The 120,376-nt window shown below is 43.5% G+C and overlaps 2 protein-coding genes and 1 long non-coding RNA gene across 38 annotated transcripts; 1 reads left to right on the plus strand and 2 right to left on the minus strand.

Annotated features, from left to right (window-relative positions):
- Positions 1-14,309: 14,309 nt before the first annotated feature.
- Positions 14,310-27,432, minus strand: Zcrb1 (zinc finger CCHC-type and RNA binding motif containing 1). The gene is made up of 8 exons (NM_001034940.1): positions 27,296-27,432; positions 26,263-26,348; positions 24,263-24,291; positions 20,951-21,062; positions 20,553-20,660; positions 16,701-16,813; positions 16,538-16,613; positions 14,310-14,960 (listed from the first exon to the last, which is right to left on the minus strand). The coding sequence occupies exons 2-8, from the start codon at positions 26,344-26,346 to the stop codon at positions 14,829-14,831; spliced, it is 654 nt and encodes a 217-aa protein (NP_001030112.1). The 5' UTR covers positions 26,347-26,348; positions 27,296-27,432; the 3' UTR covers positions 14,310-14,828.
- On the plus strand, positions 27,162-118,811 carry Pphln1 (periphilin 1). Of its 29 annotated transcripts, none has more exon segments than NM_001108992.2 (11): positions 27,518-27,570; positions 28,099-28,583; positions 36,646-36,737; positions 44,568-44,771; positions 49,431-49,492; positions 68,829-69,040; positions 81,970-82,026; positions 85,007-85,086; positions 89,452-89,571; positions 92,750-92,890; positions 115,982-118,811. In NM_001108992.2, coding segments are annotated over 10 exon segments (1,233 nt in total). In that variant the 5' UTR covers positions 27,518-27,570; positions 28,099-28,513; the 3' UTR covers positions 116,177-118,811.
- On the minus strand, positions 34,417-60,140 carry LOC108351532 (uncharacterized). Of its 8 annotated transcripts, none has more exons than XR_015625907.1 (6): positions 59,917-60,140; positions 59,469-59,561; positions 40,773-41,330; positions 40,097-40,189; positions 37,730-37,929; positions 36,432-37,080 (listed from the first exon to the last, which is right to left on the minus strand). It is a non-coding gene; the product is annotated as an uncharacterized LOC108351532 (long non-coding RNA). The 8 variants fall into 8 exon arrangements; XR_015625906.1 differs by having other exon boundaries at positions 36,736-37,080; positions 37,751-37,929; XR_015625902.1 differs by lacking the exon at positions 40,773-41,330 and having other exon boundaries at positions 36,429-37,080; positions 37,751-37,929.
- Positions 118,812-120,376: the final 1,565 nt, after the last annotated feature.

Raw genomic sequence — 120,376 nt, forward strand, 5'->3', positions numbered from 1 at the left:
GTTGGGAGTTTGCAGTTTCCAGTGGCAACTGGATACCCAGGAGTCAGGGAACCCCAGCTTCGGCCTACCACACCTTAGACTGTATTTTCCCATCCCCTGAGAGTATATTAGTGCTTCCCTCCAGCCCTCCACCCAACAGCAAGCATGGGTAAATGCAGTCTAGCACCTCTAGTTTTGTCTTCCCAGCCAAGTTCCTATACCCTAGCCATAAGGATGCAAAACAAAACACTTGCACAAACACCTAAGTGTATTCAAGATACAGATGGTTGGTGCATGTATGAAAGGAAGAAAATCAAAGTATCTGACCACAGCATCTCATGTTATCAAAAGTCAGGTTTGAGGGTAGAGGTGTTAGTCAGTGGTAGAGCATTTTCCTAGGATGAGCAAGGCTGTGCATTTTCACACGTACACACACACACACACACACACACACACACACACACACACACACCCACCAGGTTTGGTGTAGCATGACTTTTGAATTCACTGGAGATCAGACTACACAGCACATCTTTACTGGATTCTACAAAGGTCTTCTTTTTTTTTTTTATGTTTTCCCTTGGTTTGATTCCTTTAGTTCAATCTGATTTAACCCGAATTTTCCTCAGGACCCTCTTTTCTATCTATCTTGATCAGTTTCCATTGTTGTTGGATGGCATGGATTCTGTTCGTTGCTAATCTCTGTTTTTGTTTTTGCTTTTTTAAAGGTTTATTCATTTATTATATATAAGTACACTGTTGCTGTCTTCAGACACACCAGAAGAGGGCATCAGATCCCCCCACAGATGGTTGTGAGCCACCATGTGGTTGCTGGGTTGCTGGGAATTGAACTCAGGACCTCTGGAAGAGCTGTCGGAGCTCTTAACCACTGAGCCATCTCTCCAGCCCCTTGCTTTTGCTTTCTTTCCCGAGCTCAAATTCCAGCAATCAGGAGGCAGAAACAGGTGGATCTCTTGAGTTCTAGGCCAGCCTGGCCTATGGAGCAAGTTCTAGGGCAGCGAGAGCTAGAGAAATATTAAAAAACATAAATAAATAAATAAATAAATAAATAAATAAATAAATAAATAAATAAATACTTAAACAAACAAATAAATAGAAACTGAAAATATAATACACAATGTATAGAGTATTGATTATTATTGTCATACAATTTGCTTTCAGTTTTCCCCAAATCCACAGAGCACACAGCAGAAAACCTTCCACTGTGGTTGATTACTGTTACAACTCTGACAGATGATACTTTGTTAATGCTTATTTATATCCATCTTCCAGAACCTTCTTCTGAAAAGGATACTTTCTCCTGGTGCAGAAGATTAAGCCCAAGGCCTGTGCTTTGTGCACTGTACCAATGAGTAAATACAACTCCAGGTCTATCCCTTAGATAGCCTGTGAGTCAAATGTTCCCCTCAGGGGGAAATGGAGTGTGAAGCTAACAGAAGTAGAAACGGTATCAGTCTTCCTCATATGCAAATCACTTGTATGTACTGTCACTGTCTCAACGTGGGGAAACCGCTAACTTTAAAAGGGAGATGACAAAGTAGCATCTGCTGGAATTTTGACAGTGATAAACCACAGTGCAAGGCTCTCTAGTGGGTGCTGTCTGGATTTGATCTCCTTGTCCCAAAAAACAAGAGGAAAAAACAAAGCAGTTAGACATTTTAGCTCAGTCTCCTCAGGGTTGCTCCACCATGGTGGGGAAAAGGTGGCAGAGCAGAGCCTCCTGCCTTTTCCAGTCATTGTTTCAGCTTCCATCCACTTAGGCCTCTGGCCCTAAGTCAGGGTTCAGCACTATCACTGTGTGTGTGTGTGTGTGTGTGTGTGTGTGTGTGTGTGTGTGTGTGTGTGTGACAATCTGGTTCCTTTCCTTGTGCTTGAAAATAGAGGTAGGTGGCACAGCCTAGATGAGCAGGAGTTGGGTGAGACAGTAGACTTGGAGTTGTGGAAATGCACCACCAATATCAGCACCATGGGCCCACTCAGAAGAGTGATTGAGATTAAGAAGGTCTCAAGGGTCACACTGGACGATACCTAACAGGTAGCTTTTAAAAATGTGCTATGGGTGTGGCCACCGAAGGATGGATGAGTTGGAAGTCTCCATTCTTCCCAGATCATGGCCTCAGGACTTGACTAGAAAGAACTGCTACCATGGGGCTGGAGAGATGGCTCAGTGGTTAAGAGCACTGACTGCTCTTCCAGAGGTCCTGAGTTCAACTCCCAGCAACCACATGGTGGCTCACAACCATCTGTAATGAGATCCGATGCCCTCTTCTGGTGTGTCTGAAGATACTTATAGTGTACTTATATATAATAAATAAATAAATCTTTAAAAAAAAAGAACTGTTACCATGGAAAATATTTCTAAGTATACTGAGATACCCAGAATTAAATTCTTTAAGAACCAAAATAGGGCTGGAGAGAAGGTTCAGTGGTTAAGAGCGCTGGCTGCTCTTCCAGAGGTCCTGAGTTCATTCCCAGCAACCACATGGTGGCTCACAACCATCTGTAATGGGATCCGATGCCCTCCTCTGATGTGTCTGAAGACAGCTACAGTGTACTCATATACATAAAATAAATATTTTTAAAAAAAGAACCAAAGTAGACATTCACAAGTTTTTGAAAAAGAAGAAAAGCTATTCATATCTTTTTTATTCATATCTTTTAGTTTCATTTTATGTGTATGTGTTTTGTCTGCATGTGTATCTGTATACCACATGCACGGCTGGTGTTCACAGAGACCAGAAGAGGCCAGTGGATCCCCTGAAACTGGAGATAATGTGTGGATACTGGGAGTCAAACCCAGGTCCTTCATTGAGCAGCCAGTGCTCTTAACTGCTGAGCCATCTCTCCAGCCCCTTTTAAAGGTTTGTTTTGTTTGTTTAGCAAGTAACAGTCCCTAAGTGATTTGTGCATGTGTGCTTGCCTACACACATGAGGTTGCATATGCCACAGAACATGTGCAAAAAGTCAGAAGACAACTTCTGGAGTCAGTTTTCTCCTTCTACCAAGTGCACCTCAGGGATTGAACTCGGGTCTTTGGCTTGGTAGCAAGTGCCTTTACTTGCACTGCCCCATCTTGGTGGCCTGATAGTCGTGTCTTTGATATTGCTTTGTTCCCAACGTGGGCTTTAGAGATACGCAATTGCATTTGGGAAGGTGTGGTGGTTTGAATAAGACTGGCTTCCATAGGGCTGGAGAGATGGCTCAGCGGTTAAGAGCACCAACTGCTCTTCCAGAGGTCATGAGCTCAATTCCCAGCAACCACATGGTGGCTCACAACCATCTGTAAAGAGATCCGATTCTCTCTTCTGGTGTATCTGAAGACAGCTACAGTGTACTTATATATAATAAATGAATAAATCTTTAAAAAAAAAAGACTGGCTTCCATAGGCTCATATATGTCGATGCTTAGTCCCCATCAGTTTTCCATAGGATCATATATGTCAATGCTTAGTCCCCATCAGTAGAACTGTTTGGGGAAAATGAGGAGATGTGGCCTTGTTGGAGGAGGTGTGTCACTGGAGGTGGACTTTGAGGTTTCGAAGGCCCACGCCAGGCTGGGTACGGTGGTGCATGCTTTTAATCCCAGCACTTGGGAGGCAGAGGCAGGAGTATCTCTCAAAATTCAACGTCTGCCACCTACAGAGAGTTCTGGGACAGCCAGGGCACAGGCAAACCTTGTGCAAAAAAAGAAGGTGGGCGATTATATCTTATCAATCGGATCAGAGGTTGTTGTGTGTTCTTTCTTGAAGTGATTTAATTGAATTCAAGAGAGTGTGTGGTGGCCGGAGACACTGGGCTGCCACGGAATTGGGATGTGTGTGTCTAGCATGGTGGCAACTGCTTTGGGAACTAGATGGGTAGAGAGATTGTTGCCAGACTCAGAGAGAGACCATCCGCAGTGTGATATGGGATGGAGCAGAGAGGGTGAGATGTTTTGCTGCCTCCTTGGTGGTCTTGTTTCCTGGCACAACAGGGAGAAGTCACCTCTGCAGGTCACCCTTTGATCTCAGTTTATGCCCTGTGGCATGTGGCATGTACCCACCCACATAATATACATAGGTGCATGCAAGTATTTTTGACAGTGTAATAAATCCTTACTATTTTAAGCACAGGGCAGTGGATGTGGCTGTTTGAATGGTAGGCTGATGGCATTTGGGGGGGGGTCTTTGTATTTAGTCACTCAGCTATCACCTGCCCTCCCAACCCCCACCATTCAGGCTTTGCTTCATTTCCAGACTTCTGTCCTGTTGTTTGGATCCTGCTGGCCCCTTTTCTTTGCAGGACATCAAGCATAAATTGTCTAAGGGAGACATGACAATGTATGAAGAGCTTGGAAATCAGAGGGTCCTCTGTGGGAGCCATTGTAAGGAAGCGGTCAACTTCCCGTGAACTGTGGATGGGCCAGAGTGCTGAATGTTCTTCCTGCAAGGTGGCCTTCTATGGTAAGTGCTTGCACTTGGAAGCAAGAACATGGAGGGATGTCCTGAATGGCCACATTATCTCTGTGGGAAAGGCAAGTCCTGGGAAGTGGGCTATTCTTGGCTCTCGCCCTTGACCAAAGATGATAAGACATAACAGTAGGTGTCTTTCCTCACTGTGCTTGCATTCGCTTAAGCTAACTGTAAATGTCACCTCCTGTGTTCTTGCTTTAACAATAAAAACCGAGAAGTGACTTGATTTTGTCTGAACACAATTCAAGAATGGAGTGGTGAGAGGGGAATTCTGAGTGCTTGTGAGAAAACTCACCACCCCCTCAAAAGACAAGAGTCACGTGACCTCGGTTTCTTCAAAAAACATCGTTGTTCTTGGAATGTGCTCTCGTGCCCCTCCCAGGTGCACTGGATAGGACTGGATAATTTATTACTTATTCATTACAAATGGCTATTGTTATTTGTTTACATGCCTCTGTGGAAAGCAATGCTTTTTGCCCTGTGCAGCTCGACCTTGTGATTGTATGCACCTGAGAGTGTATTGAGAACTTTACTCAGGTGAGGTTTCCTGACAAATGGACTATAAATCGCTTGACTCACTGAATAAATGTGGCTATTACATGAGACTTTACTCTGCCCCATTTTTAGGCTACAATTTCCTAGTTTCCACTGCTGTTAGAGTGGTAAACCTTTTTCTCTACTGTTGAGCTCAAAGCCCGTAGTCTCCTGGTACCCAGCACAGGTCTTTGGAATATTGGTTGATCCTCAGAGACAGCCTCTCTGACTGCGGGACTGATCAACAGCCATCACGGATAGGAATCTGGAAGAAAGGATGTCATTATTCTGGACAAAGCACACAGATGCTTTACACCATGCAGGAGGTTATGTCCAGGGCCAGGATTAGTGTCTAAAGAAGCAGAGCTGTTTTTAACCATGAGGTGTCTGGGAACCATTATGTTAGAAAATCAATTGAGTTTAAGGTAGAGTCTGACATCAATTTAGTTTGACTATGAACATCTTAGAGGACCGAGGATACAATGCCTGGGTTTCCTGGCCCTTTAACAATGGCACAGGCTCCTACTTATGCTGTTAACTAATGGCCATCTGGTTTTGTATCATCATTTTAACTCTGGGATTTTTAAGAATGAGATCCTAAAGACTCTAAGAAGAATGTACTGATAGTTACGTACTAATACTATAGCAAAATACAGCAGAACAACTTTAAGAAAGTGAACAAATTAAAGAGAAGATTATGTGAGATTATGATCACCAAGTATATGTTATATTAATAGCGTCTTTAAAAAGAAGCAACAGAGACTGGAGAGATGGCTCAGCAGTTGAGAGCACTGACTGCTCTTCCAGAGGTCCTGAGTTCAATTCCCAGCAACCACATGGTGGCTCACAACCATCTGTAATGGGATCTGATGGCCTCTTCTGGTGTGTCTGAAGACAGCTACAGTGGACTTATATAAATAAAATAGATAAAATAATTCTTAAAAAAAGAAGCAAGCAAACCAAGGCACAACCACTAATACCTATTTAATGAAGCTCATCTTTGCATTTAAGAAAATGTCTTTTTTTGTGATTTTTTTTTGTTTGAAGGGAATTTTTAAATTATTTAACAGTTCACGAGTATGTATAGCCTTGTCCGTGAGAGGCTCCTGAGGCAACGATGCTTCTAAGGGGTTCTGGATGAGCCCCAAAAAATGTCAGCTGTGGAAATGGAGATGCCACTGTAGCTCCGTATGATTGGATTACGTTGCAGGTTCTCTTATCTCATAGGGACCTCAACTCAGGTAAAACTGGCCCAGTGGCTTGGATGCAGAAAAGAATTCCAGGACCAGCCAGTGTGAGGCAGAGTTGAGGGTTTTGTTTTGTTTGCTTGGTTTTGTTGTTGTTGTTGTTTGTTTTTGTTTTTTAAGTCCAATATATACTAAGCTCTCACTATGTAGTCCTGGTTGACCTGGGATTCACAATGTAGACCAGTCTGGGATTTAACTCACAGAGATCCACCTGCTTCTGCCTCCTCTCAAATGCGCACCACCACTCCCAGTTATTAAGATGGTGTTTTCTGTCAGCTTTAAGCATGAGAGTGAACAGAAAGAGGGGCACTCAGAAAGTAAGGCGCATCCTAGAGTCTGACTGTACGCTTTGGGGAACCGTTCAGGGATAAACTATTAAATCGGGATTTTGGACACTTTAAGTTATTCAAGTACGGGCTGGAGAGATGGCTCAGCGGTTAAGAGCACTGAGTGCTCTTCCAGAGGTCCTGAGTTCAATTCCCAGCAACCACATGGTGGCTCACAACCATCTGTAAAGAGATCCGATGCCCTCTTCTGGTGTATTTGAAGACAGCTACAGTGTACTTATATATAATAAATGAATAAATCTTTTTAAAAAAGTTATTCAAGTACACATCAGCAGCAACCTCCTCCCCCACATGTCTTTTTTTTTTTTTTTTTTTTTTGGTTCTTTTTTTCGGAGCTGGGGACCGAACCCAGGGCCTTGCGCTTCCTAGGTAAGTGCTCTACCACTGAGCTAAATCCCCAACCCCTCCCCACATGTCTTATTCTGAAGAGAAATTCGCCCTTGGGAAAATTTGTCCCTCAAGCCACTACTGACTGACTCATTGGACACATGCAGTAGACAGTCCCGGTAGACCAGGTTACATAGATGATTGTCTTCAAACCTCATTGCCGGAGTCTAAGAAGTTTTCTTTCCAGGTGTAAACTGTTTCCTTGGGCTTGGCTTGAGTCCCAGCACTCAGGTTCTATCCACATGTTAACATCTGATCGTATCTTGGGTCTATGTTTATGTCTATGTATTGCTGAACACAGAGAGAGAGAGAGAGAGAGAGAGAGAGAGAGAGAGAGAGAGAGAGAGAGAGAGGAAGAAGAAGAAGAAGAAGAAGAAGAAGAAGAAGAAGAAGAAGAAGAAGAAGAAGAAGAATGAGAGGAAGAAGAAGGAGGAGGAGGGAGGGAGAGAGGGGGAGGGGGAGGAGAGAGAGAGAGAGAGAGAGAGAGAGTGTCTTAGGGGGTTTATTCTGTGAAGAGACACCATGACCATGGCAATTCTCATAAAGGAAAACATTTAACTGGGGCTGGCTTACAGTTCCAGAGGTTTAGTCCATTCTCATCATGGCGGGAAGCATGGGGATACACAGGCGGGTATGGTGCTGGGGAAGGAGCTGAGAGTTCTAGAACTTGATTTACAGGTGGCAGCGGCAGGAGACTGTGAGCCACACTGGGTGTAGCTTGAACGTAGGAGACACACTTCTTCCAACAAGGCCACACTTAAATGAAGGCCACACCTCCTAATAATGCCACTCCCTATGGGCAAAGCATCCAAACACAGGATTCTGTGAAGGGGGAGGATTTACCTTTTCAAACCACCACACATACACAATTTTGAACTGATATCTAGGATTATTTGGCTTTATAAGTGACATTTATTGCACCTGGTTTATGTAAACCCGGGGCCTGTTGCACACTGGGAAAATATTCTACCAGCTGAGAGGTATTGCCAACCATCTAAAATTTACCATTACAGGGGCTGGAGAGATGGCTCAGTGGTTAAGAGCACCGACTGCTCTTCCAGAGGTCCTGAGTTCAAACCCCAGCAACCACATGGTGGCTCACAACCATCTGTAAAGAGATCTGATGCCCTCTTCTGGTGTGTCTGAAGACAGCTACAGTGTACTTATAAATAATAAATAAATAAATCTTTAAAAAATAAAATAAAATTTACCATTACAAAATTCTTTGGTCTTTTTTTTTTCCTAATAAGTCTAATATTAAGGTGGGAACTTTTGAGTTTCTAGAAAAGCCAGAGAACATTAAAAGCATAGAAGCAGCTATGCTCCTGGGAAAACGTGCACCACCAGCGCATCATACAGGGTAGTTAATGATGGTTTCCAATTTCCAGTTAGAAAAGTACAGCAGGCAATTGCACATGTCATCGGACCACTGCAGAGAACAAGAACAGGTTTACTGCATGTTCAGTAAACTTTGGGCTACCAGTCCAGCCAGCCAGGGCTACACAGCAAGACCGGCTGCCTCACTTTCTAAGACAGGGAGTCTCACTACGTAGCCCAGGCTGACCCCAAACTAACACTACCGGTGTCTCTGCTTCTCCTCTGCTGGGATTACGGGCAGGCAACCCCGCTACCCAGGTTGGAATTTCTTCTGCTCTTTACCTTGACCATCCAAAACTTGATATTTACATGCGTTTCAGCGAGAAAGGACCCAAGTTGCTCGTGACTGGCACCATTGACTTTTGTGACTCAATCAGTTTCTTCATGTGTCTAGCGACTTTCTGCGGCAGTTCACTCGGAGGAGAATGTGAGTCGTTTGCGCTCGGACGTGGTCCCAAGAGCACCGCTCAGTTTCTGATATTGGAGAATCACTGTTTGCGGAATGTGTGTGTCTGTGTGTCTGTGTAGGTATGTGCTGGTGGTGCCCCTGGAGGCCAGAAGAGGGTGCTAGATCCTCTCGTGTTGGAATAGCAGTCAGTTACGAGCCAGGAAGAGGTGCTGAGCTCTCCTCTTCTGAATGAAGAGCAGTCTCAACCAACGGCAGAGCAATCCCTCCCCCATCCTCCTCCTCCATCTCTTCCTTTCTGTCTCCTTTTCCTCCTCCCCTTCTTCCTCCTCTATTTCTATATGTCTCCCGCTTCCCCTCCCTCTCACTCTGTCCCCTCTTCCTCCCTCCATCTTTTGAGAAGTCGTTCCCGTGTATCCCTTCCTGGTCTATAACTTGTTACACAGAGCAGGCTGGCCTCAACCTTGTAGCGATCCTCCAGCCTCTGCCTCCTAACTGCCGGGATTACAGGTTTAATTTAACCTCACAGGAGGAATAGGCTGGGCCGATCTGGATTCGCCCTTCCTGGGGCCTTGGTTTTATCAGAAGGTACAGCCCTTTGGGGGGCCTACCAGGAGCCCCAGCTATGGTTCATTTAGTGCCTCAAGCTTTGTTTACAAGTGTGTCCTGATGAATTTGATGCCAATGCAGGATTGTGCTGGCAACACGCGTCAAGGATAATTAGTCTCCCTCCTAGAGGGCCGGGAGCTTGTGGGAGGCTTCACCATAGCTACTGTGTTTGTCCAGCCTGTGCAACCTCATGCCCCTGCTACTCTCTGAACTACTGCAGCTTTACGTGAAGATTTAAAAGTTACGATGGGTAACTCTACGTTTCCACACTGCTTTTGGCTGTTTCATTTCCACATTTAGGATTAACTGGCTAATTTTGGCAGTAATAATCCTGTTAGAATTTTTTTTTTTCGGAGCTGGGGACCGAACCCAGGGCCTTGCGCTTGCTAGGCAAGCGCTCTCCACTGAGCTAAATCCCCAACCCCGCTTTTTTTTTTTAAAGTTTACTTATTTATTATATATAAGTATGCTGTAGCTGTCTTCGGACAAACCAGAAGAGGGCATCAGATCCCATTACAGATGGTTGTGAGCCACCATGTGGTTGCTGTGATTTGAATTCAGGGCCTCTGGAAGAGCAGTTAGTGCTCCTAACCGCTGAGCCATCTCTTCTGTAGTTTTCTTATGGTCTTTGTCTAGCATTTAGTATTAGTTCGCTGGTAGCCATAGAGATGACTTCAAGTGTTCCTTTCCTTCTCCATTACCAGAATTACTTGTGGAAGGTTGGTCTGAAAGGCTTTCTTTTTAATTGTTCGGAAGAGTCCACGAGTGGAGCCATCTAGGCTTGACATTTACGCTGTGTATAGATAATTAATGCAATTGTTTTGGTGCTGAGGACTAAAGTCAGGGCCTTGTGTCTGTCAAACATACCTTGTACCTGAGTTATGATCCCTGCAGCCCCAGGTTTTTCAAAGAGTGATTCTGTTCTGGGAAGACGTGGTAGGGGAAATGACCTAAAGATACTCATGTTTTACTCTCTAGAACCTATAAATGTTATTTTATGTTTTTAGCAGAAGGCTAAATTAAAGGCTTTGGATGAAAGACTATCTGGGAGAGATTCTTTAAGGTAGAGTAAAAGGTGGAGCATGCTCTGTGGTGGGGCCTGTCCTTGCTTGCTTTGTTAGCTGGAGAAGGGAGGGGTTTGTAAGCCAAGGAATGCAAATTCCCCCACCCCCAAACTAGAGGCAAGGGCACATGGGCCCTGCAGCCCATGGAGGGAAATGCAGTCTGCTTTCCCTAGTGGAATGTCAGAACTTTCAGGAGACTGGATTTCCACACTGTATGTTTATATATTGTTTTAAGTCACTAGACTTGAGCTTTTTTTTTTTTTTTTTTGTTATAGTTGTAACAGAAATCTGCACAGGCATACTTCTCTTTCTTACATTGCGACAGCGTGTGTCCCCCAAGACACCCCACTCCATTTGCCCTTGTTTAGGGGAGGAATGACGAATCCTACCTACCCTTGTTACTGTAGGTTGGTAGTAGAATCTTTTCTTTCTCATTCTGTCCATCCATTCCTCCATCCGTCATCGAATGGTGTCTCCGTTTCATAGAAACAGGGAGCCAACTTTTGCTTTCATTGAGTTACATTTCTTGTTTCTAGTTTTTCTCCCCACCTCCTTGGTTTCTGCTTGCTTTGGATAAAGCTGGCCTCAAACTCAGGGATCCACCTGCCTCTGCCTCCAGACTGCTGGATCGAGGCGTATGTCACCATACCCAGAGCATTAATTTACATCTCGAGGTAGAAACATTTTGCTTTTTATTTTTTCCTGGTACAAGTGATTAAATCTATAGATTAGTTCTAAAGCAGTGAGCTAGCTATAACACGCAATGTTTGACATGGTGAGTTTTTAAATATAATGTAGATAAAACTTTCAATTTCTTTTAGTTCTTCTTTGACTTATGGTTTTAAGAGGCTTTATTTTAAAATTATTTGTATATATGCGTGTACCCACCATAGCCAGAAGTTAAGTTAGATTTCCCTGGAGCTGGAGTTAACCTGTTCCAGAGTAGTGAACATTCTTTTTTTTTTTTTTTTTTCTATTTTTTTTTTTTGGAGCTTGGGACTGAACCCAGGGCCTTGCGCTTGCTAGGCAAGCACTCTACCGCTGAGCTAAATCCCCAACCCCGTAGTGAACATTCTTAATTACACTCATTTCTTCTGTGTGTATGTGCCAGGGAGGTAGAGGGGGAGAAGAGGGAGTAAAGGAAGGAGAAACAAGGTCATAAATGATGTAGCCAAGTGTTCTTAAACTATTAGATACCTCATATAGGTAAAATCACAAAATAGTTTTTTTTTTTTTTAATTTTAAGATTTATTTTGAGTACACTGTAGCTGTCTTCACACACACCAGAAGAGGGCATCAGATCCCATTACAGATGGTTGTGAGCCACCATATGGTTACTGGGAATTGAACTCAGGACCTCTGGAAGAGCAGTCAGTGCTCTCAACTGCTGAGCCATCTCTCCAGCCCCACCTGTCCAATAGTTCTTATTTTCTGTTTTACTGTTTTTCAGATCACTCGGTTTACATGCGCTGCCCAGGTTCACAGGTCTAAGTGGCAATGAGGCCACAGAGACACAGGTTTGTCTGTCAAAAACAACTTTCCAAGACAGGGTCTAACTATGCAGCCTAGGCTGGCCTAGAATTCTTATTTATTGTGCATGAGTGTTTTGCATGGTGTCTGCACAGTCCAGTAGGTGGATCCAGATGTCTTGAAACTGGAGTACCCAATGTTTGTGAGCTGCCATGTTGGTGCTGGGAACTGAACCCAGGTCCTCTGCAATAACAGTCTTTAGCTGCTAATCCATGCCTTGTTGGGAGGGATACCCTTGAAACCCTCCATTATTGATATTATTATTATGGTTAGCGTTAAGTATGACTGGGTTCATGGAAAACCCCAGCCAGCTGCAGAAGACTAATACAAATCTGGTGGTCAGGATGAATAATGATATGACAAAGTTGTGACCTTGCTGAGAAATACATCTGACGTCAAGATGCCCAATGCTATGACCTGTCACCTTTCTGAGAAACCAACATCCTGTTGACATCAGCTGAACACATGAATACTGTGTCCTTGGCCTGTGTAAATGTTTCCCACTTTCCCCCTCTCTGTTACCCCTGTTATGGTATAAATTCAGCCTTGGGAAAAAATAAAATTGTCGCCTTGATCAGACACTTGTCTTGGTGTCCTTCTTCACTTCTATTGTCCTCCATTCTCTTCCAGGTACCCTCAGCACCCCTCGTTGACAATGCCTCTAGTCTCTGACCTCAAATTTTATATCCTGCCGCATTAGCCTCCCTAGTTCTAGGATTACAGGTGTGTGTCGTGCTTGACTACACGCCTGCATTTCTGATTAGCATTCTGGAATAAAATAGGGCAAGATTTCTGGTTCTGGGAGTAGAACATAGTATTTGATATTTATTAAACTGCGAGCCACATTTTTGTGTATACTTTTGTTTGGAATAAGGCTTCATGTAGCTCAGCGAACAGGATGAACTCTTGAACTCCTGGCTCATCTCAGTTTCCGGTTTATGGCACGGTTTCTAAGTAATGGATGAGTTGGAAGTAGAGTGATGTATCCATCCTTCTGCCCTGCTTCCTTATGGAGATTTGGAAGGTAACTTTGTTTTGAAGCAGTCTCACTGTGTCCCCAGACAGTTCTAGAACTCATGGTCCTCCATCGTTCTCCTAACCGCAGGGATTCCAGATGCACAGAACCACACCTGGCGTTGGCAACTCTAATATTCTTTCTAGTAGAACGGTCAACACTTGTATTGCCTTTGTAGTTTTACTGTTTTTAGAATTAAAAAGTGGGAATTCTTATAAACATTCAAAGAAATGTGGAAATTTAAATAGAATGTTAAAGACTCCATAATACCATTTTTACACAGCTGAATATAAAGGATTTGGAAATGCTTAGGCACAAATGCAAAGAAATATACTTTGTGAAAAATGTTTACATCACTATAACCCTTTCTGCCCCAAATGCAGAAAAATATTTAACAAAAATCTAAAACTAATTTGAAGATGGGGGAAGCCTGGGCAAATAAGAGAAAAAAAACAAAAACAAAAACCTCTCCATCATCCTTTTCTGAATGGGCAAAGGCCAGTTTTAATTAGCAACAAGTACAAACACATGAAAGGAGAAGGCTAAGGTCTGTAACCTTAGGTGGCTAACTTGTAGGAAACAGATCTCAGGCTGCAGTCAGAAAATAACTTCAGTTTTAAGCCTCATTTTGTTATATTAAGAAAGGGACTTGGGCTGGAGAGATGGCTCAGTGGTTGAGAGCACGGACTGCTCTTCCAGAGGTCCTGAGTTCAAATCCCAGCAACCACATGGTGGCTCACAACCATCTGTAATGAGATCTGGTGCCCTCTTCTGGTGTATCTGAAGACAGCGACAGTGTACTCACATACATGAAATAAATAAATCTTAAAAAAAAAAAAAAAAAAAAAAAAAAAGGGACTCAGTATAGCGTCACGCACAGTAATAGCCCAGGCTGGCCTCTTATTGTCCCACGCAGAGCTTTATTTCGTGAGGACTGACTGCCCATTCAACCTGAAATAAGGCACTCATCTTTAAAGACAGAATCCCTTCTAAGTTTCACATTAATAGATCATTTAATTTTTCAGCCTTTATGAAGTTTTTTGGTCTAAATATTGTTATTTTGAGGACTGGAGAGATTACTCTGTGGTTAAGAGCACTGATTGCTCTTCCAGAAGAGCTGGGTTTAATTCTCAGCACCCATACAGTGGCTCGCCCCATCTGTAACTTTAGTTCCTGGAGATGGCAGGTCCTTCTTCTGGCCTCCAGGGGCACCGCATGCACATGGTGCACAGACACATATGCAGGCAAAAATTAAGAGATTAATTTTTTCTTCCCAAGTCCTCATATAACCCATCAGGCACAAGTAACATGTTTTACCACCCATCCTTCTACTTCTGATAGCTGGTAGTATTAAATTTTATTTAGAATTATTTTAAGATTGTTTATAACAATTTCTGACTTGAGTACAGATGGAGGGTCCCATATGTGCAATGCTTTGCACTATGGTAGCTCTGATCCTGGTAGAACTGCATATACATAAGGAGATACTTGGATAAGAACCAAGTGCAAACACAGACTCAGTTATGTATCATGTACACTGTAGTCTGAGAGCAGTTTGCTCCAGTATTTAACAGTGTTGGAAGTGAGTTTCACAGTCCCACTTGAGACATCACGTTGGTGCTCCAAGTCTAGAACACTTTAGATCTTGGACTTTCAGATTTAGGATTTGCAGTGTGCTAAGGCAAGCTACAATCATGGTACTTCAAAATTATTTAAACATCATCCCGTTGGAACTACATTAGAGTAAGTACTATTTGGCTTTAAGTGTTCTTATTCTCAAACACTGAAAGCAGTCTCTATTCCACAACTGCATTTGGTACTGTGAGATTTATTTGAATAATATTTACAAAATAAATATGATTTAGTCACTGAGTTCCTCCTCATCACTGAAGTATGCGCTCTTCTTTATTCTTGGTCTTCTAGAATCATCGGAGGTCGAGGGACCCCCTGTGCTGGGTCTCCATTTGTTTTGTTCTTCTTCAATTTTGGCCTGCTGTGGTATAATTAAGAAGCAGAATAAAACCAGTTATTTATGGCATATCATGTTCAAGCAAAAGAATTACCATGGAAAATTACCTGAGTACAGTAATTCCCACCCTCCTGGGCCACACTAACAAATTTGGTCTCCACCTCAAAATTATCCTAGAGTTTTTTTTCTTCCCTGAGAGAGAGGTGTTGGATTCCCTTTGTAGATGACCTTGAACTTCTGAACTTCTGCTCCTACTTCCATGATGCTGGGGCTGCATCCCTACCCATGGAGCTCCATGGAGAATAAAACCAAGGCTTTGTGCAGCTACCAACTAAACTGAGTCCCTACCTCACCCCCTTTCTTTCCTGGTTTGCTTTGTTTTGACACAGAATTATACTATGTAGCTTATGCTGGCCTAGAACCTATTAGGTAGCCCAGGCTAGGCCTGAACTCATGATCTGCTGCCTCAGCCTTCTCAGGTGAAGAGACAAATATGCAAGCCGATCAGCTCTATATATGCAGTTTCTATGGATTCTTTCCAGATGTGCTAAAGAATTTTTAATGGAACTTTAAATTTAAATCATCATTTCTTTTTTTTTAAAGACTTATTTATTTAATGTATATGAGTACACTGTAGCTGTCTTCAGACACACCAGAAGAGGGCATCAGATCTCATTATAGATGGTTGTGAGCCACCATGTGGTTGCTGGGATTTGAACTCAGGACCTCTGGAAGAGCAATCAGTGCTCTTAACCACTGAGCCATCTCTCCAGCCCGAACTTCTAATTTAAACATTAATTTCTGATATTGGTGTCATGTTGCTCAGCCTGGCCTTGAACTTGTTTCTACGTCCCATGTGCTGGGCTCACAGATAGGTAATAACACATCCAGCTAAGTCAATACTTCGGCCCAATTTTGTAATGAGGACAGATTAATAGCATACTAAAAGTATGTGGGACCTTACAGTCCAGAAAGACAATTTAAATGTTTCATTCAAAGATCTTAGAACAATGTGTTGCCCCAAATTTATGATGAGAAAGAAATAGAAATTCCCATTACAGATGATCAGTGTAGTGATTTTCAAGACAGCCAAGGCTACATAAAGAAGAAACCCCGCCTCCAAACAACACAAAACAACCAAATCAAAACCAACCAACACACACACACACACACACACACACACACACACACACACACGAAATACACCATGGTGCCTTGTGTTATGATTTATTCAACCTCTGAGGCAGGAACCTGTCATCTTCCTGCTTCAACCCCCCACGCCCCCTCCTGGCCACCCCACCCCACCCCACCCCCACCCCCAAGTGCTCAGTTTACTGGTATGGACCCATGTGCCCCTGGGCCTGTCTTGAATTCCTCAGGTGGTTCCTTGCCTCTGCCTCCTGGGTAGGTAGGTGTAAGGCTGTAGCTGAGCTCAGTTCGAACAAATGAAGACTAAGCCCCACACTGTGGCCCAACATTTCCTCTCCTTCCTATGCTCTGCTTTGCTTTTCTAGTGCTGGGAATCCAGCCCGCCCAGCATGTGGTCCATCGCTGAGCAGTGTCCCCAGCCCCCAGCCCCTGCAGAACAAGCATGTCAGTACCTGGAATGCTATGGCCTGACTGAGACTGTCGAGAGCCGGGTCCTCCCCTTCTTCTTCACTCACTTCTACTTCCTCACTAGGTCAGCAAAGAGAATCCAGATTTGGTCAGGTGGCAGTAAAAAGGCAAACCAGCACAGCAGCTCAGTGAGTGAGATATACATACATTTCTTCTTCCGGTTCAGGGACTTTCTTTTTCTTCTTCTTTTCTTTCTTCTTTGGAGGCTCACGTTCTCCAAGCATGTTTTTAGGACAGGCATAACTTAAGTGTCCACTTTCCTTTTGTTTCACATTAAAAAAGAAAGGAAAAAGCCACTATAGTTGCTGTTACTGATAGATACACGCCCTGACCCTGTGAATCAAAGGCTAGAACCCAGGACACAATGTTCTCATTGTGGGAACACAGGACCACACCCCTTCCTTTCCCATAGAGGAGGCAGAGCACGTGATAGCATGTGCTAGCATGCTACAGTAATAACTAGGGAGCAATCCTTCCCTCAAACATTGTACCCTACAAAGGAACAAAAGTGGCTCATCGACACTAATACTAAATTAGATTAGCCGGGGGTTGGGGATTTAGCTCAGTGGTAGAGCCCTTGCCTAGGTGCAAGGCCCTGGGTTCGGTCCCTAGCTCTGGAAAATAAATAAATAAGATTAGTCTGATAAGTGGGGATAAAGCAACTTCTACCAGCTTGTAAGATGCCGCTGAATATTCAGCTTTACAAGCAGAGGCTGGGGACACAGCCCAGTGACAGAGTACCTGCCCTGCAGGCCCAGGGTCCGGGCTTGAGCTCTGTCTAGCACTACTCGTTTTTCTTCCTCTTTTAAAGTGTGTGGTTTGTACTGTGGTCCTGTATTACTGAGCTGGATTAGTATAATCACAGAGACTGCTGAACTGTGAACCAGAGAACTGTGAATTACAATCTCTATACCAGCTCACTAAACCACACGCAATGGTATTATGTTGACTTCTGTAGGAGAGACAGAGCCAACATTTCCACATAAGAGAAAAATATTTCACCATGCCTTAATAACCTGTACTTTGTACGTGGCATATAGCTGATCCAAGAGGTATCATTCACTGTTAATTCACTGTGGAGAGAATTCTACTGTGCTCAGAATAATAGTAACAAAAGCTGTTAACACATATCACTAAAGGACAAGGTTAGTAGGAAAGTTGCTTTGGGAACCATCAGGATATATAAATGTAAACAGACTGTTTTTAGGGGAAAGTTAGATTTCTATAAAAATATACAGAGTAGGCCCATGACACAGCTCAATGCTGCAGTGCCTGCCCAGCACACACAAAGCATGGGACTGATTCCCTGGCAACATTCAAGCCAAGGGTGGTGACGTGTCTGTGACCCCAGCACTCTGAAGTACAAGAGGAGAGGAAGTGTAAAGCCATTTTCTGCTATGTAACAGGTTTAAGACTAGCCTATGCTAGAGGCACTGTCTTTAAGGAAAAAAAAAGTATTGACCCTGGTGTGGTGCCACATAACTTCCATCCCAGAACTCCTGTGAAGCAGGCTTGCATATCTTTCCAAATTTGAGGCCAGCTTGGTCTACCAGTTCTAGGTCAGCTAAAGTTACATATTGAGACAAAGTAAATAAACAAACAAACAAACAAAAAACCCCACAAATAATAAACAACAAAAAGTGTATAAAGCATGACAAGAATGTCTGAATTCACAAATCAAAATACTGGACTAGAGAATTTATTTAGCGCTTCTCGGATGATCTGTATTCACTATAAACGTGGACAGTAAGGAAGCTCTTAACTAAGCAAGCACATCTATTGGGAGTCTCCTGTGGCCTTGGCTGGCGTAGAACCCACTATAGAGAGCTCAGCGCCTCCGACTGCTGAACTCCAGGCTTGTGCTGCTTTGTACAGCCAGCTCTTCTTTCTCAAACACATGTTAGAATAGTTTCCAAGTAATCTTCTAACAGGATTCAGACAGTATGAACTAACCACATTAGCATGCACTAAAACACATTTGCTTCCTTTCTCGAGCCATGCCTGTCTACAATGTATCTTTCCTTGGGGAACAGAGGTAAAAGGTGGCGGCTGGAGAAAGGAGATTGTTTGTCGTTCCCATAGGCTCATCTATTTGCATACTCAGTCCCCAACTGCTGTGACTGTTTGGGAAGGATTAGAAGGTGTGGCCTTATTGGAGGACGTGTGTCACTGGGGGTGGGTTTCAGGTTTCCAAAGACTGGCATCAACCTGGATGTGGCCCCTTGCTGTTTCCAGTTTCTGGATCTCTTATGAGCTCGTGGCTGCAGCTCCAGTGCCATCCCTGCCTGCCTACCACCATGCTCCGGCCCAGAACGGTGGTGGGCTCCTCTAGTAATGTAAGCCCCAAATCAACCCTTCCTTCTGTAAGCTGCCTTGCTCACGGTGCTTACCACAGCAATAGAAAAGTAGACGATGCCAAGTCATTTCAGGTGTCTACCCTGTTACTTTGTAGCTATGACAATGTTCTCTGTCTCTCCATTTATATGTCTGGATTCAGTGTTTTTAAGTACTATGCAGCTTTTTTTTTTTTTTTTTTTTTTAAAGAAACACGAACAGCTGTGAGACTCAGACTTTGGTATTAAAAGTAAAAACAGGCATGGCTCAGCATACCTATTTAGCTGTGGCTGCTTAGAAGGCCAAGGTGGGAGAACCACTCTAGGCTATGGGTTCAATACCAGCCTTGGGAGCATTCTGCAATCCTGTCCCAACAATAAGTACAAGAGACATTTAATCTGTTATCTTACAGAGGATGAGTCATATGATCACATTGATGGTGAACACTGATGACTAAACCCTCATAGAGACAACAACAAAACTCATGCGATGTCTGTTAACAGAAATTCTTGCTTTACTTAAAACCTTTCGAGACATTAAGATAAGGTTGGGGATTTAGCTCAGTGGTAGAGCGCTTGCCTAGCAACCGCAAGGCCCTGGGTTCGGTCCCCAGCTCAAAAAAAAAAAAAAATGTTTAAGATAAATAATTAAGCTTGCAGTTTTAGAAAACAATTTTGAAGCCTTAGAAACTATGAAAATTAGTGTATATCACCTATCCCAGGTATTTTTGTTCTCTTGTTCTTTTTTTGCTTTGTGATACTGAGGATGAATCTGTATCTTTCAGGGTGCCAGGCAATCTCCCCAGCACTCAGCCACACCTATAATCCCACGCCAAGCATCTTTAGATACTATTCTTTCCTTTAAACGTTATTTATTATCATTGTTTATAGACAAGTGTGCACCACAGCCTGAGTGTGGAGGTCAGAGGATAACTTTGTGGATTACGTTCTCTTCCTCCACCTTTATGTGGGTTCCAAGCATTGCCCCCAGGTCGTCAGGCTTGCACGGCAAACGACTTTGCCTACTCAGTCATCTTGCTTCCCTGAACACCACATTCAGGGATCTTTACTCAGATGACTTCACAGACTCCATGTAACACAGCTTTCATAGCCTGGTTTTAGCTGCCAGAAACTTTGGTGAGGAGCAGAGGGGTTAGCTCAGACAGTCATGCTTGTCTAGTATGCACAAAGCCTTGGACTTGACCCTCCACAACTCATAAACTAGACAGGACTGGTGAGACACGCCTGGAATCCCAGCACTCGGGAGGTTGAGGCGGGAGGATCCTAAGTTCACGGCCATCTGCTACACAGTGAATCTGAGGTAGCCTGTGCTACATTAGACCTGTCTCAAAACAAACTGAAAACAATGTCATCAACACAAACTTCTGGTGAGGCTGGGCAGAGTACTTGCTGCACAAGCACAGGCATGAAGAGCAGAGTCCAAACGCCCAGACCTTACACCAAACACTAACGCCAGGTGTGTGTGTGTGCACGCAGACAAGGCTGCTGCAATCTGCATGTCACCAGCTTAGCCCGAGGTTCAGGAGGGCCTCCTGTTAAAAGGGGTATGTGACACAATAGGCAGGACACTTGGAGTCCCGTGTCCTGTCAGAGTGTTCCTCCCACATACCCACTACAGCAGAGTCAGAGGCCTTTGTTTACTCACCCCACATTCATAGCACTTAGATTTATCAAAGTAGTTTCGCCTCCGGATGAACTCGGCTGCTCTTCCGTTGTCAATGGCGATGCTTGCCTTTATCACTCTACCGAATAACTGAGGCAGAGAAAGATGTAAATGCAGAGTCACAGCCACCAAGGCCTAGATATCAGATACTGTTTCCTCATTTCGTGTTGCAGTAAGTGTATACGGACTATGCTGTAGTTCCTCTTAAGGCTCTCCCAGATTTGATAATTCAGTACAATGCTGCCATCCTTCTCCAAATGGGAGTCTCTCCTGAGTTACAGAAATCAACGAAGCTTGATGACCTCCTGCAGTCCCATAGTTTTTGTGTTAGATAAACACAGAGACGTTTGAGTAAAACCTTGATGAAATGAATGGCTTACCTGTTTATTATTTATTGCTCTGGTGCAGTTTAAGGCAGAGTCCTTATCCAAAAATAAAATGAATGCAACACCTTTACTCTTCCTAGTATCCTTGTCTTTCATTATAGTAACCCTTAAAGCACAAAACAAAGAGCCAGTTAAAACTAAGACAAAAACCATCTAACTACTCAGGAAACTCAAGATCACGTTTACAAGGTTCCATAACGAGACCTCTGACAGGAGAAATGAAAAACAATGCAGAGTGTTGGATGCTTGTGCTCCAGACTCAGCGGGGGATGGACGGACTGGAGAGCGTGAGGCCAGCCTAGGCTATGAAGTCGGCTAAGAGCGACTGATGTAAACCATCCAGCTCTTCAATAGATTTACTGTTCTCTCAAGGTTCAGACCCAACCATGCCTTTCTCCAGTCCGTGGTCCTGAGCCCTGTCTGAAGGCTCCTGTGTCACACGCCGATCGCTAACGACGTCAGTCAGTATCATTTAGAAGAACAATGCTTGAATCTGGTGTGGTGGCACAAGCTTAGAAGTCCTACAAGTGCCAAGGCAGGAGCACTGAGCCATGCTCAAGTAAGTAGTGGGGCTCCACCTCACTTGAGATTTCCATTTCATGTGCATGAGTATTATGTCTGCATGTATATGACGTGCCTGAGCGCTAGAAGTCTTGGGAACTAGAATTACAGCCAATTGTTTGCTGCCAAATGGGTGCTGGGAATTGAACCTGGGTATTCTGGAAGAGTCAGTGTTCTCAATGGCTGAGTCGTATCTCCAGCCTGAGACCACATCTTAAAAACAAAGCAAATTAATGTTTTGTTGAGCTCTTTGAGGAAAAAAATGGTTGATTCTGTGTTTAGGCAGGGTGGAAGCAATTAGACCTTGGAATTTCATGTTACAAGAAATAAAACATGAAAATATAGAATATATGAACATAGAATATATAAAAGGCCACAAGTCAGTGCCCACTAGCCAACTACAAGACAATTAGAACACACAGATAAATTGTACCAAGGTATGAAATACGGAGAAAGCACACAAGTCTGCATCAGCACAGAAACAAGAAGGGCTGGACACAGAGCAAAAGCAGAGTGAGAAAACAATCACGGGAAAGGCTGGCTTAGGGAAGACCCAGCAGCACACATGAAGTAAGAACGATCGGTGTCCTGTGGAGCGGTGTGCTGTGGAGCAGTGTCCTTGTGCTGCCCAACAGTGTTTATTAGTTACTGAGGGAAACAAAGCACACAGTGAGGAACTGAGTCATCCCAACAATCACTAGTGGATGAAGGCATCTCCTCAGGGACAGTACTCTGAACAGGCCACACCATCGTCATCTGGTAAGAATATGAACCAGAACGACATGATCAGCACCTAAGCACGGCAAACAGTTGGCTCTAGAGTGACCCCTCCCCATGTAACGGGGAAAAGGTTACCGAGGATTGATTCTATTACCTCAACTGACAGAACAGGATAGAGGACTGCTTCAATAAAAGCTTCCAAAATAAATTATGAAGTTGTTAACTTCACTGTGTACTGTGATGTACCATTTTAAACACATTTAAGTATGCAGATATAAAGGAGAATGAAGTTTAAACTCATAAAAACACTGTGTACATATACATGCATACATTCACACAGTCAAGACCATGAAAGCTACAGAGCAAGCAGAAGGCTAAAGACAGGGAAGTGCAGGTAAAGAAATCTTTCTGTAGGGAAGGGCCACAGTGCTCCCTGTATGAGCATGAGGACCTGAGTTTGAATCTCTAGCACGCACATAAAAGCTGGGCGTGGCTGTACATGCCTGCCCCTCATTCTGGACAGACAAAAATGGGTAGGGGTGATGAAGCAGTGCTTTTCAGCCTCCCTAACACTGCCACCCTTTAATACAGTTCCTTATGTTGTAGTGACCCCAACCCTACATTTTTTTGTTGTTACTTCATAACTGTAACTTTGACACTGTTATGCTGTAAATCTTTTTGGTCATAAGTGACCCACAGGTTGAGAACCTTTGCACTTGACGCTTTGCTCTTATTACTAAAGGTAAAAAATCTATACACCCAGTTCCTGGATGCGTGTTTGACTTTGACCACTACACTCTGTCAGTAAGTTACACAAGGTCTGTCCTTAGAGATGTCTTCTCTGGGAAAAGGAAAAAAATCACAGCAAGAACTTAAAGAAGGGCTGGAGAGATGGCTCAGCAGTTAAGAGCACTGACTGCTCTTCCAGAGGTGCTGAGTTCAAATCCCAGCAACCTCATGGTGGCTCACAATGGGATCCAATGCCCTCTTCTGATGTGTCTGTGGACAACAACAATACATGAAATAAATAAATCTTAAAAGAAAACAGACCTGTAACAATCTCCATGCTCCTGGCACTCAAAAAGCCCTAGAGCAGCAGCACTGTGTTCAGATGCAGGGTGTGAAGGACTCATTATGTATACACACCTCTGAGCAGACACTATCCCCGGAACCTGTGGGCCGTCCTGACGCATACGCTTCCTGCACATCCAGTCCCTATGTACACCAAGCATAATCCGCTTGACTCCCAAATGGCCTCTCCAGGATGAACAGCCTTTCTACCTGACCGTCTTGTTCAGGATTCTTCCCTGGTGTAGTTACGGATTTCAGTCTAGCCATGTCAATTTGCCGTCATCTTGGCCAAGAATACCATGACACTGGTAAGCAGCACAGGGAGCTATCTGGAGCCAACAGGACTGTCATGCAGTCAAACAGATGCGAGTAGTCCTGAAGACGTGCCCCACGGATTTATAGAACGGTGCTGTAGTTACTGCTTTAAAACCACAAATGGCCTTGAAACCACAGTACTTCTTAGTCAGGAGTCATGACTGGGTCCACTGTCAGTCTCTAGAAGTAGTGTGGGGGATAACTCATTATAGGAATGTCCACCCATCTGGTGGCAAACGGGTGACATGTCTATGGCAGTTCAGAGGTTTGGCTAAAGATATTCTCTGACATGGCTTGGCAGCGCCATGAGCACTGAGATAATGTCACTCTAGTGTGACTGTACCCCATAGCATTTCCCACTAAGCTCTACCCCAGACAAGAACTGGTTCTGAAAGCCTTTAGGGGCTAGATATGTAGCTTAGGGATTAGGAGTGTGGCTAGTATGTCTGAGGCCCTGAGACTGGTTCTCAGCACTATAAAAGCAACACTGCTAAACTACTACATCTTCACAGTACACAGTCATTTATGGTATGAAAACTGTCAAATGTTTATGTACATGGGAAAATAACTGAACTATATATAAATATGTTAACAGCAGTAGTTTTATTCAACAGAGTATCTTGTAATGTGAATACTTACTTTACAACTTTGCCATACTTGGAAAATATCTGAAATAAAAGATCACAAAATAATTTATAGTTTAAAATACCACCAAATTAAACATTCAGATTGTATGCACTGACCAGATTCTTTGTTATATTGTATGAAAGATTTCAGCCTTTGGCCTAAACAACAGACTTTATAAGAACTATTCCTACACCTAGAGGACAGACAGCATGTCTAGATCTACGGCATATACACTAGGCAGTAGCTGTATTCCTGATTCATCTATGGGACTAACAAACTCTGCTCTTATTGTCAGTATTGTTGAATAAAACCACACCAATGAGTCACACAATCCACCATGTAAAGACCGACAGAGCTCTTGCTGCATGTAATACCAAAGCTTCCTATAATGAAAAACCTGTCACCAGCCAGGAGAGATGGTCTGCGGCCATAATCCTGGTGTTCAGAAGAGCAAGGCAAGAAGGCCAGGAGTTTGAGGCAAGCCCAAGCTACAAAACAAGACCTGTTGCCAAAGATCAAAAACAAAGCTGTACAGTAGTGATACTGTACACTGTGATGCTGTACACTGGTGACGCTGTACACTGTGATGCTGTACACTGGTGACTCTGTACAGTAGTGACGCTGTACACTGTGATGCTGTACAGTGGTGACGCAATACAACTGACCTGTTCTTCCTTTTACCTCTACCTATAGCTGCCCAAATATTACCCATACCTATATCCTTTAGATGAACATCTAGATATATGTAATTCTGACTTACTATTTAATACACAGAAATAACATCCCCCCAAAAGGCTTTTAGAAGATCTCATCACATGCAGTCTAATATTGAAATGTTGAGTTCTGGGTCAGACATTTAGCAATATTAGATTCTGAGGATCAGCAGTTTCCTATTCGATTACAGTTTCCTAACAGGTTCTCATTTTAGAGTAACACTACAGTGGTTGCCTCTGTGAGGCCTGTAATGGAAGGGGAGAACGGGCTTACTTATTTTTACCCTTCCTCTTTGGAAATGCTTGTGCTCTGTGCACCTGTACAACCAACTTCTGCTGCTTCACCTTTTGTATTCAAAAGCCACCTTTGGCTTGTTGGCTGATTGTTTGGTGTATGACAGAGCCGTATGCATCCCCAGCTTGCCTCTTGAGTCTTCACAGAGCTGAGCACGACTGAATTTCCAACATCCAGCCTTCACCTTCCAAATAATGGAGGCATAGGTATATATACACCATCAATGCCTCGTTTATGTGGCCCTAGGGGTTAAACATAGGGCTCTGTGCATGCAAGCCAAGCATTCTACCAACTACACGTCACCTCCAGCTCCTGGCTACCTTTTAAATAACGTTATTTCTTACCACCCAGGATAAAATCTCACTTCCAAGCCTAATTCAGTACCCTTTTTCTCTTTTGAGAGACGGGGTCTAAATTGTCCAAGCTGTCCTTGAACTCAAGCTCTTCCTGCCTCAGCTTCCCCTGTGCTGGGATTACAGGCTTGTGATCACCACGCTAGCTAAACAAGTGCCCCACCACTCAGCTATACACCTCCTTATTTTTTGTTTGAGATAGCATATTGCTATGTAGTTTCGGCTAGACTTGAACCCGTGACCCAACTGTCTCAGCTTTCAGAGTGTTAGGGTCGTGGGCACACATTACTGTCTAGCAGTCTGTAAAGAATACATTTTCTTTATATAAAAACTGTGGTGGCACAGGCCTTTAATTCCAGCACTCAGGAGGCAGAGGCAAGCAGATCTCTTTGTTCTACACCGGCCTGGCCTATAGAGTGAGTTCTAGGACAGAAAGGCCTACACAGACAAACCCTGTCTCAAAAAAACAAACAAACAAACAAACAAAGCAGTGCAAATTCTCTTTGCAAATTAAAAAAATTGCAACTTTTCTCACTAAAATTTGCAGGAGATAGCAATTAAGAATTTTCCCAGGGAGCAGTATTTGCTCAAGCTTCAGCTTCTCTCTAATGAGAGAACTCATTAGTTAGATGTACTTATAGGAAAACTTACCCGGTATAAATCATTGTTTGTCAGGGAGAAAGGCAAGTTGGATACATAAACTGTGCTCTTACTTGGAGCCAAGCCACCGCTCATTTCTAAAATGGAAAACGAGAGACATCAGGAATCTTATTCCAAGTAGAACCAAACAATGACTATCACTGATTTAATTAAGGTAGAATTCCTCACGCTCCATTCAGTTAAAGAGATTAGAGTAGGCCAGTGTGGGTAGGGTGTGAATTACCACATTCCTTTTCTAGCAGCAGGTGTTAAGCCTTTCAGTGCTGCAGTACGGTGGAAGAGAGTTTCTAAAGAGATGGAGAAGCCACTAGGCTATTTTTAGCATCTTATTAGGGTAAAAGCAAAAATACTTTCCAAGTATTCGCCCACCTCGGAAAGGGACACCTGTCCATCCCGCCTCTTTTGTTCTTGTTGTTAAAAAACAAAAACAAAAAAAAACTCCTCAAACTCTTGCATCTACGTCCGCAATACGCGGATTACAGATACAGGCCACCACACCAGTCTCATTTTTGTTAATGTTGGTAGTTTCACATTTTGATAAAGTTTCAATTTCGTGCGCAACATGAAATGACACACTTTATTACATGAATTATGTTCTTTGAATGGGACATTAACCTGTATACTTATCAGTAAGCCTAATAATGAATGTCACTGTTTACAACTCTGCAGTTACCTGCGAAAATTATATTGAAACCGATCGAGTCTAAAATTCTCATCTTAAAAAGAGCAGGTGTCGGCAGCAAGTGTGAAGTACCTGGAATAACAAAGTAGCTGCTCTATGAATGACAATGGACCTGGTAACCCGGAAGGGTGCTCCCCGCTGGCCGATTTTGGGAGGATTATTCAAAAAGCCTCAAGTAGCCAAAACCTCCTAATCGCAGTCAAGTTTCTCACTCTGAGAAATGCTAACGCGGGCCGGATGTTCCCGGGACCCGGGCCGGGGCTGGGGCCGAGGCCGGGGCCGGGGCCGGGGCCGAGGCCGCGGTCGCGGGAGTCTCCAGGCTCCAGCACCGTGGGAGCTTACCTTCGACGCAGTGGCCGAGCAGGCTGGATGCGAGCCCGCGGCGGCTCCACCCCCAGCTGCCTTCCGCGGCGCGCAAGAGCGCGGGCGTCCGCGACCGCAGCGCGGTGCAGCGTTTCTTCCGTATCCCCGAAACCCGGGCGCTCCCGGGCCGGAGGCTGGCGCGCCGGGCGACGTCACCACGCGCGCCGGAAGTGCCTTTGGGGCGAGCGGACGTCTGGCTTCGCGGGTTTCACCGGCGGCGGCGGCGGCGGCGGCGGCGCGGCAGTGGAACGTAGGTGAGCGAGCTCTCCGCAAAGGCGCGAGGGGCGCATGCGGCGGGCGGGCGGGCGTTTCCTGTCGCGTTGGAGGTGTGCATTATTCTGTGCTCCTGGTGGAACCTGGAGAGAGACTCAGTGGATGTGGGAGGAAAGCAGAGTGTTGAGTGTATGACACAGGTTCCGCTATGTTAGTAGTTTAGTATGCAGAAGGGAATTCGCAGCTAGGTAACTTCAGTGACCGAGGTCAGTCGGGAAGTCTGGTTTTTTTGAAAATTTTTTTTTTTGGACGTTCCCAGCTCTGTAATAGGCACTTTGAGAGACGGATCCAGAAAAGTGCAAGAATAGGCCACTGGCTGTTGAGAATGTCAGTGTGGCCGGGGAGACAAAGCCAACGTGGGGAGAGTTGGAGTCACAGAGTGACTCATTCTTGAGTACTGGCATAGATAGATGTTAAGCTTCTTCGTTCCGTTCCCCCTCCCCCTTTCTTTCTTAAAATATGGAAAGGGCACGCGCTGATTATTATTTTGTTGTTGTTTTTCGAGACAGGGTTTCTCTGTGTAGCTTTGGCAGTCGTGGAACTCGCTCTATAGACCAGGCTGGCCTTGAACTCCGAGGTCCAACCTGCCTCGCTTCCAGAGTGCTGGGATTAAAGGCGTGCACCACTCCCGCCCGGCTACACTGACTATTCTTTAAAGAGATCGTCATTTCTACAAAGAAATCAGAAAGTAATGCATGGTAGTTTAAACTTAACTTCTACCCACCAGCACATACAGACCAGGCCTGTAACTACTCCCTGGGAACCTGCGTGTCAGCAGCCCGGAGCCCAGAGCCTGTCGTGGAGCCTGCACAATCAATCCTGACTGAAGCGGAGGGCCGAAGTGCAATCCACCCAGGGCGCAGCTGAGTTTTGAGAGGCATTAATTCCTTGGCGTCCACCAAGGGACCACTGGGACTAATTCTCATGGCAAACTTGTGGCCAGCCCAAACTACCAAGCTTCACATTCCGGTTGTGCTTGGTTATCGCCCAAGATGTAAGCCCCTTTGGTCTTCTATTTGAGCATTAACTCTCCGTGCTGTTTCGTGCTTCATCTCCTTCGATTTGGGGTAGCAGTGTTTCTCCTTCCTTAGTTCGCCGCTGAGCACGTCGTCAGTGCTCCTTGGAATCATATTTTGTCTGCTTTGCAAACACTCGTTTTTTTGAAACTGTTTCGTTTTCTGACTAACGAAGCTGTGGCTTTCGCCTTTAAATTGAACTCTTTCTGATGTCTGGGTTTTAAGATTGGGTGTTGCTCCATCTGTATCGAATTGATTGCATTTCCTTAATATTTTTTCTTTTCTTTCAATGTTTTGTGAAGTTCTCATTTTCCCTTTTGGTCCTATGATTTTCCCTGCTCCTTCTATCTCTTTCTTTTTTTAAGTGTATTTTTTTTTTTTTTTTGTTCTTTTTTTTTTTTCGGAGCTGGGGACTGAACCCAGGGCCTTGCGCTTCCTAGGTAAGCGCTCTACCACTGAGCTAAATCCCCAGCCCCTTCTATCTCTTTCTATTAATATAATCCCCATCCCCCGCCACATCCCTAAGCAGGGCCTAGAACTAGTGATTCTCTTGTTCTGCCTCAGCCTACGATCCCTCCTACGATCTGATTACTGGCTTTCCTCAGGCTTAGCAATGATCTACCTTATTCATATGAACACACTGTAGCTGTCTTCGGATACTCCAGAAAAAGGCAACAGATCCCATCACAGCAACCATGTGGTTGCGGGGGATTGAACTCTAGGGCGGTTCATCGGGAAACATGGCTGCCAACCTCTGAGCCTTCTCTCTACCCCACCTTGGAGGTACTAAGCTGCTTTGCTTTATCTCCTTGGTATTCCAGCAAGTTTTACTTTGGGAAAATAAAGTTATGTTACAGAGTAAATCAGATAAACCAGTATTGCCTTCTTTTAGACGAGATGCATTCAGGGCCAATAGATAAGGACCCTGTAGTAGTTTACATTTTAACACAATTGACCATACGGTGGGACACACCTTTAATCCTAGCACTCAGGAAGCATAAGGTGGCTCTGAGTTTGAGGCTAGACTGATATTTTTATATTACTAGTCAGAAAGGGAAATTGGAGTCACTCCGATATTCTTTCTATTTTAACTCCATCTTTTAATTACATTTTATTTGTGTGTATGAGGAAGTCAAAGGGTCATTGTGAAAAGTTGATTCTCTGTTGTATGTACCTTTGGGGGTTGAACTCGGGTCACTAGTTTGATAACAAGTGCCTGTGTTTGATGAGCTATCTCACCTCTAAACTTCACAAGTAAAATAGGAATTAAATCGATATTTTAAAAATAACCATTGTGCTGGGCAGTGGTGTTGCACACCTTTACTCCCAGCACTTAGGCAGAGGCAGACCTCTGAGTTCTAGGCCAGCCTGGTTTAAAGAGCCAGTTGCAGAACAGCTAGGGCTACACAGAGAAACCCTGTTTCAAAAATAACAAATAACAAAAATAACAAATCTCTTCTTTCTTGGGTAACTATCATAGGGCACTTAAAGAATCCAGAAACAGAGGCTGTTAGGGTATAAATACCATGTAATTTGACTCTGAACGCGCAATATTCCAACGTCCAGTGTCACCGAAGTCTAATCAATGAGACTTTCAGAGATTCAATGTAACTTTTCATTTACACTATTTAAGAAACTCAGAGCTGAGATTAAAGGGGACCTCGAATCCACACCATCCACACATGGTGTGGATCCACCATGGTGGTCACGGTGCAGTTTTTTTTTTTCAAAGACTATTCTAAACAGTGATTGATTGATTGATTGATTTTTGTTTCGTTGTTTAAGATTTTAAATATTGGGGGCTGGCTCAGCGGTTAAGAGCACAGACTGCTCTTCCAGAGGTCCTGAGTTCAATTCCCAGCAACCACATGGTGTCTCGCAACCATCTATGATGGGATCCGATGCCCTCTTCTGGTGTCTGAAGACAGTGACAGTGTATTTCACATACATGAAATAAATAAAAAAGAAAAGATTTTAAGTATTTTCTGCTAGGAAGGAGCCTGACAACTTTAGCTTGAGGTCAGCCCTTAACATCCCCTTAGCGTTTCAGTGTTGACTTCAGGAATAAGCTTGCTTCTCCTTAATCTGTTGATGTTGGCCGGAGATGACCTTAAGATTTGAAAGCAGTTAAATCTTCCAAGGGCATTTCGGGGTTTTTTGAAAAGGTAGGACCTGGATAGCGTTGTTTCTTAAAATTCTTGGATAATGCTGGTGTCCAACAGTTGAAATTCACGTGGGGATGCTGGATTTAAAAGTTTCTCATCTATCTTGTGTTAAAAGTAAAGTGGTATTGATGGCTTTAAAAAGCGTGGCTAGAATCATAATTAACTGTCTCACAAGTTTTCTGAATAATTCAAGGTGCCAACTACTTTACTATTTAGACTCTTAGGAGTCAAAGGAACTACTTGTTACTTGTTGATAAAAGATACTTTTCCTTTGCCTCAGCAGAGGAGCAACATAGGTATTTAATCACTGTGTTTGCAGTGGGAGGGTTATGAGGGAAAAGGAGGGAGAGTCGCTAGGACATGGGACTGTCTAGCCGTTCTGTTGTGCTGTGTTTTGAAGGGCACAGAGAAATGTTGGCATTTGGGCTGCATGTTGAACATGGACCAATGGTACAGAGATTGCCTGGGGAGAGCTTAAGGTAGCAGGAGTAGGAAGCGCTTTGTTGAAGAGTAGACGTTTAGGTGTGACCAGTGTTGAGTTTATAACTAAGGTTTCTGATCTGACTTTTTGGGTTCCTTTCTCATGGGCTTCACTGATCAAACCAGAGAAGACAGGAATGAGATGAGTCTCTGAGAAAGTGTTGAGTCCGAGGTATACGCTATTCCTTAGAGCAAAGCTTAGATCATTTATTGATAGGACAGTCTTGACCCCCCTCCCGTCCCCCCCCCGTCCCCCCACCCCAAGACAGGGCTTACAGCAGCTATCCTGGAACCCTTCGTAGACTAGGCTCCAATTTACAGATCACCTGCTTCTGCCTCCTGAGTACTGGGATTAAAGGTGTGCCTGCCACAACCAGTTTAAGGGATTGCTTTCTTTTTTCCTTTTTTTTTTTTCTTGGACATCTTACGTATTTACATTTCAGATGTTATCCCCTCCCCCTTCCCATACCTCAGCCCCCTCTTCCTGTCCCTCCCCCTCCCCCGAGGGATTGTTTCTGGGTAATTTTGTTGGATTACTTATCACATTCTTTGCGCAGATTCCTGACCTTAATGAATATCATAGTGGGTCTACCTCCTCCTCCTCGATTAGTGATTCGGTGTCTTTCTTAGGGCTAGTGTTGCCTTGAGGAAATACCATGACCAAAGCATCGGGGCTGGGGGGTGGGGGGAGGGGTTTATTTAACTTGCTCTAACACATCACTGTCACTGAAAGAAATCAGGACAGGAACTCAAGCAGGGAGGGACCTGGAGGGAGGAGCTGAGGCAGAGGCCATGGAGGAATGCTGCTCACTGGCTTGCTCTATCCATGGCTGGCTTGCTCAGCCTGTTTTCTCATTGAGCCCAGGACCACCAGCCCAGGAATTACCCTACTTACAGCGTGCTATGCCCTCCCCCATGATCTACTAATTTAAGATAGTGCCCTACAGGCTTGCTTACAGCCTGATCTTGTGGAGAAGTCAGCAGTCGTAACCCTAGCTAAGGTGGCAATGTGCACGGCATGTAAGTCACACCATACTTGAGATGGTTAGTATTGTGGAGAAGCCAAGACTGCCGGATATGGCTGAGTGACGTTAAAACCCTCAGGTGAAAGCTAAGGGAGTCACTGAGATGTCGAGAGCATTCTCAGGGGCCTGCCAGTGCAGGTGCCTACTGCTTATCCAGTGTAAGCGTGAAGGGGACTTTCCTCTTCGTTAACTCTAGCCAGCTCTCACAGGATCTGGGTGTGAATAAAGGATGAGCGTAGCATGCAGGGAGAGTTAAGGAAGCTTGAAGGTGACTGGAGGCTGTCTAGATCATGATGCAGTTGCTGTTTTCCCTAAACACTGGGACAAGCAACTTGGATAACTCGAAAAGGGTTGTATCATTTTGATTTTGGGTTGAAAGCATGTCTGATTGGACACAAGGTCATTAACTGAGATTGTTTAATCAAATTCCTGTAACTTTCACTACCAATGCCAACTCTCAGTCACAGCTCTGGGTTGACGGGGATATAGCATCTCAGCTGAATGCTTCAATGAGAGCTCTTCCTTCCGGACTCAAACCCACACTATATTCTTCATATCCTGGTTTGATTATTGCATAAGAGTGAGGCTCTTATATTTTGGAGTCAAGTATTGGCCCACTTCTAAAGGAAGTTTGCACTTTTCACATTGAATTCTAATTCTGTTCTCTGCTTTGTTGTGATGCAGAGAATTACTGAAGAGTACTTTTAAAAATTAAAAGCGTGTTTTACATGCATACGTGTATGTTTGGGCACGCACAGACTAGAGGACCATTACCTCGGCCAATTCCTTTAACGTAGGTCTCCTATGGAACCTGGACATCATCCAGGGATCCTGTTGTCTGACCCTTCAGATACTGGTGCTACAAGTGGAGCTACAGTGGGCTGTTGACTTTTTTGTTTTAAAGGTTTATTTATGTGTTTTTGGTTATATGAGTACACTGTTGATGTCTTCAGACACAGTAGAAGAGGGCATTAGCCACCATGTGGTTGCTGGGAATTGAACTCAGTACCTTTGGAAGAGCAACCAGTGCTCTTAACCTCTGAGCCATTTCTCTAGCCCTGGTCAAACCCCCTTCCCCCTTACTGGTTTTTATACCTCTACCTCCCTTTCAAACCCTTATTCCTTAACTAATCCCTTTCACACACACGCTCCTAGCCTCCTAGGTAGAAGAGAAAGAAGGTTAGAGGGGAAAGGGGCCATAGAACTCTTTAGGCTGCTTCCTGCTGATTATGGTTGTCATGTGCCTTGGGTAAGTCCAGTCCTGATAGGAGATCTCCAACTTCTCGTTTATTTGCTCATGACCACTTGACAAACCATAACAGCAGCGACCAGGAGCACAGAGGGAGAGCAGCTTCTTCAGAACACTGTGGTTCTCTTGGGGCCCTCACATGTATACCCACCCCGAAGTCCTCAGAATTAAACTATTTGCAGCTGGCAAAAATCACAACCCAACTAGAGCACTGGACAGCCATAGTTAACAGCTGTGGACGATTCATATGTGGGATTAACGACCCAACTAGAGCACTGGACAGCCATAGTTAACAGCTGTGGACGATTCATATGTGGGATTAACAACCCAACTAGAGCACTGGACAGCCATAGTTAACAGCTGTGGACGATTCATATCTGGGATTAAAACAAAAACATTCATATAACGTAACTGGGGTTTAAAACCGCATCCCAGTGGGCTTCCATGTGCGTGATAGGATCCAGACTCCTCAGGCTTGAGTGAAATGCACTTTCAGCCACTGAGCCACTATTTTTAGACCCTGGAGTTACTTTGGAACTCCAGTGATGGGAGGGAACCACTTAGTCATGAGCAGTGTCATTGATTGGTTGTCCATGGATTGATTTCTAAAACCCAAATAATGTCATAAGCAACACATGCCATGAATCAAAAGATGACTGTACTTAAGAATGTTTCTAAATGACTCTGAAACTTGCATTGGACTATCTGAATTGAAAGCAATTTTAGCATATTTTCTATAGTGCTTTAATTATCCTTCTTTAGTGCCTGTTTCTTTTTGCGATAATTTTAATTCAAGATCCAGCTTGAACAAGGAACATAGCTGAGTTTTGTGTATGAAATGGCAGTGTCAACCTGAATTCCAAAAAAAAAAAAAGCAACCTAAGCCCAGGACCCAGGTTGATTAGAGATCCTTATTTTATAGTTCACTGTTCTCTGACTGATCTTACATTGATTCTAATATTTGAGATAACTTCCAAACTGATAGGCCAAAATTCCAAACTGGATCAGGAACAACCTGGAAATCTGGTCTCCATTTTTGCAGCCTTCCTGGAAGTGCACCTAAGAGCAGTCTTTGTAGAGCGCACTCTGCTGGCCCTCGGTTCATGTGAAGTGCTGACAGTCTTTGTAGAGCGCACTCTGCTGGCCCTCGGTTCATGTGAAGTGCTGACAGTCTTTGTAGAGCACACTCTGCTGGCCCTCGGTTCATGTGAAGTGCTGACACTGACAGTGCTTGCCCATACTCACGCTCTGCTTACTCAGGGTCTTTGTCGCTGTGACGAACCGCCATGACCAAGAGCAAGCTGGGGAGGAAAGGGTTCATTGGGCTCACACTTCCACAACCATAGCCCATCACCAAAGTCCGTCATCAGGAAGTCAGGAACCTAGAGGCAGGAGCTGCTGCAGAGGCCATGAGGGGCACTGCTTACTGGCTTGCTCCACATGGCTTGCTCATCCAAGGACCAACAAGCAGCCCAGGGATGTCCCCACCCACAACTGTCTGGGGCCTCCCACATTGATCACTAGGAAAATGTCCTAAAATGAATCTTATGGAGGCATTTTCTCGATTGAAGTTCCCTCCTTTCAGATAATTCTGGCTTGTGTCAACTTGACATAAAAATAGCCAACATATACTCTTTTCCTCCTTTTGAGACAGTGTCTTTGCCAACATTGACCAGACTGTCCTTGAAGTCTTGGGGTCAAGCAGTCCTCCCAGGTAGCCAAGACTAGCCTGTAACACAGGGCCCACTTTAGGTTTTTATCCTGTCATAGATTTAGCCCTTTTCATTACAGGCCCTTCTCTTCCTTCAGCGTTTTACATTGTTATGCTTCACCATTCATCTAGAGTCTCATGGAGTCTAACCCCCCCTTCCTTCACCCTCCCTCCCCTCTCTCCTTCCCTCCTTTCCCCTCTCTGTACTGGGATTAAAGGCGTGCCATACCACCCGCCAGCTCTTCATCACATTTTTTATATGATACATTCGAACATCTTTTGAATATTGTTGCAGTGTACTACTATAACTCCCCACTTGGAATGCTGTGGCATGGGGGTTAGTAGTTTAAGGACAGAAAAAACAAACTAAAACCAGAGGGCTTGTGAGATGGCCTAGTCAGCAAAGCCAGTTCACTAAGACTGATGCTATACTGGCTGGTTTGTGTGTCAACTTGACACAGCTGGAGTTATCGCAGAAAAGGAGCCTCCCTTGAGGAAATGCCTCCATGAGACCCAGCTGTAAGGCATTTTCTCAATTAGTGATCAAGGGTGGGAGAGCCCATTGTGGGTGGTGCCATCCCTGGGCTGGTGGTCTTGGGTTCTATAAGAAAGCAAGCTGAGCAAGCCAGCGGGAGCAAGTCAGTAAGTAACATCCCTCCATGGCCTCTGCATCAGCTCCTGCTTCCTGACCTGCTTGAGTTCCAGTCCTGACTTCCTTTGGTGATGAACAGCAATGTGGAAGAGTAAGCTGAATAAACCCTTTCCTCCCCAACTTGCTTCTTGGTCATGATGTTTGCAGGAATAGAAACCCTGACAGACAGATGTCCCAAATTTGAACTCCAGTACCCCATGACAGAACACTCTCCTGCACTGTCCTCTGACTTTGACACACATTCTGAGCTACGGATGTGCACGCAAACCTGCCTACACATGATGTACACATATACAAATACATTAATACAAAATTTAAACAATGAACAAAGTCAAACTGCAGCATTGTGTGCTGGGATATACCTGTAATCCTTGTACTCTGGAAGGCTTAGACGAGACTGCCATATCCAGGCCAGCTTTGCTACATCATGAATTTAGGTGAACCTTAATTGGAGTAGCCATGTAGGCCCATTTTTCAAACTGTTCATCAGTGCTATCTTTTCTGGTTTGCAATGGTTTGACAGTGAAGATACTGGTTTATGCGATGTTTGGTGGGAAAAGTTTTATTGAACTTTTAAATAACATTTGAATAGAAGGTAGACTTCATGTGCACAGTTACACGTATTTATAAATCTAACTGAGGGACACATTGCTTTCCTCCCTCCTCGCTCAGCTTCTTGGGTGTCTTGGCAGGCATTTGCTTCTTTATTGTCTCTTCCTTGCGACAAAGAAAACCCAGAATTGTTTGTTTCTTTTTAGTGGCTTCCACAAGAGATGAAATGTGGTCTGAGGGACGCTATGACTACGAGCGACTTCCGAGAGAACGAGTGCCTCCCCGGAGCCATCCCAGTGTAAGTCAGGGCCTCGTGGAGGAAAGCACACGCAGAACTTGCTGCCATTTTGCCTTCTTTAGCATCTTCTAGTATCATTTTAAAAAGCAAAAAAAATCTGTATTATATATTCAAGTTTCTAGGGAAAAGATTTTGAGTTGAATTTAGTTGGTGGAGGAAAATCTTTGCTAATATTGTACTACGCGGTAACAGAGAACTGTTGAACATCTACTCTGGTGGCTGCTGTTACTCTGTCACCCTAGTGTTTACAAGTCGAGGCTGGCACGGTGTCACTCGGGAAGTAGTTCAGCCCTGGGAGGCAGAGGCAGGTGGGTCTCTGAATTCAAGGCAAGCCTGGTCCAGCCTACAACAACAAAAGTTATATTAAAGTTGAAGTTATGATTTAATATAACCGTTTACCCATACCCAGAGATCGTCGTTTTATGGGAGTCTTTCTGGAGCAGAAGCATGTGGATATTCTAGTTAGCACTGGCTTGCCTGTGCTTGGTTGGGCAGCCTATAGGTGAGAAGAATGCCGATGTCACAAGGGACAGATAATTCTGATTTTCTGTCTGCTATTCTGAGAGTTGGGGCTTCTGAGCTAGACTCTAATATTCTTGGTAACCTTATTTCCTGTCCCTGGAGCTGTATCTAGTCCCATATGTAGCGGAAGCTCAGCATTTGTTAAGCGACTGGATATATTCTCTCTGGAGTTGTACATGGAGGACTGCAAGGAGGTTTGGAGGTCAAGAAGCCCTTAGTCTTCTGCACAGACACATCTTGAACATTGGGTAGAATGTTATGTGGATGTTTTGTCTACCACAAAAGGCATAAATATTTGTTTACCTGTCAAGAATTTTTTACTTACAGTGTTAAGGGTTTGTGTGTGTGGCTGTAACAGTGGGGATTGAATCTAGAGCTTTTCTCAGCAAGGGCAAGTACTTGACCCTGATCCACTGACCCCACCCCCTTTACTTCATTTCTTCTTCTGAGACAAGATCTTATTAAAGTACCTAGTTTTCTCGTAAACTCACTAGGACCCATGCAGGCCTTGCCCTTGTGATCCTCCTGCCTCAGCTTTGCGGCAGCTTACAGGACTGTGCGGCCAGGCCTCGCTGGCCGTATATGACTTGATCCTGTACGTCATGTAGATGAGCAGTGTCATCTTCAAAGTCGCCGTTCACTGGCCTCCTGCACCACAGCTCAGGTTGAGCTGATAGAAAATGGATTTTTTAAAAAAAGTTATTTATTATATATGAGCACACTGTAGCTGTCTTCAGACACACCAGAAGAGGGCATCAATCTCATTACAGATGGATGTGAGCCACTAGGAAGTGAACTCAGGACCCCTGGAAGAGCAGTCAGGGCTCTCAAGTGCTGAGCCACCTCTTTAGCCCGATAGAAAATGATTTAAGGTAGAAAGAGAAAAACAAAACAACAAAAAAAAAACAAGCCCATTATATTAGGAAGGCCCAACCCAGTAATTATCTATCATAGGTTGTTATTCCTTTTTTACTTGATAAAATCATTTATGATTTGCATAGAGGGATTAAAAAATCTAATGCATGCTAAGTGTCATAGCTGTGGGATACCTTCCAAAAATCCTTTTTTTTTTTTTCCTTTTTCTTTTTTTCGGAGCTGGGGACCGAACCCAGGGCCTTGCGCTTCCTAGGCAAGCGCTCTACCACTGAGCTAAATCCCTAACCCCCCCCCCAAAAATCTTTTTAAAGATTTATTTTATGGATATGATTTTAAGTTCTGTTTCCCACCAAGAATATATCTCTTGAATAGAAATTTTATTTTACCAGCTGGGCATTGATCTGAAAGATGTGGGTTTGTGTGTGGTTGCTTAACTGAGTAGCTTTAAATTACCGATGTGAGTAGCAGAGTGTATTGATTTAAGATTGCAAGATGCATGACTGGCCCAGGCTGATACTGAAGAGTCTGACTTAGGATCATTGAGTTAGTGTATGGTGAAATGACCTCATCAGGAAGTGAAAACTGAGAGGGGAAGTGGTTTAAAAGAAATGGGGGTGGGGAACAAGGGATAATGCTTGAGGTCTAAGGCCATCCTTTTGGTAAAAGGATAGGCAATTGGTGTTTAGAGCACAGATTTCCTAGAATGGGCTGAGAATTAGAGTAGAAGACCTGAGGGTGTAATGTAGTTAGTGCTTGCCTAACATTTCTGGTCCTCTGGACTGATCCCAAACATCTCAAAAAAGGGGGGGGGGTAGAAAAAGGGCAGGTGGTGGGTGCTGCCATCTTTTTTTTTTTTTTTTTTTTTTCAGAGCTGGGGATCGAACCCAGGGCCTTGCGCTTCCTAGGCAAGCGCTCTACCACTGAGCTAAATCCCCAACCCCACTGCCATCTTTTAAAACATGCTACTAGTGACATGAAGTCTTCCTGTCGGGTATTTCTGTGTTTTATACCAGCATGTAAGGCTAGTGTTTGGGATCTTCCCATGCTTGACTCTTTCCCATAGGTCCCCCTCTCTGCTGGAGATACCCCTCCCTGTTCTACTCTTTCCTACAGGCCACAGGCTTTTCATTGATTGACATGTATGCTTCCACACAGTACATAAGAGATGACCCCTACAGGAGGTAGAAGCTATAGCAGTCGGTGGCTAGATATCCAGATCTCGTGGAAGGGTTTGCTAGAGTTGGTGATGAGTATCATGATCAGATGTGTGGACCGATGGCTATAATCTGCTATACTAGCCACTTTCGGCTTCTCTGATAAAACACCATGGCTGAGGCAGTTTACACAGGAAGGACTTGTTTTGGTTCACAGTACCTGAAGTATGTAAGGTCAGTAATGGCAGAGAAGTTGGCAGGCATGGTGCCTGGAGCAGCAAGTTGAGAGCTAAATCTTTAATTGCATGGACAAAGCAGAGAGAAGAGAAAGGGGTCCCAAAATGGCAGTCTTTTAAACTCTTAAAACTCTAGTAACATACCTTTTCCAATAAGGTCCCACCTTTAAGCCTCCCCAAACAGCATCGCCAACTAGAGACTAAGCATTCAAATGCCTGCGACTAAGGACGCCGTATTCAAACTACCACACCTGGTTTGAATAGACCAGCGATTTTTGTTACCGACAAAGTCACAGGTGGTTCTTGCTGTTGTGCTGATTTCTATTCAGGGAAAACAAGTTTTCTTCCTTCGTCAGCCTCCCAAGAGTCGACCAGTGCTTACAGCCATCCATGTGCCTTCCCAAAGTGGTTTTATATTCATGCCTGACTTTAATGGACACATTGGCATTTGTAGAAAAGTGTAGAAATCGCAAATGCAGCTGTTGTTCCTAACACTGGATTTAGTTAAAAACCTACCCCATATACACGATTTTAAGGGGCTGGAGAGAGGGCTCAGGAGCACAGCACTTACTGCTCTTCCAGAGGACTCCTGTCCGGCAGCTTACAACCATCTGTAACTCTAGCTCCAGGATATCTGATGGCCTCTGACCTCTGGCACCAGCACCTAGGTTTACCAGGCACACACACATACATAGAAGTAAATAAAGTTCTAAAATCCTTGCTTATGAAACAGAGGTCTTCTAACATTAATTTGAAACCATTGCATGCTTGTTTATAAGCAGCGTTGGTACGGGAGTGTTGAGCTGGCAGCAGCCTGAATGTCTAACAGGAGGAACGTGTGAACTAGTTAGATAATCCACTAGTGGGGTAAGTGGCCTACTGCCAGATCCAGCAGCATGGTTGAACTTTACATAGCACCGAAGGCCAGAAGCTGGGTTCAGCAGTGTGTCTCCTAGAGTTCCTTTACATAAACATTTCAAACAAGCCAAAATAGCCAGGGCAATTGTTATCACAGGGAGGAAACACTGGAGGGAATGCAAGGAAAGACTTGTTCTACACAGTGACTGGATTGGGGTGATAATCCCCTGTCCACCCAGGGACAGCTCATCCAGTTAGCTTTGTAACTAGCTCTCTGCTTTGTTGTTAGGTGCTGTCTTAGTTAGGGTTCTATTGCTGTGAAGAGACACCGTGACCAAGGCAACTCTTATAAAAGGCAAACATTTAACTGGGGCTGGCTTATAGTTTACCTCTTCTGCCTGTAATCCAAAGGTTTGGTTTTTATTGCTGTCCCACATTTTCTGTGTTCCTTTTGTGTTTTTAATGTCTTTTTCATCATTCCTGCTTATTTGATCTAGAGCCTCTTTTAACTTCGAGACCTGATATTCTATGTTCTGATGATTAAGATCGCAAGGCTTTTCTTTGAGTCTTCTAGTTTGATTCTTTCATTTCAGTTCCGTCTTCATTTCAGCTTGAGTTCTCTTCAGTATTTTTATTTATTACTCCGTTTTCCTGTCTGGTATTGTCTTTGGTATTTCTGTCAGCCTTGTCGTGGGCAACACTCACTCAGAGGTTTATTCTTCTTAAGCTCCTTCTCCTTGATCTCGCTGAGCTGCTTGTGTCTTCCTGAAACTCCTTGAGTTCTTTGATGTGGTTTATGATTGTTCTTCTGAGTTCAGTGTCCTGGGGTTCGTAGTTAAACCTTTCTACAGAACTGGTCAGTTCTGGAGGGACGATGCTGTCTTGGTCTTTCATATTGTAGTATTCTCTGATGAGATCTGGACATGTAGGCTTTCTTTGTCTCCATGCTGTGTATATAGAGTCTTAGGTTTGTTACTGAAGGAGCAGGGCTAGGGAGAAGAGGATGCTATGGTGGCCTGGGTCTAGAGATTGAGTGTGGCTTGGCTAGAATGTAGGCAGGTGGGCAGAGGGGCCTGGAGCATGTACAGGATGTTCCTGTCCCAGCCAGGAGTGTGGAGGTGGATAGGCCTGGGTGTGATGTGGGAGTGTATGGTTGTTTGGGTGTGGCTAGGAGGGGGATGCTGGCCTCCACATCCCTGCAGTGAAGGCGGGGAAGGCCAGTCTATGTTGTAGGACCTAGCTAAATCTGGTTAATCACACAAGAAGTGTGGATGAAGAGGTCAGGGTGCTCACTAGGCTAGATATTAGAGGAGGACATTGGAAGTCTGGGAATGGGTGGGATAATCTAGGTATCACAAAGGGTCCTATGGGAGGGCGCACATTGCATATTTTATTTCTTAATTGACAGGATTTTGAGGCCTTAACATCTTTTTGTGACTCTTGTCAGAAAAGATACTGTAATATTTTGGCCAAGTTCTATAATGATATATATCTAGAGGGTAGGGTCAGCCTAAAATATTTTGATCTGTTGTTTGATGTCCCTCTGAACCACTGTGTTGACCCCTAGACATCTGTATCTGAGTGAGCAATTAGTGTAAATATATATTTATAGCATAGATTATAGCATTTTACATATTTTATATATGCTATAATTTATATGTATTATAAATTATGGGATTGGAGGCAATGTCTAACTGTGCTTGGCTTATGTTTGGCTCTTTATAAAGAAAAAAAAAAGTATTTAAGAGTAGGCAAGATAAGTGACAAAGTATGTGCCAAGAGAGCAGCAATTGTCTACTTTTGGTTACTTGTGTTCTAGTCTTCATTTTCCACTTTTCTAGGTTGTTCTATCTCATTTAAAAACTTTTATTTACATTGTGTACCAGTGTTTTGTCTGCACTTATGTCTGTGCATGCCTGGTGCTTAAGGTCAGAAGGGTGTTGGAGCCCCTGGGGCCAGAGCTGATTATAGACTGTTGAGAATTGCTATGTAGGTGCTAGGAATTGGACCCAGGCTCTTTAGAATAGCAGCCTGTGTTCTTGATCACTGGCTCTCTTTTGAAGGCTATTTTGAAGTAAATATACTATTCATGTTTCATATATAAACATTTCTTATGTCTCTAAAGCATAAAGATGTTTAAGGAAGGTCCTTATATAACATTTTAATTTTAAATAAGACGTTTTATATAGGATGCACAATAGCCCAGTGGGTAAAAGTACTTGCTACCAAACCTGACTGCCTGAGATCCATCTCCAGGAACCACATGGTGGATTTGGAGAACTGACTCTTGAAATTTCCTCTGGCCTCTACATGTGAATTATCGCAAGCATGTGGACTTATACCATACATTAAAAAAATGAAAAAATAAAAAACACTATGTTTTTGTGCTAAAATAAGTTCACATATGTTTAATGATATATTAGGAAATTTGTGGGTTTTGTTTTAGGGGATTAATGTAGGGCCCTTTTTTTTTTTTTTAAACATTTATTTATTTATTATGTATACATCATACAGCTTTCTGCCTGCATGTATGCAACTACAGGCCAGAAGAGGGCACCAGACCTGATTATAGGTGGTTGTGAGTCACCATGTGGTTGCTGGGAATTGAACTCAGGACCTCTGGAAGAGCAGTCAGTGCTCTTAACCTCTGAGCCATCTCTCCAGCCCTAATGTAGGGCCTTATGAATGCTAATCCCTGCTCTACAACTGTATGTCACCCTAATCTCAAGAAATACTTTGAAATAAATGCCCTTAAATGATTTAATTTGTATCCAGTTAATTATGAGATTTAATATTTGGGTGGAAAGTATAATATAGAATTATGTGTCAAATTATTCAACCATCTAGTTGATGGTTTTACTAAGATAAAAATATGTTTCATAGTAGAGTTTTAAAAATTGGAATATGGAAACTTAAGATGGCTTATTTTTAAAATTGACTTCTTTACTGTGCGCGTGCTAAGCCACGTGTAATTCCAGCACTTAGGAGGCTAAGACAGGAGTTGTCCTTGTTCCAAGCCATTCTTGATATAGTGTGAAATTCTGCCTCACAAAGCAAGACTGGTGGAGGCCATAGACTGCAGAGTGAGAACATGTCTCAATAAAACAGAAATCTGTCGGTGGATTTCCTTGGAAAGCTTAGGCCAGATTATGGCATGTCCTGTAGATCTTATCTTTTTTATGCATATGCGTATTCTGTATACATGTAATAGGTCTGTGCAGGTATGTATGCCCTGCCCAAGGAAGCCACAGTAGCTTCAGTTCCCTGGACTAGGGTTCTAGACTGCTGTGAGCTACCATGTGCTGAAATTGACTAGACCCTGGGAGAGCAGTCAGTGCCTTTTACCCCTGGGCTATCTCTGCAACCCCTAACAAGTTACTAAATATTTCAAATCATCATGAATATATAACTTTGGAAACTAGTTCTAATTTTAGATCAGCTTTTATACTTTGTGTCTAAATGTAAAGAGCTAAAGATACTTATGCTCTGGAGCTTCTGGGAAGGAGAGTGTTTCCTTCTGCTCTTCCTAGTTCAGAATCCGCTCATCCCTGTTCGCAGGCTTGTGGGCATAAGCTCTGTGTCTACTCTAATAAAACAGACAATGTAGACCAAACAGAGTGCTGCTGACCCACTGTCATTAAGAACAATGAATGCTGCTGGACCCTTCCTAGGGTGTGCAGTAGTAGTGGGTAAAATGACCTCTTTTACTTACAGTATATTATTTAGATTTAGCTTAGCTTTATGTGTACACGTGTTTTGCTTGCATGTGTATGCGCCATGTATATACAGTACCCATAGGGGTCAGAAGAGGGTGTCACATTCCCTGGACCTGATTTTACAGACAGTTGTGAGCCACCATCTGGGTTCTGGGAACCAAACCTGGATCTTTTGAAAAAACAGCAAGTGCTCCACCCCCCTTCTTAGGACTGTTACCTTGTATTGTTATGTGTTACTGTGAACGCTTGGGGCTGCTTTTTCACTGAAATATTTTATTTCCACTAATTTATATGAAGATGTTACTATTAGTTACATTGTTATAGTCACGTTTTTATTGGTGTGTTTTTGTTGATTCGTACATTTACTCTATTGAATTATGGTTAAGAACTCCTGTGCTTATAAGAAACATTTCCAAAACCAAATAGAGAAATTAGTGATGTTTCTATATTTCTTTTTGTCTGTTTTAGGATGGCTACCATAGAGTAGTTAATGTTGTGCCAAAGAGACCACCTCTCCTAGACAAGAGACCACCTCTCCTAGACAAGAGACCACCTCTGCTAGCCAGACCCGATGAAGGCTACAATAGATATTACACTCATGTTGATTGCCGAGTATGTAACGAGGGCCGCAGTTTTTCTCATGATCGAAGAAGTGGCCCATCTCACAGAGGAGTATGTAAATTTCCCCCGTGTACTAATTGTTCTTTCTTTCAAGTTTAAAATCCGTGTGACTGAAGTTTCTGTGCAGGCCTTGAAAGTGGGATCATGGTGCTGTGTCCAGGTGGAAGTGGAGCCTGATGCCTGTGTTCTGTTGTGTTGCTTAGCCTGATTTTAGTTGCAGCCCTCCCTCCCCGTTTGTACTAGGGTCTTACTGGATAGGTCCCACCTGCCTGGTGCTTGCTGTCCTCCTGTCTCAGCCTCCTGGGTGCCAGAGTGCTAGGTTTTCAGAGTTTGGTTGCCCTTCTGTTAGATGCTGTTGGCTGCCAGCTGTAGCTCCAGAGGGGACTAGATAGAGGTCAGAGATCTCGTGACGCTGGATCCTGATAGTTTTGAGTGACATGAATACTTCCAATGCGGTTGGCTTTGTGTGGTGCTGGACAGCAAGGCCATGGCCTCCCTTGTGCTAGGTGAGCACTACTGAGCTGAACACCTAGCCTGTGCTTCATTCACCTCAGCCTCAGCCTTGCAGGGATGTGCAGACTCACACCTGACGGTCAGTGATGAGCTGGTGTCACTGCTTGTCACTTTGTGTTTATAATTGCTGTATTTCTAACATGAAAACCACTGTGGTAAAGTGGGCTTAAGTTGACTGTCTCACTTTTTGTTCGCATTCTTAAGATCTGTTTGCTTTGAAGAGCTTTTTTACTATTTAAGATTAGAGGGTAGTAAAGCCATGTTTCCGAAAGTAAAATGTTAGCTGCTTATATTTAATGTGTCCTTGATAATCCAGAAGGTATTTGAAATTTTTTTTAATTTATTAATTTTATTGACATGTTGGAAGCAATTGCTAATGTCCTAGCTTGCAAATTAGAATATTATTCTTCTATACTGTTTGTTTTTTCTCTCCTGTACTATTTGACCCGGTGACTAGTAGCATAAACACTGTACTGTTGACCTCATGGTGGCAGTTGAAGAGATGGAGGGAAGTGACTCCAGGGCTGTGTGCAGACCTCCAGGTCTCGTGGTCATTTACAGCTGTGAGTGCTGAGTGTTCTCAGGCGGTGATGAGCCCTGGTAGTGGTCTCTAGTGACTGTGACTGAAGTTTGCTGTGCTACAGCTTCCTTATCTATAGTGCTGTGCTGTTCCTTTAGGGAGGGTCTAGATGCTGGGAAGCAAGCATTTCCCAGTAAACCCTCCAGGTCATCTCAGGGAGAAAGGGTTGGGCCTCAGCATGGGCACCTCTTGTCCTCTTTATTGTTTTTTAATTTTTTTATTGGCTATTTTTAAATTTACATTTCAAAAGTTATTCCCCTTCCTGGTTTCCTGTCCACAAGCCCCCTATCCCATCCCCCTCCCCTTCTATAAGGGTGTTCCCCCTCCCAATCCAACCCCCCTTCCCGTACCTCTGACATTCCCCTACCCTGGGGGGGGCGGAAGTCCAGCCTTGGCAGGACCAAGGGCTTCCCCTTCCATTGGTGCCCAACAAGGCTCTTCTCTGCTACATATGCAGTTGGAGCCCTGGGTCAATCCATCTATAGTCTTTGTGTAGTGGTTTTGTCCCTGGGAGCTCTGGTTGGTTGGCATTGTTGTTCTTATTGGGTTGCAAGCCCTTTCAGTTCTTTCAATCTTTTCTCTAACTCTTCCAACCGGGGGTCCCGTTCTCAGTTCAGTGGTTTGCTGCTAGCATTTGCCTCTGTATTTGACATGCTCTGGCTGTGTCTCTCAGGAGAGATCTATATCTGGTTCCTGTCAGCATGCACTTAGCTTCATCCATCTTACCTAGTCTTGGAGATATATATATGGCACATGTGGGGCGGACTCTGAATGGCTGTTCCCTCAGTCTCTGCTCCAGACTTTGCCTCCATATCCCCTCCTATGAATATTTTTGATCCCCCCTTTAAGAAGGAGTGAAGCATCTGCATTTTGATCATCCTTCTTGAGCTTCATGTGGTCTGTGGATTGTTATCTTGGGTAATTCGAGCTTTTAGGCTAATATCCACTTATCAGTGAGTGCATACCATGTGTGTTTTTCTGTGATTGGGTTACCTCAGGATGATATTTTCTAGTTCAATCCATTTTCCTATGAATTTCATGAAGTCATTGTTTTTGATAGCTGAGTAGTATTCCATTGTGTAGATGTACCACATTTTCTGTATCCATTCCTCTGTTGAAGGGCATCTGGGTTCTTTCCAGCTTCTGGCTATTATAAATAAGACTGCTATGAACATAGTGGAGCTTGTGTCTTCGTTATATGCTGGGGGATCTTTTGGGTATATGCCCAGGAGAGGTATAGCTGGATCTTCAGATAGTGCAATGTCCACTTTTCTGAGGAACCTCCAGATGGATTTCCAGAATGGTTGTACCAGTCTGCAATCCCACCAACAATGGAGGAGTGTTCCTCTTTCTCCACATCCTTGACAGTATCTGCTGTCGCCTGAGTTTTTTTGTCTTAGCCATTCTGACTGGTGTGAGGTGGAATCTCAGGGTTGTTTTGATTTGCATTTCCCTTATGATTAAGGATGTTGAACATGTCTTTAGGTGTTTCTCAGCCATCCAAATTCCTCAGCTGAGAATTCTTTGTTTAGCTCTGTACCCCATTTTTTAATAGGATTGTTTGGCTCTCTGGAGTCTAACTTCTTGAGTTCTTTGTATATTTTGGATATTAACCCTCTATCAGTTGTAGGATTGGTAAAGATCTTTTCCCAGTCTGTTGGTTGCTCTTTTGTCCTAATGACAGTGTCCTTTACCTTACAGAAGCTTTGCAGTTTTATGAAGTCCCATTTGTCAATTCTTAATCTTAGAGCATAAGCCACTGGTGTTTTGTTCAGGAAATTTCCCCAGTGCCCATGTGATTGACTCGTCCCCACTTTTTCTTCTATTAGTTTGAGTGTATCTGGTTTGAAGTGGAATCTCTTGCCCTCTTGAACCCTTGTGTCCATTTGAGGAGTTTTGTTTTCACTGGCTGGTGTCTGCCGTCTTGTGAATGTGAGTGCTGTCTGGAAGTCTATAGTAAGGTTCAGCAGTGGCACAGGCGCTCTTTCTCTCTCCCACATTGTCTGTACTGGCTCAGTTCAGCGGCCAGAGTTCTTGCTCTGCGTGTCAGGAAGCCTTAAGTTGGATCCTCAATACCACAAAACAAAGCCATGTTAACACAAAAACTTGTTTGTTCTTAGATGTGAGGTACATTTTTTTCTCTTTTCATAAACAACTGGCACACCTATAGTCCTTAGAACTTTTAGAACACTAATTTTTATCTTGAATTTACTTATAGAAAGTACTTACTGGATCCAGTGTTTTATTATTATAGCTATGGAGTTTTTTTCTTTTTTTTTTTAATATTTATTTTATTTATGTGAGTACACTGCAGCTGTCTTCAGACACACCAGAAGAGGGCATCAGATCTCATTACAGATGGTTGTGAGCCACCATGATGTGGTTGCTGGGAATTGAACTCAGGACCTCTGGAAGAGCAGTCAGTGCTCTAACCACTGAGCCATCACTCCAGCCCAGCTATGGAGTTTTTATTTTCTCTTCATTATATTTAAAGTTGATAATGAAAATCTGGACACATTTTATTTACAAAAGTGTTGGGTTTGTAATGTTCATTGGGAAAATAAAAAATATCTTAGCGATATTAGTCTCTTACTGTAAGTAGTTTGCATGTTGCGTTCTTTATTTTTTACTTCTTTTAGTTTTCTTGAGACAGAGTCTCTATAGTCCTGGTGCCGGGACTTGCTATGTAGACCAGGCTGGTCTTGAGCTCACAGATCTGCCTCTGGAGTGCTGAGAATAAAAGCATGTACCTCCTTGCCAAGCCTATATTTTTATTATATAGGTGTTTTTCCTGCATGTGGATGTTCAGTTCCCATAGAGGCCAAAAGAAGACACTGGATCACCTCTGGGTACTGAGAATCAAACATAGGTTCTCTGTAAGAGTAGCACTGAGCCATCTCTTCAGCTCCATGTGGGGTTTTTTCTTAATATTTATTTACTTTTTCGTTATATATCAGTGCTTTATCTTCACATACACATGTTTGGATCTCATTACAGATGGCTGTGAGCCCCCATGTGAGTTCTGGACTTGAACTCAGGACCTCAGGAAGAACAGTCAGTGTTCTTAACCACTGGGCCATCTCTTCAGTCCCCTGTGCAGGAGTAGGAGTCTTAGAGGACAAAATGGCTTTACCTGATTAATTTAAAGTTTGTATCATGTGTCACAATATTGTTTGTCAGAGAAAGTTCTTGCTAGATTGCTTCTAATTACACCTTTATTGAGAGCTAAATGAGGAAAGAAAACAAGCAAGATGGAAAAAAGAACATTGGTGAGAGAGAGAGCTTGGAAAATGAAAAGGCGGGTCAGTGTACACTTGACTGGGCCTTTGTCTGCAGATGGCTGGTATCTGTTGTCATGTCTGTTCAGGTATCTGTGGCACTAAGTCTTTGTGAGTCTCCTGGCGGGGATAATGAAGTTTGTAACATACAGGTAAGTGGTACCACAGGCTCATAGTCGACCTTAGTAGCTGAAATGGGTGACTTGTATCTTTAGTACTAATTTTTTGGAAGCTCAGGCATCCCTAGAGAAGTGATCTTACTCTCATTGTAATTTTACCTCAGAGGGTGTTCAGAAAGAGGCTGACGAAAACCCAAATTATTGTTTTTTTATTTTTCAGGATGAATTTGGCTACAGATGGACAAGAGATGATCATTCCACAAGCCGGCAGTCTGACTACAGGTAAGTAGATAAAAATAAGTACATTGATTCTCCACTCATTTGTGCTGTGGAAATATAGCATCAAATGCATAGCTGAATGGCTTCATTAGGGTTTGGATTTGAGAGCAGCAAGCATTATGTCCTCTTTGACTGTGATGTAGCTAGTAACTGATGTTGACATTTTATAATTGATGGTATATTCAAAATAAGTCTGAATTACAAGATGTAGTTTTGCTTAACTGGAAAGTAAAACACTTTATTTCTCCAGAAGTAGCCTTTGAAAATACTCAGCCTTACCAAGTGTCTTCTGTTATAAGGCATTTTCTCTGGTGATCTATTTATTTATATGTTTCAATTATTTTTGTTTATTTGTGTGTGTGTATATCTGTATGTATGTATGTATGTATGTATGTATGTATGTATGTATGTATTTATGTGTGGTGAGGTGTATGTGCTGTGATGGAGGGCAAAGGACAACTTTTGGGGTTTGGTTATCTCCTTTCACATGTAGGTTCCTGGGACCTGTGGGAAATGTCCCCAGTAGACTTACATGGTGACAGCTTGGCTCTCAGCTGTCAGTGCTACATTGTGTAGAAATTGGGTCCCTGGTCTTCTTGGCTACCAGAAGTGAGTCTTTCACATATGCTCCATTGCTGTGATGTTTTACCTCACCTGCTTAAGGCTACTCACCCTTCGCCAACAAGAAATTCTCAGCACTTGAGAAAAAGGGAAGCCCTTTTATTCTTGTGGAGCTGTGGCCTCTAGCTAGTGTTAGAGAGGCCCAGCCCCATGAGAATACTTCACAGCTTACGTTGTTATGAGACCATCCTGGGTGGTCTTTTCATCTCTGCCCCAAAGGAGTGTTTTTCCAGAGCCAAGCACGTTTTATAGAAGGTGAACATTTCAGGGGTGTAGTCAAGTCAGCTACTTGCTGTCTGCTCGTTTCCAGAAAAAGGGGGAAGGGGCAGGCAGGTTTACAGAAGCAGACGTCAGTCCATAAGCTTTATCTCTGTTGTCTCAGATGAGACTTTCTTATTCTGTTTTTCTTCCTATGTATCTAGTGTCCAAGTAAGGTTGTTAATCCCATTTAACCAATGTTAACTAATGCTTGCTGTTTTCACTTTCTCCTTATATAAACCTAAGCTCCAGGGCAGAGTACAGAGCAGGCCAGCCATGGACTGAAAGCTGCTCTAAATCGTGGTTCCTTAGTTTGCTGTTTTGTAGCTGTTTGTTACAGTGTTGGAAATCTCACAGAAAGTGGGACACGGTGGGGTGTGGCTCTGGCCACGTGCTTCCCAAGGCAGTGTCTCTGTTGGAAAGATCGATAAAAGGCTGCGGAAACAGCTTCATGTGCTGCAAGTGGCGCTTACAATCATTCTGGCAGGAGCTCAGAAGCCGAACATCCTACCAGGGGTGTAGGAACGACTATGGTTAGACCCAGATGGAGTCGAGGCTACTCTCAAACTGCAATAGAGGTGAATCATTCCTGTTACCTTGTAGCAAACCCTGTGTCTCATCTTGAGCATGACCTGAGACTCTCTCAGCTGAATTTAATCATACTAGACTAATAACTGTGCTGAAAGAGAGTTGAAGGCAGCCTGGTATTTGGATTGGGATGTGCTTATTGCTGGTCTCTTGATATCCAAGTTTACTGTGAGAATTTTAACAAAAAAGTACACTGAGACATTTAAAAGTTTATAGTTTGCCCAGAAAACAAGTAAATGCATATTGAAGAAGTTGAGTTCAAAGAGATCTGAGCTATGAGAAAGAAAAAAAGCTGTGGTCTGAGGATGCAGCTTCCTTCTGTCCTTATTCTCCTCCTCTTCTTCAAGATTTGTTCTATTATTTATATGAATGTTTTTGCATATATATACACACATCACATATCACATACATACACACAAACATAATAGGCAAACAGCAACCTTGTATGTATGTGTATGTGTATGTATGTATGTATGTATGTATGTATGTATGTATGTATGTATGTATGTATGTTCCTGATACCAAAGAAGCCAGAAGAGGGAGTCAGATCCCTTGCAACTGGACTTACAGACTGCCATGTGAGTTCTGGGAACTGAACCCCAGCCCTCTGAAGAAGCATCAGGCACTGTTAACCAATGAGCCCTTCCCTTCAAGTATAACACTTTCTTAGACGATGCCAGTGGCCCTTGGTTCTGTATTTAGCACTTAAAAAAAAAAAAAAAGACAAATACTTGGATAATAGTAAAATGCCTTAGATCATCTTGGAAATCATCTCGTTTTCTTATTCTGTTTTCTTCTTGCTATATAACTAGTGCCCAAGTAAGGGTGTTAATCCACAGTTTTGGATTTTCCTGTGCTCAGTTGTCACAGCGCTCAGGCTGCTGCAAGGTGTGGATTCTGGTTAAGCTGTCCTTGGTATTATCCATGTAATTAATTATTCAGACAGGTAAAGACTTTCAGGAAGTCTTAGACTTCACTGAGATTTCAGAGGAAACACTAGGAGGTCAGGCAGTGTATGGCTAGGTCACAGTGCTGGCACCTGCCCCCAGTGGGTAATGTGTGAAGCTATTGAGTGAAGCCCAAGTTGCTGTCGATACCTACGGAATTTGGAGATATTAGGGATGTGGAGCGTTTGTTCAAGGAAAGCTATAGGCAACCTACACAATAGGGCTCGCCTTGGTTGAGTTCTTTGCTCTTCATTCTGTTTCTTCATTTTGGTATGGGTATTTTACTCTCTACCATTGTGTGCTTAGCTATTTCCTCTGAATTAAAACTTCTTTCTTGGGGAGAAAGGAGGCTTATAAGCTTCAGAAAACTACTGATACAAGGCCCAAGAAACTCAGGTGGTGGCAAGGTTCCCCTTAATATATACAGTGAACAGTGGCAGGCCAACCGATGGTGAGTCTTTTAGGGATCTCCAGTCCCCTTGCTAAAGTGGGCTTTGGGGTACCACAGCTGCCTTGTAAGAAACCCAAGTTCTCAGGAAAACCCTTTATTTTGGTTTGCGTTGGTCATCACTGTCTTCTTTGGGAAAAGGAAGGAAAAGTAACATAGCATATTGTATACCGGAAGTGTATGACTTGTTTTTGGAATTTTACAGGTCCTCCCAGAGTTTGCTTTGAGTTTCAGAAGAGATTTTGCTCTTAGACGTTTGCACAATGATAGAACTGTCCTAACTATGTGTAGTGGTAGATTCATTCCTTCAATCCAGGAGGTAGAGGCTGGCCAGTGTCTTAGTTTGAGGCCAGCCTTATCTACATACTGAATTCTAGGCCAGCCAGGGCTAAATAGTGAAACCCTGTCTCCAAAACAAACAAAACACACACAAAATATAAGAAATGAATTGAATAGGGCTGGAGAGATGGCTCAGTGGTTAAGAGCCCTGACTGCCCTTCCAGAGGTCCTGAGTTCAATTCCCAGCAACCACATGGTGGCTCACAACCATCTGTAAAGAGATCCGATGCCCTCTCCTGGTGTGTCTGAAGACAGCTACAGTGTACTTATATATAATAAATGAATAAATCTTTAAAAAAAAAGAAATGAATTGAATAAATGTTATTCTGGGATGGATGTGAGCATTTTGGGTACTAGGATGCTATGGAGTGCCCCTCACAGCTTAATTTGTTGGACACATGGTTCCTAGTTGCTGATGCTAGAAACTGTAAAGTGGGGCTTCTGTGGATGAAGTGAGTCACTAGGTGTGTCCTCAGCTTATACCTGAGACTGTGAGGCAGAGTAAGTGTTGCCTCCTCTAAGTCGCCTTCTCTTGTGCATTTCTCACAGTAAGAAAAGCTGACTTCATGAACTGTAAGGGGAAGGAGCCACAGTCTTAGAGAACTGTTCTGGGGTCGGGGGCCATAGGTGAAGGGGCTGGTTATTCTATGGGATGGACAAAGGAGTGTATGTCCTGGAAAGAAGATGGGACAGCAGCAGAGTGGAGGGAGGCAATAGAGAAACACCAGGGAGGTGGTGGGGATGCAGAAGAAGACAGCGGAAGTTAACTTGACCTTCCTTCACAGTGGCAAGGACTAAACTGCCACAGTTCTGTAGATGCCAGAATTAGATGCTAAAATCCATTCGATCCAAGCAAGTCAGCTGCTGTTCTCAGTCAGTGAGGGTCCAGTGTGGGAGGGCCAGTCAGCCACTTCAAATCCCAGAGTGTGGTGATAGGCAGAGGTGACAGCTTCCTGCACACAGTTGGCTGCACTTTGGCTAAGGAACCCATTATCAAGAGCCAGGACATTGCCTAGCAAGAGGAAACAAACAGGTTCTCTTCCTTTTTCTTGAAAGAGTAGCTAATTCACACTAGTGCTGTGATCACCAAGACCTAGATGACTGACTGTCCCTGGACCAGCTATAAAACTGCTCCATTGCAGTGGGTGATTAAACCTCACAGTTTGGCAGCACAGCTGTAAGAACATTCAGCTCTACAGTAGACTCTGTCCCCAGAGAAACAATACTGGGTGGCGGGTGGGTTGTAGACATTGAGCATCGGTGACTGTATAAACGGATAGCCAACTGCAGACGCAGGCCCTTGCCTTGATTTTTATTAACAGTTCCTCTTTTAATTTTTACTGTCCTTTCTACCCTTGTGTGTGTGTACATGTGTGTGTGTGTGAGAGAGAGAGAGAGAGAGAGAGAGAGAGAGAGAGTGTGTGTGTGTCTGTGTGTCTGTGTGCACACGTACATGCATACATAATGAAATAAGAGCAGGTATGAGTTGAGTTAAGTTTGTAATCCCAGGGTTTAGGAGGTACTAACAGGGATGGAGAATTCAAGGCTGTTCCAGCCTTACACCTTATCTTTTTAAAAATGATTTATTTTTAATTGTGTGTGTGTGTGTGTGTGTGTGTGTGTGTGTTAGTATTTGTTCATGTGTGTGCAGTGCTCATGGAGGCCTTGAAGAGGATATCGGATCCTCCTGCAATTCAGATTACAGAAGGCTGTAGACTGCTTTTTTTGAGCCTCCTGACATGGGTGCTCGAACTGAACTTGGGTTCTTTGGAAGAATTCAGCATAGAGTTAACCGCTGAATCCTCTTTCGAGCCGATACCCTGTTTTGAAAGAGGAATAAACTAATGGGGCCTGCAGAAATGTCTCAGCAGTTCAGAGCACATGCTGCCATTGCAGAAGTTATGACTTGGTTAACTTAGTCACCATGGTAACAGAACTGTCTTTAGTCATAGTTCCAGGAGCTTGGCTTCTGTGGCTTCAGGTACACAGTGCACATACATGGTACAAACACTCATACACATAAAATCCAAAAGCACTTTTAAAAACAAGCTAATTTTAAAAATCACATACGATTTTCTAATCCCTATAGCCGCGTTAACATAATGATGTGCATTCTGTATCTTTTATCCATTCATTAATACTTAGAATTTTAAGTTTTGGTGTATATTCATGTGCCAATTTGTGAAAAATAATTGTTTGTGAAAGACCCTTGAGGATTTTTGTTTCATTGATTTTGTTTGTTTGTTTGGTAGTGCTCAGATAATAGTCCACAGCGTGCCTCCAGTGCCACATGATTTGGACTCCAGTTTCACAGTGTCTAAGCAGTTGCAGCAGATCCCAGCTTGTAGTATCTTTATGAAACATTACTGTGGTTTGCCTGCTAAATTATCAAATGAAGAATTTCTAAATTAAAGGGAAACATGTCTTTTAAATTTCACAGTTGTCAATATGCAAAATGCCTCCTTTTTTCAAGAGCCAAAGGGTATTTTCCTGTTTTTTCTTCTCTTTCCTTAGTGTGAGTATGTTTGCAGTTTCCTTTATGCAACGGTTTAACCATGGTGCCTTCTTATTTGGTCCTGACGTCTTGGTATATTCTGATTATTTTCTGACCATGCACTGCTGCTCTAATACTATTCTACTTTAAAATCCATTTATCGTCAATCATCATTAATACGTTTTCTTTTTTTTTTTTTTTGGTTCTTTTTTTCGGAGCTGGGGATCGAACCCAGGGCCTTGCGCTTCCTAGGCAAGCGCTCTACCACTGAGCTAAATCCCTAGCCCCTTAATACGTTTTCTTAACTATTCCATGGGCATTCAAACAAGATAAATTCTGTTTTTATGTTAGAGAGTCTGTCTTCATTCATTTATTATATTTCTTTTATGCCGGATATTCTTCTTAGCTTCTCAGAGTAAGCAGGAGCCACATTCATGTGCTCTATATTTTCATAATACATAGAAAACAAATTATGCATGGTGAGCTAGCATTAATTATGCACAGTTAACAAATATCAAAGTATTTTTGTTCAGAAAAAGAAAGCAGGTTGAAGTAGAGACTACTTGAGCATGAGGTCTGGGTGTTATAAGTTTTAATCACAGAAACTCTAGCTTTGACTTCCTGTCACCTATCTGGCTGTCTGTTGACAGTGCTCAGTATCAGGTAGGTGACATTAAAGGCCGTAGCAGTAGAGAGTAGCAGTTGCTTTAGAACAAGGTTGACTGCTTTATACACCAAACAAGAAGTATGGTTAGATATATGTAATTGTAGTATTCTGAGTATGTAAGAAAGCCACGTCAGCTGTAAGTTTCTGCCCATCCAGTAGAGTATACACAGTGATTCTTTGAATTGTGGGAAGAAATTGAAAGAACTTTCAATGTTTTAAACTTATAAGATAAGTTCTTAGAACAGTTCAGAGGACTCATGTATCCATAACCTGGAGGTCTTATTAATGTCTCCATTGATGCCCAGTGCTACAGAAAGACTGGAGTGGGTTACAAATTACCTCTTTATTTTGTAACAACTTAGTCTTTCTTTAGGGCTCCTGATTTTTGGCAAGATGTACAGGGCTTTAAATTGCTAAGCAAACATGTTACCACTGAGCCTGAGCCTTGAGTTGTGTGGCATGTTCCTGATCTGGGTACACTTTGCTGGGACAGTCCCTAAAGTGATGTTTTCTTTGCGTTGCATAGATGCATAGGTGATTTTGATTGTACATGTTGATTGTCTTATTGATCTTTGTCACTTGTTGAAGCTAAATTTGCAGACAGTAGTAATGGGTTAATTTTCCCTTGAGAATCAGTAAGTGGCCTTTGATGGCTTTGCTCTGAGTCTGCGCAGCTGCCAGTCTCTAGCCCGCATTCCCATAACCTTCATGACATCAGTTCTTCTTACCTGAATGACTTACTGAAGGTGTTACAGACAGGTTTTCCTTCCTTCAGACTCATATTTTGGAGTTTATGTCACTTTAATTTCATTTTTTGTTTGTTTGTATTGTTTTGTTTTTGAGTTAGGGTCTCATGTAATTCAGGATGATCTTCAGCTTGCTATACAATGGAGGGTGGCTTTCAGTTTCTGATTTATTTCTTTATTTTTAATTTATTTTGCTGCCTGTATTTCTCTAACGCGGGGATTATAGGATGTACAGCTATGCACCTAGTTTGTGCTGTGCTAGAGATGGAATCCAGCATAGTGTATGTTAGACAAGCACTTTACCAGCTGAGGTACATCCACCCCAGCCCTGCGTGATGGAGCTGTAGCCCTGACCTGACGCTGTAGGTCACGCTTTTGGGAGGTAGGTGCTTTGTGCTTGGTGTTAGAGTCTTGGTAATTGGGGTTGGGACCTACATTAAGAAGAACAGTGGAACTTACTTCTCTCTTCTCCATCATATGAGAACATACCAAGGAAACAACCAACTACAAACCAAGATGAAGGGCTTTGCTATACACGAGATCTTCTGGTACCTTGATCTCAGACTTCCTAGCCTCCAGAGCTCTGAGGGTTAGACATATGCTGGTCTGCATATACAGCAAGGTGTGGGCTCCTTTACAGCTCCATTTGTTTTATATGGTATATGCTTACACTGAGCACAGTAAATTTGTGGCACTATAATTTCTTGTCTGTCAGTGAGGGCCCTGGCTTTGAGGTGTCAGAAGAGACTGTCCTCTTTGAGTGTTTTGTTCTTAGACATCTTATTTGGGTAGTTCTGAGGTAGTCTTTACAGTTACTCATTTCTCTCCTCGTTCATAGGTTAGGCTTGTGATTAAATGTGTTAGATTCTGCGTTCTCAGCATCCCCGGCTTCTAGCCCGGCCTGAGGTACGTGTGGTACGTTTAGAATGGAGAGCAGTGGGAACTGGGGTTGCTCCTTCTCTTAGTGACTGCTCCAAAGTCCTGGAGTTTGATGCAGAAAGTTTCTGTCTTCTACAGCATCTGTGGAGTGTTGTATCAGCTGTGAGCTTACGAGGGCCCAGCCCCAGCTCAGGCCTAGCATGAGCATCAGCAGCGGCTTTTCCTGTTCACAGCCTCCAGCAGTTAATCTGGACCCTGCAGAGCTTACTTTCTAGAACCTTCTTTTTGTGGTTTGTCGTTGCTGGCTTCCACAGGACCACCTTGCTTTCATGTTGTGCTATAAGCCCACCTATTACTGACTGCTGAGCTTCCCTCTTTTCTCTTGTGTGGCGTTTGTACAGGCACGTCTAACGTGTAGCCAGTGTTCCTCATGTAGCAAAAGACAAGTGAGCGCAGCTAAAGCTGAAGTGTCCGACGAATGGAGCCAGACCATCTTAAGGGCTTTCTTAGGCTTACTCTGCCTGCCTGCCCTGCTGCCCTCCTTCCTTCGTGGAGATGGGTCATTCATTTTATATCAGGTGTGCCATCACCTGCTCCTTTGGTTTCTGTGTTTACAGTTATGTTTAAAACACCTTTTAAATGAACTTCAGAATATTTTAGGGTTTTATTTTGGCTTTTTATTAAAAAAAACATTTTATGCTTTACCAAGTATTACTAATTCAGACAAGGTTGATTTTTGACAGTCACTTCCTGTACTTTATTTATGTGGTTTTATAATAAACATAATAAAGGATTAAAGGATTTTACAGTGTGTAAAATGAGGGAAGTGTAAGGTGGTTGGCAAGAATGTAGTGGTTTTCCGGTATCCATATGAATCCTGTGATTAAGTATTAATAGTGCACTATTTCATATTTACTGGTACATTGAACTTTATCTTCTACAATACAACAGTTTTGTGGGGTTGTTTTTTGTTGTTTTTGTTTTTGTTTTTTGTTTTTTTTTTGTTTTTTGTTTTTTTTTTTTTGTCTGTTTTCATCTTAGTTGAGACTAATTATAAACCTCAGTAGAGTCAGAACCCTGGAAGTGGTAAGAATCCCTGATGTCCACTACAAATGAGAATTAGTGTGTGTGCGGGGTACAGGGCACTCGAGTTTGCATGAAGGTGACAGGATGGAGGTAGATTCATCATAGGTGACTAACCTGTTTAAAATACAGTAAGAGGAGTTGGAAAACATTGTAAACTGGAGAGAGCGTGGCTGAAGAGACCTTTGGGTGTCCTTTTCTCTAGGTCGTCAGTGACTTGCGCATATTGCATAGGTTGGAGGGAAAGGAAAGGCTGAAGAGCCAATGTAGGGAAGGGTAACTGATGCAGTGTGGTCAGCAAAGAACCAGGAGCAGCACTGCTGGACGGGAGTGCAGAAGGGAGAGATGGGCAATGAGCACACACCTAGTGACCAAGGCAGAGGCAGCTCATTCCTTCCAGCCGCTCTTTCTCCTTGTCCCTAGGAAAGGGAAGGACTCCTCGGACAGCAAAGTGTTTGCTGGATTAGATGGGGGGGGGGGTGGTTAAAGTGTGCACCCCTTACTGAGGTAGTTTGAGCTCCCAAGACAGAGACACTGCTGACAGGGATTGGGAGCTGCCGGGAATTGACCGCCTAGGCACTGTGCTAGACCAACCTGTAGGCGTGTGGGACCTCTAGGATCCAGCAGCTTAGCTCTGCTGGCGAGACAGATGTGTGGGATTAATTCACAGCCTGGGCTGACGGATGGTGTTTCAGAGTCTCCAGGGTGGAGTTAGTTGTTAGTGTCTGTAGAATGTCTAGGTCGGAAAGGTAAAAGTGAGACTGGGTTGAGGAGCATGGATTGCTAAACTACAGAGGAAATAACAGGACACCCAGCAGTAATTGTTTCATGTTTCCCTAAACTGATATTTACTTTATGTATATGAGTACACTGTAGCTGTGTTCTCTAACATTAAGGTTCATCACCTACCATTTCAGGGGTTTCTCCGTGATCCTCAGCGGGGAAGTATGGCAGTAGGCAGACTGTCAGGCAGGACACTGGAGCCGCAGCTGCGAGCCCGTCCTATATGGAAGATGGAAGCAGAGGGCCTGGGCTGTGCGATTCCCTCACCAGCCCCAGACACCTCCTCCAACAAGGCCACGCCCCTCAGTCCTTCTAAACAAGACACACCTCCTCCAACAAGGCCACGCCCCTCAGTCCTTCTAAACAAGACACACCTCCTCCAACAAGGCCACGCCCCTCAGTCCTTGTAAACAAGGCCACACCCCCTCAGTCCTTGTAAACAAGACACACCCCCTCAGTCCTTCTAAACAAGACCACGCCCCCTCAGTTCTTCTAAACAAGGCCACCAAAACAAGGGGCCAAGCTTTCAAATACATGAGCCTATGGTGTCATCCTCCTTCAAACCATCAGTCACCTGTTCTCCATCTTCTTAGGCACATAGACCATGTTTCCTGGCCCTTCTCTGCAGGTAGGTGTGTAGTCACAAGACTGGTTCAGCTCTAGTGGAATGTGAGACGGAGTTCTGCTGCTCCAATGTGTGTGTTCTTCTTTTCCTCCTCCCTCATTTCTCCCTTTATCCTCACCTCTTCATTCCTACTTCCTTACTTCCAACCCTCTTTTTGTAGCCCAGGTTTGCACAGAATTCCACTTCTGTTCCAGAATGCTGGATTGTGTTCCACTATGCCCAGCTTATGACATCAAAACACATGGCCTCCATCTTTGATCACTGTGGGTCTTTAACCTTTCTGGGACATTTGTCCTAACGTCTTATATGTCCAAATGACCTTTGTGTCTCAGTCATTTTCTGTTGTTTTTCACTAACCTTTCCTAAATGAAGACAAGACGCTGGTTAGTATTTTGGGAGGGTCAGCTGACTGCTTTTTAGATAGTATTTTGATATTTTTATTAGTTGTTTAGGCATATCTTTGTCTCTCTCATCCTCCCATTTTCCCTCCCTCTCTCTGTCTCTGTGCCTGCCTCTCTCTGTCTTTGTGCGCCTCTCTCTCTCTCTCTCTCTCTCTCTCTTCCTCTCTCTCTCTCTCTCTCCTTCTCCCTCCCTCTCTCTCTCTCCCTCTCCCTCCCTCTCTCTCCCTCTCTCTCTCTCCCTCTCCCTCCCTCTCTCTCCCTCCCTCTCTCCCTCTCCCAATTCTCTGTAGCTCTGGCTGTTTTGGAACTTACTTCATAGACCATGCTGGCTCAACAGCGATCCTTCCTCCTCTGCCTCCAAAGTACTGTTCGCCACTGCACTCTTAATGTCTTTTAAGAGCAGCAGATACTCTCCACCCTCACTCCTGTACCATAGAATAAATAATAGGTCAGATGGAAACTTAGTCACATGGCCACTTTGCCCACATTAGAAACAAATGATATTTGAGATTTGCAGTTCGTTTATTCTTAAACAACTGTCTAGCTGTTTATCTAACTGCTTTCCTAAAATCATTCTTGAAGCCTTAATTCCATTTTTAAGTTGCCATGAACTAGAAAAGTAGCCAGTATGTAGTGTGGAGTGTTTGTATACTGTTCAATGAGAGGGGACGGAGGTCCTGAAAGAGTACGTAAGATGCATTTGCTCTCTCTTTTCCTTCCCCGACAGCTTTTTCCCTATGTCATTGAAAATTCTCCCTAGCTAATAAACTTAAGTGCATATAGAAAAATGGGGTTTTGGCCAATGAAACAACTCAGTATGTAGAAACATCTGCCACCAAGCTTAATTATCTCTCTGCAATCCCTGAAACCCACAGAGAACTGACGTCTGTGCTACGCTGTGCTGTGTAGGTTTTTAAGTGTCAGACCGGAAGGTCTCGTCTGCCATGGCCTCTGATCTGACTGCATGAACAGTTGCAGTTACTATGTCATTTGGGGAGGAGTGTGAGCTCTTGAGGGGTGTTGATGTGCTCAGTGGTTAAGCTCTTACCTAGCTTGACAAAGGCCTGAATTCAACACCCAGTGCTGTGAAAGGAGGCCATGAGCCTTTGAAGCAACATCCAGTTCATTGTGTATCTGTGTGCCGTAGGTGTGCTGGAGGCCATGTCAGGTCCATGGGTTGAGAGAGTTCTTGCTAGCTCTTTCCATGCCTCATCCTCTAGCCTGTGTTGTCCTCTCTGCCTTCCCTACCTTGGACCTTCAATATTTCTCATGCAGCTGGATGCCGTCCTCTCAATCCAGCAACGCTTTGTCCTAGTAAAAAGCCTCACTTCATTCAAAAAGGTGTGTGACTTGAGACCTATAAACATGTTGGCTATATTATACATTATGTATTTTTCTGTATATTTTATTTGTGTGTGTGTGTGTGTGTGTGTGTGTGTGTACATATGTTTGTTTTGAGACAGGATCTCACTATGTAGCCCTGGCTTTCCTGGAACTATGTAGACCAGGCTGACCTCAAGTTCACAGAGATCCACCTGCTTCTGCCTCCTGAGTGCTAGGACGGGTTATAAGCATGAGCAGGCAAATCCACTTTATTTATGTTTTCAAAGCCCTTTAGCCCCGTAGGTATACTGTTTGCTAGTTACTTTGTAGAGGTCGTTGAGTACTTAGGAAGCTAAGCAGATCTTAGACCCCTTCTCTTTCCTTTGCTGGTTGATACTGCTCCTTAGCGGTATATGGGAGAGAGGATCTGATGCTCTTTACTTCTGTAAACCCAGAGCCCCTCTCCTCAGTGTTCTCCCACTAACATCTGATGTCTGCACAGAGTAGTCAGTCATGATGGAAACTAAATAATCTTTTCATTGCCTTGCTTAAACCCTGTAGCAGTGAACTGCTAGGAGACCCAGGCTCTCTCTCACCAGCGTCACTGTTCCTACCTACACACAATACCTAGTACTTTTAATTAATTCAAATCTTTTTTAAAATAATTATTTATTTTATATATATAAGTACATTGTAGGTGTCTTTAGACACACCAGAAGAGGGCATCTGATTACTTTACAAATGTTGTTGCTGGGAATTGAAAATCTCTGGAAGAACAGTCAGTGTTGCTAACCGTTGAGCCATCTCTCCAGCCCCAATACATAGTACTTTTTAATACCTTTAAAACATTATTTTTAAAGTTTAATTATGCTCGTGGTGATTGGGTATATGCACATGAATACAGGTACCTGTGGAGACCAGAGGCTCTGGATCTTCCTGGAGCTGGAGTTACAGGCAGTGAGCTTCCTGACAGGGAACTGCACTCAGCCTGCTGGGTTACCCTGCCTCCCTTGCTATTCACAACACCCAAAACAGAGTGCTTACATTTTCTTTTTCACTTTCCACACCTGCTTCGTAACTCCATGGAGGGACTTTTTCTCAGTTCACATGCTTCCTAACTTTGATGTGTGAGACATGGAAATAGTTCTTAGTCTTCAGTTTACTCCAACCACTGTTGTCCTTGAACTTGCCCACATAGAACCCCACCCTCACCTCTGACATGTTTCTAAGCCTGACCCTTCTTCCTTGTTATTAGAATTTCTAGTTCACTCTTTTCTGCTCGTTCTGACTACCCCCATCTCCGAAAACCCTTAACGGTTCTTATTTGCACATCCGCTATTCCTCCAGCAGGGCATGGGCAGACCCTAGAGTCTTTGGGAATTGTTAGGTTGCTATCCTGAGCTTTGAATTTCTGGCTTGTGGACAATTGTAATACATATATATTCTCTTACACACTAGTAAGCCCTCTGTTTCAGTCCTTCTCACAGAAGTTTTGTGAGCAGACGAGTTTTCAGGGACACATTATTGAAGTTCAGAATTTAGAACACCGACTTGGAATGCCTGGGGGTTCTGCTGTGGCTAGGGAAGGGATAACCTGAGGTTTGCTTTTCTGTTGGCACTCACAGGTGATACTTAAAGGAGTCTGGGGTCCATTCCAGCAGGCTCTTCCTCAAGCCTCTTCTCCACACTCTGTAGTCACTTGCTGGGACAAGGCCCTCTGATGGGGTTACCTACTACTTTGTGTTTGAAGTTCCAGGTCCAGAGTTCCCCTTTCCTTACTTCTCCCTCCCCTCATGGTCTTTCTCTTCTGTTCATTCTCCTCACTTCCTTTTCTCCCATTGAGTGTTTGCTCCCTTTCTTGTCAGGCAGATTCCTGTGTGTTGGATTTTCCGTTCTCATTCTGCAGTAAGATGGGTTTTTTGCTTATCTTCCATAGCCAATAGGCACCCCCATCAAAGCAGGATCAATTCTAGTCCTTCCAGCCAAGTTTCTCTCTCAACCAGAAAACATTAGCCTTACACTTTGAGAACAGGTGTCTGATTTCTAATAATCTCTTTTTCCCCAGTATTTCAGTAAACTGGCCTAGCTTGTCACATGACATCTAGATCCTAAGCGTAGATATCTTCCAGCATCTGTGGTATTTCGTAGGAACTTTTCCGAAGTCTCTTTCTGTCTTTGCGTTTTAGTTTCTCTTTTGATGTTTCCACACAATCCCCTTTGACCCCTGTCTGTGTGTTGTAAAGCTGACACGACTTCTTTGCACCTGAATCTGGGCTTCCAGGATACAAATCTCTGGTGGTGTTATTAAAACACTTGAGCTTTGACTTATTCATATAGAAGTAAGTATTTTATAACTGAAAAAATATAACCTTGGCTTTTAAAGATTTAAGATGAAAACACAGTATAAAACACCTTAGTGGATTTTTCAAGTCTTGATTATTTGTTGATAAGGCACACATAGTGGATTAAGTTAAAAATAGATACAGTTAATTCAGTTGTCTGTATATTTTTATTTATACGTGACGGTGAGGAGCTTCATTTAGATTTGGTTGTTACATATGTGACTCACTTCCTACCACAGGCTTGACCCAACTCTCAGTTGTGCTAAAACATCTAGATCAGTGTTTGGGTTTATTATTGTTGATATACATATATGTACACACATATATGTATATGATCAGGATGGTCTCAAACCCACCAAGTATGTAAGGATGATTTTGAACTTTAAAAAAAAAGTTTTAATTCAGCTGGGCGGTAGCTGTGGTGCAGGCCTCTAAGCCCAGGACTTGGGATGCAGAGGTAGGTGAATTTCTTGAGTTTGAGGCTAGCCTGGTCTATGGAGTGAGTTTCGGGACCACCAGGACTTCACAGAGAAATTGTGTCTCAAGGGGAAACAATTTTATTCATATTTGTATGTGTATAAATATAGGTATGCTCCTGGTGTGGTGTGCATGTTGTGGTCAGAGGACAATTTTTTAAAAAATGATTTATTTATTATATATGTACACTGTAGCTATCTTCAGACACCAGATGAGGGCATGGGATCCCATTACAGATTGTTATGAGCCACCATGTGGTTGCTGGGATTTGAACTCAGGACCTCTAGAAGAACAGTCAGTGCTCTTAACCACTAAGCCATCTCTCCAGCCCCAGAGGACCAATCTCCATGCTGTTCTTGGGGATTGAAGTGAAATAGGCAGATGCCTTCACTCATGAGCTGTCTGCCATCCTGATCCTCCTGCCATTGAGAGCCCTTGAGAGCCCTGCCATTATATGCGTGTGCTGCCGTGCTCGGCTTTATGTGGTGCTCTGGTTTGAAGCCAGGACTTCATGCTTGCTCTACCAACTCAAAGTTCTACATTAGCTTAAAAACCAAAAGCTAAAACAAAGTCTTACTACCGAGATCCTGGAGCTCTCAGTCCTAAGTGGGATGTCTCCATCAAATCCCTTCTTCCTGTCTTAGGGAGCTATGTGGAAGAAGATACAGAAGGTTGGTAGGAGCCAATGGGGATGGAGGACACCAAGGAAGGCAGGCCTCCTAGATACAGCAGGCCTGATGCACATGCAGACTCAGACGGTGGCAGCATGCACAGGGTCTACACAAGTCTGAGCCAGATAGGGTCCTAGTGCTGAGAGGAAGGTAGGTCCGCGTCCTCAGCCCTAACCCCAGTTAACAACTGCTTTGAAATGAAACATCAGTTTCCTCCAAGAGTCTTCCCTGGGAAACAAACCACACTTAAGGGCAGGCCCCACCCAGAGCAGGAAATGGCTACACAAAGTGAACTCCTGTTGCTTTGGGCATTTTATTTTCCTAGTCTTTTTAAATCTTACAGATCTCTTGGTTATATGGTTTCCTGGTTTGTTTTTATGGGCTGTCTGTGTGCATGTGTGTGTCTCAGCAGCTGCGGACTTGTGATTTCTCTGTGGCTCTTTTTCCTGTTTTGTCCTATTCTGGTTTGATTATTTTCTTTTTATTTTAGATGCTTGTTTATATTCTAATGAGAGACAGACAGGGTTCGGATTTGGTTGGGCAGGAAAGTGGGGAGGATCTGAGAGGATTTGGGGGAGGGCAAACCATAACCAGAATATACTGCATGAAAATAATTTATTTTTAATATGAAAAGAAAAAGTGAAAACATAAGAGGCTCAAGAAGCCATGAGAATGAAGCCAGTGAGCAGCACCTTCATGGTCTGCTTCAGTCCTCGTCTTGAGTCCCTGCCCTGATTTCTCTCAGTGATGGACTGTGGTCATGCTATAGAAGCCCAATACGTGCCCCTGGCCCTCCCCACCTAAAAAATAATCCTTACTAATTCGTATAACTTAATAACAATATTAAATTATAGAACCTTTACCCTTGGACATTTGCTACTAATCCCCTGTCACAGATCCTTAGTAAAGCTAACTTCCCTAGAGCCACAGCACCCATCAAGAAGTCATACCCCATAGCTGACAGAGTGTTGGCTTTAGCACTGTTGTGACCTCTGAATCTTTGCCCAGGATGGTAGGCGGCAGGGAGGCAGGTAGAAGTGACTGAGAGCTCATCACATTTTGAGCTGTGCTTTGACTGCCCTCTGCTGTTGCGATTAGGAAACTAGCTTAGTGGTTCGTGGTTTCAAAGGAAGAGGTAGGTGGTAATTTTAGCTCTGCTTTTGGTCCTGCTGCTTCCCTTTCCACTCAGCAATCAGTAAGGCTCCTGTGGTCTCAGTGGACAGTCTTTGTTCTCCTGGGAATGAGCTGACTTTCCTGCCTGCTTTCTCTCTTTAGCAGCGTACGGTAGTTTCTAACCCTGTCTGCTGAGCCTTTATCCTTTGTGCTCATATGCACAGGCTTAGATCTTGCTCTTTTGTCCATTCATAAGACAGAGCCCAGAATCCCTTCTAAACCTAAGATGGCTGCCTTTGCTTGCCTCCTGGAATGTGCATGCGCACTTCCCACACAGCATGCCCCACACAGGCCTGGACCCTTCCTGTTTCTCAGAGTGGCTTTCCTCGCTTCACTGATACATCGTGCTGGAGTTCTGAGACTCAGCAGCCTGCGTCTTTCATGCTTGCACAGTCACACAGCCATCATTCCGTCTGAGCTCCCACTGTTTATTTCCTGGAGTATGGAAATCCCCTTTCTTGTCCCTCCTGCTCTTCCCGACTGCATGTGTGTTCTGTGTGTTGGTTTAGTGTCTGGTTTCCTTCCTGTTCAGAGTTCAGAGCTAGCAGAGACCCCGTAGCTCCTGTTGTGGCATTTGCTTCTCCACTGAGTCGGTCATACAGTTCTTAAGACCCACTGAGGATGTATATAGCCACTGACGACTTAGTGATATTGGAGTGAACCCAACTTAATTACATTAGGATTCTTGAATGCTGTCCATATTGCTGCTGTGTATGAGTTACTCTAAATGAGTTTTAGATGATTTTTCCTTTTCCTAGGGAAGCATTATTGTATCTGTTGGGGAGTGCATTTCAGGGATTTAATGACTAGTGCCGAACTGAACTAAGACAGCCCGCTCCTTGTGTAGTGTGGATTGATAATTTAAAATTATTTTCAGCAAAAGCTTTGGGTGTGGTTTCTAGCAAAAGGAAAAGAAAGAATAAAAAATAGATAAAAATAAAAACAATGTCCTTTTCTTGAGTACTTGTCAGTATTAAGGTTCAGTGCCTTCACTGATAGGGTGATAACACACTTGTAAGGCGAGCTCTTGGGAGGTTGAAATCTGCTATGAGTCTGAGGCCAGACTTAGATACATTGTAGCCTGGGCTAAGAGTAAGAGCTTGTCATGAAACCATAACAACAAAGTAAGCAGGTGAGGGCTGGAGAGATGCCTCAGGTTCAGAGCGCTGGCTGCTATTCCGAAGGATTTGAGTTCAATTCTCAGCAACCACATGTTGGCTCATGACCATCTATAGTGAGATCTGCTGCCCTCTTCTGGCCTGCAGGCATACGTGCAGGCAGAACACTGCATACATAATATAAAAAATCTTAAAAAAAACTGACAGAAAAGAAAAAATGGTAACTTAAACTTAATATGGAAAGTATGCTTAATTAAAACTTCTTTGAGCCTTCTCGTTATAGACGTTCATTTTAATTTTCTTCAAATTTTTTCTTTTTCTATTATAGAGGTTTATACCCTAATTCATTTAGTAAGTTTGATTTACTTGGATATTTCTCCTGTATGAAGTGTTTTTTCTCTTCTTCCCTACCTCTTATGTTTCTCTTTTTCAGGGCTAGCGTCAAACATACAGGGTCAAGCATGCAAAGTGATCCTACGGGCTGGGCTGTTTCCTCAGCCTTGACTAAAATTCTTTTTAAGATTTATTTATTTCATGCTTACGTACCACTTTGAATTGATACTGCCTCATAAGGAATTTAATTTACCAAAAACCCACAGTGATTTATAAAGTGGGATCCATGACTGTTTGCACTGAGGCACCAGGCTAGAAAGGAAGGATGCAGTGGCTAGAGACAGGTCTGGCATCAACAACATTTGGTTAGATGGATTTCTTTAGTTCCGCCCTGGCGCCCTGAGTAGTGTTACAGGATTTTAAGGATTGTATCCTTGGCTCTTCTCCTTCAGTGCCCGCCTCCCCGATGGCCATGACATCAAGCTGATTAGCTCCTAACTTCCTAAAAGTGTGTACAGGTGGGGCCTGTTTACAGAGGCACCTGAAGCAAGGTGTGTTCAGATCATGTTTTGGAGCATTCACGTAGACTTTACAGTGTGAACATCTCAGGTGTGAAGTCTTACATGTGCAGAGCGGAGACCTCAGGGCATTGCGCTATTGGCCAGGTTTCTGACTTTGGAGACCTCAGGGCACTGCGCTATTGGCCAGGCTTCTGACTTGAACTTTTGGGTGAGGGATGGATACCCTTCCATATTTAGACGAGAATAACTTGCTATGAGCTGTTTTTCTTGGAAATTTTTGCAATTCTGGGTGTTTCTGAGAGCAGAAGAGACTTTTTCACAGTTTAGAAGAAAGTGGCCCCGTACTTTCTCTCCTGGTGGTGCCCCAGGCTGTGAAGAGTGGTGCGTTCTAATCATGGTGTGAGGAAAGTGTTCCAGTAGCCAGGTAATCTGGTCTCTTGCCATTCGTGTATATTTCTGGGTAGAGAATACAACTAACTCAACTTTCCTTTTTCCTTCAAAGGGATATGAGAGATGGCTTTAGAAGAAAGAGTTTCTACTCTTCCCATTATTCAAGAGACCGCTCTCCCCATAAAAGGGACGCTCCGTTCTTCAGAGAATCACCTGTAGGCCGGAAGGACTCCCCACACAGCAGGTCCGGCTCCAGTGTCAGCAGTAGAAGCTATTCTCCAGAACGAAGCAGGACACACACCTTCCATCAGTCTCAGCACAGAAGTATGTCTGCTTTTCTTGTTTCCTCTCTCAGAAGTGTTTTTAAGACTGTTACAGCATCTCCACAGAGGAGGGGCCTGACAGGGCATTTTTTCTTCCACAATTTCAAATACTCAGAAACATGACAGAATAGTACAGTAAGCGACGTGCATAGCAGTCCTCGATTCATTGCATGAAATTAGAGTCTGCGTGACAAGTCCATCAAGTCTACAAGTCCGTCTCCCCCGTCCTGTGTAGCAGTCCAAATAAGAACTTTATGTGAACAGCTTTTACGTCCTCCTTCCACTCAGGGTCTCATAGCTTCTTATAGTTGTTGTATTCTTGTGTTCAGCAAATATCTATTTAAGTCCTGTGTTCCTTGCAAAGCAGTAGAATTTTACAGAGCACATCTATTTGCATACAGATGTGTGAAGTAAGAATAGCACTGAAGGGCTAAGAGGAAGGCTCCATGAGTAAAAGCACTTTGTGCACAAATTGATCCTTAGAACCTGTAGAAAAGAAACACAGGGCTCTACCTCTTGCAGTCCCAGACACACGGGAAGCTGTAGATCAGCAAGCCTATTGTATGCAGTGGTGAGCTTTAAGACAGACGCGTCTCACACAAGCCAGAAAGTCAGGGCACCACTAACGGTTGTCCTCTGATCTCCATGTGTGCCAAGACACATCTGTGTCTATGTTCATATATGCACACACACATACACAAAGAACAAGGTCTTTTTTTCATTAATGTATTCAGTGTGTATGGATGTGTTGTATGGATGTGTTTGTTGTCTGTTCCTATGTCTGTGTACCAGACATACTACTTGTTTGTCTGTGACTGCTCAGTACCCTAGAAAGCCAGAGGGGGCACTGGATCCCTTAGAATTAGTTATAAATGCCTGTGAGCCACTCAGTGTTGGTGGGAATTGAACTGGAGTCCTCTAGAAGAGCAGCAAGTGCTTTAACCACTGAGTGTTCTTTCTATGTTGTGATGTTTTGAATATCATTGGCCCAGGGAGTAGCACTTGTTGGAGTGAGTGTGGCCTTGTTGGGAGAAAAGCCACTGTGGAGGTGGGCTTTGAGACACTCCTCCTAGCCATGTGGGAGCCAGTTTTCTCTTGTTTGCTTTTGTAGAATTCAGAGTCCATGCCTGCCGGGACTCTGCCATGCTTCCTGCCATGATGACAGGGCTGAACTTCAGAACCCGGAAGCCAGCCCCAATTAAATGTCCTTATAAGAGTTGCCCTGTTCATGGCGTCTGTGCACAGCAGTGGAAACCCTACGACCCATGTCTTTCGATGAGCTGAAACGAACAGCAATGGACATGTAATTGACTTGCGGGGTGCATTTACTCCCTTGTCTTTTTCCTCTGACCCCCAACTCAGGCACTCACCTCCCAGCCCAACCAAGCTTTCAAGACAGAAGACCTCTAATTGTACTCAGAACTAGTGTGAGTAGAAATTAAAGAAGCCACACATCTTTCAACCTCCCCACCCTGTGCAGAAGTGTGTAGTTTAAATGTAATTGTCTTAAAACGGTTTGATGAAAAAGAATATCTGACAGCTGATAATGAAGTCTTAGAGAACATAAAACAGTAGTGGAGGCTCTTACTTGATAAGACCTAGTGAGGTCCTCAAAGGAGGCAGCAGGGTGCTGAGCCCTCCTTTCTGTTCATCTTCTCAAACAGGAATTATTTTCTTTTTCTGTTTTGAGGCAGGATTTAGGTACTACCCCAGGCTGTGTGTATCTTAGGAAGGCTTTGAGCTCCCAGGTAGTACTCCTGCCTCAGCCTTCGGAGTACAGGCTGGAGCTGGTTTAGAGCTTAGAGTTTTTTGGGGCATTGTTTTTCTTCTGAACTGCACTTTGATCGGGATTTCCAGGATACTGTCCCAGCCTTGGTCAGAAAAATGGGCCACAGTACAGAGTTGATCCGGGTCCCCAGGGCCTTAGAACTGTAAGGAAGGGGACAACACGTGAGGTAAATGAACTAGGCAGAGCATAGGGATTTGTAAAGCCTCATGCCTGTTTGCTTGCTCTTTCAAATGGAATTAGCTTTTTCAGTAAACAAAATGGTCCTTCAGGGCTCTCTCAGAAGTTACTTTGACTCTTTAAGGAAGGCTGTACATGCTTTTACATTCCTTCCTGTTCCAGTGTACTCATACGACCAGCTTGTTTAAAAAAAAAAAAAACCAACCAAACAAAACCCAGTGCAAAAGCCCCGTATAAGCAACAAAGAAAGAAAAGTAATTATTTTGACACTAAGGGACAAATTCGCTTTGGTCCGAAAGCATGTGCTGAGAGCCCCTCCATTATCAGGGGCTCGAACTAACCCCATGGTCAATGTGTTAAAATGTCCTCTTAATTGAAATCCAGATAGGATTTCCAATATTCTATAAATATATAAATATCAGGTAAGGGTAACAATTTTATTATTCCTCATGCCCTTACTCTTTTAATTCTTCAACCCCAGCTAAGGACGGAGCAAGAACTTCGAACACACTAGCTTCATTACCAGGCTAAGTTTCGAGCCCTTATGTATAGTGTGTGTGGGTATGTATGTATGTTTGTATATATGTGTGTCTGTGCACATATGTGTGGAGCCACAGGACTTCCTTGGGTATCATCTTAGGAATGCTGTCCACCTTCTTTAAGATGGGGTGTCTTAGCTGGAACATATTAAGAGTAGAGCAGTCATCAGGGCTAGAGCTCTGCCTGTCTCTGCCTCCTCAACACCAAGACTGCAAGCATGTATCACCATGCCTGACTTTTCTCTCAGCCGTGTGAGTACATCTATTTATTTCACTTTTCTGTCTGTGGGGGCGTACACATATCTTGGCATACACGCGGAGGTCAGACAACTCCTTTATCAAGTAGATTGTGCCTTTACTCATTGAGCCGTCTCTCCCACGCACACCTGGATTTTCCACTTGGGTGCTGGGTATCATATTCAGGTCCTTGTGCTTATGACGTCAGTATTTCACCGCCAGAGCCATCTTTCCTAAGACATCAGGTCTTTGGTTACTGCTAGTGTGTCTTTCATCTGCCTTTGTGTGTGTGGATGTCACTGTGTCACCGTGTAGGTATGGATGCCAGAGTACTATTTGGGGAAAATCAGTGTGAGCCCTGTGTAATTGAACTCAGGCTCTCAGGATTAGCACTGAACAATTTTGCTCCTGTTTTGTTTGTTTACGTTAGGAGGGTCTCATGTAGCCCAAGTTGGCTTTAAACTTGCTGAACTGGCTGGGCACTCTCAGCCCGTTGCTGTGCTTTCTGAGTTGTGGGACTGTCAGTGTGCACCACCACGCCCAGTCCTCATATTGACTTTTGAAGCTTTGTCCTCCACCCTTCATAGGACTGACCTGAAGACAGCTATGAGTGCACTCATTGGTTGTAATACTTTTAGTTGCCCATATTTACGCTAACAACATAGGGTACTTTAACTTTCTTATACTTTAATCATTTATAATTTGTTTAGCATTAAAACTGACACCAGAACCATCAAGCTCAGTCTCCACACCCATTCTTTTTTTTTTTTTTTAAGATTTATTTATTTTATGTACGAGTACACTGTGGCTGTCTGCAGACATTCAGACACATCGGAAGAGGGCATTGGATCCCATTGAACTCCGGACCTCTCCAAGAGCAGTCAGTGCTTGCCCCTAACCGCCGAGCCATCTCTCCAGCCCCTCCACACCCATTCTTAAAAGGCCTTATGTTTTTAAAATCAGTGTATATTAACTATACAAAATACTTTTATTTATTCATATAATATGCTTTGATCATACTGTCGTCTTTCCACTTTGTCTTCCATCTCGTGACCCCCTTCTTGTTCCCAAATAGTAGCCCTTTTGTCTTCATACGCTGCCATCAAGAGTTCCTAGATGGGAGGAAATGTGCAGTGTTTCTCCTTCTGAGCCTGGTTATCTCATTCATTAAATTCTTGTAATTATTTCACAAAGTTCCTAGTCATCTGCGTGTTCCCTTTGCTTGTGTTTTAATTTTAAACCTTCAATGTAGAGGGGAACTCAGTATAGTATCTGTGTCTGGAGTGTGTTTCTTGAATTAGAATGCATCCGTCATGTCTGTGCTTGTTAAGTGCTGCACTCAGTCTGCCATGCACAGCCCATAACCTCACCATCCACAGTGATGCTTTCTGGTTTGCTTTTCCACAGTATCCTTTGTTCTTAAGTGAGCTTAAGTGTTGTTACAGTTACATTTATCCTATATTTTATCAGGAAGTCCTGTCTGGAGGAGAAAGCATTGTTGGGAGTGTTATTAGTTGTGTCCTTAACTGTTGCTTGTCATGACTCACCAAAGACAGACTCTTGCAGGACTTACTACTTCTCGGAAGCATTTAAGCTATGCCTTTAACTTTGTTTCACCTCAATGCCCAACATTATAACTAGTATATGGATCCAAATGAAATGCTTGTTGGCTTACAATGTCACCAGTTTCAGTTACAAGTTGAATATGTCTTTAAGATGGTAATGAATTTTTTTCTTTTTTCTTTTTTTTTTTTTCCGGAGCTTGGGACCCAGGGCTTTGTGGTTGCTAGGCAAACGCTCTACCACTAAGCCAAATCCCCAACCCCGATGGTAATGAATTTAAATAATATACCTTACCCACCGTTCTTCATAGCTTAGAAACAGTACCTTATGGTTTGGGCTGCTGGTTATGATCAGCATGGGTCACTGTTCCTGATAGTGTCCAGTGTTGCATGTAGCGTGCCACGTGAAAATACTCTAACACGCAGCTTAGGAGAAAGGGGCTTATTTTAGCTCACAGCTGTAGGTTTCATCCATCTCTCAGGGAAGTCAAAGTGCCAGGGACTGGAAGTGGCTAGTCAGGCTATGTCCACATCAAGAGGTGACCATCAACTGTGAGCCTCATGCACAGTTCTCTTTCTCCACTTTTGCACAGTGCAGAGTCCTGCCTAGGAATTGTACAAACCTTAGTGATCCGATCTTTCCACATCAATAAACATAGCTAATTAGGTATGGCTGGCCCCACAGATAAGACAAGATACCTGACCTAGAGGATTGACACTGCCTGTTATCAGGTGATTTGTACATTGTGAAGTAGATGGTTAAAACTAAGCCTCAGCCCTAGGAAAGATCAGTACTTGAAGAAAGACTCCTCCTGGATGCATATGGCCACTCTTATCCTTGTGACATTGGAATCTGTATGTTGAATGGTTGTAAATCAGTGAAGAATCGAAATTCATTTTTTCTTCGTTTGTGCTATTTATTGGTGACAGGTGTTTTTGTTTTTGTTTTTTTTTTAAGTTTTATTTACTCCCTGAAAATTGAATGTGTGTATACAGTGTTTTGATAAATCCACACCAACCTTTTTCCTTTATCTTATATCCTTCCCTTCTTACTCCTTCTTCCTTCCAACTTCATGGTCCTGTTTTTTAAATCTGAGTTCACAGATTGTTACCAGTATGTACAGGGGTGTATGGCCAGCCACTGCACTATGAGTAACCTCTCAGGGGCTACATTCCTGAGGAAAATGGATTGTTTCTTTCCCAGTAGCCACCAACTGCCAATAGCACCTTAGTCAGGGACAGGACTTTGTGAGACTGTCCCCATCCATGCGGGGTTCTGGCTGGCGTGGTCTCGTGCATGCAGTCACAGCACTGTTGAGTTCTTGTGTGTAAGGGTCGTGTCATGTCTGCAAACCAGCGTTACAGCAATCTTCCAGAACCTCTGGCTCTCACCAGTTTTTCTGTTCATTTCCACAGCGAGCCTTGGGCTCGGGAGTAAGGGGTCTGGTGCACTTGTCAGCGTTCAACAGTCTTACTCTGTGCACTTTGGCCATCTGTGTGAGCTTCTGTATTAATGAATAGCAACTACAGAGGGAAACCTCTGAGGAAGGTGAGCTGCCTTAGTCTGTGGGTGTTGTGAAACTTGAGGCATGAGTGTGCTGTATAGACCTGGCTGGACTGTAGCCTAACCTGACTTTGAACTTACAGTGCTTATGCGTCAGCCTCTTGAGTGTGAGTGATTATGAATATGTCTCCATGCCGCACTTACCACTCCTTAGTCATAAATACATGATGTAACTTTCAACCCTTCCTTTACTTTCAGAATTTCCCTTCCCTGATTTAAACACGTTTCATTAAAGAACAGGATTGTTTGGGGCTTGTATTTTTACCTGTTGTAAAGGAGAGAATGTGTCCTGACTGAGCTGAATTTGGTGCAGCCGAGAAGCTGGTATCCGAGTGGATGAGACAGGTTGAAGATGTTCGTGTTCCGCTTCAGTTGGTGCCAAGGAAGAAAAGGAGAGCAGAGACTAAGACCTGGGAAAGGTTAGCCAACAAAGAAGAGAGAAAGATGTGGCCAGGAAGAGAGAGACCAAGGCACTAAGACCCAAAATAGACCCAGAGACCACATGCAGAAGGCATAGTCCTCAGCCTAAAGCTGGGCAGTGGTGGGCCTGTTTGGAAGAAGTCTTTGACTGAGAGCACAAAAGGGGCCTCTCCTGTCTCCTGTGTCTGCCATGATTGTCGTAGGACTACAGATTGCCGTAGCTTGGGCACAGTTAAGCAGAGTGAGAAGTCAAAAGTTTTGAGCCAAAATAATAAGCCTTTCTTCCTTATATTTTGTTTATCTTGGGTATTTTTCCTCACAGTGGTACAAGCTGAACACACAGATAAAATCAAACATCAGAAGACTAAGATCTTGTTTATGAGTCAGTGAAATGTATCAACAGAGGGAGAGCGAGCCCTTTGGGTTTAAGAGACAGAGTTTATTCTTTGTGTGTGTGGGCATTTTGCCTGCATGTATGTATATTCACCACACACCACATGCCTGTGGTGCTCTCAGGCCTGAAGACAACTTTGGGACTAGAGTTACAGATAGTTGTGAGCAGCCGGTACTCAACCATGGAACCAGCTCTCTAGCCTGAGACCTTAGTCTTAATGTAAGAGGGTTATTGAAAACTGCGTGAAGAATGTGTGCTCGGTGGCATTCTTATTGTTATGGAAAGATTCCACAGTTCAGATTGATTTTATTCTTCTTAGATTTTAATAATCTAAGTGAATTTAAGGCAATATGGATGAGAATTGTGATTAACTATGTCAGTTATTGGTGTCTCCAAAATTTGAATTTAGAATTGTCAAATATACATGTACCAGTAAATTAATTGTTCAGATTTAAAATTTCTGATTTAGATTTAGCTACCCATGGTGGCAAATGCCTTTAATCCCAACCCTCTGGAGGCAGACCTTATAGATCTTTGTGAGTTCAAGACCAGCCAGAATTAGTGGTATAACCCTGTATTTTTTAAAAAGTCATTTGTCGTATTTTCTGATATTGGTTGAGTGAATACTTCTATTGAAAGTGACTTCATACTGCCAGCATGATACATTCGAACACAAGGTCTGAACAGATGTGAAAAGGACTGGAATGGGCACAGGGCACACCAAGATCAAATTCTCAGCACAAAGGAGATTTGTCTCGAGGAAAAAGGGGCAGGAGACAGGAGATAGAGAACTAGGAACTGGGAAAGGGATATTTGTCCTGGAGGGACAAAGGACTGACCCTGGCTAGAGAGGAGACAGACTTGGCCCATAGGCAAATGATGTTTGTTTACAAAGGTAAAAGAGTGGCCGTGCTAGGATGAGGTGTTTAATCTTGATTGGACAGGTTAATTAGGGTAAGTCCCAAGGGGCTTTTGGTTGCTGGACTTCTGCACTTTGATAGTATGTATTAACCTCAGGAGGAGAAAGTATCCAGGGAAGGAGGAGACCTTGGTGGCTTAAGGAATGGAATCTAGTGATTCATCGCAAGGGAGAGATGAGGTTACCAACCAACTGGTAGGAACTGGACTAAATCATTAAGATGTCACTATTCATACCTTTTAAAGATTCTTTTTAGGATTTTTTAGTACAGCAATTACTTTAGCTTTGCTGCTCATGTGGAATTAACCCAAATGCGCCCAGATTACATGGCCTGCATGTGAATTACTGCAAACTGAAAGTTTGTGTCTATCACAGAAAGCACTTTAACCTGTGAGCCAGGTGGCCTCTGGTTTGGAAAGCAGGGAGTAAATCTTGTAAATCTGCACATCTGGCCTATAGGTAAGGTCAGTCGCCTCCAAGCAGGAGGGTTAAGGATCTGCAGAATGTAAAATTTATGGGACTTGAAGGGCAATTCTGATATTTCTGATTCTGCTACGTGAGGTCCAGGAGAACGTTCCTGAGTAATAAGTTTTAGAACCCAGTAAGGTTTAAATAATCTTTTTTTTTAAAATAATTTTATTGTTTGAGACTTTCTAACCTACATATAATGTTTCTTTTTAATTAAAGATTTATTTATTTTATGTATATGAATACATTGTAGCTGTCTTCAGACACACCAGAAGAGGGCATCAGATCCTATGGTTGTTAGCCACCATGTGGTTGCTGGGATTTGAACTCAGGACCTCTGGAAGAGCAGTCAGTGTTCTTAACCGCTGAGCCATCTCTCCAGCCCCCCAGGTTTAAATAATCTAAAGCTGGTTACCCACTGTCTGTCGAGGGCATCCCCTTGTCAGCTGAACCAGGTCAGGATGAATTCCATTTTTGGTTCTTTTTTTTTTTTTTTTTCGGAGCTGGGGTGAATTCCATTTTTGAATGTTTTTATTTTTGGTTATAACTTCCTGTTGGGTGACCACAAATGAGTCTCTGTTAGGATCTGTTAAGACTCCCTCGGAGATACCCTTGGCTGCCTCAGTTTCCCATTACCAGAAGGATTACAGCCTTGCTATGTGGACATACTGAGTCGCTCAGCAGAATATATACTTGTTAGACATACACAACCTCTGGGATTCTTTGCTGTTCTGGGTAAGAGGGCCTGTGACATATTATTTGTGTGGAGGTCCCCTGAGAGCTGGCTGATCTGGGGACAAGGGCAGAGTACTGGCTGTTCTCCTAACTCCTTAGTTGTCACGTGTGATCATTTGAAGCATGGGTGATAGTTCAAGCATGTCTTAAAACATGACAGAAATAGTTTTAAATAGAGATGCTTTTGAGACTTAAATTTTAATTAGCTAAAAGTCTGATAAACTCCATAGAAATTCCAAATTAGCTTGACAAAATACAAGATTTTTGTTCTTTAAACAAGTATTTTTAAACCCATATCACTGTGTGTATACGTGTTGGGGTGTGTGTTCTTCGGGCACTATCTGTCCTTTATTTTAAAAATCAACCCTCTGAAGCTGGTGGCTGTGAGTTTCTTTGTGTTCGCCTTCCTATCATTGGGTTATAAGCACGGAACCACTCTGGCTGGCTCCTACAAATGTGGGTTCTGTGCCCCACAAAGCGTATGCCTCATAACTGCAAGGCAGTCACTTTATAGCCCAGACCATCTCCCCAGCCTTTATCTGCTCTCTCTTCAATTTTCTTCTCTTTTTTGTGGGGGTTGGAAAGGAATGACAGAGTATTTCTTTTGACTCGTAGTACCACAGGGCGCAGTCCATCTCGTTAGGGCAAGAGCTCGAGGCAGCCACTTACATCACATTTACGGTCAGGGAGCGAAGAAGAATGAAAGACTGTGCTGTTTGCTTTCTCTTCTTAGTCAGTCAGGGACCCGAACACGGTACGTGCTGTCCACAGTGGGTGAGTCCCCCCTTTCAGTTCACCCTGTTTCCTCTAGTAAGTGATGGCAGATCCCGTCAAGTTGCCAATAGCGATTAGCCTCGTCAGAGACTCAAGGCAATCCCTGTAACGTGAGCTCTTATCAAAGCCGAGTTCCATACATCCCACAGACAGTGTGGCACAGAGCAAGCCTTCCCACCGCAGAAGGGGAAATCCAGTCCTAACAGGGAGTGATCAGACTGAAGGGTGAGAGCCGGCCACCTGCAGCTCCTTGTCTGGTGTCTGGGCTTGGGGTGGAGTCGTCTCAGCCCCAAGGGGCTCACAGAGCTCTACTCCACCAATTCCACTGCCTCCAGCACACCCACGTTCTCCTTTGGCTGGGTCTCCTCTGTCTGCAGCTTTCCTCAGTGGGCACCCAGTGGTCTTGGTATCTCCAACATCCTGGAGTCCCCGCTTCAGCATAGGGTTCCGCCTTACAGCTTTCAGGGCCTCTCTCCAGGAATCCAGTCCTGCCACACATTTTCTGACTTCAGTGATTTTTCTGAAGTGAGGTGCAAGATTCTCTGTCTCCTTCGTATCTTGTATCTCTCCTGTCTGCAAACCCAGTACCACGTGGTTACTGCTGCCAAGTTCTGCTCTCAGCGCATGATGGACACTGGCGCCTTGGACCACAGTTAGATCAGCTCCTCGCTCACTAGCTTGACCAGTCTGTCACGTCAGGTGTCACGGTGAGAGAGGACCGCGGGGCTTCTGTGTTCACAGAGCAAAGAGCGCTCCATTTATCCTGGGTTTTAGCCCAGCGGCTTAAGTTCCATCTTGTGACTTCATTAACCTTCTGGTTTTTCTTTTTACCTATTTTTTTTTTTACTGATTCACTCTATTTTTGTACTTCCATGAGTGTGAGCACATGAGTGTAGGCTCATGTAAGTCATCGGATCCCCCAAAGCTGCTGTGTCAGATGACCGTGAGCTGTGTAACGTGGGCATTAGGAATCTAGTTCGGCCTCTGGAGGAGCCTGTGTACCTTTAACTGCTGAGCCATTCTTCCAACCCTAATATCTATTCATAATCCTCTTTATTTTAGGATAACCATTTAGCATAAACATGGTTTCCTCATCATACCATACTGTCTCAACCCGAAGGTGTGCTTCCTCCTGGACATCCCCCAGAGAGGAAATGGTCTCTCAGCCTATGGAGGAGAAGCCATGTTGGTCAGGCCAACTTTGAAATGATCTGTATTTCTTACAAACTGTTATGAGCAAGGAGAGGCTCATTATCCTGAGCACAGACATGATTACCTATAAGTTTCTTGAATTGCAAAGTCTGTCCAGGAAGAAGCTGGCAGGCACGAACCTGCCAATCGTACATTCTGACCCCTCCTACTCTGCACAGCTAGTGATGGGCTGGGAGGAAGAGCGAGTGGAGAAAGGGGGCTCTGGGGATCAGCATCGTATGTGTAGGTTCAACCTAGACACACTGTCCCTGCCCTTCTGCCAAATGCTGAGAGTGAGGAAAGTCCCAGAAGGAAAAGGGAGCTCCTTAACCTTGGAGACTTACCAGGTTGACCTGCGTTGTTGGTGGTGTTGTTGGTGTTGGTGTTGTTGTTGCTGCCTTCAAAGTGTAATCTTGACAGAATTTGTAATCTTGACAGAAGGCTTTCCATGGGGACTGAAAGGACCTTGTTAATTTACACCCTAATTTAGTAAGGATTGTGGGTAGGTACAGTCCAGAGGCCTTGGGGTCTTCTTACTGGAGAGATGCACCAGCTAGAGTTACTCAATTGCTCGAGGGCCACTTCCTCCTGCCACCACCAACACCCAATCAAGAGACCTCATGAGACGCATGGGATGTGTTCCCTGGCTAGGCTACCAAAGGATTTTGCTGAGCTGTTAAGGGTCCAGGCATTTTATCAGGCCAGAGCTGCTAACAGGTGCTGCGCTAAGGAAGAACCATGCCTAGATAGGGTCTTGGTAGTGGTCAGGAAAAGCTCCCTGTCCTGCCCTTGGGGACAGCTAGGGCTTACGTGGTAGAGAAGTCGGCAAGTGTGGCATCCTGTTGTCATTATGGATGGGCCTCTAGTACCTTTCTGGTTTGATAAGGGTCATTTGGGTGAAGCTCAGGCGTTATTAGGAAATCTCATAGCAGTTAATGGGTCTGGCACCAAGCAGCAAGGGTCTGATATTTAGAGAGGGAGGGATTCTGCCTTCTATTTTGGGTGCTTTATTTTTGGTCTTTTTGTCCCTATAGGAACCTAACAAAATGTTTTGAGATTCTAAATATAACATATTAAAGGGTTCAGCCATGATGGTTAGCAATAACTTTGTCTCAGAATCTATGAGAGACTTTGTAGAGGAAAATCAGTAAGTTTTCGATATCTTACTATTAGAGTATTGGTAATTACTATTAGAGTATTGGTAATTCTGTTAAGAACAAGTCAGACAACTTTTCTATTAACTGTGTTATATTTCTAATGGTGACTTAGCTTCCAGTAACTGAATGACTGCCTCCCCCACCACCTGATGTGACCCAGCACCACATCTTTAAATGTGAGCCTTATGGTTATTGGGTGAACAAATGTTGGTACTTATCCACTTGCTGTCTCTGTGTCCTCTGAAGCTGTCCTTCGCTGGTCTCTTTCTCTTCCCCTCCTTTTTCCACTTGGCTGAACTCCATGGGGGAATTCACCTTTTCTTTCTATATTTGCTCATAGTTTATAATTGTGAAACAAATCGACAGGAGACGGGTTAGCAGGGGAAAAGACACACAATAAGTTGTGTTTGTACACGTGGGAATATCACATCATGAGCCTGAGAATTGAAATTTGTAGAATTTTTGAATGCAGGTTACTGGATTCTGGTGGTGCGATGTTAAGCTGTGGGTGTTTGAATGGTTGGACACATGGAGAAGTCTCAGGTAGGCTCTGAGTAGCTCTCCAAATGTGACAGCTTGTGAGTGTCTGGCTGGGCTGTCTTCTGTCTCTTTCTCGTGAGAAAATAGTTCTAGACACTTTTAAGGCAGACTAAGGGGCTCATACAAAGTTCTCTTTATTAATCTAGATACATTTCTTTGTTAAAAAGATGGTTTTAGGAACTGTCAGGTGTCTGGTCTCTGAGGACCCAGTGCAGTTTAGGAACTGTCAGGTCTCTGAGCAGCCAGTGCAGTTTGCAGAACTTTGGGTTCTTTGCTGCTCTGCCTTGGTTCCTCATCAGTTAAGGCTGCTCAGGCAGCTCAGCTCGAAGCGGGCTAGGAGGGGTTGAGTATCACCAGCAAGTGCTCAGAAGCCCCTTTTCTGCTTGCTCAGACTTCTGGGGTCTTCCCTTGCTCCCCGGGCACCGAGCTGCTGGTGTTAATCCCTCCCTGCCACCTTTCCCTAGAATCCTCGCGTGTCGGTGCTTCCTACAAACGGCAGAATGAAGCCACTCGAGGAAGAGGTGAGTTTGGAAGTAGGTTCTCATCTGGGATTTTGAAGGGTGGGGAGTTTGACTTGAGAAGTTAATGAAACGGGGAAAGTATCTTACTGTTCTCAAGTCCACTGTCAGCAAGGTTGGCTAGCAATACACCAGGTAGTTGGTTGTCTGGGCCAGCCATTGCTGGTCAGGAATGGCTGTCAGCGGTGGATAGAACCTGCAGAACGAGACATTGACTGGGGACTAGAGACTCTGCTCTCTCTGCAGTTTTTGCTGTTGTCTGTGTCTTTGTCTCTTGCTTTCTGCTTGTCCACTCATTTATGTAACAGGTGTAAATGAGTGTGTGAGAGTTGCCCTGAGCAACCCTTTGCTTCTGCACACCGAGATTGGTTGATGTCTGCTTCTCTTAGCAATTAGGCGTCTGAGTTAGGAACGGTTCTTGGGCTACTCTTGATCAGACCTGGCCTAGCTACAGTAGTGATGTCCTGTTTGTAAGGCAGAGTCTGACATGGACAGTGGTTGCCGTCTTTCTCTGCCTGTGTGTGCTGCTGGCTTTTGTTTGTTTCCCCGTGTTCTAGCTGATGCATGCTATGCTAATGTTGAATATGTAACTGGCGCCATGATTTCCCCTGGGCTTCCCTCCGTTCCTTATCCTTGTGACCTTGAAGATGCAGAAGATAGCCTGTGTATATTAATTAGACGACAGTGGAGCTGGTGACAAAGCTGTAAGGAGCACACTGTCAGGGTGAGGACGGCCAGTGGCCATTTCCACACTGTGAAGGGCCTGTCTGGTATCCGTACCGTCTCTAGGACAGATAGTGTGCTCAGCACGGTGTTTTCCTGCATACGACTGACTAGGCCATTTGTATTACTCCTAAGGAAGTGGACCGAGACCATGTGTCTCCTGAAGCGCCACAGCAATTTTCAGGCCTTCTGGATAGTCAGAATGCCATCACCACTAGGGCCAGGTATGGAACCATTCCTTGACCCATAATCAGAGCTTTCCAGTTTTAGTTTTTACAGTGTGCCATATTAGGGGGCGCGGTCATTTCCCAATGACTGGCCTTCAAGCCCGCTCATACAACCAGCTACCTAACATAATCATACCTTTATTTAGCCCGGTCTGTGCTGATTAGCAGAATAGGTAGAGAAGACCCTGTACCCTACTGTAGGAAATGTTCGTTTTCTACCTAACCTCCAATGCCGACTGATGCGTCTAACAGCTAGGTAGACCAAAGCTACTGAAAACATAGGTACTCATTCCTCTAGGACGGGGTTCTCAACCTTCCTAATGCTGACCCTTTGATGCATTTCCTCATGTCGTCATTACCCCAACCATGAACTTGGTTTGTTGTAATTTCATGGCTGTAATTTGGCTACTGTTATGAGTTGTAATGTAAATATCTGATCTGTGACCCCAGAGGGGTGAGAACTGCGGTTGGAGATGCATTTTTGGCAGTAGGATGGAATTTACAGTGTAGCATATAATTTGCCACATGAGTTGGGCATACAGTAAGGAATGACTAAATTATACTCTTGACTATTGGAGGATGTCATGGTTGTATCAGTCTTTTTTGTTGTTTTTAGTAATTTATTTTTAGGTCTAACTATTCAGCCGTGACTGGTCTGAAACTTATAGTACCAGGATTGTGGTACCACAAGAATCTAGATTCAGAACCTGTTGGAACTTCAGAACTAGAATACTAGAGCAGGGTTTCTCACTCGGACTCAGCACTAGTAAAGCCGGATGAGGCTGAGGCTGAGGTGGGCATTCCCACAGAAGACACTCGTCACTCTGGGCTGCGGTTGTTTGGACTCAATGCTCCTCTCTAAGCGAACACAATCAGAGTTATCTTCAACACTGCCCAGGGCCAGGCCCAGAAGAACAGGAGTGCCCTGCGGCTGGGAGCCGCTGTGTGGAGTGGCCTTCAGGCCCTGGGGAAGACCTGATGTTTTCAAAACCACCCTGGTCTCTGGAGCTTGCTTAGCTGTAGCAGGGAAGTTGAAGCTGGCTTTGCTGCGCCCTGCAGGCGTCTCGGTCAACTGTCTGCCTTCGCTCCTGCCTGCTTCCCTGGCTTTCTTCCCCTCTCCAGACTTCAGCAGCATTTGTGTGGCCTTCTTAAAACAACTTTGTCTCAATAGTCTTCTCGGGTCTCAGCATTTAAGATTACAGGAGTGAATGTAAGCGGAAAGTTAAACAAATTAGCTTAACTAAATTAGCTAACTAAAAACTAGAATAAGTTTTTGGTGTTGATATTGTTAATATATTTTCTGGCTTATGATCTTATTAAAAATGGTTCCATGATGGTGATTTTACCTCATAAACAAAAACATTTGCTAACATCATTCATTCCAGGCTCGGGATCAGTGTTCCGAATTAATGGATTTCTAAATTCCTTTAAATGGTGTGAATATTTTAGGAGTATCTGCTAAATTTCCTGTGTAAAGCAGTCTTAACTGCCCCTTAACTGAATGCCCTGTGATATCTACATACTGACTGTAATAACATCCCATGTATTTATATTATGATATGTTAAAGATTATCAGCAACAGGAAACCTCGTGGCTTGCACACTGCCAAAGACGGAGGGGAAGAACAGAATGAATGGTCCCCAGCTTCAGCCGCTGGTGTAGAGGCTTCCTGTCTTCCGACCTTGGGAAGAGGTGTTAATACTGCACAGGCTGTTAGAAGCCCCTCTCCAGAGAGAGTTTTAGCTGAGTCAAGGACATTTGAGGAGACACACTAATGTCCTCTGCCTTTCTCAGCATTTCTGTGGTCATCAGCTGACATTGTCTATGATGTCATTTCATTCTGCATTAATGTATTGTGATGTTACCAAGAGAGGTAGATTTCGCTGTTAATACAATAATATGGTAAGGAATTTCAGTCAAGTACATATCTAGCTTTCCCTGTTAATTCAGCTACAGAGTTAGGAGCATGTGAAGTAAAAACCCCCTCTTACTTTGTTTCTTTTCCTGTATTCTTTCTTGGCATTGTTACATAGGTAAAGAGAGATCCATCCAGTCTTTGAAAACTTCAAGAGACACTTCACCCTCAAGTTCGTCAGCAGTTTCTTCATCCAAGGTTTGTTATTTTCCAAAAGTCAGGTAGAAAGGCATGTAAAGATAAGGAGCTGCCAGCCCTCGTGTGCTGCTGTGGACACGGTGATGCTACACGGACCCTTGGAAACCTTGCATTCTAAGTTATCCCAACTTGAAAAACAAATGACCATGTATCTCACTCATCTTCTCCTGTAAGTCTTCTGTGTAGCCTTTGCTCACCTTCACCAGAACAAATGGGAATAGATATTTCTATGGAGTGTGTGCTCATAGGGTTTGGAGCTGAGACTACAGGCAGAAGTTTATTTAAAACTGCTCAACTCTAATAGTCAGCACTTCCTCTTTTGCTAACACAAAAAAGTTCTATAAGTAGGTTTAAATCTCAGTTCTATAGGAAAGTCAAGACTCACACGCTGAGGAATTTCCTCAAAGTGCTAGCGTCCCCTTAAGAACCTGAGGTGTTGGGAAGGTGGAGCCTATGCTCTTTACCTACTTACTCTGCCCCTCACCGGGTCTCGCTCAAAACATTTAGACTTTTTGTTTTCTTTTAATGTTTTTGACTTTTTAGCAAAAGTAGTCATCACCAGGCAATCTGATGTTGGTCTCCAGGGGGCAGCAGTTTCTCATCTGGAGGGGAAAAGGTGATCTTTCTGTGACAAGTTTTACCACTGGGGCCCTCAGAAATCTCAGGCTTCTGGACTGTCAGATTGTTTTCTGGTGGGTGGATGGGAGGTCCTTGCCCTGGCCAATATTGACAAATGTTTTTACCTCTGAGGACACCCCCAGCCCTACAAAGCCAGCTCTTAGAAAAGTCTGTATTTATGTGTGCTTTTGAAACTGGAACTTACTAAATAGTAGCCCAGGCTGGTCATGCTAATGTTCCGTCAGCTTCCTGAACTGTTAGATTACCTTCTCGGCCAAGGGCTTCTTGTTGCAAACACACTATGGCTTTCAGAGTATCTTTTCAGAGTGACAGCCTTTCAAGTACATACACCCAGTGACTGAGCAGATAGAAAAGGGACTGTGGTAGATTTCGCCTTACCTTTTATAAGAATTCAGCAGTCATTAGCTTTGTTTCTCTATAACTCATTGAAAACATAAACCTCCCTTTAAAATTAGTTGTTTTTTTGAATATGCCTTTATTTTCTTTAAAACTTTTTTTATATTTCTATTAATACATTGTTTTAATACTATTTTAAACTTCTGAGGTGTGTAGGTACCTTATACCTATATATTATATACCTCTAGTCCCAGTACCTGAAGGCTGAGACAGGAGGATGAGCAGACAGTAGAGATCTAGGGAGGATAAAGCTAACATGTTCTATGTGCAGGGAGCCATTACATCCAGCATTACATACCCAAGGCATCGGCCCGCAACTGATAAAGTAGCTCGCAGTGTGCTAACTCTGTTGGCTGTCTTCTTTTGTTTTTGCTTTTTCAAAAACAGTTGTTATTTTTAAATTATGTATATGTGTGTGTGTGTGTACTAGTGCAGAGATCATCAGCTTCGGAGACCCTGGATTGTGAGCCAACAACATAAGTAGGTCCTAGGAACCAAATTCTACAGACCAGTTTTCCTAAGTGGGATCTCTGAAGACCATGATGGCCGCCTCTCTAGACCAAGCATTTGTCCTATAATAAGCTTTCCTAGGCAGACACGATGTCCTAGAAAAAAAGGCCTCTTACTGCGTTTTCTTAGTTTGCTTATGGAAATCTCTTATTATAAAATGACAGACAGCTTTTTGGTGCCATTCCTAGACTCGCGGAAACCTACAGTTTCTCTCAATAATTGAGTCAAAATAGTCAAGTATATTTGGAACAAAATACTTCACAATGCTGCCCCACCCCCGTGTGCGTATGTACACACACACACACACACACACACACACACACACACGATCATGCTAATTACCCATGATCAGCCTGTACTTTGCTGAGCTTAGTCAGGCGTGTCTGAACCTTGTGTGCCCCTTCTGTCAGTATTTGGTTTAGACAAGTCACCGTCATTCTGCTGCCATTTTCTTACGTGAAGTGATAAGGCCTAGCCCAGGTCCTGTCTGTGAGGGTTCTGTCAGTGTTGTTTGGTTTGTATGTAGAAGTCTTTCCTTTGAAGCAATGCCCCGGGGCTACTAAGGTGTCTGTTTCTGTTGTTTTCCCTGGGGCCATACATTAGTTAAGCGGGGCTTTTTGGGAGTACTGAGTAGAACCAGTACAGTGCACATGGGAGGGAGGGTGAGTGAGCCGTGGCCGCTGGCTTTCAGGATAGTTCTGGGTAGTCTGGGTGGGAGCACATGGCGCAGGCTAAGGTTGTGAGCTGCTCAATCCCCAACATTGGGCTCGGTGCAGACCAGAGAAACTGGGCTCAGATATCCTGGGAGGATGGCTGTCATAGAACTGCCTTTTCCTTGGACCTGTTCAAGAAATGCCTTTTCATGTCTGGCTACCTGTTGGAAGGCCCCATGAGCAAAGCCTTCCCCAACCCAGTCAATCCTTCCTGGAAGGAAGACCCACCAGAGGCGTATTTATTAAGTGATGCTATTTTCTTCAAAGCTGAAAATCAAGATTGAACATAGGCTGTCGACTGGAGGAGGCGGTATTGGTGGCTAGGGACTAAGAGAAGAGACAGGATCGGGTTAGGGGTGAAGACTCATGGTTGGTAAACATTGCTCTAGAAATTAGGATGAAGCCAGCAAGCAGTCCACTGTGAACATAAGGAGCAGCCAGCTCTTTGAGGGGATCACCCGGCTTGTGGATCCTCCCTGTCCTAAGGAAAGGATTTCCAATCTGAACCCTGCTGCTTCCCTTCCTCACTGGAATTGAGTGGGCCAGAAAGATACTTCCCTATGCTTTTACATTTCCTCCACGAGCTCTCTCATCTTCTTCAAAAGTGCCTCAGTATACAAAGTTTGTCAGTGAATACAGAAAGGAGAAAGTGCCAGACATTGTAGATTGTTTTTAACTCCTTCATCTTCATTCTCACAACTGCTCTGTAAAGGAAGTCTCTCCAAGCAGTGATTGAGCAACACTGCAGGCTGCAGTTTGCCGGTCCCTCCAAAGCCACACTCTGACTGGACTGTGTTTGACAGAGAAAGAAAGAGAGTATGGTTAGTTACACAAAACTATGAAGCTCAAGTCTTTAACCTCTTGGGCAAGGAGTATGCTTCATATAATTTATCACAAATTATAAAGATAGCATATTTGGGCCTTTCTTATGCATTAAATTAGGAATAGAGAGATGGCTCAGCAGTTAGGAGCACTGGCTGCTCTTCCAGAGGACCCAGGTTTGACTCCTCCTACCTACGTGGTGGCTCATAGTCCTCCCAGTAATTCTAATTCCAGGGATTCAGTACGCTGTTCCTGCCTGGTTTTGTGTTTGTGTGTGTGAAGAGGGGTGTGGGGGTGGAGAGGCTCACATGTGGAACATAGACATACATGCCAATAAAAATCTCAGATTAAAAATAAGACTTGGGGTTGGGGATTTAGCTCAGTGGTAGAGCGCTTGCCTAGCAAGTGCAAGGCCCTGGGTTCGGTCCCCAGCTCCGAAAAAAAGAACCAAAAACAAAACAAAACAAAACAAAACAAAAAAAAACCAAAACCTGCCCTCTTTCCTCTGTGCTGGTCTCTCTTTTGGGGCTGGAGAGATGGCTCAGTGGTTAAGAGCACTGACTGCTCTTCCAGAGGTCCTGAGTTTTTCAAATCCCAGCAACCACATGGTGGCTCACAGCCATCTGTAATGAGATCTGATGCCCTCTTCTGGTGTATCTGAAGACAGCTACAGTGTACTCATGCATAAAATAAATAAATAAATCTTTTAAAAAAAAATAAAATAAAAATAAGACTTACCGGGTTTGGGGATTCAGCTCAGTGGTAGAGCGCTTAAGGCCCTGGGTTCGGTCCACAGCTCCGAAAAAAAAGAAAAAAGAAAAAAGAAAAAAAAAAAAAAAGACTTACCTTAGTAAATAAATGTCAACCATTTGAATAAAATAAAGATAGTTGCAATGTTGGATTTGTCCTGAATACAAATCTTAAATTTGTCATGTTTTTTAAACTGGCCCTTTAGATGGGGTCTGGATGTTCTATGTAAATGAAACTGAGTGATGTGTGTGCAGCCCATGTTTCCTAAAGGAACTCTGGGTTGGGTTTTGTGTTTGTGTTGTTGTTACTGTTATTTTGAGACAATGTCTCCCTGTGTGGCTGTGCTGCACTGAGCTTCACTGTACTCCCTGCTCACCCTTCTTGGTGCTAAGAATATAAATGAGTTAAAGGGCCTGGCGCTCTCTCTGTTGGTTGTTCCTGAAGGAGTGAAAAGGTTATGTTTGCTCTCAGTGCCTGGTGTGTCCTGGTGTTAGAACCCTGTGAGATGCTAACAATGTCTTCCCACTTCTCTTAGGCGTTAGACAAGCCCAGCAGGCTCACTGAGAAGGAACTCGCTGAGGCTGAGAGCAAGTGGGCTACCGACACACTAGAGAGATCCGATGAAAACAACCTGGGTGAAATTTCTGAGTTTGAGGTATGGTTTAATTTCACCTTATGTTTCACACCTGAATGTTTTGTCTGGTTTTTTAAACTAGATGGGTGGAAGTCCTATTACCACACACCCGTAATCCCAGAGTTGAGGAGGTACAGACAGAGGGGTGTCAGGGTCATCATCGAGAGCATCTTTGAGCACAGCCTGGTGTGTGTGCATGGGTTCCTATCTTTAAAATAAAAAAGCAGAAAGTACCCCAGCATGTGCTTGGGGAAATATCTTTGTGGATTATTGAATTTACCACACAATGGAGGAGTGTGGAAAGGATACCTTGGGGTACTTTTGATGAATGACTTTTTTTTTTTCTAATTTTGCTTTGCTTGCCTAGTGGTGGTGGCATGTACCTTTAATTCCTGCACTTCGGAACTAAAGGCAGATAAATGTCTGAGTTTGAAGTCTACAGAGTGAATTCTAGGTCAGCCAAGGATGCACAGAGAGACCCCATTTCAAAGGGGAAAAAACAAAACAAAACAAAAAAACCACAACGAAACAAACTTTTTTTGGCTTTGTTCCTCCCACCTCTTTGGCACTCTGGGGATGAGCCTAGAGCCTGTCGATTACATGTCCAACTGCATGGAAGGCTTTATGATAGGCGAGATTGTTCAAGTGAATAGCAAGCAGTCCTGTCCTAACCATGTCTTCACGCATGATAAAGGCATCCCAGACAGGCTTGTGTATGAACCTTTGAGCTGTCTCCCTCCTGTCTGTTGTTTTATGTGGGAAATACTGGTTTGCCACTTGGATAGTAATGGTCTCTTAAACAGGTCAAAGTTCTCTTGTTATATCAGGTATGATTAAAGGAATTTTTGAATATTCTTAAATAAATATATAAAGTATATCAAGTTGTTCTTAGCACTTAGTAATACTTGAAGCATAGACATGAAATATTGGATCATTTGCTTAATGTTGATCATTATTTTACTAATTAAGAATAATGAAATCGGGTCACCAGACTTGAGCTGCAAATACCTTTACACAAATACCTTAACCCACTAATCCATCTACCTTTTCTTTGTTTTTCTCCTTTAGAATTGTGTGCGTGTGTGGTGGTGGTGGGGGGGAAGGGAGGTGTGTGCCCCGCTAAGCATACGTGGGGGTCAGAGGACACAGTTTTGCAGTGAGACTCTCCTTCCACCAGGATCAGACTCGAGCATCAGGCTTGTGGAGTGATCGAGCACTTTCACCTGCTCCATCCATTTGCCGGCCCCATTCTTTTTCTTTACTGTCTTTTTGTTTTTACAGAATCTCCTGTTACTTGTGATACATTCGTTATGTTCCCAAACTCATGTCTTTTGAGTATAGGATGGTGCATTCATTGTTCTCTTGTGCCCAGGAGACCTGGGACTGAGAAAAAGAATTCATTGCTATGAAACAGTTCTGATTCATAAGAGTAGTGAAATTACAGTTATGTAGTAGCAACGAAATAATTTTATGGTTGGGGGTCGCTACAACATGAGGAACTGTATTAAAGGGTCACAGAATTATGAACGTTTAGCAACAATGGTCTAGACAGTTTCAAGGTTTCAGATACTCTTATATCCTGTTAGTTTGGGTTTTCAGCACCCACATGGTCACTCACAACTATCAATAACTCCAGCTGATGTCTTTCTCTGGCCTCCTTGGAATTTCATGGTCATAGTGCTCATACAGATGAACAGGCACAGAGACATAGGAGACCTGTAGGACATCTTATTGATTATTTGATGTGGGAGGGCCTTCCTTCCTGGGTGGCACTGTAACCCCAAAGCAGGTGGTCCTGGGGTGTGAGAAAGCACACTGAGCAAGCCAGTGAGGAGCATTCCGCCATGGCTCTGCCTGACTCTCTGCCTTGGATCCCTTCAGTGCTGGACTGTGGGCAGGATGTTTAAGTTAAATACACCCTTTTTGTTCCCCCACAAAGAAATGGTAATGGAGTTTATCACAGCATTAGAATGCAACCTAGGACAGTCTTAGGGTTTCATGTACAGAATTATATTGTCTTCAGGTTTCCTTTGCATGACTTCCTGCCCTCGCTGAGATTTCAAGCTCTACATGGGATAGTACTAGGTGTAGGCGAGCACCCTGGCATTGTTACTGATCTTCACGGAAAGCTTTGAGTCTCCTCATTTAACACCATGCTGACTGACTAGGTTTGTTTACACGGGCTCTCTTTCTTCTGTTATGAGAGATGGTTCCTCTGTAAAGGCCCTGTGACTTTTATCAAGAAAAAATGGATTTGTGGAGATGGTCATATATGTGCTCTGTTGTGTATACTTGATGGACAGTGTTTATTAATAATACATATTTGAACCATCCCCACATCTCTTGAATAAAGTCAGCTTGGTCATGATGAATAGTATTCTGGATAATAATCTCAAGTTTAGTTGAGAATTTTTCATCTGTGCTCATCAGGGAGATCCTTCTGTGGTGTGTGTGTGTGTGTGTGTGTGTGTGTGTGTGTGTGTGTCTGGATTTAGTAACTGGCTTTATAAGTTTGGAAGCCTTTTTTCCAATCATGGATAAGTTAAGTAGTATTGCCATTCTGATGGCATTTAGAGGTGAGTATATCTGGTTGGGGGCCTCTATTGGTTGGGGGGCTTGATTGCTGCCCCAGGTTTGTTGTTGGTAATGGATCCTTTTCAAGTGATTATTTGGTTATTTTATGTGTTTGACTTTTGTCTGAATGTATGTGCCTGGGCCCAGAAGTCACTGCCATGTGGATGGTCAGAACTAACCTTGAACCTCAGGAGTACTTGGTGTTCTTAACTGCTGAGCCTTCTCTCTAGCTACTAATGTAATCGGGCTTTAAAACCTAATATTTTTAGGTTTTCTGAATTTCATAGGTGTCTGTTATGCTTTCATTTTCATTTTTAATTTTACTAATTTGGGTTTTTCTTTTATTTAATCTGGCAAAGCATTTGGCACCTATGACTTTTTTTGATAGAACCAGCTCTTTATGTCATTCTCTGAGTTCCTGTCTGATAACAAAGTAGCAGTCGTGTCCTCTGCCTTTCTCAGAAGCTCGGTATGTGTCAGGATAGTTTACATTTCCTTTTCCTAAAGTTGATTAAATAGCACTTCCTTTTAACATAGTCTTCTGAGTGACTATATACACCACCTTAAATGCTCTCTATGTCCTTGTCCTTCGAGAAAATAACTGTAGACTTCCTCTGTTTTCAAGGCGGGATCCGCGGCACCCTTATTTATTGACCAGACAGAGGAACCCGAGTCAAACACAACGGACGGCACAGAAATGTATGAAGACAGCCAGCTCAGCAGCCGCTCTAAAGCCATCGCATCAAAAACCAAAGAGATCGAGCAGGTGAGTGTCCTCCGATGGGCACAGCTGCTGATTTCTGTTACTCACACATGCGAGTGTTTGCACTGAGTAGATATAATGGCTTGTCTTTTCCACTTGAAACTCCAGAGTTCCACTGAATGTGTGTAGAGGCCAAAGGACCTCAGGTGTTCCATGGGTCCCTTACTTTCTGAGACAGGGTTCTACTTCGTTCAGAACCATGAAGTGGTCTACACTAGCTCGTCAGGAAGGCCTACGGTGCACCAGTCTCCATCTCCGGGTCATGTAGTTCCTTTGTGTTTCCCGATGGGGTCTTATATGTAGCCTTGGCTAATGTGGACCTGAAGCCATTTCCAAACTCACTGCTGTGTCAGTTTCTCCAATGTGGGGTTGGTGGTTCAAGCCACTATGTCAATATTCTTTCTCCTTTAAATTCACTTGCTGTGTTTGCCTTCTCGTCTCTCTTTACTGTAATAGAGACTTCACAAGGGCAGGACTTTGTTCCGCTTAGTGCTGTATCTCTACCACCTACAGCAGTGTCTCAGGCTCATGCGAGTATCTGCTGAGTGGATGGTGGAGAGCCATGGCCCTAACTGTGACCTGTGAGTGGTTCCTGGGTCACTTACACTGAGGTTGTCTTACGTTCCTGCCTGCCCTGCTTAGGTTCACCCTTAACAGTGCTGTTCAGGATGCTATTTGAGTGGACGCATGAGTTGCCGTTCTTCCCTTCGCTTCCCTTGCTGTACTCTTTAAGATTTATGCTTCGTATATGAGTGCCTGTGCACTACATGTGTGCGTGCTGCCCTCAGAGGGTGGAAGAAGGTGTGGTTCCCTGGGAACTGGAGCTGCAATTACAAGCTGCTATGTGGGTACTGGGAACTGAAATCGGGTTCTCTGGAAGAGCAGCCAGTAGTCTAAACCACCTGTCCAGCCCCCGAGTTATAGACAAGTTCTCTTAAGAATATAACTAACTAGAAGAAACACAAAATATCTTTATGAATATTTTCACTGTTTCTTTGTACTGTTATTCATAGTTGATTTCTTTGTGAGAAAATTATCATAACTTGATGGTGCAATGAAAATTATTCAGAATGAGGTCCATTTTTCTAGTTCTCTGTGGACCCCTACACATGTGGGAGCAGACAGACTGTTCATAGCTGCTGTTCAAGCTCATGGAGTAATAGGTCCTGCTAAAGCTGCTGGGCCTTGCAGGAGGACTAGTGACCTCAGGAAGTGAGTCTGCCATGGGGGTGCAGCACACAGAGGCAGGAGGATCTCTGTGAGCTCCAGGCCAGCCAGAGCCCGTCAGAAGGTGAAGGGGCAATTAAGGGGGAAGGAGGAGCGGGTAAGGGGATAAAGAAAGAAAATGGAATTAGTGCATTTTGGTGTTACTAGGATATTACAATGGTTATGGAGAGAATGATAAAATAGTTGAGCAAGGTGACAGGTACTTGCAGTCCAAACTGTTTATGAGGAACGGAGACAGGAGGAAAATAATTTGTTAAGTCTGGAGTAGATCATGAGGCCGCCTTGAAAGTGTAAGCATGGCAGCACGACATAGATCCCAGGCCGCTCTGCAGTTAGAGGCCTCGGCTTTCACACAGGGGCTACAAGTGAGGCCAGAACCCCCAAATTCAGGAAGCGAGCACATGATAATTAATCTGTGCCTAAAAATGTTTTTAGTAGAGCAAATAATTTTCAAAATAGTGTTTTTCCAACTTAAGGATTAAATATCAATGGACAGGAAGTCATGAAGGTCTATAAAGGTAGTAACTACATTAGGTTTTGGTAATTTCTCTTTACATCCTTTTTCATGTAAATGGATTGTTTAAAATTTTAAATGAATAATAGTAATTATGTGTATGAGTGTGTGCCTTCATGCATGTCTGTATACCATATGCATGCCTGCTGCCATCAGAGGCTAAAAGAGGACGTCAGATCCCCAGAACTGGAATTCTAGACTGTTGTGAGCCACCATGTGGGTGCTGGAATTGAGCCTGGATCCTCTGGAATGGCAGCAAGTGCTCTTAACTGCTGAACCATCTCTTCAGCTGCCCTTAGGTTTTAAAACTCACAGTCATTTAACTGAGGCAATATTATAGTTTAAATAAAATTCTACTTGAAAATCTCATGGCACACTACCGCAGTTCTTGAGTTTAGAGGCAGGCACATAGGTAGACTGTTGTGGGATTCATGACCTCAATGTGGAGATATGGGGTAGACTGTTGTGGGATTGCCTCAGTGTGGGGACATATTCTTTGGATGTATTGTTGCCTTTTCATCTCGACAGAATTTTGTTAATTAGCCTTAATCAAGATTGAATCATCTTTCATGTTAAATTTTTGGTTGAGGTGATAGCCTTTCCTGTCTTCTGAGCTTATAGCACCAGTTCTATGATTTCGCCTGACATTTTACTAATTCCAAAGAGACCTAATCCTCAAGGTCATACTCATTTGAGTGTTGGCATCAATCCCTTGACTGACTCAAAGGCTGTTATGCTTTGATAAAATGGTGCTTGGTATAATCTATATGTCAGATCCTCTGTCTTCTTGGTGCCCTGCCATCCAATGTTACATTCACAAAGCCTCTTCTTTCTTCAAAGACAGAGTGTAACTAGGTATATGTTGCTCGTATAGCTGCATGAGGGTGAGATGGCAGTGGTAAGGTTACAGAAGCTGTTCCACGGAAGTCGTCGTTAGAGCTTCCTAGCTTTCAGTGCTGTAAAACTAGTCTTAGGAAGAGGGCAGAGCCTTCCTCAGGGTCTTCATCTTCAAAGCCACGGTGTGTATCGTGTCGTGCGCAGTTCTTGTCGTAAGATAAAGGGAGGGCTAGCTCCTCTGTGGAGTAAGGTAATACACACCTGACAGCCTGAATTCCATTCTGGAACCCATGTAAAAGTGAAAGAAAGAACCAGCTCCAAAGAGCTGCACCTTGTCCTCCACACAGGTGTAAGACACGTATGCCCAAATATCCCATGCACATGCGCACAGTAATCAAATTTTAATTTTTTATAAGAGAATGGTAGAAACCTTTTGAATATAACAAAAATATTCTGCATTTAAGGTAACAACAGACAGAAATATGGCATTTAGAAGCCATGATGTGATTCTGGGTAGTGTTTCGTTCTACTTTAACTGTTAGTGTTCCTCAATATATAGACATGTTAATGAAAAAGTGAGTTGGTATGATATACAATTTGATAAATATAGAAGCAAGCTAAGAGAATTTCAGACTTTTTATGATTCAGAACTAGCCACAAGAAGAAAGTGTCTCCAGGGTCAGCAAGGTGGCTCAGTGAGAAAAGCACTTGCAGCCAAGGCAGAGACTCCATGATGAAAAGAGAAAAGCAAGGTATCTGACCCTACATGGCACATCATACATCTGCATGTGTGTACATACATACAAGTAAAAATATAGGTGGATGGACAAATGGTCTGTAAAGAAAGAAGACATCCCTGCCTTTTAATGAACATTTTCTATAATAGACATTCTCTACATGCTCTGCACAAGTTCAAGGCAATGTTTTCCTAAGAATGTATAATTCCTTCCCTGTCTTTTCCAGGCCAGCCCTGTTAAGTTGCACCTTAGAATGTGAATTCTTTGATCAGTGTTGATTATCAGATGGCTATTTCCTATACTGGCAGCAAATAAAATACACAGAAAGGCATCCAATAATCACTGTAATATTTGGCTTAAAAAGTCTGTGACCAATGGTTAAGCATGTATTCCGAATACAGGGATATAAAGAAATGAGCCCTATGAGGGTCCTTAGGTCCTGGGTTTGGGGTTCTCCGTGACTGAAATGCCATGCCGGTGTCCTAGCACCTGATCTTCTTACTCTCCAGACCGTGCTAAGATTCTGGCACAGCAGTAGACTTGAAGACACCACTCTACGTAAGCACATCTTACATGCTTAGCAGCAAGAAACTTGTGTTGAGTGTTCAAATACATCAACCACAAACCAAACATTTAACCTGCATGTCTTTCCAGTTGTGGCCTGAGGAAGCTGCTGTTCAGTGAGGTGGCTTTGGAAGCTTCTTATGACTCCACAGGCCTTTGAGCCTCAGTCTATTAACCCCAGGGACTCGGCTGCTGTTCTGTTGTGCTTGTAGTACATGTCTTCACTTTTGAACCCTGCTGCAGTGGCAGCCTGCTGGGGCTTCCTCATGGCGTACAGCACAGGGACTGAACCAGTGGATAGCCAGGTCCATTGTGGAAAGGCCAATTGAGGGCCCCACTCTCACTAGTGTCTTCGTTCTGTTTAAGTCCCTCTAAAATTATTTACCTTCCATCGTTCAATTGTGAGTCAGTCTTATATTTCTGAATGTGATTTCCAAGAGCAGGTTGGCTCACTTGAAGCCATGTTAAATAGGTTATACCATATTTAATCTAATATATGGAGTTTTGAAATTGAATATAGAAACGATGCATAAAAATGGAAGTTACTAGGGCTGGGGATTTAGCTCAGTGGTAGAGCGCTTACCTAGGAAGCGCAAGGCCCTGGGTTCGGTCCCTAGCTCCAGAAAAAAAGAACCAAAAAAAAAAAAAATGGAAGTTACTTGAGTGTATTCTACTTGAAGTCATATGTGCTATGAATGTGAAAATGTAAGAAATGAGAAGTGATTTCCTAACAAGCCACCGCAGGTTAACCCAGTAGCACTGAAGTTAGTCATTCACCTCAGGGAGGACATACTATGCTAGACAGTTATTCTACTGCCCGTCTGAAACACATTTGTGAGTGAGTGTCCCTCCACCAGACATACACTTGCTCTTTGAAGGTTGTGACCTTCAACTGGTTCTGCTGTGGGATGGCTGACAGTGGGGCCACCAGACTGCCACACACACTCTGCTCTGCAAACACTCACCTGCACCTAACAAGAAAGGAAGCATTTGGGATGAGCTCTCGTAGGGATTGACTTCAATACCGCGAGTGTCATACACCTAGAATTATGTGTTATAAAGCACCAACGACTCATCTGTTTGTGAGTTAGTGAGTTTAATTAGGGTTACTTACGGCAACATGGATAGAGTGTTATTAGGAGTGCAGGCTACATCAATCACAGTGCCTCTCCTTCCTACAGTAGCAACTACTGTCAGTAACTCTGTGAGGATAGTGAGACCTCGGCAGCTCCTCCCTCCAGGGTGTGGTATTGAGGGCCCAGTTTTGTGTGTGGGGTGGGGGCGTGGGAGATGGGGGTTGTGATCACTCTTGCTAAGAGTTCAAAGGCCATCTCCTAGAAAATGTCATCTCAAAACACTCTGCCCCATTCTCTTCTTTAACGTTTCCCAAACCTAGGAGTCGGTGATGATAGATGTCATGTTAGAGCCAAGCATGGGACATCACTTACCTGAACACTTGGACCGTGTTTACCTCTGCAGTCACAACTAGCAGCAGAGAGAAGCTTTTGCGACCAAACTTGATGGCAGCTCTCGTCTGCGACCAGAAACACCCATTTAGATGGCAGTTAACAAGCATAGCTTATCCACTTAAGCACAATACAGTGGCACCTTCCCTTCCAGGGTCTTTGACTTCCCCAGCCATGGGCTTTTGACCATGTGTACAGTACCAGATACCCCTTCCTTCCTGTGGATCAGGGCTCAGATCCAACCAGAAATCAGTTGCTTCCTTCATAGTAACCCTGCTGCCTCACCACTGGGCACACTCCTCACTTGGGAGTGCTGCCTGCTGGGCCTCCAGAGCACCCGCAGGGCAGAGCTGAAAGGGTTAAAGATTCCGAGAACTCACCGGAGTCCCTGGTAAGTAGATCCCCACTTTCATGATTCTGAATTTGTTATATTTTAAGACACCTCAGGAGTGAGGACAAAGAATAATTACAGTATATGAATTTGCAAAGAATGCTTAATTTCTTGTTTGTAGTAATCATTTTGAATCTTTGAAGTTAGGAAGTATAATTATTACCAAAATCAGCACATTGTAGGAATGTGGCTAAGAATAACCTTTTTTATTTATTCTTGCTGTCTTTCTTTGTCTTAAGCAATGGCTTGGATGATGGGTACATCCTCGGCCTGACCTAAATGCATTGTTCATGGTATTCCTAAAATCCATGTATGTAGGGTGTACTCCTTTTCTTTGTTTTATAATAATAAGCTACTCTGAATTCATTCCTACACCTCTGGCTCTGTCATAATACATCCTAATCAAACTTCATTTTCCTACTGAAAATTGTACTCCTGTACGTTTGTTTCACAATTCCTAGTTGAATATGATGAGGTGGCAACATTTCTTGCCTTTTTGGCTTTTTTGTTTTGGTTGGTTGTTTTTCTTTTGTTCTGAGTTTCTCTGTGTAACCCTGGCTGTTCTGGAACTTATTCTGTAGACCAGACTGGCCTCAAAGGACTCCCTGTCCCTGTCTCCTGAGTTCTGGGATGCTGAGATTAAAGGCATATGCCACCACCGCCCGTCTTGAGGGTAGGGGCATCTTAAGGAAATTAAGGAAAATGTTCTTGAATATAAAAAGCAGAGTGGGGGCTGGGGATTTAGCTCAGTGGTAGAGCGCTTGCCTAGGAAGCACAAGGCCCTGGGTTCGGTCCCCAGCTCCGAAAAAAAGAAGAAGAAAAAAAAAAAAAAAAAGCAGAGTGGACCCCATAGCATTTGATAGGAGATTCTGGTTTTCTTCTAATGTGGACAAGACTCAGATGATATATGCCTATCTGTCTATGTACCTATGCACACATACAAGTACACACGTGCTAAACATGTTCTCTTTTTTTCTTTTTTCTTTTTTTCTTTTTTTTTGGGGGGGGGGTGCTGGGGACCGAACTCAGGGCCTTGTGCTTGCTAGGCAAGCGCTCTACCACTAAGCTAAATCCCCAACCCCGCTAAACATGTTCTTATTGAAGCCAGGCATGTTAGTTATAGCTCTGGCACATGTCTCACCATAGGTCCATTGCTCTCCAGGAGTTCCAACTACCTAAGAGCCCTCGGGTTAGTTTAGACGTCATTTTGTCCCCTGCCTCCTGTCCCCTGGGTGAATATCGCTTTGCTCCAATGCTATATTTCCTTTATATCGCACATTTTAATTATTTTTGTAACTTTTTAAACTTAGCCTTTCTTGTGTTCCTAGAGATGGAATCCAGGACTTTGTGAGGCTGAGCGAGTGCACTGCTGTTGAGCTGTATGTCTGCCCTTCTGCACTGTTCCTTTCCTGCCATTCACATTTAATAATAGAATGTTATGTGTTTTGAATTTTTAACCACCTTGTTAGTGGCCGCTGGTTATGCCTGGGGAGTCATTAGTGCCTACTGAGCTAGAGTGGTGCCTGCATTCTGTAGTAGGAGGTCAGTCATCGCTGCCACTGCCCTCTCCTTACAGCCTGCTCCCAGCCTCCGTCAGCAGCCTGCTCCCCAGCACTCTCCTCAGCTCCTGCTCCTCCTCCTCCTTCTAATACAAAGTGGGCAAATAAAGATTAGGCAGATGAACAGTCGTCCTGCAAATGGTAAAGAGAGTGTGGACACAGAAGAGTCAGCTTTCAGTTTGAGAGCTTAACATGAAATTGTTTTCAAATAGAGGACGCTCTGTCTATTGTTGTGCGTATATGAGGGAAGCGGTTAGCCCACCTCACATGATAGGAACATTCTTTGTTTTTCCTTGTTATCAGACAAGCTACAAATATCCTTAAAAGTGCAGCTCTTACTGGGTATTATCTTGTCTAGACATCAAGTCTACTCAATTGTATGTAACAGTCCATTAGCAGCCACTTCTTCAGACTTTGCATATATGGATTTAGTAAAACACAGCTTGCAAGACTGGCCTCTGCACCAAATTGCATTTCTACAATAATTAAAAATCATTTAGTTTGCCAAATTTTCAAGTCTGTGAAATATGTGGTTTACTAGTTCAATGTGGCATCACTACGGGACCTTCGTGCTGCAGTGTTAGGTGAAAGTTTTCATCCTGATGGAAGTGGGTGGTACTGAGGTTATAACCACGTTGGTGTGCATGAGGCAGTGGGTTTGATTTCCCCAGCAAATCATGACCTTGGTGTGGTGCTGCACACGCAGTCCTAGCACTCAGGAGGTGGAGGCCAGAGGCTGAGATATACAGGGTCATTCTTGACTGTATAGCGAGTTTGATGGCCCGGAGAGAAAGAACTTGCTAATATCAGATATCCTATCATATTGCAAAATGAAGTCTCCACCTTTTTTTAAACCAGTCATTTTAGACCTGGCATACATCTCTAATAAGCTTTATGACACTTGGGTAAAAATATAATAAACAGTATAAATTACAAATTTTATAAGAACCATTCTGTAAAAGGGTAGAAAATATTAGGAGTCCATTCTAGACCTTATCCTTGGGGATGCTGCCCCCAGGGAGTGCAGACAGAGCTGTTTAGACAAATGTTCCAGTAAGGTAAGAGCAAGTGCCATTCCGGACACTATTTCATGTTCTGTGAAGACTTTCTCTGAAGTGAATTACTGTCCCTGCTATTCATTCCTGTTTAAGTCAGTAGTTTTATTTGTCGCTAAGTAAAGCATTAAGGACGTTCATAAAGCGCAGCCTAGTGACACGGCTTTCATTTAGTGCTTTCTGGGCTCAGAACCCCTTTGTACATTTGTTAAATGTAATTAAGGGCTGGTTCTGTGACAAACTGTCTGAAGGCCCTCCCTGTATTGGAAATCCCAGGTACTTAGGCAAAGGTTAAGTAATTCTTGCCTGTTTCTTTGCAGCTTTGAGGTAATGATTACGTTTGGATCATTCTCGAGTATTTTATAGTACTCCTTTGTGCCGGGGCCTGGAGTCCCCGCTTCTTGTGTCTTCTCCCTCTCTTCGCTGTGTATCCCATAAGTAGGGCAGGACTAACAAGGTAGACCTAACCTTCCGCCATTCTTGGCTTGCTCATTTATTTCCTTCTTGTTTTCTCTCCTCTCTTTCCCTCCTCTCAGCCACATTTCTTCAAGATGTAAGCATTTACTGTGGAATGCCTCGCTTATGCTGGGTATCTCTGGTCTTGTTTTCATCTTTTATGTTTGCTTTCTCGCTATCTCGGGTGTTTTTTTTTTTTTTTTAATTGGATAGTTTATTTATGTAGTTACATTGCAAATGTTATCCCCTTTCCTGGTTCTCCCCTCTCCCATTCTTCTCCCTCTACTTCTATGAGGATGCTTCCCCTCCCACCCACCCACTCCTACCTCACCCCCCTCACATTCCCCTACACTGAGGAAATGAGCCTTCACAGGACCAAGGGCTTTTCCTCTTATTGATGCCAGACAATGCTGTCGTCTGCTACATATACAGCTATAGCTATGGGTTGCTCCATGTGGTCTCTTTGGTTGATGGTTTAGTCGCTGGGAGCTCGGGGATCTGGTTAGTGATATTGTTCTTCCTATAGGATTGCAAACCCCTTCAGCTCCTTCAGTCCTTTTTCTAACTCCTCCATTGGGGTCCCCATGCAGTCCAATGGTTAGCTGCAAGCATCCTCATCTGTACCAGTAAGATTCTGGCAGAGCCTCTCAGGAGACATCCATATCAGGCTCCTGTCAGCAAGCACATCTTGGCATCAGCAGTAGTGACTGGGTTTGGTGGCTGCATGTGGCATGGATCCCCAGGTGGGGCAGTCTCTGGGTGGCCTTTCCTTCAGTCTCTGCTTTACTCACTGTGTCTGTATTTCCTCCAGTGAGCGTTTTGTTCCCCCTTCTAAGAAGGATAAGATACAGCATTAGAAATGCTCTCCTCCTCCAGATACCCCACTCTCCCTGTTAAACCTAAACTCTCCCTATGGTCTTGCCCTTCATGTACTGTCTTTTATTCTTCAAGATGTGATCCTGAATATCTGCTGTTTTCTCTTGCTTTTGTTTAATACCTGGGCATCATGCTTGGAGATAGCAAACTCTCTTCATGTGTTCTCTGCGATCACTATTGAGAGTCTGCTCCTATTTTATGGAAGACCTTTGTAAAATTGCAGTAAAAGTCGTGTTTCTATTTAAAACTAACGTAAAATTCCACATTAGGTTTGTTTGCAGGGCAGAGCTGATGATGTTATCAGGCTTTCTTTGTCTTTTTATCTGTGTGTGTGTGTGTGTGTGTGTGTGTGTCTGTCTGTCTGTCTGTCTGTGTCGCTGTTTTATTGTTTCTGACCTTTCTTTGAAAGTTTTTATAACCATGCCTTGGTATCCTAGGAACACTTGGTTCCAGGGCCCCTGGTGGAAAATGCTAAAAATAGTATTTCATGCATCCTGTACACAGTCCCCATAAACTTATTCTTGGCTTTCTTTTTTCTTTTTTTTTAATGTGTCTTTGGTCCAGAACTGAACTTGGATCCTATAGTGTGATTTATCTTGTGTACCTTGTCTTTTAATGGATCCCTAGTCAACTGGCCCTTAAAGACAACAACTTGACCCTATGACCTTCGGCATGTTCCCTTCTGGACCTGGGACTGAGAGAGGAAGAGCAGGATTCGGGTGGCAGAAGAGTGGGGTTCAAGAAGGCAGTACAGGATGGAGGAGGACTGGGTGGGGCTGAAGGAAAGAGGACGGCTGGTGCAAAAAGAGAGATGGAACAGTGAAAGGGGGAGACGGTGGGCCAGGAGAGCTAAGCACATGGCCTACAGCGGTTGGTAGAGTGTGGAGCTGCTAATATTGGGAGGGAGAGCTGGGAGGAGTGTTTGAAGGGGCTGGCCCTTGAGACTGGGAGGCGGACTGGCAGGGAGGTAAGAGAACTGGTTACTGTTTGTAAGGAAAGAAAACATTAAACAAAACAGTAAAAGAAAAGAAAACCACATTTTTATAGGGTCCATCTCTCCAGGTCTTATTTATAGTTAAATAAAATGTAATTTAAACAAAAGTGGGATAAACTCTCAGTGGATGGATTAAACAGTAAATCAGACAAAGACAGTCTTCAAGAGTTAGTTCTAACCAAGACAAGTTACAATTTCAGATTTTTAAAGAGAAAAACTGGGTATATTTCTCAATGTCAGAATGTTTGCCCAGCCTGCCCCAGCCCTAAGTTCGATCCCAAGTATGCCCCACTCCTAACCGCTAATAAAGCAGTAGCAAAGCTGTGCTTTGGAAATCACCTGATCACAGCACGTGGGAAGCTGAGGTAAGAACATCAATTCAGGGCCAAGGTAGACAATAAGTGCCTACCTTAGTATTGTCCCAGCCCATTTGCTATTCAGAGAGACTTCCTCTTTAGTGCCTTGGCTGTCCTGGAACTCTCTATGCAAACCTGTCAAGCCTTGAACTCATAGAGACCCACCTATCTGTCTCCTGAGCATTGGGATTAAAGGTGTGGACCACCATGCCCAGCATGTAGGACATTTTATAACTTACTAGCTTTCGTGTAAGTAGGAGGCATAAATTATCTTACATATGGTCGATTTTTCAAAAGATCCGTATCTGGACACATCAGAGGGCAGGGTCCCACAGATGCTCCTTCAGTGCCATTGGCAGCTAAAGGAACAGTGTCTACCCTGTAAACGGAGGCAGCAGCACTCCGGCTGCATGCGTACCTCTGTTTAACTGGCAAATGGTCACTAGGTGCACAAATCATAAAGCTCAATCAATAAACATTTTTACTCTGTGTAAAAATATAAAAACCAAGCATGCTGTGAAGAAACAAGATTCCCTTTATGCAGTTTCAGTAAAGTCAATTGATTAACTTTATTTACTGCTTTTTGGCTGTGCATTTAGCCTGTAATCATTAAAAAACACACACACACACACATGGTATGCAAAACACTTTTAAGCAACCACTTTTATGTAAGAGTAGAGCCTCATGTTTGGGCTTGCCTGTGTTTAATTTACACAGAGTGACTACGGTGTCTGAGGACCCGGGGCTCTAACTCCACTGCCCTTTCTGGTGCCCCTCACTCATTTCACAAATTTCCCCGAGGGCTTGAGATTTGGACTTTTTAGTTTATATTTAGAAATTCACGTTCATGTGGTTTTCCAGGGGAAATGACCTCTTCCCACCAGAACTACTTAGAGCCCAAAATGGCTCTGTCTGCTCAGCTCCCTCTCACCGGTGATGAGGGACCCGCAGGACAGAGGATTCTGCTTCATCCCTGACTTAGTCAAGTGAGTATGGAGCCCACAGTTGACAAGGGTTAGATAGCAAATCACGAGCAAGATGCAGTCTTAGTGTAGAGTCTACTTACTGAAACTGTTAAAGACAGTCAGTAAATATCCCACCGAGGTTATATAAGCACGTGAGGGCTGGGGGTTGGATTCTGAACGATTCTACGATGGACAGAATAGCTCATGGTTGAATTTTTAGCATGGCCATATTGTGATCAGTTTGTACTGGACGGATTAGTTTAGCTACAGAGATAATATTTGGCTCCTTTTTCCGTAAATAGCCTGGGTTAGACTGGGGCAGTGTTGGGGAGAGTGAAGCTGTTTTTGTTGTAAGCATAGGAGAGAAACTGAAGATAAACGGAGTAATTACTAAAGTAAGAGGAGCTAACTCTGAAAAGTCAGAGGTTTTTTGGTGGAAGGAAGATAAGTTGGGAAAGAAGCAATTTTGCTGAGAGCAGAGGGAAGCAAGATAGGAAAGAGGGGATTCCTATCGCCTGCTGGAGTTCCTGAATTGGGTGTGGAGGGGGCTGAGAAAATGCTCAGTGTGCTGTGTGCTGACAGAAGACCGGAGAGTAGGGAGTTCACAGTGGATTGAGTAATTGCATAGCATCCTGTGAGTAAGGGTGGACAGGCTAAACCAAACTGCTTAGTTAACCAAGTTGCAAACCTTGGTGGTTGACCAAGGGAAAATATTCTGCATGGTACCAAGGAACCAAAAATGCTCACTAACTTAGCATTAAAAAAGAGAACTAAAACTCTTTTTAACCTTTAATTCTATTATCAGGTTCTGGAACTACTAGACGTTGCATAGTTTAAAATGAAAGAAGCGAGGAAGGAAGTGATAAAAATAAACTTCCGAGTAGTAACTCAGCTCCAGATATTGATCAGATGCATTCAAAGGAAATGGGAAGAACGCATCACCTTCACGTTAAATGATTTAAGCAAGAAGTAGCCAAAGCATTTCATAATTTAGGATTTTCATACAAAGGAAAGCGCTCCTAATATGTGGGGCTTGGTTTTACTGTCTGTCCATGTGGAGTGTTGGGGTGTGCTGTTCTAGGATGTAGGCTGGAACTATAGTAGATTCTTTGACCTCCCCCGCCCCCCAGACTTATCATAGAATTGCGAGATCTGGACATTTCTACTCCTCAATTCCGTCTCTCCCTCTGTGCATTGATTTTGAATCCCCAGAACCCATGTGAGGATAGAAGTAGAGTTCTTGGGCTGCCTTTTTGGATAGGATCTCTTCTGTCTGGGTGTTGCTGCAGCTCCCTTTTACTCTCATAAGTTGAGGGTGGCGCTGTCTCTACTTGTAGGAATGAGTTCTCAGTCAATGCCTTGTGGCCACTGACAGACAGGTCGGTGCTGTGCTTTTCATATGGCCCAAAGCACAGACAGTCTTCATCCTCAGACTGTAGTCTATCGTGGCAAAGCACGGGGAAAACCACTGTGGGAAGAGAGTGGAAAAACTGTACACACTACAGCATAATTCACACCAGGGCAAAGCTGGTATTCCCTGGTGTTCTTCTAGGGAAAGTCCAAGGAGCTAAGGCACTGCTGCAGTCCTTACAGTAACAGTTAGGGAAGCAGCTCCCAGCACCGCCATCTGGAGATTCTGTGGCCATAGACTTCGTCATGGCTCTGCTGTTATCCAACTGCAGTTCACTAAAACTCTCAGTGCCCTGAGCTACCTCTTAGAGAGAGTAGCCATATCTTTGAGAGTTTTAAGGTGAGGCTTTTTTCCTTCAGTTTTGAAGATGAAGCTATTTATGTCACATGTTTGTTCTTTAGTACAGCTATATGAGTACTCAGGCCTTTTTTTTTTTTCTGTTTATTATACAAGGAAAATGATACTTGATTTTACCACTGGCGGTTCTTGTATTTTTTTTTCCTCTCTGTGGCATGCACATAGATATGAAGGCTGTATTTTCCAAGGTCTTAAAAGTTGGTTCTTGATGAACAAAGTTTTGGGTTTGAATCTTCATCTGTAATTCTATCTGTGGGAAATCATTCGAAGGCTAGCAGACTGTTTAACATGGTTCCCGTTTGGCCTGCTGACGGTGTGCTGTGCGCATGAGCAGAATGGCTGCTGCTGTTTGCAACAGAAGCTTGGTACATTATCACCACAGTCTGGCTTACGGTTGTGTTTGCTGCTCTAGTTTAACGTGGCCTGCTTTGTCTCTGAAGCTGAAATGGCCATTGTGTAGGGAGAGTAGAATGCTGAACACCGAGGGGACACATTAGCTGTTGGGTATAAAAACTGCTGAAGTCACTGGAGATAACTCAGTGTCTGAGAGAATTCCAGAGCCTTTCTGTCATCGCTACACAGTGGAGACAGAAGCAGAACGAGAAACATCTCGCTCTAACTATTGCTTTGTCTTGGTAGCATGCGATTCTTTTGACTTTCACATGGTAAAACCCTGAATGCTAATGTTTCCACACTTGGCTTTGTTTTGTTTTGGGTTTTTACCAAAGATATATTAACCCTCTTTATTCTTGCTTTCTTACAACATTCCTCATTGTACCCATTGTTGGTGGTGGGGACTCTGAATGGACAGTGCTGTGTTGCTTAGGCCCTATCCAGATCTAACTGCAGACGCAGAGCCAGCAGTCATTAAGGGTGCACAGCAGAAACTGGCTTCACCAGTGAATGCGGTTGCTACCTCTGAAAACATGTAAATATTCCTCTTTAAAATAATAGTCTAATTTTCCAGTTAAGGTAGAGATGATTGGTGTTTATTCGAGAGGTAAATCCTGACTATAAATACTAATTTCTGGACTTTAAGTATCACAGTATGAATACACTAAAGCCCCTAATGGTGGAGTCACATTATTTTAAAGCTGGTGTTTTACTGTCATGTGATCCTGGAAATGTGTCTGGAGATGAGAGCGGTGCAGTGCGTTTTCCAGGCTGTGTTTCTGGGAAAGCCCTGTCTGTCCTCTCTGCACGAGCACACGGCAGTGCAGCAGGAGGAAGTCAGGGAGGAAAGGACCGGCCGCTGTTATTTCCTCCCATGGCAAGGGGGGGAGGCCTCTGACCCTTATTTGAACCAATCAAATATTTGGTGACACTTGTCCAAACAAAAGGTTTTATTTCTGATTTTTCCCTGTTTTTCTTACACCAAATTTGTTCATTATTTTAGTCCTGGTGATTTTGCTGAACAAAAAAAGAGCAGTGTTTGCCCCAGTAAGTGAACTACTCTGAAAAATATCCATTCAGTAGAATGTACTGTGGAGGGAAAGTGCAGGTGGTGAGGAGGATTGGCTCTGCAGACGCCTGAGGAGTTTCATCTAGCCGTGCTGGTGTCACCGGCCCTCAATCTGCTGCGACCAGAACTACTGAGTGACAGTCAGCAATTCTCATTTCCACAAATATAGGTATATAAGTAATACCTGGTTTCCTTTCCTCTACCTGGGGTCCTTGACTGTGACTGCAAGGACTTGGGCCAGCGAGATGACTCACCGGCTTCCACAGCAGTGAGCTGCCCCAGCCTTAGCCAGAGGCAGCTCAGACCAGATAAAAAGCCTCACATGGTTTTGCACATCTGTAATCCCAGCACTTGCTGGTGACATGGAGAATGGAGTGGAGAATTCACTCATTACAAGTGTTCATCGTCATGCTCAATTTTATATCATGCAGGGTTCAAACCCAGGGCATTGTGTATGCTCAACTGACATTTTACCAACTGAGCTGTCTCCCTGTCGCTGGAAGTTAGTTTGTCATTGTTTTATTTTGTTTGGGTTTTTAATGTAAACTTTGCCTCTCCTATGTGTTTCAAATCCATTTTGATCCCAGTCTGTCACTTCCAAACTTAGGAGACTCCTAAGAGTCCGTACTTGTTAAGTGTGCCGCCTTCTGGCTGTGTCCGTGCTTTTGTTTAAACTCTGCCTGCTACCACCGTGATCCCTGCCCCCTTCCTGCCTCCCGCCTCCGTAACATTCCGTACATGTTATGACATCGCTAGATTGCTTGAAACCCAAAGTTCAGTGCAGAATACTGTTTAAGGAGTAAGGAGGCTTGCACATGGAGTGCGTGGCTGTGGATGTGCAGACCCCGATGAGGCACTGACTCCAGGTCGTTCATCCTCGTTTGCATGTGAGTCAGTAAGTTCCACATCGCAGTGCACGTCACCGAACACGTCAGTAGACATGCCAGTGTGGAGGCTTAAATGTTTGTGGCTGTGTTCTATATATAAACTATGACAACACCTCAGGTGAACCTCTCATTTTGGAATTATTTAGGGTTTTTGTTGTTGTTGCTTACGGTGTGGTGCTGGACACGGACACCAGGGTGGTTTGCACAGGCTTGTCCAGCAGCAGCTACACTCCAGCCTGTAGAGCTTTTGAGTGTGCATGCATAAACAGTAGGCTATGTATGAGAATTTGTGATTATAATAATTTTACATACATACTGGATGATAGTAGTTGATATATACATTCTTAGCAGTCTCTAGATTTCCTTTTACGAGTTTGTTTATTAAAAGCAGTGGGGCTGCAGCTTTGAGGCAGAAATGGTAAAATACATTTTTTTAAAGATGTATTTATTAAATGTATATGAGTACACTGTTTCAGACACACCAGAAGAGGGCATCAGATCCCATTACAGATGGTTGTGAGCCACTATGTGGTTGTTGGGAATTGAACTCAGGACCTCTGGAAGAGCAGTCAGTGCTCTTAACACTGAGCCATCTCTTCAGCCCAAAATACGTCTTTTTCTATTAGTACAGTACTAGAAGCAACATGGACTGCAAGGGTTTCATGTGGTTTGCATCTCTGTACACACACATGAGGTGTTTAAACTTGTCTGCGTCTTCACACATGCCGTCAGCTTTTACCATCAACATGTTAGATACTTGGAATGTCCATGCCCCAGTTGCAGTTCCTTTCTTAACATACATTTTTATGTTTTCTTTCTTTTTTATTAATTAATTAACCTCACTTTGTAGAGCACTCTGACCTCAAACTCAGATCCATCTGGGTCTGCCTCCTGAGTGCTCTAGTTAAAGGGTGTGCCACCATGTCTGGCCCATTTTTCTGTTTTAATCCAAAGTTTGCAGCACACTTCCCAAGCACTGGTATATTTTGCAACACTCCTTCAAAAGTAACAGGCCTTTTATTCCCAACATTTGTCTTCTCTACTTGGCTTTTGCCCTTTCCTCCCAGAATCCCTGTAGGACTGGAGGCATGCGACACGTGCTGGCTGATGTAGTGGGCACTCGTATTTGAAATGTGACAAATGCTAGCTTCAGTGTTACTTCATTAATACCAGCATACGTGTGTAGCTGTATGTGGTCTCTGCACGATACTGAGTAGCATAGCTTTATAACCACTGTCACCCCAATAACATTCTCATGTTTTGTCATTTATTTCCTGACTTCAATCAGTAAACTTTGATTGTTTCTTTAATTTTTAGAGGACGTTTAATTAACAATCTTGGTACACAAACTCTCTAGCATTGGTGCTGTCATTTTTTCTTGCTACTACCTTCCTTATTGTGTCTACCGTAGCTAATAATTAGGAGCTTAATGTGTATACTTTTCTGTTTGGCCCTTATGTTGCCAGTTCTTCTAATGTATGCTTTTGCTATTCGTTCAACACTCACTGACTTTGTTTTACTTTGTTTCACTGTTGCTGATGGTTGTGGCGTCCACTCCTCTCCTCCTTCACTCACTCCAGGTTGGCTCACCCCAGCCTCTGGCTGACAGACTCAGTACTGACTATCCCTAGAGAGACTTCACTAGACTCTTCACTCCTCACAGCTATCCTACTTGCCGTGGTCGGCCTGTGTTGTTTCTGGGACAAGGTCTCACTGTGTAAGCCTAGAGGTCTCTCACTTTCCTAGGAGTTCAGAATTCCTACATTAGGTTATTGAGGTGAAAGGCTCACCCTAATGCTAGACTGAGTAAAGAAAAGTGAGCCCAGCAGTACCATTCATCTCCTGATTCCTGAGATTCCCGGGGACCGGCAGCATCAAGTCCAGAACAGAAACACTGTCTCTCCTCATTCCATGCCATCACTATTTCTGATACAGATGAGCATTCTTTTATGAGAGACTCTGGTGAATGCTCTCTGTACTGTCTCATTTAATCCCTGAGTCAGTGATTGGCGTACTGTAAACTAGACACAGAAAGTAAGAAAAACATATCTAATCTTGAAATAGTTTATTTGCCGAAGCTTTTGAGAATGACGTTTCTCCCTGCGGTTGCTTCTTTCCATGTATTGGCGTTGATGTGACTGCAAGCCAGTGTTGATTGCGTTGTTAACTGAATTCCGGAGTCTGCATCTCAGCTGGTACATTCAAACAGTAGGTCTTGTGAGTTAGGGAGGACTCCTTCCTGTTTTCTAGAAGAGGTGGCTGTGGAGATTCCACTCTGTCCCCCTCAAGTGGAATATCTGGGTGCTGTCTGCTCTCTGATTGAGTGTTATGACGTGGATACAGGCTTGTTCAGATACTGTCTTTTTTAGGAGTTCTAGCAAATTATGTCTTTATGTCTTTCAGGGAAATGGCCCATTTCCTCTAATTGGTAAAGAGTTTGTGATCCCTTTATTTGCTGGTGAATATCCTTGACGTCAAGTAATGTCTGTCTGCTCTCCGTTCCAACGTTGGTTAGTTTGCTTATAGAGTTAGCAGCCTTGCTGTCTTTTCAGAGAGCCGGGCTTTGGGCCGTAGTCTCCTTGTTAGAGCGCCTGCCTGGCATGCGTACAGCCTTGGTTCCACGCTCAGTGCCACACAAACAGGGCATGGGGTATGTACAGTTAATTACATGCCTGTGCACTCCAGGGCTGGAGGCAGGAAGATCATTTCAAGGTCATTCCCTACTGCATAGTAGCTCAGAGATTAGCCTGTGCTAAAATGAGACCCTGTCTCAACATTAGAAGCCCAGACTGTTTGATTCCACTGATTCTTCTCCTTATTTATTTATGTGTGTATATAAAATATGGAAGCCAGAGTCTTCCTCAGTCACTCTCCATCTCATAGGTAAATATTTGTATTATTTGTAATGTGTGGTGGGATATGTGCGCATGAGCACAGAGACCAGCAAGCTCAGTACCAGCTGGGGTGGGTTGTCTGGCCTAGATGAAACATGGGTGTTAGTCAGTAAGAGTAGTAAACACTTATTATCTGTGCCATCTCCCCAGCCTCTGCTGAAGTGTTGGAGTCAGGATTGGGCTGGTCTGTCAGCCTCAGGGATCCTTACTGCTAGGGAGTGCACTCAGCTCTTTGGAATCCAAAACTTCACGCTTACATAGCAAGGCCGTGTTTTCTGAGCCATCTCCACTACCCTCTATTTCCTGTTTTTAAGGTGTTTTTTTTTTTTTCCTATTGTAACATTTACTTTTTCTTCTAGTTACTTTGAATTTTATTTGTTTTTCTCTAGTGTCATAAATTACTAATTTTGTATATTCTAATAATATTCAGTTGTTTCATTTGTTTATAAATGTAGTTTTTGTTGCCTGTTGCAAATTTTGACATTTTATTTTTATTTAATTCATAATGTTTTAGAATTTCACTTGACTTCTTTGGCCTGTGTTTTATTTGTAACTATACTAGGCTAGATAAGTAGAATATTTATTTAACACAGGTGAGACCCTGGGTTCAATCCTTAGATTTATAAGAAAGCAAACAGAAAAAAAACCCTTAATCTCTGACAGATCAATGGTCCTTCCCTGAAGATATGAATCATCTCCATTCACCTGTTATGAGGTGAAACAGGACATAATGCAATTTAAGCAATTGTGTTTGTTAAAGGAAATGACATGAGGTGATGAGGCCGCAAACAGCAGAGTGTGGAGGTACCCCCCACCCACACACACACTCGGAATGCATGTGCTAATCACAGCTTATCTTACCTGAACTCTGTGCTTCCCCTGCCCCAGGAACACAGAATAAAAGTTCTATTTAGAAGAGTTTCATATCCTACTTTGTTCAATTACTTGCTACACTGCCTTCAATTTTGCATGCTTGGCAAGCAGTCCCCCAGCTCAGCTCCCTGTCCAGCCCATCAAGCCATTCCAGGTAGAGCAAGTTAGCCAAGGTATCTTTCATATTCAACTGAAAACCTTTATATCTGGCCTAAAAGTATAATTAGTGGGGGCTGGAGAGATGGCTCAGGTGGTTAAGAGCACTGGCTGCTCTTCCAGAGGTCCTGAGTTCAATTCCCAGCAACTACATGGTGGCTCGCAACCATCTGTAAAGAGATCTGATGCCCTCTTCTGGTGTGTCTGAAGATAGCTACAGTGTACTCATATATAATAAATGAATAAATCTTTTAAAAAAAGTATAATTAGTAACTAAAATTTTGTCTAGTTTATTTTAATGTACTCTTATTCCTAGAAGTCCTGTGTAAAATCTCTGGGTGGTTGGGTGATGTCTTCATTCTGCTGGCAAATTTAACTGTCTGTGCAGTGTGCGTGAACTCCACCAGGACATTGACTGCTTCCTCTTCTGATCAGGTCCAAACACAACAACAGCAGCAGCAGAGTCTCCCTGTGTGGCCTGTGGCTATCAGATCTGCAGGCTGTTGGTGCATTTCCAACTAGGGACCATAAGCAAACATGCTCCACTACGGAGAGCCACACCCTTCCCGTCGTGGACTGGAGTACTGTGGAACAGATTTCGGAAATAGGTCTCTGACAGTTTCAAGTTGTGTTTATAAAATGTTACAGGGCGAGGTCTTCCTTTAACTAAAACTATTTCCCATCTGATGTCCAACTGGGCATTAAAGTCTTTTTTTTTTTTTTAATTCCCTCAAGTAGAGACTTAAAGTTACTTTCAATAGTTTTGGTTACTTCTGTTTAAAAAAAAAGAAAAGAAATTACAAACATTTTTGTATTCCAGTAAATAACTTTAAAAAGATTTTACAAACGTAATTTTTAAAATTAATTTCTTTTATATGTATGTATATTTTGTTTGCATGTACTTCTACGTACTCGAAGATGCCGTCAGATAGTAGTGCGCTGCCATGCGGGTCCTGGGAATTGAACTCAGGGCCGTCAGAAGAGCAGTGAGTGCTCTTAATTGCTGAGACATCTCTCCAGAATCCGAAAAAAGACTTTTAATAAAAATCTATACCAAGCACAGAACGCTTATGACCTGTGACAGCCGTGGTTTCAGTAGTAGAATTTCAGGACGCTATCTAGATGCAGGTGTGTAGCCCAACTATGACCTGTGGTCCTGGCTAACGAGAAGTAGATTGGCATTAAAGACTTCGCAGGTTAGTTCAGTGTAACATTATCTCTATCCAGTGCATCTGTTGCATATTGTTTTAAAACCAGTAAAATGTAGGCCACCCACCAAGGCGTCCTCTGAGGCCTGTGGTTGGTGTGAGCCTCGAGTGCTGTTATTATGGAACGGTTTGTTTGCTGGCCTTACCTCCACCCAGCAAGCATGGCGAGTCTCTTCTCCCCTTAGCCTGACTTGGGGAGCTTGTGCTGTTAGACCAGTTGTAATGTGGCTGTTGCCTCAACACTCCTTGTAGTGAACGAGACTAATGGACTGTTTCTGCTTGGTGTGCAAGATCCATATCCTAGAAGCTTCAGCATAAACTGGAATAAATGGTTGAGTTGATCTTGATAGTTTTCAAACAGATTTTATCGTATTAGAAAAGCGTGTGTGTGTGTGTGTGTGTGTGTGTGTGTGTGTGTGTGTGTGTGTGTGTGTGTGTTATTGTTAAGCCAACAAGGCCATTTCATTACCGAGTGTGCAGTGTATGTATATATGCATACGTGCTTGTGTGGAATTCAAAGGAGCTCTTCTCGCCTCCCATGTGAGCTCCAATCAGACCCTCATGCTCGGCAGCGAAACCCTTATCTACCGCCCCAGACACGGGTTCTATGTGCTCTACTTTGTGTTGTGTCATTTTGTAAAACTTTTTCAAACCTCTTTGGAACTGGTAAATCTTTTTTCCTTCCTCGCTCCCTTCTCCCTTCTCCCTTCTTCCTGCTATGGGTCTGAGGCTGGCCTTGAACCTGTTCTATAGCGCAAGTTGGGCTAAAACTGATGACATGGTTCTACTGCATCAGGTTTGTGAACCCCCACTACCACACCTCCCTTTGTGAGTTAGTTTCAATATCGTGATAATGAGTTTAATAAAGTTCAGTGACCTAGATTCCGTGAGTCCTTAGATAGCTGTTTTATAGCAGTCAAAGCTTACTGCACAGCCTGGCATCCTGAGTTCAGCTGTGAACCTGTGTAAGGCAGAAGAGAGAACCAGTTCTAACTCGGTGTGCAGATCCGTCTCCACTCCGTGTGTACATACACATACACATCCATATGTACAGACCATCCACAGCCAGCGTACAGACGCACACATTTAGTGCAGAGGAAATATGCATTTTGTGGGCGGTAATTATTTAATCGCCAATGGTAATGTTTACATATTTTGACTTAAGTATGCATATTAAAAGTGGCACAATATGTGTATATTGTGTTTCCATACACATGGATATGCATTATCTTTTGGTTTGATCTTAACCCTGTTTGGTTAAATGTTTGTAAGCAGAGTGCGTCCCCGCACATAGATGCTGAGCGTCCTCACAGCTTTCTGCTGTAGAACAAACCACTGGAATCCCAACCAAAGTCTCTGAAGTCAGAACTTTTTCCTCCCCTGCCCCGCCCCCTTGTTGGAGACGGGGCCTTACTATGTAGTTGTAGTTCTGGCTGATCTGAATTTGGATTTGCCATGTAGAGCAAACTGGCCCTCATCTCAGGCCCTTCTGCCCAGCACGCCTGACCAGCCTTTCCTCTCTCATCAGTCGAGTGAGGATTTGTTCTGCTCGCTTTGTCCTTGCCTTCTTTACCTGACCCAAGTGTAAAGCCTGTGTGCGGTCTGCCTTGCTGCAGACGGCCACCCTGCTTCTTCTCTCGGTGATGGGTGCGGCCGTCCATCTGTGCTCGCTCCGTTGTGAGCCGCTATCTGAGGCAACTCCATCAGAGGCTGTGCTGCTACTGGGGAGTCTCAGCCATGTACTGTGCTTCCCTTATAGATTTCAGCAGCAGAGTGCTGCTGGCTCAGCAGCCATGGGTTTAGTTAGGTAAGTTCACTCATCTGACCAAAATGTGTTTCACCATTCTAGGTTTACCGACAAGACTGTGAGACTTTCGGGATGGTGGTGAAAATGCTGATTGAAAAAGATCCCTCGTTAGAAAAGTCTATCCAGTTTGCACTGAGGCAGAACTTACATGAAATAGGTGAGCGCTGTGTTGAAGAACTCAAGCATTTCATTACCGAGTACGATAATTCTACTCAAGATTTTGGAGACCCTTTTTAGAAGAAGTAGTGCCCAGGTCAAGAAAATTTTTTTAGATTTTTTTTTCCTCCTTGGATTGTGTAAATCCTTACTATTTTGTGATGAAGAGAAATACTTTATGCTAGCTGACCACATTTCTAGTATTAAATAAACATCTACAATAGCTTTTAAAGTATCTTAATTAGAATATTTCCCCTATGTGTAGAATATTCTTCTCCATCTTCAAATACTTCCTCCCTCCAAAATAATGTTCAGTTATTTTAATGTTCAAAAAAGCAGTTCTGGAGAGCAGCTTTCTGAGTTCAACTTGTGTTCCACAGTCTTCCATGATGTTTCAGGATGATCCTCTTGTGTCCCGGGTAAAGGCCGACTTTGTATGTTGGTTTCTGTGCAGAGAGCTGAGTACTGTTGGGACTTCGGTATTGTCACTCTAATTTCTCAGCAGCTTCTTAGTTGTAAACATTCTCCTCCATCACCTTCTGATTGGTCTAATAAAGCCTGTAGGTCGGGAGAGGAAAGCAGGGCATCTGGGCAGAGAGAGGAACTATGGGAAGAATTTGTGTAGGGAATTTACCACCCAGACACAAAGGAAGTCTGGCTTCAGGGACTGAATGAGAGATAACAGACCACGTGACAAACGTGAACCAAAATAAATTAAGTTATAGGAACTAGTTGAGAACAAGCCTAAGCTATAAGGCCTAGGCATTCATAAATAATAAAAAAAGTCTGTGTCCTTGTTGGGCTGGTGGATCCAAACAGTCTGATAGTGAGCATTTAGTCTCAGCTGTTTAATTTGTAGTTAAGATCATTCCAGTTTGCATATAATAGTGGCACTGTTAGCATTTTGAGTTGGTGATGTCAAAATATGCTATCTTAATGGGTCAGAACCTTGCTATTGTATATTTGCTTTGATATTTCTTATTCAATATAGAAAAAAGCACTTGAAAATCTGTAAGGTTGTAAGATTTTTAGAACAAAATCTTTCACTCAAGTCAGTGAACTTAGTTTATCTCTTCTACAAAGTGCTCTTGGGGCTCCTAACTGTTCTTTCTATAGACTAACAGGAGGGGTCATCTGAGATACGAGATAAATTGAAGTTTGGATGTCTCAGAAACCCTTCTGATGGCTATAGTAAAGGTCAGAATATCCAGAGCACTTAAGTTTTGTTTGAGGCCCACACTGTATCAAAAGGGGACCTGACAAGGCACTCGTGCTTGGGTTAAGTTACAGATTACTCTGTTAGTCTCGTGATCTCAGTGCTGTAGGTTTAGAGGGGACCTGACAAGGCACTTGTGCTTGGTTAAGTTACAGATTACTCTGTTAGTCTCGTGATCTCAGTGCTGGAGGGTTAGAGGGTCTCTTCCTTCATAAGTGACCTCAGGAAAATGAAGCAGAAAACAGTGAGGCCAGCACAGCCACCGTAAATAAGTAAAGAGACAATTAGGACTCTCGCTCACTTCCTGGTCCCTTCCAGCAGTTCATTGAGGCAAAATACATAATTCATGACATTAGGCACCTTAAAAATCACTGTTTTAATCACTGCCTGATCCTGTTATCTACTATTTTTTCAAGTTAGGGCCATACAGTATAGCCCTAGCTAGCCTGAATATCTCTGTAGACCAGGCTAGGCCTTGAACTCACAGAAATCTTCCCACCTCTACCTCTTGCAAGCTGGCATTAAACCCTGTGTCACCATGCTTAGGATCCTTTTGGTTTGGTTTGATTTCATTTTCATTCAGTTCTGTCCTTTACACTCTTTAATTTGAGACAGGGTCTACTGTGTATTCTAGGCTGGCTTCAAACTTTCCGCTTTGGCCTTTTTAACTCTTGGGATTCCTGCCTCAGCTTTCCTGAGTTAGAGGTGTGAACCCCAACGCTTGCCATTACGTTCCGTGGCCTCTATGATCCTGTCTGCAGAGATACTCCTAAATCGCATACAGATGATATTTAAACTAGAAATGGCAGTATGAGTAATTTTAATGAGCCCTGCAATGGGAGTGCAAAGATATTATTATGCCATTTTGAAAATTAAAAACTAATTGATGACATTTTAAGTTCCTTAAGTGAGAACACTGGAGTTATTCCAGGCATTGCGATTCTATGCACACCTCTTCTAAGCACGTGTGGTCAATGCTGGTCGCTTCAGCAAGACCGCATGTCATTTTTCCTTTTTTTTTTTTTTTTCTTCCACCAATTCTCAGCTCTTCAAATCAAGTTGTTAACAAACATAACTATAAAATTTGAGAAGCTACCAGGGCAAATAAATTGTTCACTTGGTAGAAATCCATTTAAAAAAGAGTCTTACTAGTAGATTTATTTAAATGAAGGTCCAACCAGTGACCTTCCCTCAAATCATATTCAGCATTTGAAGCTATTTCCAGCTTGCCGTCAGCGATGTTCTGCTAGGCTTGTCAGTGTTAAATGTTTTGTTTACCATTTTTTAAAAAATGCTTCAACATCTAAAATTCATGTGTACTAGAATATGTATTTTATAAATGTTTTTGATTCTAAGAGATGTGTTTGTAAATTATCCACTGTTTTTCAGTATACTGAATTCGTGTGTTAAGTTTTCATTGTCTCACCATAAGGCCTTGATGATCAATATGGGGGAAGCAGACACTGTAAAATGCAAAATAAAGCGCCCAGTACTAAGTAATGAACTTGTCTCCTCTCGTTTTTTCCTGGCTCCTATGACTAAAGTGTAAGCATTTGCCTGCATAATGGCTCCACTATTCAGTTCACCTCTCAACAGCCAACTAGAAGAAGTTGGAGAATTGAGGCGCCATTAACTTGGATGATTCCTGGAGTTTTGATGTTACAGAAACCAGTCCTCGGTGCCTGGCACAGTGACACTAAGTCATTATAGAGCTGAACTGCAAGATTGAAAGTCTCCTGCCTGAGCTGTCACTCCTGCCAAGCAGTAACCCCACTCTCTGTGCCAGTCTGCTTCACAGCGTGGGATGCTATAAGTATTCGTGCTTGCCAGACCAAAGCTAACTTCACCTTTAAATGAAACTTAACCCTGGGTCTTGGAGAACCAGGATTTATTCAGACTGAGATATTTGGAGTTCAGTAGGCGGGAAGACAATAGTGAAAGGTTACTATATGCCTGTGGCCAAAGGCCATTTTCACTTCTGCGACAGGATATATATATATATATTTTAGGCATGTGTGCCCTTAGTTACTGGGCTCTACTGTTTCTAGATCTGTGGTAATGTATGACTTCATGGTAGGGAACTTGTAGCAGAGCAGAGTTGCTTGATCTATGGAAGCTGGCGAGAGCACAGAGGCCAGAGAGGGAGAGGGGTTACTGGAAGAGAGGGAGGGAAGGAGCAAGTGCGAATCGGACACCTTCGAGCCTCTTCGTTCTCCCGAGCCTCTAGATACCACATTCAGGGAGTGTCTTCCCCCTTGATGTCACCGTTTGAGAAAGAACTTCACAGACATCCAGAAGTGTGCCTTTCTAACAGACTTCTAGGTGCCTCTCAGTCCAGTAAATTGATGGGAATAATCGTGACTTTATGTACAACGAAAAGTGTGAGCAGACAAGACCGAAGAACTCAAGATGAAGACGAGTGCAGAGCTCAGCCTGTGTGTGCACAGGCGCAGGGACGAGATGAAAGGAGGAATTCTCTTAGTCATGGGGGACATTGAAACCCAAACCTCTGAAATAAAGTGTTTGATGCCCCCCAACCAAGAACAGAAAAGGTCCTGCAAGAAAACCCACCCTTCTCGCCCTTTTTCTACTCTGCTTGTCTAAAATTGGGCGGATATCATCTACAAAGCTTGTCAGCTCAGAGGTGTCTGCCCCAGCAGTCCTCCTTCACAGGAATTAGCTCGTATTAATTATACAGAGTACGTCTCCTTATATGTTCCTCATACATACATAGGTGAATCTCAGACAGCTCCCATTACCGCCTGTGGTCCTCCTGATCCTCTTCTCAAGTTGTTTCGTTCTTTCCTGTGGGTTTGGTTTTTTTTTTTTAAGGGGGCGGGTAGCTTTTTTTTTTTTTTTTTTTTTAATAACAAACATAGGTGAGAATTTCTATACACAATCTTAGACACCTTACTAATAGCAATACCGGCAAACAAAAACCCTGCAACCATCAAACTACCTGTTAATCTCGAGAGCCCCTCTTAAGATTTTATTTATGTATGAGAATACACTGTCACTGTCTTCAGACACATCAGAAGAGGGCATCAGATCCCATGACAGATGGT

Source organism: Rattus norvegicus, chromosome 7 (assembly GCF_021556685.1).
Source record: "Rattus norvegicus strain SHRSP/BbbUtx chromosome 7, alternate assembly SHRSP_T2T, whole genome shotgun sequence".
NCBI classification, from domain to species: domain Eukaryota; kingdom Metazoa; phylum Chordata; class Mammalia; order Rodentia; family Muridae; genus Rattus; species Rattus norvegicus.

What these genes read in the sequence shown, in the direction of transcription:
- Zcrb1 (NM_001034940.1), bottom strand. Translation starts at nt 26,346, where the DNA reads ATGAGCGGTGGCTTGGCTCCAAGTAAGAGCACAGTTTATGTATCCAAC. An exon ending in GAGCAATAAATAATAAACAG is followed by an intron (nt 20,661 to 20,950) that starts GTAAGCCATTCA and finishes TCTCTGCCTCAG; the next exon opens with TTATTCGGTAGAGTGATAAA. An exon ending in CTAAGTGCTATGAATGTGGG is followed by an intron (nt 16,814 to 20,552) that starts GTGAGTAAACAA and finishes GTGAAACAAAAG; the next exon opens with GAAAGTGGACACTTAAGTTA.
- Pphln1 (XM_087558530.1), top strand. Translation starts at nt 27,174, where the DNA reads ATGCTAACGCGGGCCGGATGTTCCCGGGACCCGGGCCGGGGCTGGGGC. An exon ending in GGCGCGGCAGTGGAACGTAG is followed by an intron (nt 27,571 to 36,645) that starts GTGAGCGAGCTC and finishes GTTTCTTTTTAG; the next exon opens with TGGCTTCCACAAGAGATGAA. An exon ending in GTGGCCCATCTCACAGAGGA is followed by an intron (nt 44,772 to 49,430) that starts GTATGTAAATTT and finishes TTTATTTTTCAG; the next exon opens with GATGAATTTGGCTACAGATG.